This window comes from Cygnus olor, chromosome Z (assembly GCF_009769625.2).
Source record: "Cygnus olor isolate bCygOlo1 chromosome Z, bCygOlo1.pri.v2, whole genome shotgun sequence".
Lineage (NCBI taxonomy): Eukaryota > Metazoa > Chordata > Aves > Anseriformes > Anatidae > Cygnus > Cygnus olor.
In genome coordinates this window covers 14,525,666-14,667,518 of record NC_049198.1, presented here as the reverse complement: position 1 = coordinate 14,667,518, position 141,853 = coordinate 14,525,666, and the positions used below count along the sequence as shown (strand labels likewise).

The window sequence follows — 141,853 nt, the reverse complement described above, 5'->3', positions numbered from 1 at the left end:
TAGGATAGAGTTAATTTTCCTCCTAGTAGCTGGCAGGGTGCTATGTTTCGGATTAGGATGAGAAGAGCATTGATAACATGCTGATGTTTTAATTGTTGCAGAGCAGTGCTTACACTAAGCCAAGGACTTTTCAGCTTCTCGCTCTGTCCTGCCAGCGGGCAGGCTGGGGGTGTAGCAGGAGCTGGGAGGGGACCTAGGACAGCAGACCCCAACTGGCCAAAGGGGTATTCCATACCATCTGACGTCATGCTAAACAATATATAGGGGTGGCTAGCCGGGGTGGGGGGGCCGGCTGCTCGGGGATAGGCTGGGCATCGATCAGCGGGTGGTGAGCAATTGCATTGTGCATCACTTGTTTCGTACACATTAGTAGTAGTAGTACTATTATCATTATTATTATTATTATTATTTTCCTGTCCTAATAAACTGTCTCTATCTTAACCCACAGGCTTCATTTTCCTGTTTCTCTCCCCCATCCCAGCAAGGGAGGGGGAAGGGTGAGTGAACGACTGTGTGGTGTTTAGCTGCTGGCCGGGTTAAACCACAACAGTCCTTTTTGGCGCTCAACGTGGGGCACGAAGGGTTGAGATAATGACAGATCTGACCAGAGTGTGTTAAACTAAAATTGGTATAAGTATTAGACCTGCTTAATAGCTGCTAGTCACAATGTTGATTGCTTTAATCTCAGGTCTGCTGTGCCTGTTTTTGAAATTGAGTTATATAGCACGTTACTGTCATGCTGTTTATCCTTTCTGGGCCCTGGTTTAAGAACATTATGGTACTGTGCGGTGTAACACTGGCTTATGATATGATGAAATTGCTGGTCATGAGACTAACCTGGTATCTGTACTCAGCACTGTCGTTGACTCTATACTTTGGAAACTGTATCTCAGAAACTATTGACAATTACGCCTATTGCCATTTTTCTTCAGGGAGCCAATCTGTGGAGGGGACGGGGGAAATATTTTTTCCCACTTGTTCACTCTCCCTTTCTCCTTCACTCCCCTCTTATCCTCTGAGCTAGTTACGATAGTTCTTCAAGATTTTGAATATCCTTGGGATACTAAGACCAGCATGTTGTTATAGTTACGTCTCCTGAATGAGCTTCAGATTTTGTTTAAGGTTAAACAACTACTTAGGAATGCCATCCAGAGGTCTGTCCTGATGCAGGATGCCTATGAGTGGCAGGGAGTGTGGGAGGATATGGGCAGGTTTCTAGAGCAGTAGGCACCTCCACTGTACTTTTCACATTTAGTAACTATGAACCTCTTTCATAATGTGATTCATATGCTTTCATCACTTCTAGAAATTTCAGTTTCTGTAAATGCATCATTAGCTATAACAACCTTCAAGATAAAGATATGCTGTAATTAGCTCACAGACAACACATGCAAATAAACAAATAGAGGCCAAATACAACTAGCAAAGAATGTGTGTGTGGTGGGGGTCTGATCTTAATTAATGGGTAGTAAAGCTATTGATAATGAATATCTTTTTCAAATGAGTTAATACTGATGGAATGTCTTCTTGCAAGAATCATTTAGGCCCGACAAAAATGTTGCTTTGCAGATGCTGTATTCTACTATACAATGTAGTCCTGTTATCATACATTTTAAGGTACGTCAACCCAAAGATGTTACCTTCCTACATTTGGAAACAGGATCCTACTTTTTTACTGACTGTGGCTTCAGCAGTCATAAAATCAAAGAGACTGAGCTGGTAAGGTGCAAAGCAGTAGGAGGCAGAGACAAACTTGTGTCCCTCCTAGGACTGCAAGCCCACGACTCCTGTGGCTGGTTTGCAGTGGATTGCTATTCAGTCTCCTCTACTGTGGGACTATGAATGGCTGATTCTTCTTCCATTTCATAGGGTACTTACAGCAACCTTTTTCTACTCAGCACTTAGGCTCTGAACCTTTTAGATAGCTTTCTACTTTTGCATCGTATTGCAGTATACTGCAATAACAGTATATATATATATATATATATATATATAACGATGCAGTAACTCTGTGCAGTTGTGGGATAATCTTGCACTATCACTTTGTGATGAGGGACTATTCAGCACCTAGCACCGTCCCAGGCTATGACTGGTAGGTACTTCTACAATAAGAGAAAATATTACTCACAGGTCTGACTGGGGGATGTCACCAATTACTCCCCCAGCATGCACACTAGTGAGGGACAGTGTAACTTTCAGAGTAGATAAGGCTGATTTTTCTGTACTGTTAGTGAAAACAGCAATGTTTTACTCCTTTATTAACATTTTTTTTCAGTAAAAGTATGTTTATCATAGCAACTTTCAGTTCTTGCTAAACATTTCTACTGTCTATTCAGAAATGAACTGGCTTCAGGCTTAAAAAGGAAGTTTGGGAGGATTAAAGGAGGAGTAGTTTGAGAGGCACAAAGGGTTAGCCATAAGGCAAAGCATTTCTTGTCTTGCACCACATTCTAGCACAAGAATGATTAATGCAATGCTTCACTTGCTGGGCTAATGATATCCTGCCTGGTCTGGAGACAGCATGAAATGCTATTGTCTGTATTTTACTTCACACTAAGGTCAGCCAGGATATAATTATATTAGCAATATTTCCCTGTAGGTTTCCAGCCTTTTATAGGATTGATGCTAAGGTTACTCAATAGTTTACCAAGCTTTAAATAGTCTTGCGTCTTCATTGTCCAAGTTCATTATGCATTACGGCCCTAAAGACAGTCTGTGCTCTGTGATTGCTGAAAATGCCAAGGATCCAGTGACAACCAAGTGGAGAAAGAACATCTAGTCATTATGGTTTTAAATGGTGAAATTGACTCGAAGAGTTTTTGGATTTGTTTCTGTTTGCTAATGCCATGTAACTTTTTTTTTTTTTTTTTTAAAGTGTTTTAATTGCCTAGTTTGCTTTTAAAGTATTTGTCATATTTCAAGGATTAACGACAATGCCTTGGGATGTGTCTCTATAAAATATGTCAAATAGCACTAATGCTGTGCTAACTGTAATACAAATGATCCTCTCTCAAGGGACCTTGCAGAAGGATATTGCCTTAGATACCGGAATGCATATGCTGCAGAGACTATGCCACACAAACAAGGGCTGTGAGACTCTGGTTTGAACAAACTGGTTCAGAATAGAAGAGCTCATGTCATTATAATTCAAAATTCAGAGGGCTTTAGCAGCAGTTAAGTAATAAATCAAACTTATCTAGAGCACAGACATTTCAGCCTGCGGGTACACAGAGGTCTTTACTGGGCAAACGAATCATTACTATTCTCTAGAGTTATGTTCTGATGTTAAAATACAAGACATGGTGAACAAATTTAACAGCTTGAAACTGCCCCAAATGGTGAGTTACTATTTCACATTTCCACCTCTTTTGCTGCTGTCATTTTCAGTCATCACCATGTGTTTCTTCTACACATCTGGTGCTAGGTTTGGCACACTTTGGTCCTGTCTGTGGAGGACCAAAGTTTAATTTATTACAAATAAATCCAGCAAATAATGTGGATGGTTTTCTGCTATTTTAATGGGTTAGATCATCTGCCACGAAGGTCTTGTGGGCAACAGAGCCAGAAAGAGGATGGCAATGTACAGCCAGGGAGGAGAGAGAGAGGAGAAAAGAAGTGGAAAGTGTGAGAGAGAAGGGAGGACAGAAGGAGAACCTTCTGCTTGCAGATCCAGCCAGACACTGCATCTGCTCAAGTGCTTGCAAACCACAACCTCACACAAATTATTCTGGTTGCTGCTAATCCTAGGCTAGTGTTTATAGACCACCCTGCAGCTCATTGCTTCATGGTACTCTGCTGGACATGAGGGTGGAATCCACCTTATCAAGCGACCAGATGCATAGATAAGCCTGATTTAGTTGTTGACTGAGGCTGAATATGTATTTCTCTCTCCTACAGTTACGGATACTTGCCTCCCTAAGACATCCCTCTTTCATGCTGAAAAAATGCTAAGGTTTCAGGCACCAGTCTTTGGAGATAACTGCGACTGAAGTGTTGGTAGTAAATATGAGTGAAATTTTCAATGACTTCCATCACTGAAGGTTGGAAGCAGCATTATCACAGAATGGTTTGGGTTGGAAGGCACCTTAAATATCACCCAGATCCACCCCCCTGCCATCGGCAGGGACACCTCCCACTAGACCAGGGACTAGACTAGACCCAAAGCCCCATCCAGCCTGGCCTTGAACACCTCCAGGGATGGGGCATCCACAGCTTCTTTGGGGAGCCTGTGTCAGGGCCTCACCACCCTCAGAGTGAAGAATTTCCTCCTAATACTTATTCTACATCTACCCTCTTTTAGTTTAAATCCACTCCTCCTTGTCCTATCACTACAATTCTGACAGTCCCTCCCCAGCTTTCCTGCAGGCCCCCTTTAGGTACCGGAAGGCTCCTATAAGGTCTCCTCAGAGCCTTCTCCAGGCTGAACAACCCCAACTCCCTCAGCCTGTCTTCATAGGAGAGGTGCTCCAGCCCTCTGATTATCCTTGTGGCTCTCATCTAGACTTGTTCTAATACTTCTCTTTCCTTCTTGTACTGGGGGCCCCAGAGCTGGGTGCAGGACTCCAGGTGGGGTCTCATGAGAGCAGAGAAGAGCAGAGGTACAGAATCACCTTCCTCACCCTGCTGGCCATGTTGCTTTTGATGCAGCCCAGGACACAGCTGGCTTTCTGGGCTGCAAGCGCACAAAACCAGGTCATGTTGAGCTTCTCATCAATCAGCATCACCAATTCCTTCTCAGAGCTGCTCTCAATCCACTCCCCACCTAGCCTGTATTTGTGCTTAGGATTGCCCCAGCCCAGGTGCAGGATCTTGCACTTGGCCTTGCTGAACTCCATGAGGTTCGCCCAGGCCCACCTCTCAAGCCTGCCCAGGTCCCTCTGGATGGCATCCCTTCCCTCCAGCATATCGACTGCACCACCCAGCTTAGTGTTGTCAGGAAACTTGCAGAGGGTGCACTTGATCGTACTGCCATTGTTACAACAAAGACTTTAAACAGCACTGGTCCCAATACTGACTCATGAGGAACACCACTCATCACTGGTCTCCACCGGGACATTGAGCCATTGACTGCAACTCTTTAAATGCAACCATCCGGCCAATTCCTTACCCAACAAGTGGTCCATCTATCAAACCTGTGTGTCTCCAATTTAGACAATTGAGGCCCACCATGAGTCCCTCTCAACCTGAAAACCATGCCCACTGAGCTCACAGGGATCATGGCTTCTGCACAAACTCTTCTGAGAACTCACCTGTCAACTGTGTTCAGAACCAGAAGTACTATGACTGCAACAGATCCATATGCTCTCGCAAACCTGCCCTGAAACGGAGGCTCACACATATATAAAATAGGTGTATTTCATGAATCACAGAGGTCTCGTGATTTTAGCACTTTAAATAAGCTAATACAGAAAAAGTTACATGAAACAGGCTAAAGTGGAAGTACGATTGCATTTGTGATAGTAGTGACAAAGAAGAGCAAAAAAAGGTGTGTCTCAGAGATTAAATCACCCAGAGGACTGCAGAGTCAGTTCCAAGCAATTTATCCTCAATAGCAGACAAATTCAATTTTTCACAAATATCCACTGATTTAAGCTTTTTTCTTGTATTCTTCTACGTTAAGTGTGAATTTAATTCATAGTTTAATAAATTTGTAATTTTTCCATCATTTTATATGACTGCCTGAGACAGCAGTATTTAGCACTGATGATCCAGAAAGTCTCTTTTGGTCTGATGTCTTAATTTTCAAAATACTGTCTGATTGTTCTTTGTAGGGCAAGTAGAATGTCAAACATCAGCTATTAGCAACCTTACCCAGGCTTTTATATTTCTGTTTCTTTCTAATTCAGTGGCACATGTGTATTAAATAGTTTAGAATTATTACTGTAACTAGTTGGAAAGGTAAAATGCTTCAAGCAGCAAACTTGGAACAGAAATCTTTCATCAAAATCCATCAGTCTCCCTCTGAAAATTTCTGAGCATCTTGAAATTAAAACCTAAAGAAATATTTTTCAGTAAGCAGAACAAAGATTCCTCTCCTATAAAAGAGAGTTAGGAAAGAAAATTAAGGCAGGACTTCAAAGAAACAGATCTTATTAGGATGTCTTTTTGAACTACAGTGTTTTTTGGGTCATCTGAAATTCATAATAATTTTGTCAGCTTACTCCACAAATCAGTAGCTAACCCTAATTGCTACTGTGAAACTTCCTAGAATGAGCTTTTATAGACACCTTCTAGCTGGAAGAAAAGTTTGACAGTCAATGCAAGCTTTTGCAAACTTTCAGTGAGGCAACGGGGATGTAGAGCATTATGCTATCAGCACCAAACTGACATGTGGTTGACTTCTGCCTTCCCTGATTCTGGGGTGGGAGCATATACAACAACCATCAGACTGCAATAAATGAAAACACATAGCAGTGATAACAAAGTACTAATATAGTTGCAGAGATTCACCTGGGCTCCACTGACATTCAGCTGTGCTCAATAACATTTGTTATCTCTTCCGCAACCAATGTATAAATCCTTAAAATGAATACAATATCCTTTTGCAAATTATTCTTTCTTCTCTCTGTACTTACAGCTGTGTTCAAAGGAGCAGCACTGAAGCACAGGGTCAATGCGCTGCTGTGATTTTTATTTTTCCTTTTTTTGGTAGGTGGATATGTATTTTCTTCTGTGCTAGTGTTAACGATGTCCTTTGTTTAATCCAGATATAAAATTCTCAGACAATTTCTACTTATCAAGCCATGAAATTATTGTTATGTACCATTTTTGATAGGTATATAATAAGTTGATTTAGACCTGTCTCTGCATCAAATGTAACTTGGAATTTTTTCATCTGGTAGTGAAGACCATATAACTAAATATTTTTGGAAGACTCTGCATTCCTGGAGATAGTATTTGCTCTTAATTAGCCTATAATTAACCTGTAAACCCATTCTTTTTTGGTTATTTGGTTAAAAAGCCATTATGAGCGTGATTAAACTTATGACATTTCTGATGTGAACAGAGACAATTAATAGCTAGGAAAAAGTATTCAGCAAACAGCAATGTCCAGACTTTTTAGAGCTATCAAGTGGCTTGGAGGAAAAAAAAAAAAAAAGAAAAAAAGAGAGAGAGAGATTGATGATTCCAAGGAGAGAATGTAAAATGCAAGGCTTGTGATAACAACAGCATACAAAAACCCCAACGGACAATGAAACCTCATTTTTCTTTCTTTCTTCCTAGGCAGGCTCATAGCAAAAGAGGCACACACCTCTGCCTGCTTATTGGTGACTGTATACCATACCTTCAGAGGTAGTAATGAAGCTTGCTCAGGAATATACTGCCCCAAACAAAGTGCATCAGCCTTTTCAAGAAGGCTGTTCAGGAAAGGGACCTTGGGAAAGGTTTGTGCTTGGCTTTGACTTCAGTCAGTAACTTGTAATTTAGTTGAAATACTCAGCAGAAAAAGTCAAGTACCAACATCGTTGTTTCAAGGGTTACCATGTTTTATTCTGCTGTTAGAATACAGTGAAAAGTATTCAGCAAACAGCAATGTCCAGACTTGTTAGAGCTAGTTTTGTGACACTTTGTGTCACAGTTTTGTGACCTTTTATACAGTGCAAATTCCTTCAGGCATTTCCTCTCTTCTCTAGCAGCCACTTCTTGGGTGACATCTCCACCATATGTTCAAGCAGAACTGAAAAACATTTCTAACTTATAGCAATTAGTTATCAACTACTAACTAACATGATAAACCAGACGTAAAATTGTAAGTACGGGCACATTCTCCACCATCTGCCTAAGTGCTGGCAAAGCTGAGTTTGTTCTGCGTCATTCAAAGTTAAGTCTTTCAAAGGTAGAAAGGTGCTAAGGTACAGTTCCAATCTAAACAGTGGCAACTACTTAGCTGGACACTTAAGAAAATCTGATCTGATCCAGGCACCAGATGACCAGAACAGCATTTCCTTTTCCATCAGCCTGCCAGTGTAAAACGCAGACCTCAGGCCATGACTGCATCCCATCCCCTCCAAAATCTGCTCTGAAGAGACCAGCTGTGCTGCATATGCTAGTCTACTCTAGTTCTTGTGTCCACAGGATTGTAAGTGCCATGTTGTGATCAGGTAGGAAAATGTTCTTTTTATATCTCCTTTGCACACATTAAGAAGGCTAGGCAATGTTTTGCCCTCTGTTTTTATCCAAGTGAAATGGTATACCATTGAAATTGTACATGGATATTAGGGGAATTTCCTGATGGAACCGGTATGTGTCAGTTCCAGTAAACAGAAAGCTGAAAATGCCTGATACAGGAAAAACCTATTCCAGAATAAACAGAAGATAGCATTCGTAACTGCAGGCTTAAGCTGACCTTTGTTAGCAAAACGTTTGACTTAGGGAAGGTTCTAAGCTGGTGAACATAATAAAATGCAACAGCGATTTTGATGAAGAAAGGCTAACTTACTTCACCTGTGGAAATAGGCTTTATCTTCAACAAATTTAAACTTGCAATCGTCCATTTCATTTCACTGAAAAGACTTTTTTCTTACACTGTGTGTCTTGCATCCCGATATTAAAGGCATAACACACAATTCCATGCAGAGCAAAGTGAGCTGTGCAAGTGTACAGGTTTTTCTACTTTTAGGTGAGGTAATGTTTCTCTTTCTAGTCAAGAGACAGAGTGATTAGGGTAAACAGTCATTTGGTAGCTCTAGAGCCAGGTAAATGAAGTTCTTTAAAATTCCTGAGGTGAAATTAGAGATAAATAAATTATATATTTGGCTTGTTTTTACTGATTTTCAGATTAAATATGAATGCCCCACTCTTCTCCAATGTTTTCTCCTCTGACTTCCACCTGACTGGAAACATGCATTTTTATTTTTTATCACTGAATATTAGATTTAAACCAAAATTTGATCTGTATGAATAAAAATGTTTGTGAGAAGCAAATTTGTATTTCTGAAAAGAAACAGAACATTTTATATTTATTTCATGTGCATTTTAATCACAGCTTACTGGTGCTTTCAACATCATCATGTGTCAAACCTGCATAGGTGTTGTAAGACTGAATTACCTGCCTGCCTTTGGAGAGAGAAGGTGCTGTAAGGTTTTCTTTTCCCCACCAGTTTAATTTATATTTTGTTTCTAAAGAGTCAATATGTCCACATATCGTCCATACTGGGAAATTTGAAACTGTAAAAGAATTGTTATTATAAGTTATATTTAGGTGTTCAATTCTGGGCTTCCAAGTTAGCAAATTTCAGCCATAATGTTTGAGCTTAGATCTACTCTGTATCCAGCTATGAACCAGACAAGCTTTTGATATATATACATATATATATATAAGAAAAAAAAAGAAAACTTTGCTAGTACTGCTAAGTGTGTACCATTCATGTGTATGTGTCTGCATAGAGATATACACGACTGAATGACATTTGCTTTTCTTTTGTTCAATACTGAATTTTTCAATGTAATGTGCTTTAGAATACCCCTGCAAATGGAAGCCAGAGACCTGCATTACCTTGGTAAAGGACAGATGTTTAAAATGCATGACTGTCTGGGCAAGGCAAGTTTGTAAGGCAGAGCCCATAGAGTTCATTTTATACTTATGGTGTTTATTTTTACAATTATATCTATAGCATTTGTTTTATATTTATTTATAGAAGGCATGCATCAAACACAGCATTGCTAGCCAGTAAAGGGAAGGGATTGTCCTACTCTGCTCTGTACTGGTGCGGCCTCACCTCCAGTACTGCGTGAAGTTTTGAATTCCACAGTATAAAAAGGACATAAAACTATAAGAGTGTGTCCAAAGGAGGTCTACAAAGATGGCGAAGGGTTGAGAAGGGAAGATGTATGGCGAAAAGCTGAGGTCCCTGGGTTTGTTCAGCCCAGAGCAGAGCAGGCTGAGGGGAGGCCTCATGGCGGCCTGCAGCTCCCTCACGAGGGGAGCGGAGGGGCAGGCGCTGAGCTCTGCTCTCTGGGGACAGCGACAGGACCCGAGGGAACGGCATGGAGCTGGGACAGGGGAGGGTCAGGCTGGGTGTTAGGGAAAGGTTCTGCACCCAGAGGGTGGTCGGGCACTGGGACAGGCTCCCCAGGGCAGGGGTCATGGCATCGAGCTGCTGGAGGTCAAGAAACGTTTGGACAATGCTCTCAGATATAGGGTTTGGTTTTTGGGTGGAATGGGACTCAATGATCCTTGTGGGTCCCTTCCAGCTCAGGATATTCTGTGGTTCTATGATTCCACTTGGCCAACCAGCATAATGAGAAAAGCAGGTGATATCTGAATTTGTGAAGATCTGACCTTTTTTTCAAATCATACAACATCATACATCACATGCTTTTCTCTGAAAACATGACACCTAGGGAAACTGGAGATATAGTTATGTCTTTACATTTAGAAACCTCTTATAAAGTCACAGCATTATAGAAATATGTCTGGGAGGAACCTCAGAAGATCATCTAGCTTATCTGCATCCCCACTAAAAGATCAGCTAAGCAATTCCAGACAAACATTTTCCCAGTCTCTTCTCAAAAACTTCAGACACATCTGAAGGAAAATTAAGTCCAGTGCTTTGCAGTCTGTAGTGGTTCAAAAGTTTTCTTAATGAGTAAAACACACTCTTCTGCAGTTTAAGGGAGACATTAGAAGCTGGGCCTTTCAGCCTGAAATGTGATGCAAATTACATCTCTCAGTTGCAGTGACTCAGAAGCACTTTATAGCAGATCTCCAGTGCAAGTTTTGTTTGATACATGTGCATGTGTGCATAAATAATACAAGAAGGGTTTAAGACACTATCCAAAAAAAGATTGTTTGTCTTGCTAGGATTACCCTGATAACAATAATATTTAGTTACGTTGTTATAGTACTGAAAAGAGAAAAACAAAACAAAATAAAACAGCTACTAACTTGTAAAGGAGCTTGCAGCTTTCTGGTATGCACCCCTTCTGATGCTCAGACCAAATTGCCACACAACCATCACTACAAGCTTGAGGACAGCCAGTTAAATCCCCTCTGACACTTACTATTTTGATGCAACAAGGCACCACAAGACTGTGATGTGTCTATGTGTAAGCAGAAAGAAAAAATATATGTATATATAAAGAAACTTCAAAATTATGTAAGATGCTATTGCATCATATACCAAGCATGTCGCAGGCTCATAGTTACCTACACTGTACAGAGGAATGCTGACCATGCTCCCCTATAAAGATGGAACAAAGAAAGATTTTTGTGGGATTTCTGGTGGGGAGATAACCAGGATCCTCCTAGCTGCCCCAACATAAAGGTTGTCCTTTACTCTGGATCTCTAGCAGGTGAAGAAATGCAGCTGATCAGGTGAGTGAGAACTTACACACTTCATATAAGCTTTGTTACACAAAGGCTTTTGATACTTTTTTATCACTTCCACTACATTTTAACAAGTAATTTCATAAGTTAGTGACAGCTGTTTAATTGTCTTATTCTCATTTTAGAGAAACATAGCCTTTTCTATTAATCATTAGTTTCTTAACAGGTTACAAGAAGGCAAGAAAGGCTAAGGCCCATTTGGAATTAAATCTGGCAAGGGATGTCAAGGACAACAAGAAGGGCTTCTTCAATACATCAGTAACAAGAGGAAGACTAAGGAAAATGTGTGCTTGCTGCTGAAGGGGTAGGTGCCCTTGTGAACAAGGATACAGGGAAAGCAGAGTTACCGAATGCCTTCTTTGCTTCAGTCTTTACTGCTAAGGCCAGCATGACCCCAGAGGCAAGAGAAGAAGTCTGGAGAAAGGAAAACTTTCAGCAAGGCTTCTGACACTCTCTCCAACAATGTCCTCATAGCTAAGATCAGGAAGTGTGGGATAGATGAGTGGACAGTGAGGTGGACTGAGAACTGGCTGGATTGCAGAGCTCAGAGGGTTGTGATCAGCAGTGTTGAGTCTAGTTGGAGGCCTGTAGCTAGCGGTGTCCCTGAGGGGTCCGTACTGGGTCCAGTCCTGTTCCACTTATTCATCAATGACCTGGATGAAGGACGTGCACCTCAGCAAGTTTGTTGACGATACAAAGCTCAGAGGAGTGGCTGATACCCCAGAGGACTGTGCTGCCATTCAGAGGGACCTGGACAGTCCAGAGAGTTGGGCAAAAAGGAAACCTCATGAAATACAACAAAAGCAAGTGCAGGTTCCTTCCCCCAGGAAGCGATAACCTCATGCGCCAGTGCAGTTTGAGGGCTGCCCTGCTGGAAAACAGCTCTGTGGAGGACCTGGGAGTCCTGGTGGACAAGTTAACCGTGAGCCAGCAATGCCCCCTTGTGGCCAAGAAGGTGCAGTGGTTTTACTCGGGTGGGCAGCCAAGCTCCACCACAGCTGCTCTCTCACTCCCCATCCTCAAAGGGGATGAGGGAGAAAGTACAACACAAAGGGTTCAAGGTTTGAGATAAGGATGTTTTAATTAAAGGGAAAAGGAAGAGTGAAAAAAAAAAAAAAAAGAAAAAAAAAAGAAAAAAAGCAAAGACTGTGCATAAACACAGAGAGAGGAAAGCAGTTACTCTCTACTTCCCATCAGTGAGTGATGTTCAGCCACGTTCTGGGAAGCAGGACCTCAATACGCATAGCGGTTGTTTGGGAGGACAGACGTTTCCACAACAAGAGCCCCTTCCCCTTCCCCAGCGTTTATTGCTGAGTGTGCCATCACACACTTTGGTCGGTTTAGGTCAACTGCCCTGGTGATGTCCCCTCCCCACCTCTTGCCCTCTGACTCTATGGGGGTTGGAGGGAGTCCTGATGCGGTGCCAGTATTGCGCAGTAATAGACACAACACTGGTGTGATACCAGTGCTGTTCTAGCTACACGTGCAGAGCACAGCACTGTATGGGCTGCTGCAGGGAAAGTTAACTCTAACCCAGCCAGACCCAGCACAGAAAGCCAATGGTATCCTGGGCTGCATTCAGAAGTGTTGCCAGCAGGTCAAGGGAGGTGATCCTGCCCCTCTACTCAGCCCTGGTGAGGCCTTACCTGGAGTATTGTGTCCAGTTCTGGGCTCCCCAGCACAAGAGAGACATAGAACTACTGGAGCAAGTCCAGAGGAGGGCTACGAAGATGATGAGAGGACTGGAGCACCTGTCGTATGAGGACAGGCTGAGAGAGCTGGGCCTGTTTAGCCTGGAGAAGAGGAGACTGAGGGGAGACCTCACTAATGTGTATAAATATCTGAGGGGAGGGTGTTGAGAGGATGGAGCCGGTCTCTTTTCAGTTGTGCCCAATGACAGGATGAGAGGCAACAGGCACAAAATGAAGCACAGGATGTTCCGGCTGAATACGAGAGGGCACTTCTTTACTGTGAGGGTGACAGAGCACTGGAACAGGTTGCCCAGAGAGCTTGTGGAGTCTCCTTCTCTGGAGATACTCAAAACTCACCTGGATGCCATCCTGCGCAGTGTGCTCCAGGTGATCCTTCTTGGCAGGGGGGTTGGACGAGATGATCTTCAGAGGTCACTTCCCACCCTGCCCATTCTGTGATTTTGTGGTTCTGTGATGATTCTATGATGACACCACCACTTCAGGTAACCAAGAGATGCTGTTTGTTTCTACCATCCTCCTTGGACAGCCAATAGCTGATAACGTTCCTGATATTCTTTAAACAACTGTTGATTTCTCATGCATGTTCCCACGTTCTTGGGCCAATTTCTTCATGCCCAGGCTCTTTTTCACCTTCCCATGTGATAAGCTGCTCCTCAGTTTCTTGTTGTGTCCTCTTTGACGGTCGCTTCAGGGCATCCCCTGTGCTCAGGTGTCCAGCTGCACATCAAGGACATCCCTGGCTCCCAGGCACAGTTCCCAGGCTGAAGGCCGAGCTCCCGGCCTGGACCCCAGCCTGGCAGACATTGCTCCTGTCAGCGTGGAGCAGCCATTTCACGTCAGCACTTTCTCACAACAGTCACGGTAATTCCCTAAGTGCTGCCACCAGGGGCACCCCAAGAGCCTTGTGATGTCACCACAGAGTCACTGTCACCCTATGGCCTCACAAAAGGCAGCTGGCCATAAGTGCCCTGAGCGTCTAGCCTGTGTCCAGTCCAGCTGGTGGCACTCGAGAGGTCGAGATCCTACTGCTGGAGCGTGAGAGTTGGAGGTGTTGCTAGTGGAAGGCACGACGTCGCGGTCATTCTGGTGGCACGCGAGACGTCAAGGTCCTTCCTGTGACATGAGAGACGCGAGGTCCTTCTGGGTGGCAGGTGAGGCACCCCGGTCCTTCTGGTGGAATGTGAGACGTCAACGTCCTTCTGGTGGCCCGTAAGATGTTGAGATCCCTCTGGTTGCAGGCAGGGCATCAAGGTCTTCCTGGTGGAGTGTAAGGCATCAAGGTACTGCTGGAGGGCTGCAGCTCTCTGAGATTCTGCCAGCGACACGCGAGGGAGGTGCTGAGGACCGGAGGTGCTTGATACCTGCTTGTCATCAGAGCAGCGTCCCGCAGAGGACAAGCATCTCCCCACCAGGACAGAGGCAGGCACCATGAGCCAGCCATGCCAGGAGCTGCGAGTGGAGGCACCCAGAGAAGAGTGTGCATCATCTGCCTGGGCCCGCTGGCTGACGCAGCTCGGCTGGACTCCTGCGGGCACTCCTTCTGCACGGAGTGCATCCAGCTGTGGGCTGCCCACAGAGCCACCTGCCCGCTCTGCCGGTGGCCCATCCTAGCCATCATGAGGCTGGTGCCACAGTCCATGAGGGGCGCCTCGGCTCGCCGGCCCCGGGGAAGGGCCCAACGCAATGTGGGGCTGGGGCGGCGGCAGCAGCAGCGGCGGCGGAGCCCCTCCAGCTACCGGTCCCACAGCGTCTCGCCCAGGCGCAGGGAGCACAGCCCCTCCACGTCACGACAGCTTGCCCGAAGCTTCTTGTGGCACTGGGAGCAGGATGGGCGCAGACTGCCCCGGTCCCCGCTAAACACCAATGCTGGGGACACATCATGCATGGCTGCGCAGGGCCCAGCAGGAGGAGCCGGGGGCCAGCGACCACAGAGGCCACCAGGCCAGGCCCCGCATTTAAGGAAAAAATAAAAAAATCCTAAAAAGCAACCCAGATGGAAGTCATTTGGGGGATGGGAAAGTATCATGGGATTAGGTAGCTGGGTGAGGCAGCAGCCCTAAAGGTGACCATGCCCTACTGGAAAAAGGCTGACAGAAAAAGTCTCCTGAGCCTGGGGCAGAAAAAAATGCCTGCCGGCCTGAGAACTGCCAGCCTGGAAGCTGTACCTCAGGGTGCAGTCCTTCAGGAACGGACTGCTCCAGCGTGGGCTGCTCTCCACAGAGCAGCACAGGAAGCTTCTCAGACAAAAGGAGCTCCATCTGGGGTAAAAATCAGGCCCATTTTATACCATTTATACCTCTTACCCATAAGAAGGCATAGGACAAGGGGGAGTGGTCTTAAACCAGAAGAGGATAGACTAGGCACTACGAGGAAATTCTTCACCATAGAAGGGTGGTGAGGCACTGGAACAGGTTACCCTGAGAAGCTGTGGATGCCCCATTGCTGGAGGTGTTCAAGGCCAGGCTGGATGGGGCTTTGGGCAACCTGATCTAGTAGGTGGCATCCCTGCCTATGGCAGGGGGGTTGGAGTTAGATGGTCTTTAAGGTCTCTTCCAACCCAAGCCATTCTTGGAGGCCTGGAGCTAGCTGGCGATGTCCCCCAGGGGTCAGTACTGGGTCCAGGATTGTTCAACTTATTCCTCAACCATCTGGATGATGGAGTGGAGTGCACCCTCAGCAAGTCTGCTGACAACACAAAGCTCGGAGGAGTGGCTGATACCCCAGAGGGCTGTGCTGCCATTCAGAGGGACCCCAACAGGCTGGAGAGTAGGACCGAGAGGAACCTCATGAAGTTCAACAAGGGCAAGTTCAGGATCCTGCACCTCAGGAGGAATAACCCCAAGCACCAGTACAGCTGGGGGCTGACCTGCTGGAGAGCAGCTCTGCAGAGAGAGACTTGGGAGTCCTGGTGGACAGCAGGCTGACCATGAGCCAGCAGTGTGCCCTTGTGGCCAAGAAGGCCAATGGTATCCAGGGCTGTGTTCAGAACAGTGTTGCCAGAAGGTCAAGGGAGGTGATCTTGCCCCTCTACTCAGCCCTGGTGAGGCCACACCTGGAGTATTGTGTCCAGTTTTGGGCTCTCCAGTACAAGAGCGACATGGAACTACTGGAGAGAGTCCAGCAGAGGGCTACAAAGATGATTAAGGGACAGGAGCATCTCTTATGAGGAAAGGCTGAAAGAGTTGGGCCCGTTTAGCCTGGAGAAGAGGAGGCTGAGAGGGGATCTTATCAATGTATATAAAGATCTTGAGGGTGTCAAGACAATGGGCCCAGGCTCTTTTCAGTGGTGCCCAGTGATAGGACTAAAAGCAACAGGCAGAAAGTGAAACACTGGAAGTTCCATCTGAATATGAGGAAAATGTTCTTTGCTGTGAGGGTGACAAAGCACTGGCACAGGTTGCATAAAGCGGTTATGGCATCTCGTTCTCTGGAGATATTCAAAACCCCTCTGGATTCAATTCTTTGCAATGTGCTCCAGGTGTCCCTCCTTGAGCAGGGAGGCTTGGACTAGATGATCTCCAGAGGTCTCTTACAACCTCAACAGTTCTGTGATTCTCTGAACAGCCTTTCTCATAAACATTGCTGTTTGCTCATATTTTCTGTTATTATCATAGAGATCTAAGAACAGTATAAATGACATTGCTTTCAATTTATTAACCTAACTTCCTGTTCAGAGAGTTTCGACTGAGTCGTTCAGAAGTTTTAGTTGAACTATGCTGTCACCTTGTGGTGACCAGTGTTTATCATTCAAATTAAAACATTAAAGTTTTATTTTCAAACTGAAGAATCTGAACACCGTACAAACAAAGGTATATTTCCAAACTAGATACTCTTCTTTTGACTACTTTTTAACAGATATCCAGGGCAGCTTTTTCACCATTATTTCCAATGAGGTGTCTACCTTTGAAGATCAAGATGACATACAGAAACAAAGGCATCGAAACTGTCATGAAAATCTTGTCCTTCAATTATTCAATTTTCCTGCAGCCCAACAGAAACACTGTTACCTAGGTCAAAGTGTCCAGTTCCCAACAGGATCAAACATTTGTTTGATCTCAGAGATCACATTTAGAAATAAATACTTCAGCTGGCCTGCTTTTCTGAAGACAATTGGTATCAAGCACCTACTAGCTTCTAGCATATGTTAAGCTTGAATCTTCACTGTTCCTATCCCTTGTAGTCATCCCCATTTGTGTAAACAACACGCCACATGTGCACAATTAAGAGATGACACATGATGACATCTGACAGAAGTTGTTTGGGTATCAGTCTTGCATTTGCCACACAGAATTCCTTTCAGCAGTGTTCAGGTTTTGAAGAACCAGAACAACTACTCTGCTTTGGAGCAAATCCCACCATAGTCACTTCAGGGACTGTATAGCTGTACTGTACCCTGGTGATGTTGCTAACTAGCAGTATAACACCAAACCCATGAGAAGCAAATGCCACTGAGGCTATCAGGTTCTTATATCTACCTCACTCTTTACTGCCTAGGCAGCCCTGTTTTGGCCTCCCCTGTCCCCCAGTTGGACTTACATGTAAGGCTACACTGTGTTAATGCAGCCAGGAACTGGAAGTAGGCGATTCTCCTCCTCTTCCCCAGTAAAGTACCAGGGCAGAGCAAGGAGGTCAGGCAGGTCTATGGATGGGATCAGGTTGAGGCAGAGAGGCTTGTACACCTGAGGGATGGAAGGAAAAATGGGTGGGTATGTCCAGTGTTACTTTTGGCTTCAGTTTTTCATTCCCAACTATATCAGACAGGCTGCAAAATACTGTGTTAGGGGATACAGAGAAAGGCACCCGCCTCCACAGTATTCAATAAACCTTTATCTAGATGCGTAGTAGGATCACATTATCTGCTGGCATTGCAACAACAGTTTCCCCCATCACTGGCTGGACGCCAGGTGCTGTGTGGGAGCTGCAGTATGTTGTAGTGACAGACTGGTGTTTCCTGCATCAGAAAGACAGTCCTGAAATCCAGACCTTCTGTATCATTTGGGTTACTTCCTATTGCATTGAAAAAGAGTGAATTGGTCACTGAATTTAGGCTGGTGCCATTCAGCAGCTGTTAGTATGCGAGCCTGTGGTTTTAAGCAGGCTGGAGTTCACAACTGGCAGTGAACGCCATCTTCATGCATGACCTGTGTGGGGGCTAAGAGCTGCTGGGATGATACGGGGTCAGCCACGGCTCTGCCCATTCCCTACTCTATAAGTTTTCAGTTGTCCTGAATACTGAAGAAGACTGCATGATGATACCAAGAGTCCTTCTTTCCTAACAGGTTTGAAAATATTTAAATGAACAAGATTATTTTTACCCCACAAAGGACAAGAATAATTCCTTTGGCAATGTATCCTTGCAGGCAGCCGAACCAACACACTTCTGTTGGAGGCTGTTGCTATGGTATCTGTCCAACGTCTTCACAGCATCTTACAGATTTCTGAGACCTAATGTGAAAAAAAGAGAAGAAAGGAGGCACCAGATGAAAGATGCACACCCAGGTTTCTGGGAAAATATGACCCAGTCCAGCCTGTAGGATGAATTCATACTTAAACAGTTGTTTGGTTTGTTGTTTTTTTTTTTTTTTCAGTGAGAGTTGAGAGAGACTTGTCTCTCACCTTTCACTACAGATGGACCATGGATGGACTAGATGCGATATATTTCCATCTGGGGATGGAAATCGCCGAAGTGAAAGAAGTGAGGTGCCTGGGACACACCTTTATGTGTCTGGAAACAACGCAGATAATGTCAAAATGGCTTTTTTGCCCTATCTCTCAACCCTAGCAGAAGTCAAAAGCCTTCCAGCACATAAACCAGCGCTGAAGGAATTCAGTGGGAGGCCACGCTCAGGAAACAAATGACAAATTAACATCAGGACAACTGCACAAGGCTGATTTGTACCAAAGTGAATATACAACAGATGAGGCCTAATTGCTTTTGAGATTGTGCCATGGGCTGATCTCTTTTTCTGTTCAAAATGCTCTACATTACAGGGTTTCAGTTGTCTACGTTCTTCACAGGAGGGCTCCTCACAGTTTGCAGGCTTGTAATTCTACAATCAATGTTAAGTAAAGTGGCTTTATCATCATTTCCTGATTTTCATTTAGGATTGTACGCATTGAACTGGTGATAAAATAAACACAAATTTATGCAGTTTTCTCTGTATGCGTAATTTTGTCCAGTATTAACTCTGATGTAATTTCCTATAATCTCTAGGTCTATTGGAGATGTATGGTAGGAGAATGTATGTGGTGCATCTGAATAAAAAGTGATTTCTCACTGATGATGTCTGTTTTAATGCTTTAGACGGTATCACAGGAGCTGTGTGCCACGGACAAGCGGACTCTCCACTGTTTACAACAGCTCACTTCGTATTTATCACAGCCAAAAACGCCCCGCTCTTGGATGTTAATTGTGCGAGCAGCCCTCCCCAGGCACCGCAGCCCAGCAGTGAGGTTTGGGGGGGGGCTGCAGCGGGGACAGCACAGGGGAAGGCAGCACGTAGGCCCTGAGGGGCCGGGCCGGGGCGGGCCGGGCTTGCCTGTGCGGCCGCTCCCCCGGAAGCCGTTTCGGGACTATAGCGGAAGGGAGGCGGGGCTCGGCCTCTTTGGTGCTGGCGGCGGGGGAAGATGGTGAGCGCCGGGGCGCGGGCGCGGGGCATCGGCCGCCATCCGCCGCCACGCCGCGCCCGGCGGCACCGCGGGCCTCGACGAGGGCTCGGGGAAGCCCCAGCGCCATGCTGCGAGCCCGACCGGCGGCGGGGCGGCCGATGGAGGGCCGCGGCCTCGGGGCCTGGCCTCGGGGCCTGGCGTGGCGGCGGGGGGGCTGGGGTGGTGCTGCCGGCGGGGCTCCTCATGGGGCCCCTCGGCTGGGCTGTGCGGGGAGCCTAAAGAGACGGGGTTTGGTTGACCTGGCCGCCCGCGGGGAGCGTGTGGCAGGCATGCGGGAGAAAAGCGCCTTTTCATAGGAAAAGCAAGTTTAATATTCGTTGGTGAGGAGGTTGGGGGAGACGAGAAGGGCCTTGGGGATAAACGCTGGGTGGTTTCATGTGGGTCAGTGCACAGCAGGGAGTGGGGCCGGAGTGGCAGAGGGAAGTATAAGGAACCCATTTCTGAAAGTGGAGGAGGCCTACAGGTAAAACTGGGGTGGTGGTTTAGAGTTCAGCGTGGCTCTGATAAACTCCCTGTGCCAGAGTTCCACCCAGCAACTAATTCCCCAGAGGAGTTAGGGAACTTCTGCCAGTATTTTAGACAAAGTTATTCTTTGAGGTATGTATCTATCTTTCAAGTGGTAGTGATATTTACAGTGTGCAATGTCTTGAAATCCTTTTCAGACGAAGGGTACGTCATCATTTGGTAAGCGAAGAAATAAGACACACACCTTGTGTCGTCGATGTGGGTCCAAGGCATACCACCTGCAGAAGTCTACCTGTGGGAAATGTGGATATCCCGCAAAGCGTAAGAGAAAGTGTAAGTATGGAGCTTTTAACTGACTTGAGCTTAAATACTTGCATTAATCTTTTTCAATAGTTAGACTTTTTTTTTTTTTCAAACCAGGGAAGAATAGTCTGTCATCCTGGAGCATTTGAAGCTTTTCTGAAATTGGAAATTAATACTGATTTAACTAATTTAGCTGATACTTAAGCTACCTTGCAGTATTACTACATAAAAATTGACTTGGTTTAAAAGTTTTTTTTCTTTTGTTGGTGAATATTTGTGCCATTCAAATGTACTGTGCAGCAAATTATTTTGTGGACATCGGGAGTAACAGTAACTTGCATGTTCTAGATAACTGGAGCGCAAAGGCTAAGAGACGCAACACCACTGGTACTGGTCGCATGAGGCACCTGAAAAAGGTCTATCGTCGATTCAGGTATGATGTTTCATTGCAAACTAGTGTAACTTGAAATCTTAACGTGGATTTGACTTTATTCTGAAATCCATCTTGATTCGGAGTTAACATGTTTGGTTAGCACATTTAATGTGGTAGGGTCTTTTTAAAATATATCATGAAATAAACAATGTCTTATATAATAGGTAGCATATTCCTTTGAGGTTATAAAGCTTACCATTACCAATGGTAATGGTAACCAATGGTAACCAATACATGGGCTGTGTAAGAAGCTCTGATGTTTCTTTTAAATGCAGGTAGTGCAGAACAGAGAGGGTATTGTAATAAAATGGCCAAATTTGAAAAGATACTGCTTGTATTTGTGAGTCAGTTAAGTGCTGGTTGCACTCAAGTGTGGGTTTTTATAAGAGAATTCTTGAAATGTGTTCTAATCCCTTCACTTAAATCCACAAAAAAAGTTGAGAATTGAAATAGTTCTGTAGTCCCTCTGTTACCTGGGATTCAGTTAGCAGTAAGTAGTTATAATACCAGATTATGTTGGAGGTTTCAAGAACTTACTATAAAGCTGGGAGTTGTACTTACGAAGTAATGTAGGGGAAGGTACTGTGCTGTTATATTAAGAATTCTTCTTATATTAAATCCATGTTCTAAAACAGAACTGTGTAACTTCTGGTCTAGTAAGTCCTGGAACTAGGTGTAGTAGAGGGATCGTTTTCATAGGTGTTTTTTTTAATTAGCACAGTCTATCCCAGCAGTAGCTAGAAAATAGCTCTTTTATAACTGCAACCTCTGTTCCACCAAGTGTGGCTGAAATAGAAGTGTCACGTCCAACAGCAAGCTTGGGGCTGACTTTTGTCATGCCTGTGCTAATTTTTGGTTGGAAGCACGGAGAACTTCCGTAAGAAATGGACTTGCTTTTTAAGTTCTAACAAACTGAAATGTATTGTTGAGTTGCTTAGTAGAACATAAAATATGGGATGCCTTCAGCTGATGTGCTGCATCTGATTCAGTCTCACTGTTTACACTCGGTTACTGAAATCTTCCTATTTGAAGAAGTCAAATTCACTTTAACAGAAGAAAGAAAACCATGCCACTAATTCCAAACAGCTTGTCAATGATGCTTCTTACTAAAAATGTCTGAACATATGAACTTCATAGTGATTTCAGTGCATTACTGAGATAAGCTGACAAAAAGATGGTAAACTTGATCTGTAATATTGCTAGAATAAATGACCTGGAGTGAAAATACACCTTTCAAAAAGTGATAACTATTTCTAATTTCAGGAATGGATTCCGTGAGGGAACCACACCGAAGCCCAAGAGAGCAGCTGTTGCAGCCTCCAGTTCATCATAAAGATTCATCTATTTGCTAAAATAAATGGTCTTATCCAGAAAATCTGTTACCTTTTATGCATGCTTTACTTTATTGAAACATGGGATTCCTGAAAATACATATGCTTACGCACAAAATTTTTTAAGAGGTTTTATGTGTTACTTGAGAAATCACTTGCAAGAGAAATGGAATGCTGGCACTGTGGACTTGCCTTTGGGTTTCACTGTGTCCATAAAGAACCCTGAACACCTGAGCATCTCTGATGAGTCTCTTAGCATGGAGAATTTATTTCAAAAACAGTAACTTGTATAACAGCTCTTCAGTGCTGTTCTAAGATGCAATAGGTTAAGAGGGATGCTCAATCATAGACATTGTTCACTGTTCTGTGGCTCTGAAAGGCCGCAAAGAATACTGCTTATTCAGTGGGTTGTTGCTCCAGGGAGGGGGAGAAACTCCCAGATCTGGAGGGACTTACTGCCAGATGAGAAGGGATGGGAGATAGGGAGTTAAAGCAGAAGTTACCCAAATGGTCTGAGAAGGTCAGTGTGGAAAGTTGAGGCACAGACAAATTATGCTGGGTATAAACAAGCAATAGTAAGGTACGTAAGTGAGTGGGTTATGTTTCAATTACGGACTGATACCTGATAAATTTGCACCCTGTGTGGTGTTGCTGGGTCACTCAGCTAGCTTCAAGCTCACAGCCTTTAAAAAGTTCCTCATAATACAGAGGACGGTAGTCACTGGAAGGGTTTAGAGGATTTTCAGATGTCTTGAAGACAAAATACGGAGTGGGGGGGGTGGGGGGAACCTGATGTTTCCTTGAAGCATTGGCCTGTTTTTAATTTCTTTGGTTTCACCATAGATTTTACAGAATCACAGAATGGTTTGGGTTGGAAGGGACCTTAAAGGTTACCCAGTTCCAACCCCCTGCCATGGGCAGGGACACCTCCCACCAGACCAGGTTGTCCAGAGCCCCATCCAGCCTGGTCTTGAGCACTTCCAGGGGTGGGGCATCCACAGCTTCTGTGGGCAGCCTGTTCCAGAAATTTCCAGAGATTGCACACAGCTTTGTCAATATTTAAGGATTAGCGGTTAACAAACGTGTCAACTAGTGCAAATCTTTAAAGAAATTTTCAGCTAGGTTTGAGATCGGGATGTATATACCTGGAGTGTCTTTAAAAGACGTACAGTTTGTGCACTTAAATAATTTAATGTATCTACTTAGGCTGTTTCTAAGCAAGAGAAAATTCGCTCTGTTTTTGCCTTAGCCTGTAACAAGCACACTGCACTCTGTTTTCAACTGGTCATCTGAGAGATTCACAGTGTAAGTGTTGAGGTCTTAAAATAGATACATTTTGCACATATACATCTATGTATTCACAAGTTTCAGGAATACCTCTGAAATGCGCTTGTTGATGAGGTACTGGAGAATGCTTAAATAGACAAAGTAATCATACATGCTTTTTTATTAGAGCATCTCCTCAAAGCATCTTAAAACGGGAGGTCAGCAAGGCAACAGGCTAGTTGAACAATACTACAGCAGGCATTCTGAGTGGAAATTAAAGCCTTTGTGTTGCAAAGTGTTAAGTGTTCATTCTGTAACATGAGATTTGTTTCAGGAACCTGTTACACTGACACAACACCATACAACACTGCAAAGGCAAGTGTTCAGCAATTTGATGCTGCTACCTGTTAGTTGCTTAGCATTAATTATATTACACTGTATTGTGCTCCTGAAAAAAAAAAAAAAAAACCAAGCATTTGTAATAATATACAATGTAAGGTAACAGTGACTGAAACTTGAAATGACTTGCGGTAACTTTTAAACCTACAAACTTTTTCCAGAGAGACTTTTACCTGCAATATGAACAAATTCGATGTTGAAGCAGGTTGACAGCATTTTCAACTGTTCTTAAAATGCTTTTGGGTTTTATTAAACCAAAGAGCTTGGGTAATCACTAATACATAAGTCATAGCTGGACTACAAGCCAGCTTTGCTGGATGTAGATTCTGAAGCACTTTGTTTGCAGTGTTTTCTTAAATGCTGAAAACTTAAACTTTGTTTTCATTTTTTAGCATATAATCTTTTGTTGAGATCTCGTTAAAATAATCTTAACTCGAGGGTTATCCATTAGAATTGAACCCCTGTGTAGTACTCGCTGTAGTTTACATCAGCCCCTTTCTGTACAGAACTATTACCATACAGTCCATAATTACTGATTTTTGCACCCTTCAGACTGATACACAAGACACAGTTAATCTAAGAGACCATTACACCATATTACCTAAATTGTATCTGAAATTACTAAATGTCATATTCGGTGTTGCAAGTCTCACTTTTCAGACAACACTGTATCAGATGATTTAAATTAAGGTTTCTCAAAGACACAGAGGTGTTTGAGCAACTGTGGTGGCAGAAGATTAATCAGTTTTTGGCATGTCTAGCTCCAGAAGTGTAATAGCATGCTAGAGTTTAAAAAGCAAAAGGGATCCTTGTCAGCCTGACTTGAGGGTCAGAATGTTTTTTCAGTCTCCAACTTGTAAACAGGAATTCTTAGTGCTGCCATGGAGCAGTATTTCACCTGTGTTGTTTCATACTGTAAGTTGAAGGGATGGTGAGATCTGACACAGCTGCTGAATGTATAGTGAACAACTATATAGACAACTAACCAGGGACCCTCTTCGAACCCAGAGTTCTAGTTTTATAGTAGGGTGATTTTGTTTTTCTTACATATGGTCTTTTGAGGGTAAGAAGGAACAAATGCATAGACCAGTACTAATGTTTATTAGTTGTAGTTGATAAAATTAATGCGATCCCTTAAAGGCAATTTAGACATTTACTACTGTTGTAATTCCTGCAAGTACACACAAACAGTAGTACCAATTTCAGATTGCACATGTGCACTGGCAAACCCAATCTCACCTGTATCAACATGAGGTTGTTGCCTCCACAACAGGAACAGCTGAAGATGTTTCTATGATCCGGTGTACTGACATACAGTCAGTTTGCTTTAGGTAGGAGTTGTGACTAACTCCTCTGCTGCTGTATTGATAGGTAGTATGGACACCAGTCCAGCTACTTTTTTTTCACAATGACACAAAACAAAATTCACTAGATTTTAGAAGCATCCTGGGAAAGGGAGGGATAAAAGTAGAGGAAACTTGTGGAGAAGTGTTAATCACTTTTTCCTTATGAGTTTACATGAAACCGGTTTGCACTTTGGTTTATGACCATGATGTAAAGATCTCTTCTAAATTACTTTTCCACACACTGCCTAAATACTACACTAGATTCTTAAGCTTCTCTCACCCTAACTGAGAACCTTTGAGGTCTTGACCTTACAATACAAATGTGAGAGGGTTTGTAGCTCAAAACACCAAATAACTTAATTGATGTTATTTCTCTTACTCAGAATATGTATAAACTCCACTGCCATATCATGGGGCAGTTGGCATAGTCTGTGTCCATAAAAACATAAAGGTAAGCTCCAATTTCTGGGTTTTTGTTGTTGTTGTTTCATGAACTAAATAGGTTAATGAACGGTTAATGAATAAGTTAACTAACATGTTGCAGCAGTCCTCAATTCAGGTCGTGCACAAGTTGGCCAAACTCTGCAATTTCTTCCTGGAAACAGTCATATTTCTTGACTGATAGGGAGATCAATGTTCTATTGCTTTCCATGGAGCATTACTTTCCCAGTGTTTTTATCCCTAGGGAGCCAGCAAACTGTGGACTATGCCTCCTAACAAGGTATTTTATATGTAGGACAGAGATCCTACATTTATGTACAGAGAAAGATGCTGGAAGACAGACTGAATTTTCTAATTGCAACAAATCTGGGACTAATAACACATTTCATCCTGCTTTTTTCTCATGGTAAGCTTACCTAGTGATTCTCTGCTGTCGTATATGCAAAATAACTTTCCATTAGAATTCAAGATATAATTAGTCACTGGAATTCTGTCATCCAATAAGGAACAATTACAGGAATTATTTTCAACTATTTTGTCAAATACATGCACTCTTACTATGTACTCCCCATATGCCCTGGAAATACTGGTAGACACTTTCAGGCTTTTTGCTTCAGTAGTTGCAGGTGGTCCCAGCTATCCCTTGGTTCAAGCATGTCCTACTGAGCAGCATTAAACTCTTGCAGCCATTTTTTCCTTGTTTTTGTATTTCTGTGGCTTCCATCAACAGTTCTTGCTTCTCTTGTGTGGTTTCTTCAAGGACAACGCTGCAGGTTTCTCAAATGTGAATCTATTAATCAGCTTTCTGTGGAAAACATTTTCAACAAATATTGTCTAACCCTGATGCTTATTATTCTGCTGTGGGATATGGGAGGTGTTGTGGTTTAGCCCGGCTGGCAGTCAAACACCACACAGCCGTTCGCTCACCCTCCCCCCTCCCTCTCCGGGATGGGGGAGAGAAACGGGAAAGTGAAGCCTGTGAGTTGAGATAAAGACAGTTTATTAAGACAGGGAAAAGAATAACAACAACAATAATAATAATAATAGTATTAATAGTAATAATGTGTACGAAATAAGTGATGCACAATGCAATTGCTCACCACCCGTTGACCGATGCCCAGCCTATCCCCGAGCAGCCGGCCACCCCCCCACCCCGGCTAGCCACCCCTATATATTGTTCAGCATGATGTCAGATGGTATGGAATACCCCTTTGGCCAGTTTGGGTCAGCTGTCCTGGGTCTGTCCCCTCCCAGCTCCTGCTGCATCCCTAGCCTGCTCGCTAGCAGGACAGAGCGAGAAGCTGAAAAGTCCTTGGCTTGGTGTAAGCACTGCTCTACAACAATTAAAACATCAGCATGTTATCAGCGCTCTTCTCATTCTAATCCAAAACATAGCACCCTGCCAGCTACTAGGAGGAAAATTAACTCTGTCCTAACTGAAACCAGGACAGAGGTTGTAGTGGGTTTACGTGGCAAGGTTTTGGTAGCAGGAGGCCATAAGGATGGCTTCTGTGAGAAGAATCTAGAAGCTGCCCCATGTTAGGTAAGTTCCCCGCTGCTGACCAGAGCCGAGCCAATAAGCGATGTTGTTTGCTCCTCTGTGACAACATATTTAAGGAAAGGGCAAAACAAAACAAAACAAAACAAAACAAACAAACAAACAAAAACAAAGAAAAACAAACAAACAAACAAACAAACAAAAACACAATGCTGCTACACAGCAGCTGGGAGAGAGAGAGGAGTGAGAAACTGCCTTGTAGGCGCCTAAGTCAGTGAAGAAGGAGGGAGAGAGGTGCTCCATTTGCCGGAGCAGAAGTCCCTGCGGCCTGTGGTGAGGACCATGGTAAAGAAGGCTGTCTCCCTGCAGCCCATGGAGTACCATGGTGGTGCAGGGTTCCACGCTGCAGCCCGTGGAGGAGACCACAGTGGAACAGGTGGACCTGCACTGATGGAGGCTGCGGCCTGTAGAGGACCCCTGCTGGAGCAGATTCTGGGGCAGACCTGCAGCCCGTGGAGAGGAGCCCACACAAGAGCAGGGGGACTGGGGAGAGCTGCTGCCCGTGGGGGATCCAGGTTGGAGCAGTTTGCTCCTGATGGATGGACCCTGTGGTACGGACCCATATCTGGAGCAGTTCTTGAAGAGCTGCTGCCTGTGGGCAGCCCACGCAGGATCAGTTCAGAAGGACGGCATCCCGTGGGAGGGACCCCACAGCACAGGGGACGAGAGTGACCGAGAAGGAGCGGCAGAGACGAAGTGCCATAGACTGACCACAACCCCCATTCCCCTGTTCCCCTGCACCACTCAGGAGGAGGAGGTAGAAGAAGGTGGTTGGGGGGGGGAAGGTGTTTTTGGTTTCTTTCCTTTATTTCTCACTTCTCTAGCATGTTAGTAATAGGCAATAAATCTTACAATCTCCATACTCTGAGTCTGTTTTGCCTGTCACGATAATTGTTGAGCGATCTCCCTGTCCTTATCTCAAACCTTGAGTCCTTTGCATCATATTTTCTCCCCCTTTCCTTTTGAGGGGGGGGAGTGAGAGAGCGTCCTTGGTGGAACTTGGCTGCCCACCCGAGTAAAACCACCACAGAGGTAATGGTGGTGGATAAAATATGTCACAGAGTAGAAAGTTAAGTTTACGTAAATCAACATAAAATACTTTTTAATGTTAGCACTTTTAAAGCTAAGGCCTCATTTTATTACAGAATTGAAATTCAAGTAAATTAAAAGCTTTAATTACTGCTTGCTAATAGCTCTGAATTTGTTCTGCTCTTCCTTAAGAACAGAGGATGCCCAGATGGGAACAAAGCCTAATGCTCGCTCATTTCCCTCCAGGGCTGTACATATGCTGAGGATCTGTTAGGGATGGATGGGAACTGCTGCAGAAGACAGGAAGTTCTGCTACAGAGATCAAAACTGCACAAAGAGAAATTGCCAAATTTCTGTACTCTATTCTTTCCCAGTTACATGAACTAAAAAAAATGTACAACCATATGGTTCTCAGTCCTCCTAGTGCTGAACACGAGCTGTGATACAAATTAGAATTTCTGTGGAAATACTTCTCTTTAGATGATGTCCAGAAAGGGCAAAACTAACATTCCTGAGTCAGAAGTCAGAAAGTGAACAATCTGGCATCTTTACACATTAACACAGGCTTACAAAAGAACATTAATATCTGCTTTTCCTGCATTACATACTATCTTTTTATATTAATTTATTATGTTTAAATAAAAGCTTTTTACTGGTCAATTAGTGCTGGCTGAAAGCATCTCACTTTCTGCTCAGATGATCTTCATGAAAATGCTTGAAATTAAAATTCTAAAACACTCAAATCACAATCATTACTTTTATTTTCCTTGTTTTTACTATTTTACCATGTAAAATGTTGTTTTATTTCGTGTCACGGAAAATCTAATAGGACAAATATTAAGAGTAGTACCTACTTTGCTTACCAACTTATATTTTGGCACTGGCTGAACAAATTACTATTTTTTTTTCAAATAATAATAATAATAAAGTTTTTAAAACTAATTTGTATGAAATTTTTTTTTTCCTTTCACAGTAATAAACAGATGGGTTTTAATTTTTTACCCCCTTACGGCAGAGGGATGATTTTAAATATATATTTAAATACAGTTAACAATATAAAAATATTAGTAACATAGATATATGATATATATAATTAATAAATATCAGTCATGTAAATAATATAAATAATATAAAAATATCTTCCAAGGACCAGAGTTTGTTTTCCACCCTTCTGTTAAATTCATGACTGCTGCAACGTAAGTAATACTGAATACTCTCTGAACCAAGTTTAAGGTCATTAGCAGATTTTTTAACTTCCTGTTGTCTGCACTCTGAAAAATGTTTATGTGGTCCGTATTATAATACATTAATCTACTTGCAGACACATTTATGGGCTGTGCATAGGGTAGGCAAGGGAAAGCATTTCATTTGGCATCATTCACTCAGTTTGGAGAGCAGGGGAATGGAGAAAGGATGGGAGTTGGCAGCAACCTTCCTTTCGAGTCGATGATCTCCCCAGACAAAAGTATCTACCGAATTGTCACTGTTTTCCCCCCAGTTTCAACCGTTTCTTTGAAGGCAGGGTGGGACAGTGCTTTGGGACAACCCGGCTGCAGGCGGCAACAAGGAAGCGCGGTCTGTGGCGCGTCTCCCTGAGGAGAGGGGACAGGTTTAAACCAAGGCTTTGTTAAAACAAAACAAAACAAAACAAAACAAGAAAAACGACTCGGCGGGCCTGTTTCTGTGAGGGGCTGTGTTTTCTGTGTTTCTGTGAGGGGCTGTGTTTCCGCCTAATCAAGATGTCGCCTCACTGTGGCGCCGGGAGGGACGACCCCCTCTCAGCCCCGAACAAACCGTCCCCCGCCCCCGCAGGGCCGCTGGGCTGGCCCGCCCCCCCCCGCCGAGCCGCAATGGTTCGTTCCGCGCAGGGCGGCGAGGCGGTAAATGCGGCGTTCATTTCCGGGGTTCGGTGCGGGCGGGCGCAGTGTGGTTGCTCCTCCCCCGCCGGCCCTCTGTCCCGGCGCGGGCGGGCGGCACTATGCGCAGACTCGGCCCTTGGCTCAAGATGGCGGCGGCGGATAAACAGAAGCACGAGCACGGGCGGGTGAAGATCGGGCACTACATCCTGGGCGATACGCTCGGCGTCGGCACCTTCGGCAAAGTCAAGGGTGAGCCGCTGCCCTGGCTGCTCCGGCCGGGGAAGGGCGAGGTGGCGGTGGGCGAGGTGCGGGGCCGCGCTGTCAGGCGGGGGGAGGGGGAAGAGCGGTGGCTGTCGCGACAGAGTCGCGACTGCGGGGTTGCCGACCGGGGGTGTGTCGGGAGTGTCGTGCTCCGTGTGTGTGTAAGCAGCGCCGGGAGCCGGGCGGTGTCCGGCCGGGGGAGGCGTTAAAAACGTTGGGCTGGGGACGGGAATGAGGGTGTCGCGGCCGCCCCAAGTCTTTGTGACGGATTTGGTTGGTTCTTACCCAACTTCTGCTCTTTTCCGACTTAAGAAAAAGTTTTCTGGGTAGGGGTGCAAGTACCCCGCAGCGGACTTGAAATGGAATAGAGATTAAGGTTTCCCTTTATTCCTCTTCCTCATCTGGCGACTCTGATAAAGGTTTCGTCACTTGACAATTTCAGAAAAAGCACTAAAAAAAGTCAGATTGCTCAGTTTTTATTCAGGTAGGGTTTCCATCGCGCTTCTGTGATGTCTGGGTCAGACATCTGGCTTCTTGGAAGTGGGGTTTTAGTTTTAACAGTAGTGGCAGCCCCAAAAATGGGCTGGAAAACCAGCGCTTTACACAGCGACCATTAAAGGTCTCCTGCTGCCAAGGTATCTGTCAGACGAATTCACCCTTTCTCTTGCCTTTTCACCATCACAGATAACTGATTGGTGTGATGTTTTGCCAATTTAACTCTTCTTCTAGCTCTTGGAGCCCAAATTAACCACTGACCTCATTCACTTGACTGTGCCTCAGATTGGCATCCGTGGAGAAGACAGCTGGTTCTAGCCAATACACAGGCAAAGCGAAATACACAGAAGGGAAAGACTGGGTAAAAGAGAATGCTGAAAATAAATGAGTTTTGTGAAGCATGTTCTCATTTAAATTTTACAAGGATTCAGCATAAAATATTACCCCTGTTTTAGCATTCTCTATTTTTAAAATACCATTGATGTTTCCTGCTGAAACCAAAAGCAAAGTTAATTCCCAGGTGTTTCAAATGATTAGCTTTCATAAAGGAATGAGTAGTCAGACTTCTAGTAATTTGTGCTGAGATGAGGTTACTATTTGTGGTTGTAAATATACAATACTGGTCCTAGTCTTTAGAACTAGGTTAAGAATGCTGATCTGGATAGTCTGCAACACTGATGTAAATAGGCCTTGATGAAGGCAGTGATAAGACACCTGGCAGGGGACTGTGAAGATCAGTTTTCTATCTAACGTAGTTGTTCAGGAATATGCCTTTGCACAGTATTAACTTGTGTCCATTTAATTTAGTAAAAACATTAATTTAGCTCTTTTTTTTTTAAGAGTACATTCTACTGAGCTCTGGGTTGGGTTGTTTTTGGTCTCTGTCAAAATATTTGTGTACCTAGCATGCTTGTTCAGCTTTTTTCTGCAGCCTTCATAACTGGTACCTGTATTTCGTAAGAATGTCATATTTACTCTGAATGGCCTCACCATTGTTTTTCTTTTCCAGCTGAAGCCCTGCTGAACTGACTTTAGTTTGTTGCTCCTGCATTTAAACAGTTAAAACAAATCATTGCAGCTTTGAGACTTTGTCTCTGAGTGTGTTTGAAAACTTGCTGCTTGTGCATAGTGAAATTTGAAGGCAATTGGTGTTAGTGATAGGGTGTGAGGAAATTGGTTCTAGTTGCACCGGGGGAGGCTTAGATTGGATATCAGAATCTCTTTGCAGAGAGGATGGTCAAGCTTTGGAATGGATTGTGGAGTCCCCATCACTGGAGGTGCTTAACGGACGTGCACTAAGGGACATGGTTTAGTGATGGGACTTCAGTAAGTCAGGTTGATGATTTGGAGTTGTTAGCCTGGAAGAGACTTATCAAGACCAGGTGGTTCCATAATTCTCTTACCAAATAATAAAGAAATACAGAGAAGTACTAGGTATGTAAAGGGAGCTTCTTTTTGGAGTGCTTTTCTTTTTGAATGACTGATAGCTGGTACACAGCTGGAATGATTAACAAATATAATTTGATTATTTCTAATTTGTGAGCCAGCCCCTTTATAGGTAAAACTTATGTTAAGAGGTAATACAGAGTAGCTTTCAGAAAAATAACACTGGCTTCTTGGTTTTCTCTGGGCTTTGCATAACGTTATCATCTGAAGTCATGTGTTCAGTTCTGTCTTCGTGCTGAATGCAAAAATAGTCAGTGGTCTGTTACCAGTTAGTGTCTGCTGTTTTGCTGGTAATGCATCAGAGTTTGAAAAAGTTTCAGTCATTGTGGCAATTAGTCAACTTATCATTCAAAACACAAAAAAATTGTTGCCTTTGTCCTCGCTGTATGCAATGTGTCAGTGTACACTGGACACCCAATTATCACTTTTGTCACATTGTAATGGGACTTTACCCTGTCCTTTGGAGCATAGGGTGTGGACCTATCAGAAAGGAGAAGACTGACAAACAACAGTTGATGTGAATGAAGGTGTTGTTCTAGGACAATGAGGTTTCATTTGTGAGAATAACACTCCTAAAGCTCAAGATAACCTATTTAGATATAGAATAAAATATCTGTCACTTCAAAATATATCCCGTCAAGATTTCCAAAATGCTAGTCCTGTATATCAGGAAAGGATGTGTATGTATGTGAACATTTGTGTGAATCCGTGCTAATAGATGATGTTGTTCATAGTGTTACATGCACATAAATTAGAGCGATTGATAACTTTTCCATAAATATCAGTTCTGATCTTAATCTTTCTGCACCCATAATTATTTGCAAAGATTTTTCTTTTGGTTATATGCTGTGTCGCCAACTGCAACCAACACCTGTTGCAATGAATTTGACCCTAGTCAAGTGGCTTCTTCATCACCCTGACCTAGCAAGCCTCCTACAGCGGGCCCAGAGAACAGGGCAAAAATCTCTTATCAGAGTCCATCATGAAAGTGAAGAAATACATCAGGTATTGTAGAGAGTCAAGAAGGATAGGGAGCATCAGTGGTGCAAGTTCTTCTTGGATGGTCTCCTGCAGCAGCAGCAGGAATACTGAACCTGACTCTGCACCCTATTGTGATTTTACTAACTCTTGATGTTTTATGTTTACTGTTAGCCATTGCCTTACATATCAGGGTCTGGACAATGGCTAAACAAGTAGCACTGCTGGAAGAACCCCCTCATGTATACAGATTTGTTTAAATTTTCAGTTTATACAATAGGGCGTGTGGAAAACAAAGGAATAAGTGTTGTGCTGTAGCTCATACTAATGATTCTTAAAGTTGCCCACATACAGGCATTAAACATTTGCCAATACATTTATCCCACGGAGGCAAGAGTCACGCTGCCACTCTGAGGGTAAAGTGAATTGACTGTACTGATGGGGTGGAGCGTGGGAGGTACACTCTACTCCTTCACCTGAGCTAAGACTTGCTCAGAATTAGGAGCCACAGTAGGCCTTGATGTGATTGTTCCTTGAACTGCTGCACAGTTCTAGGGATGGAGCGCCAGCAGATAGATGCCTGATGCCTTGAAATCTGTCTCTGGAAAATGATGAATCACATTGGAGTCCAGGAACAACATGAAATGATTGACTTGTAGTTAAATTCCCTATCTAATAAATATGGTGCTGCATCATCTCTTCTTATCTGTGATTCAAAGAAAAGCTGCTGGGCATCATTCCTCTGTTATCTACAGAGTGTGGTGAAGCCTAATACTGGCTCACTCTGCTGTCACATATGTGATACAGGCATGGGATGATCAGGCCTCCCCCCGACCATATCTGGGGCCCCTGTGGGGTAACTAATTGGTAAAGGCACAATTAAATGCTGAGGGTAAAGGGACTGCACAACATGAGCCATAAACAAAATGAAAAAATACCAGAATCCTGGAAAATTCTAAAACTAAAAGTCACTTATTTCACAATCCTGTAAATACTGATACCAAGGAAGAACTCTTTGAGTTCTTGAGGGACGGCAGTGGGCTGCACCCTTGTTTCCCCCTGAGCTGGGATGCTTTTTCATGGCACCCCTGAGAGGACTGCGTCTCGGGGCTGACACCTTGAGGGTCAGGCTTGTCTGTGGACAACTGCAGGTGAGAGAGAAGGGTGAGAAATTCACCTCAAAGGGGGATTTTGGAAGCATGTGTCTGAGTTTAGAACCGCCCCCCCAGTACCATGAAATAAGTCTTGCGTGAGCCTTGCCATTCTTGAAGCTTTAACTAAGTTGCTGTTTCTATTGTAGCAAATTATTTTATATAATAAATCCTTAACTACTGCTTAATTAAAGTTGTGTACAATCAATTCTGTGGCAGCACCATATACCTTGAACTGCTTCAGCTTCAAGCAAGTTCTTAGGGCACGTGGATAAAGGTTTATACTACATGACAACTATGGTTTTAAGGTGTTTTCTTGGTGGAATTACCAGCTTGCTTCTAATGTGAGGTACACAGTCAATAAAGCTGCAAAGCCACTCTACAGTGAAGAAATAAGTCAATTATTTTATTTTTTAAAAAGCATGTGGAAAACCTTGTATTTGCTATTATATTGTAAAGCAAAGTGAAGATTACTTGTGCCTGGGAAGAATGAAAGATTGATGAAAAGAATGTAGTTTGAGATTTAAAGTATGTGATTTGTGGTAGCTGAACAGGACTAGTGGATACCCTATATATTTGCAACAAGACAGTTTTCATGAAATAGATGGTGGTTGGAAACTCCAGTCTTAGAGCTAGATTTAATATAATCTTGAGTAAAAAAGGGGAGTAAAAACTTAGTAAAATATTACTGAAGAAAACAATCATTAAATTTGTTAACTTGCTAAAGACTTTTCAGACTTCTGGGGATCTTTCTGTATGTGCACAAAACCACAATATTTTTTATTTCAATATTTTTGTTCGAAGTTGTTGAACAGCTGAAGAAGCAGAGAAGCATTTCTTTCAGTCCTTGAATAAAATCAAGGCTTGAGGCACACAGTTGTGATGACTAAGGCTCAGACAACTGCAAATGTTGCTGCCTAATAAGTACTTCAAATAAAAAAGTTTCAATAAAATGCTTCTTATGTACCTTGCATATTGAATATAGCTTGTTTGTACCTAATAAATAACCTTCTATTGCTTTTTTCTGGGTTCTAATTAAATTCCAGTTGTCATCTAAGGTAGCCTGACAAATCAGAAAAACAAATTGGCTGATTAATTAGACAACACAATGCATGTTGGAACTGAATATCTGAGCATTTATATGGTAAGCTGTAAAATTGCTCAAATGCATGTGCTACTTAAGAAGGTATTTAATTTAGTACTTGGTAAACCAAAGGGTGCTGCAAATTCTTGTGTAGTGGATTCTCATTTAGTTTCTAAGACATTTCTTATTAACTAAAATTATTGTTAAATTTAACTTACTACTAAAAGGATTTTTTAAATACTTCTGACTTACCTCTGTTCATATTATAGGTAGGTAAAGACACACTAATTCAAATGGAATAATTGTTTTTTGATTGTTTCATGTTAATGATTTTGTTACTCCTTAGGTTGTGAACATAAGTGGTATAATTTCTTGGTTTCCTTTGAAACCTCAATCACACTTGAATTGGAGAAAGCAAGAGAGATAATTGCTCTAATTGTATGCTTGGTTGAAAGCAAATACTTCTTGTGCGCAACATGACTTTACAGTACCAGGCACTCACCTCTAATAATTTGTGGTCTGTCTAGAACTTGTGATTAATTGTCAGCCTTGTCCTGCATTCCTCGGCAGTGTGAAAGTGCTTGCCCAGCGTTTGGTTATTGTGCCCTATTTAGGTAATGGCTCCTGGGCACTGGGGTTTGTGTTTTTCCATGTGTTTTCCATCCTGTAGTTGGAGCTTTTCTGTGATATCAGATAAAAAAGGGTGTCTCATCACCACATCATGGTGGTTCAGTTTTGTGTGGTCCACTACTCAGTTACTTCCCAACTTAGACATGCTGCTTTGTTTTACATGATAAACATCTTTTTGTCATAAAAATAATCATTCAGAGAGGCTTATCGTTATCTGTATCTCACTGCTAAGAATTGCTTCTCACTTGCATTGTTTTTTATCTTAGTGTAGAGGTAAATGGCAGCAGGAGGGTTTTGTACTAGAAATGAGATCAGCAGATTGATAATCTTTTGCTAATTCTGTCAAAATTATCTTGAGTGCAGGAAGATTTTTTTGTGGATAACTGCAGCAAAATAATTATTCATCCACTAGGGAAGGAACTGTGTCTTATACTTTTAGAAGAATTAGTCTGTCATGTAGTACTGGCCTTAAGTTTTAACATCTGAGGTGTTGGCTTACTCCCTGGTTCTGTGCAGTCTTTGCAATTCTCACTAATGTGGAGTGACATATTTTCTACTTTGTGAACAAGCAACTGTTTCTTGCAAGCAAGATAAGTACTTCCAGATCCATTAGCTATACTGTAAAATAATAAAATGCAAAATTGTTGAGGGGGCTTTGTGGATAAACGTGTTAATTGTGCTGTGTCAGGTAAACTATATAGGTACAACTTCCAGAGTAAAGTTATTAATTATATCAGAATTGTTTATCACAGCTTCCTATGGATGTACTTAAATAAGTCTTGAAGCCTGGGACTTGGTCAGATTTTCAAGTGAGGAGATGCACCCAGATGGGAGAGTACTATGCTCAGCAGAGGTTTGTTGCCAACGTCCAAGTGGACATTTAGCTGTCTTGGAATCTGGCTTGCCTTCAGAACATTGCAGAGGATGGCAGCTGTATGTCTGAAAATGGATATAGTCGTGATATTAGCAGTGTTAAACTACTGCATGCAGAAACTACTGCATGCAGAAACTGATGCAGATAGCAAAGTCTTCTAGTGCAAGAGATGCTTACATCCTGTAGTATATCTGTGATCCAGCACTGGATTCTAAAAAAACACGGGCACTGGATTTAAAAAAATATATTCATAGCAACTTTGAAGCCATTTTAAAAAGCACCTGTAAAATTAAGGAATTCAAGAAGGGTAACTGTCTCATAAGTGTTTTACACTTTAAAATTCCTCAAAGAAAAAAAGACAACTTCTTGAAGTAGGAAGGAAACTGAGGAATGTAAGAGGTTGCCTGTTTGTATTGCTTCGCATAGTTGTTAGATTCTATTGTGTGCGTTTCATATGTTTTTTGCTATTTATATAATAAAGCTCTGGTATGATAGTCTTTTTTACTGCACAGAATGTGTAGCTTATATAGGTTCAGACTGCTACATGGACAGATAAGTAATTAATTTTCAAGTAAACTGGTTACTCTTAGCAGTAATTCTGAATAACTGCTGAAACATGCTACTTGAGGGGAAAGGAAACATTTTTGTAAAGTAAATGCAATGCTTGTAGATTGAGTAGGAAAGCAGCAGGAGAACATGTCTGAGTGGGTTACCATGTGAGTCTAAAGCTTGGAGCAACTTATACAGGGAAATAAAATGGTCTCCTACTTAGCAAGGATGGCAGTGTTTTGGATAGAAAAATGTTTGGTTTGTAATAGTGCAAAATGTAGTCATGCTGCAAGACTTGAGGATGAGATTTAAGGTTCATTCTTACATTTCCCGTGAATCTTCTAACAATAAAATTGAGAGAGGAATTAGGGTGAAGTGAAGGATATGATGTGTCATCTGGTTTTCTATCTCCCTAAAGATAATAGGGATATGTGGAATGATTAATATCTTAACTGTGGTATTTCTTGGTTGTAGTTGAAATGATCCCGTAAATGTTCTTATGGGGTAATTGAAAACCCTGACTAACTAAATGTTTTTTTGTTCCTTGCAGTTGGCAAACATGAGTTAACTGGGCATAAAGTTGCAGTGAAGATCCTGAACCGACAGAAGATTCGCAGCCTTGATGTTGTAGGAAAAATCCGCAGAGAGATTCAGAACCTCAAACTCTTCAGACATCCACATATAATTAAGCTGTAAGTTTTGTTTGCTATAATCAGATCTATTTAAACAATCTGTTGTGCTCTCTTTGACCTAAAACGTTCAAAGGGCAAAAGTACTATCAGTAACTTGTTAGAGAACTAACCAGCTTCCATGTATTCCATTTTCAGTATCCTCTGATACATTTTCACAGAATTGATATTTTCTGTAGGGCACAGATCTTTCTTTAGGCAGGTTAAAAGGTAGTGGCATAATAGATCCTTCTTGTACCATCAGTTTTATTGTTTTTAGCTGCTGTTTCAATATTCTTTTTCTGGTTGTATCTGATCCTTTTTTTCTGCTTAGAAATTGGTTAAGAACAAGACTGTAGAGTGCTTTCCTGTGCAAGCTTACTGTGTTTTTTTCCTCAAAATATCTTTTATCAACATGATGGTCAGTGATTTACGGTTTTCTGATGTAGACAGTGGATTGCAAAACTTTTCTGAATTAAAGATGTGCAGTATGTTAAGTGTGATCTATATAAAAGAATTCTGAAATATCTGCTACCACTTGTCTGAATTAGTACAGTATTTATATTGTGCCTGTTCAGTTTCTTAGTTATTAGTCAATCAATAACTTACCAGCAGAGTTCAGAATACAATTAAATATGTGCTAGACTTGTGATGTGTTTTCTCAGACCAGATATAAATGCCACTTATTTTTGACTTTTTTGTTTCATATAGCATACCTACGCATCTAGCAGGACACATCTATTGTGTATGTAACTTCTACTCTTAATCGTGGTGTTAGAGTTCCAAATTTTTTTATTGGCAAAGTCTTGTGTTAAGACCATGCTACTACTGATAGATGCCATGCCAGTACATTCCTTTAGTTTGGCAACAGTATGTAAGTCAGTGCTAAATCAGATTGAAGCAGGTAATGAGATGATCTGAAGTGGATTGGTTTCAGAAGGCTGTTGAGCGTCTTTGTCTGTCTGCAGCATTGCTAGTGCTTCCAGTGAAGAGTTCATGAACTAGTCCAAAGCACATACCTGTAGCCAATACAAATGGAAGTGTCAATGTATCAGCTGACATATGGGGTAAAGCAGGAATATGTACTTTTGGTTAAGCTGATTTAACAGCTTAGCAGAATAGGTTTCAGGTAAATATTTCTAGTGAATTATGGGGAAAAATTCTTTTTCTTCTGCGTGTGGAGGAAAGGGTCAAGATGTAGGAGATAATGGAAAAGGTGTTGGATACCCAAATTTTCAGTTGTTCAGCCTGTACTCCCAAAGCAGAAGGGTTATTAGCATGCATGTAAATATTTGAGCTATAGTTGATACAGCTGTGCAGGTAGACGTGCTGGGAACTTAGGATCATGCTGCTTGCTGTACTAGGAACTAGATTGAGGAATTGCTGGGATAAAAGTAAACGGATTTCTTCAGCTGAACATTACAAATTAGACAATGTATAATTTGGAACACTGTGCTTTACTAAAAATTGTATAAAACGTTTCAAGTCTGTCTCAATATTTTTTTCTATACCATAGTTTAATTTAAAAATCTTTAGACCATCGTTTTTTCTGGTTTTTAACCTCTAGCAATAGGATGCGTTTTGCTTCTCTAAAAATTCCTCTTGCTGCGTTCAGTCAACTATGATGTGGGGTTTGATTACTGTACTTATGTTATAGGTACGTAACTCTTCTTTTCCACAGTGACATTCTCCATAACTAGAAAAAGCAAACTTACTATAGAGAGGCATCGCTGAATCTTCCAAGAGATGCAGACTTATTGTCTGAGATGATGAGGTTATCTCCCAACATTTTGTTACCTCGCTGTCCAGAAGGTGGACATATCTGAAGATCTCAGCTATAAACTGTTGCTCATGGTTCCTGAAGTTTATAGTTTACCAATTTCATAACTGTGTGAAAAGTCACACATGTTGTTAGAAATGAGGTTGCATTGTAACTTTTGATGAAAAAGGATTAAAATACTATTTCTCTATTAGTGGGTCTTGGCCATAGCTTCAAATAAATGGTGATGTGTAAGTATGTGAGGCACTTTCAACCAAGGAATTAAAAAGAAAAATCAGTGAAGATAATTGCTTGTAATTCAAGATACTTTAGGCTAAAACTAACTTTGGAGATCTTATTCTGATATTTGCCTCAGTGGTATCCAGGTTATTACACTACTTTAATATTAAGCTGTTAAAACATGTACACTTACACCTGAATAGTCTGATTTCACTGTCTATGCAGTTGAAGAATAATTTGTCTCAGCAAGCTGAGAAATGTTTGTTTTCCTCCCTTGTCTTAGAATCAGTCTTTTGACGAGTGTTGGAGTTCTGTAGTATGTGTGAATTAACTTTTTTTAGTTGGAATATATTTGTATGCTTAAGCGCGGTACCTAAAAGCATTCATTTTGATCCAATTGCTACATTCTGTCTTCTCAATAGTTTACCTGAATTTTGACTAAGGAGTCATCAGTGTGCTTTCCTTTTCTGTGTAAAGAACAGTCATTTCTCACTGCTCTAAGAGGAAAAGTACTAAACACCTTTTCAGTTAAGGATACACAGAAAATATTTCAAAATCTTGTAAGTAGGGCATTTGGCCATAACGTGCTTATTTCAGAACTCCATTTTCCCCCCAACTTAATTGAAGTATAATGATAAAAACATATAGACCTCATAATCAAAGAGAATTAATTTGCATCATCATGAACATTTTTTTTTCCAGTCTTGAAGTACACTTTATTTATGAGAAGGCAGTTTTATTGTCTGTTAGGGTTGAAAAGTGTGGATTTTTGAGGCACTAGCAAAATCCTTTTGTACTTTTGTATTCCTTCCTCACTATGCTAAGCTGTCTGTGAGGTAGGTAGCACTTCAAATACTTTCATAGAAATATCTGATCTAAGAATGTTCCTCTGAAAGTATGGAGATTGATCTTCCTGGTGGGAAATACAAGTTTTCTTCTAGTCTTTACAATGATGTTATTACATAGTAAAAGGAGAAGTAGGTTCTGAAAAATAGTGTTATTGCAGTAACTGTAAATTGACTGATGAAACTAGTGTTGTGCAAAGAGTTGCGTAGAAGTAGACTTTACTCTAAAATGTTTATCTGAATGTAACTAGCTTCTTATACTGAGTACACAGGCTAACAGATACCTTCCTCTATCAGGTACCAGGTCATCAGTACACCAACTGACATTTTCATGGTGATGGAATATGTTTCAGGAGGAGAACTGTTTGACTATATCTGTAAAAACGGAAGGGTAAGAAGTAGTCCAACTCTACAAGTCAATGACTTGCATTCTGTTTTTGCTTGTACAACATTTCTATTAAAGGAAGGTTTGTTTTTATGTATTCAGCATTAATTTTGCTGTTAGCAATTAAAATAAAGATACTTTATGGCTACATTTTGTAAACGTTTCTCATTTCAGAGCATGTTAACATAGTTCAGATCTTAATTGTATGACTGTCATAGCATTTTTTCAACTCAACTAAAGAATTATTCCAATTACGGGGAAGCTGCTATTCTGCCCTTACTATTCTCTTTGACTAGTAGAATGGTTTCTGTGAATGCTCTAAACTCCCTTATGTTAAACTATCTAGATAGGCAGGATCCTTTTACTTAGTTAGACTGAGCTGACTTCGACATGTTATAGGGCATGTTGATAGGAAGTGCCTAGCTAAGCCTGCTGTCTGGGGAAAGCTGCAAACAGAATGTAAATTGCATCAAAATTTACTGCCTTTGTTCCGATTATCAGCAGCTTTTGTGTTAAGTCTTATACTGTGCTTAAGTATCAAAGTTCATTGATACTCACTCTGTTTAGACAAAGTTAGAATTTCAGTGATGATAATTTCAAAAGCATGACTGAGAAACTTCAGTAATTCTGAGTGAGTGGATACAGTTTTGTCTTAGTCATTTTAGAGTTGTGGTAGAAGCAAAATGATGTAAGTTATGAAGCTTTCTACTGCAAAGATGCAGTCATTTGCTGTATAAAATATTAAAACTAAAAATGTTAACTTTAGGTCATTGGAAACATTTCTGCAATTCATATAAATGAAAAATAATTCATTTCCACTGTTTCAAAATTGTTTAAAACCTTTGTTTGTCGTAGCTTGATGAGAAGGAAAGTAGACGTCTGTTCCAGCAAATCCTTTCTGGCGTGGATTACTGTCACAGGCATATGGTAGTACATAGAGATCTGAAGCCTGAGAATGTGCTGCTCGATGCACACATGAATGCCAAGATAGCTGACTTTGGTAAGCATTAATATCTTGTATGATCACACTTTTGGTGTTACTTAGGTTCTGTTATTTGCTATAGAAAATACATTAATAAAATGTAGTTACTTGGTTATCCTGAAGATGGAACAGAATCCAAGAAGAGTATGAATGCAAAGCAAAACTGTTCTTCAGTCTCCCCTCCTGCCTGTGGTGAAAGGGCATAATTCCTTCTCTTTGGACTGAGTTCTCAGGCCTGTAGTAATCTTTATAATACAGCCTCCACTGAGGAAATTGGAAAATATTTTCCACAGCTATTCTGGAAGTGGTCGTTCAGAATGTGCTCAGAGCTGGTGATCAAAGATGGCCTGGTCCTAAAGTATGCTTTAATCACTAACAGTATCTAAACCAAAACTGTACTAAGCTGCAGTGATTCAGGAACTAGTTGAGTGTACAGGTGGTTGTGGTGACTGTTGCCTGCTACAAAGCAAAGTTGTGTGCAGTTCTCAATTCCTTTGATACATATATATATATATGTATATCTAAAACCTCTTAGAGAATTGTGGGCAATTCTTTGGTAACATCTTCCACTTTACTATTTAGAAACGAATATGTTTAAGATGCCTTCTTGTTAATGATCAAAATCCTATCTTGTTCTAAGGGAGACGGAGCAGCATAACTCTTTTCTGTCATGTCTGTGTAATCAAAATCATTTGTCTTAGAATGAATGTATATTTTCAAACATGCCTTGGCTGTGTACAATCATGGATTATGTCAGAGACAAATTTCTGCTAAACCTAGGATCACGTAGTGTTCTCATGTATGAAACTTTTGGTAATTCCAAACAACTATGCTTCCTAACTGAGCTAAATGTTAACTTTCATATTTAAATTACTGGTGACTTGTTCTAGGTGGTATATGCAGTGTGAAATCACTTTGCTCTCTGAATTTTTAGTAGCTACTCTTATACACTTTCAGGTCTATCAAATATGATGTCAGATGGAGAATTTTTAAGAACAAGCTGTGGTTCCCCTAACTATGCTGCACCAGAAGTAATTTCAGGAAGGTAGTTTCTTTTATTTTGGATACATGTGTGCATGTATTTCAGTTATTTTGCTGCTTGATTCTAAAGGTTACAAAACTGTTGACATTCTCAGCTTGATGCTGAGAAACTGGTCTGAGTTGTTAATTGCTGTGATGATTTTTTCATAAGCATTTGAGGCTCCCATGAACTAGCTTTGAATAGCTCCTGTAAGTTGGAGGTGATGTCTAATGACACAAAATCCACCGTGTACAGTGTGTCTGAATTGGTTTAAAAATATCACAGCTCACATCTTGGAAACAGGTATGGATAGAATTAGGGGTGACATCTGCTGTGAAGCTGAATAGCAGTGAAATACCCATTGCAGAATTATATTCAGCCTGAACATAACTTCTACTTTTTACTGGACTCTTATTGTTAAGTCTGCTGTTTACAGCAACTCTAATACAATCTATTGCTGATGGCAGGCTGAATGTCTATTTTATCTGGGCGGTAGCATATATGATGTGTGAAAAGTCCTGTTATATGGACTTCTTTCAGTTTACCATCGTATTAAATTGCATTTGTGGAGTATTTATATACAATAGAGGAGAAAACTACATACTCGTTCCCTAGCTTTTATTATATTATTTGAAAGGAAAGGATGCTAGAGTTCAAGGGAGGCATAGCATAGAACTGAAATATTATAATAATTGCAGATTAGTTGACCCCGAGTTCACACAATTACAGTAATATAAGTTAAAGTATGTGTGCATGTGTATGTTTGAAATCTATTTAAAAGTATTAAACACAAACCACTAATAGCTAACTTTTTCCCAGGTTATATGCAGGTCCAGAAGTAGATATTTGGAGCAGTGGAGTTATTCTCTATGCTTTGTTATGTGGAACACTTCCATTTGATGATGATCACGTGCCAACACTTTTTAAGAAGATATGTGATGGTATCTTCTATACCCCTCAGTACCTGAATCCATCTGTCATAAGTCTTCTGAAACACATGCTGCAAGTGGATCCAATGAAGAGAGCAACGATCAGAGACATTAGGTAAAACACTGACGTCTGCTTGCATGATTGTCTTGGTTTGTGTATGCAGTATGAAGAAACCAGTTGTACCACTTGTCCTTGTTTTATAGTCTGAGACAAATCAACTTCTGGTCGTTTGGCTTTAGCTGTAATGGTTAGAATCATAGAATCATGGAATTTTTCAGGTTGGAAGGGACATTAAAGATCATCTATTTCCAGACCCCCTGCCATGGACAGGGACACCTCCCACTAGATCTATATGGCTAAAGAAGTATTAGTTGGAGGTCACAGTAAAATGTATACATTACAGGAATCTTCAGAAACTCTTGGTTTAAGTAAAGCTGTTTACCTGCAGAATGGTTTGCAAAAACTACACACTACTACTCTTTCTGGGGAAAAAAATCTTTGCTTGAAGAACTATTAAAGCACTAATCTGTGCTTTAAATATCTGATGGGAAATTACAACTCTTAACATAGCTACTGCTTAATCCAAGTTTATACAGACCTTGGAAAAATCATGTTAAGACAGTGAATATTCTGTTGGTAGCACTCTTTGGTCTGGCTTCAAACCCTAGCATAAACTAGGTATATAAGTGACAATTACTATATAGAATATTGAGGAGCTAAAGCAACAGATAGCTATCATGGGCTCCAGATTCCAAGATGGGATTCTGGAGGGGATGACTGCTTTGACAAGTGTGAAGTAAGTAAAACAACAACAAAAGAACTTAAGCTGTAATTCATCCAGTAGCATAATTACATTTTCCTGTCTCCTTTGTGAGAAACTCTAAGAAGAAAGCACTACCTTAGTGAAAATGCTTCTTCCTTTAGGCTTGGAAGTTAGGAAGCTAGGAATGTCTGTTTTTTCAATAAAAGAAAAAAATGTGGTACATATCGTTTGGTACTTTATTACAACAGGGAGTATTTTCTTGCAGCTCCTATCAGAAAACATGGAAACACTGAAAACTAAGAACTGTAAAACTTGAGTGGAAAGGAACTCTAGCTTATCCAAGTTATCTTAGGCATGTCCAGATGACAAGTGATATGAAAACGTTGAAAAATGTTGGTGGCAGAACATGGGTGGAGTTTGAATTCTAACCAGTTCTATACTCAGCTGTAAAACAACAGTTTAAAGGGCAGCATTATTTTAATTACTGAATACCTTAACTGTTCTAGGGGGAAGTGTGCACGTGTGCAAGAGGAGAGGCTCATTGCAGTGAATAGTAATAAAATATTTTTCTGAGCTCAGTTGCCCAGTTAGGGCTGTGGTTTATATTAGTATAGGAAAAGCTTTTTCTGCTTCCGAACTGTTTGTTACTGATTAAAGTGCCTTTTGCACAATGTATTGGTGATGAGGCATATTTTCAGATTAATGCTGACTAGATAGAGCTTGATCAGCGTAACTGCTCTTTAATCTGTAGTAAGCCTAGTTTTAATAGTTTTCATTTGTGCAACATAGTGTCATGCTATATTCTTTGGCTGGTTAAGCAATTTACTGTAGGCACACAAGTTGCTCAGTCATAGAGGGAAAAAATAAGGTTAATTATCTGGTTAATTCTGGATCTTTCCTTTTCCCCTCTTATGAATACTAGCTCATGGATACAGTAGTAAAGAGGTACAGATTGACTTTTACGTAGCCTTCCCTCAATTTTGTATGTGTTGGAGACAAGCTGGCTTTCTTCTGAATGGAAGAAAAAATAACTTGTTGGGGGTGTGGAGCATGTGAGTTTGTTCAAAAATCCTCGTCAGAACATCTGCCAAAGAAACTATTCAGCACTGAGTTTTCATTATGTTGTTGTTATGTATGTGCTTGTGGAGGAGGGAGCGCTTTTCAGATGAAATGGTCTCAAAACTAAGGTACTGGCAGTTAAAACTAAATATATGTATCACTTATGTAAAAAGCAGATTGAGTTACAAAAAGGTATTTTTTGAGCTAAGGTAGTTGCAACGCTTCTAGGAAAATTTTTTTTTCAGTCTCCTGCCAAATGTCAAGCAAAATGTTGTGAAAGAGGTAATTTTTACTTTCCTCTATGTAGAAGTGTCCAGTTCCCTTATCATACTTAACTTGCTTCATCAGAAGCACAGGAGGAGTGCTTGGGCTGACAATTGTTTTTTTGTACAGACTGAAAATAACTTTTAAAGAATTTAATGATAGAAAGGCTTGCTTTACATACATAGCCTTAAACTTGTTGTTTTTAAATCTAGGGAACATGAATGGTTTAAGCAGGACCTTCCCAAATACTTGTTTCCTGAAGACCCTTCATACAGCTCTACCATGATTGATGACGAAGCCTTAAAAGAAGTGTGTGAGAAGTTTGAATGCACCGAAGAGGAAGTTCTAAGCTGTCTGTATAGCCGAAATCATCAGGACCCCTTAGCTGTCGCTTATCACCTCATTATAGATAATAGAAGAATAATGAATGAGGCCAAAGACTTCTACCTGGCTACAAGCCCACCAGATTCTTTTCTTGATGATCACCATCTGTCTCGCCCTCATCCTGAAAGAGTGCCATTCTTGGTAGCTGAAGCGCCTCGTCCCCGCCATACTCTTGATGAGCTGAATCCACAAAAATCAAAACACCAAGGTGTAAGAAGAGCTAAGTGGCATTTGGGAATACGGAGTCAGAGTCGACCAAATGATATCATGGCTGAAGTGTGTCGAGCAATTAAGCAGCTGGATTATGAATGGAAGGTAAAAGAATAAAAGGTCTTAATAATAGATAATAGCTATATTAATAGATAACAGTGTTAATAATAGATAACAGTAAATTTTTGCTTGAGCTGTGTGATTACATAGACCAGAAGTCTAAAAAAAAAATGCATCTTCCTGTGCAGGAAAAAAATCTTGTGCACCTGTACTGACAGCTTTTGCTTGCTGTACGGGAAGGGTTTTGGGGGAGGCAGTTTACGCTGACAGGATAAATCTTTGTAACATGTCAAACCTTTCTGCTGGGGCTGTAGGAATGATTTTTTCTGTTGGGGGGGAAGGCTGTAATAGGTAAGCCTTAAATCACTTAATACCAGTGAGTCGAAATGAGAGGAACAATATGCAGTGTATCTCAAGCAGTTCTGGTAACTTGCTCAAATCTTATTTGTCCTAGGTTGTAAATCCATACTATTTGCGCGTTCGAAGGAAGAATCCAGTGACAAGTGCATACTCTAAAATGAGTCTACAGCTGTATCAGGTGGACAGCAGGACATACTTGCTGGACTTCCGTAGCATTGATGGTATGTGGAGACTTACATAAGTTAGCTGAGTTGTAAGGGAAATCATTCTAATTGCCAGGTCTTGATTTACTTAGGTAGAAGTAAAGTGAAATTCTTGCCCTTTGTCAGCTGAAACCAAGTGTTTATTTCTTCAATCCTAGTGTTCCTGTGATCAAATGGTTAGCTGGTTCATCCCTCAAATCACTTTTTAGCTGTATTAACTCCTGAATCGCTCCTTTCATGTCTGCACTAGCACTAATGCCACTGGTACAAAAGGGGACAGAGCTATGAGAGGCAATATAGGAATCAACCTAAACTGCCTGTGGGGCTTAGATTTAAACATTAATTTAAATCTGGGCTAAGACTGAATCTCTTCCTAGTGAAGATAAAGCTTGACATGTAGGTGTGCCAGTTTGGCTTGGATTGTACACTGTTTTACTGGGTCTGGCTGAGATGGAATTAATTTCTTTATAGCAGGCAGTATGGTGCTGTGTTTTGGATTTGTGACTAGAAGTGTTAGTAGTACCATTGTTTGGGCTGTTGCTGAGCAGTACTTGTGCAGTATCAAGGCCTTTTCTTTTTCCCAACTTTGCCACACATGTTGAGCAGACCAGGAATGAGCAAGAAGCTGGGAGGGGACACATACTGTACAGGTGATCCAGACATACCCAAGAGAGATTTGGTGACAAATAATACCATGCTTAGCAAAACATGCTACACAAAGCAAACAAACTGAGGGGAGGGAGAATTTGGGGAGGTAGCCTTTGCTCAGAGGCTGGCTAGACATCAGTCTGCTTGTGGGAGGTAGTGAATGATCTCCTTTGCATCACTTTTTTTCTTGGTTCTATTATCCATGTTTATCTTGACTCATGAGTTTCTTGATTTTGGCCTTCTGATTCTCTTCCTCCATTGGGCTGAGAAATAGAGGAGTGAACTACATAGTTCACTATATTCAGTATATATAGTATAGGAAGTAGCTAGACATTTAGCTGCCAGTCAAGGTCCACTGATCAATGGTGGTAGTAGATTTGAAATAAGAATTGTAGTAACTGAAGTCTTCAAAGGTGATGGTTTAACCTGCAGCAAGGTCATACTTCATAGGATGACTGTAATATTGCATAAAACTAAGGTGGCTATTTCCTTGAAAATGAATGGAAGAAGGTGTAACCTAACAAGGGTGTAGTAGAATAAAAGCAGAATTACATACAGCTAATGCGGTACATAACTTGCCTAGGAAAACGTGGCACAGAGAAAGGATTTACTGGAGTCTGACTGGATTACCGTATAGGATGGCTAAGGCTGGTTTTTAGGTCAGTTTAATGTAACTTGTTATTCCTGTTCTTGCCTCATCCCTTCTGACAATACAGGTGTTTGCCTAGATCCAGTGGTACTTGATAGAGGGGACCAACCACTTTCCTAACAACTGCATATAGGAAAAATGCTAATTTAGTTGGAGGGGAGATGACTGCCTAGAGCCATGCAGCTGTGGGAGGTTAGACTGCTGCAGTCCTGCCTTCAACTCCTGAGAAAATACAACCCTAGGGCATGGATTTGGCAGCTCTTCCAGTCATGACGCTGATTTGATACTCTGTTCTGACACAGTTAACAGTTCTCTACTGCTCTTACCTAAGTAGTTTAAAGTAGCTTTGACTGATGTGAAAAGGCAGACCCTTTTGTGTTCACTAATTTCTCCTGGAAATAACTTCTTAGTGACAAGTGAGTCAAGCTAATGTTCTGTTTAAGTAAGAATAGAGATACTTCAGCAGAACATTACTTCTAAGGTAGAAGTATTTCTTCATACGGGAGGTAAGCTTAAGTTGCTGCAGTATAGGTGTAAAAGATACTAAAGGAAAATCTTCCAAAAGAGAAGGATAAATTAATGTAAATTAATAGCAATTGATGCATCAATTATAATAAAAATAATATAACCAAATATAATTACATCGAAGCCAAATAAAGTACTAGCAAAAAGCGTCTACAAAATGTGTACAAAGTGTTATTTGACTTACATGGGGTAGTATCATAAGGTTATATTTAAAAGATAAATTAAGCAGATTAAATCAATTGTACTGTTAGTCACTGAAATTAGACCAGCACCTGCCATGTTTTTCATTAACTAACTAAAGTAGATGAGATAGGCCTGAAGCACAGTTCATAGCACAATACTAATTTGCATAAGGACATCTGCACAAGATTAAGTCTCAGGAAGGGAAGGCATTTGCTGTTCCCCTGGTCAATATGATATTGATAACTAATTTTTCTACTCTCTCCTTCGCCATTCAGATGAAATTACTGAAGCAAAGTCTGGGACTGCAACTCCACAGAGATCAGGTTCTGTGAGCAACTATAGATCCTGTCAGAAAGATTCAGATGGTGATGCACAAGGAAAATCTGCAGATACATCCCTTACCTCATCAGTGACCTCTTCACTTGACTCTTCAACGGCTGACCTAACTCCAAGATCAGGGAGTCATACAATAGAATTTTTTGAGATGTGTGCAAATCTTATTAAAATACTTGCACAGTAACTTTGAAGATGGGCTTATTTCTTTTACAGCAATAAGCATGCCTAAATCATAGTCAGATGCTTCCAGTTGTAATCAAGTTAAATTAACTAAGGCGCTGAAAAAACTAGCTGCAAAATGCAATTTACCCAGGGACTGAAATGATTTTGGGCAGTTAGATATATTGCTTTGAAGCTGGAGCAAATTCTGTTTGTCTGCTGTCCAATAGCTTAATACAGGTACAGGAAGTCACATGTCCTTTGGACAGTGTTCATAACACTTTACATCAAGTGCACATTAGGCTTCATATAACACTTCAGTTACACGGACCTTCTTGTTTTTTTGCTAGTGATTCAGACATCTGATGCACTGTAAGAAAATGTACAATTACTAGTTCAATGACCTAAGTATGACTTGCTGGTCACCACCTACAATTGTGCCTCAGTTGATTGGAACTATCAGTATCTCTTAACAGTAATATGTTAGAACTACTGTTTTTTTCCCCCTTATTTGGCAGCAAATGAAATCAAAGATAGCTTAATATGCTATAATGTACTACTTTTAATAACTGATAAATCTGTTTAAATCCAATCAATTGGAATTTTCAAAGCACATAGGTGCTCTGTAGCACACTTAAAGGTGAAGTTCTGTGGAGTGTAAGTAGAACAACTGAAGGTACAGTAGTACCAAGAGATTTGATGCTGATATTTGGCACCCAATGGGCTGAAACAAAATATTGATCTGAAGAACTGTCAGCAAGCTCCTGATTTATACAGAGTTGCTAGCTCATAACTTAGTGTGGTAGCAGCACAGCAGCTCCCTGATGCTACTGCAGGCTGAGAATCCTTAGAAACACATGCATTTATTTAAGAGCACAGCTTAGGGGTTGTTGCATATTATTCCACAAACTAAAATTGACAGTTCTAAAAAAAAAATTTTTTTTGATATGGCTGCTTATATTACTAACTTAGCATATGTGATATAGAATTCATGGCAGTTGAAACTACATACGTAGGTTAGGCTTTTCCAAGCCACTTGTATTAGTAAATTTTGCCATTTTAATTGTGGGAGTAAGTAGTCCAATTTATCAGTTGAACATTTTAAACTGAACATGGCAACTCAAGTGTCAACATTCAAAATGTTTTCAAGTGTAGATTGCAATTAAATGCAAAAAACAAATGCAGAAGAATTTGTCAATGTTTCAGAAAGAAAACAATGTTAAATGTTAAAATCACAGCAAATATTTGCACAAAGACATAATCTTCTGTACATACAACTTGTACACTTACAGTTCTAGCTTCACCTCACACTAGTGGATGTAAATGTGAATAGACTCCTATTATAAAACATTGTAAATTCTCATTCAAGGATTCTTCCCTTCAAAATAAACTTCATGACTTAATTTCAAAGATTGCTCTCCCATTTAGAAACTGGAAATTAATGCATTAATGCAAACACTCTAACCTGGACTCCGTTAGAACAGATGGGGATTCTTGCCAATGACCAGTGAGTTAGATTTTATTCATGGCAAACTGCTAACTACAGATAGAACAATCTAATGCAGTCCATCTGGTTGCAGTCCAAAAATTCATCTATTAGGAATTTGAAGAAATTTACACCTGCTTAAGTCCCGGAACTGCTGTAACTGTTCTGAACTGGGCAATTGTGGTCGGTCTAGTATATAGGTACAGCTTTCAGTTCTTGTCCTCAAGTAGTGTCTCATGTGGTCCCTGTAATAGAAGGTTATATTCTCAAAGTAGAAGGTTTTTCTTAGACAGAGCTTTGGGTTTTAACCGAGATTGAGATGTCAACATGAGGGACCAGCTGCAAATCCTACTTTAAGTCCTTTTTTAGTCTTGTAAGAATTGGTTCTGATGTACTGAATAAATGTGTGCTCATTTTTGTTATCCTTTTGTTTTGAAACTGTTAAGTATTGCACTTGTACAAATATAAAAAAACGCACAGATTTTTTATTGAAGTAATTCCTCACTGGAATTGGTTTGGGATCACTGAAACTGTCTCTTGCATATGTTAAAATAAGTATTTGCAAATGGTATCTGCTCCCAGTTTGTAAATTTGTAATGCTGATCACAAATGCAAGATGTCAAGGTGCAAATAGCTTATAACTTTATATACTTTTTTGGCCCTCTTGTGCTTTAAAGCAATCTTGTGCTTTAAAGCAACCATGGTTTTTACTTTGTCTTGGTATCTGGGGATTAAAATAAGTTTCTGGCAGAAATGTGCTGTATGCAAGTTTTAAATAAAGTAAATTTTGTTGGTGTGATAAATCAGTTTTGATGGCCAAAAGTTTTCTGATTGAACTGAGTTTTTTATACAGTATACAGGGAGGGAGAAAAGGACTGACAAGCTATTTGAATCCAGTAAAGTTATCTCTAGTGTGACTTTCTTATGCTTTGTAGATCTTGGTGTTGAAACTGCTTTCTTCACATGTTCCTACTGATCTTGCAGATCTTTTTTTAGCATCACATCAGGCTGTGAAACCAAATTTCACTGAGAAATATGCCAGGGTTGTAAGGATGCAGTTTAAGCAAGTATACAAGTCGGACAAGTGTGTTACTCTGTAATCTCACGTTTACTCAGTTGGAGTATGCTGAATTGTTTTGCCTTCGCATTGTAGCTTTACAAAAGCATAGATAAACCTTGTTGTCCAGGAGCAATATGACTCACTAGGAAATAGGTAAAAATTCATTTGGGGATATAATACTTTGAAAAAACGAACCTTTCATGTTTGTCTTGCTCTAAGCATTTAATACGAACTTTGAAATAAATTTTATTTTATCAGTTGATTATCAGTGTAAGATGTGCAGTCTTGTTCTTTTAATACAGATGTGCCTACTGTCTGTGATTTTTTTGACAAAGCTGATGAATGCAAAAGTGCTTTATAACTGTGTGACTTTTTAAACTTTCAAAACATAAGAGTAAATACAAACTGTATTAACCACGTTGTTCTGAAGGTGTGTGCATGCTGTCTTGTAGTGTTATAAGCCCTGCCTTCTGCCCTTATAACTACGGAGCGACTTTAACCCTCGTACCCTGCCTGTTGTCTTTTGTTTTTGTTTCTTTTGTTTAGTTTTATTTGTTTTATTTGCCCTCCTGGCGGCCAGCAGCAGCATCAGCCCTTTCCCCACGCAGTTCGGGCCCGCCCCGTCACCACGACGCCCCCCCGTCGCGTCATGGCCGCCGCCACAGCCCAGCGTCCCCAGTGGCTGCTGTTACCCGCGGGGACTACATCTCCCATCACCCCCCGCGGCGCCACAGCCGCACCCGCCCTTCTCGTCTAGCCTCCGCGCATGGACTACATTTCCCGTCACGCCCCGCGGCGTTCACAGCCGCACCTGTCCTTCGGCTCCGCGCCCTTCCTCTTCCTGCCGGCCGGTGGGGGCGTGCAGGGGGTCTCGGCGCTCCCCATGGCCTCCTTCGGGTGGAAGAGGAGGATCGGCGAGAAGGTTTCCAGGGCCACCTCCCGGCAGTTCGAGGCAGACGCTGCGGATGACAGGGGTCTGGCGGGGGAGGAGGACGACGAGGGCTGGGTGCTCGCAGCGAAGAAGAGGAAGGAAGGCCTCGTGGGGGGCTGCGTGGAGAAAAGCAGGCGGCTGAAGGATGAAGGCGCAAGTCTGGCCGAAAATAGGAGGTACCAATGCAACCTTACTCCGCTTAGCCAAGTGCTCGATGGTATTTTGATCCCTTTCCTGAACACTAGGCAACTTGCTAACTTCTGCGCTCGTTTTCGTATTTAAGAAACACAGCAATCATTCTTTTTTTTGTTTCGCTCTGCCGTCTGCACTGAATAAGTGGTGTTCTTTGCTGGTGGGGTTAGCTGCTGTGACGTGAAGTTTGTATTCAAGTCTCGTTTCTGTGTGGCTGCGTAACAAAAAAAATGATACAGGGAGAGACAAAAAAAATGGGTCTGAAACTTGAGAAGGTAAATAAGGTATTGTGGGGAAAGCCATAGTGTAAGTAATGCTTCAGCTACTCTTCGAGCTTTCTCTTACCTTGCAGGTGTGTGGTAATCCTGTGCAGCGGTTTTTACAAGTAAGCATATTTTCACTTATGCAGTGACCAGGCAAATAGTGCAGAGCAGTTAATGCACAGTAATTCTGTCTAATTCTTTGGAGAAGTCACGTTCAGGTTCAGGTGGCCACTCTGAACATCTTCTAATAGGTGTACTGAGCTTTTGGATTTCAGCAAGATTTTTGAAGGGATATTGCATAAATGGTTCCGTTCTCCTGTTATGCTTCAAGCAGAAAGTCACTTTGGAGTGGGGGATGGATAAAGGAGGTATGAGAGGCTATAAGTAGTATGTTAACTACGTGATTTGACTAGGTCTTCTCTAGAACAACAACAACAAAAAAACAAACTACAATTCTAGGAATAGTCCTCTTAAAATCTTCAGAATGCTGGATATTTAACTCTGTTCTGACTTTAGTCATGTAAAGCATCTCTGCTTTATTCATTGTTCCAAATCAGCAATGACATTATTTTCCTGTTACAAATATTTCCATAATAGGTCAGCATGTACTTATCTTTTGTTAAACTGGTGAGGGCCTGTTTACAGACTGCCAAACCAGGGTGAAGAGACGGATGAGGCATTCTATAAGAAGCTGGCGGAAGTCGCTCAATCGTCAGCACTTGTTCTCATGGGGGACTTTAACTTCCCGGACGTAATGCTGGAAATAGAGTACAGCCCCGAGGAAGCAGTCTTGGAGGTTCCTGGAGTGTGTGGAAAGGAGCTTCCTGGCTCAGCTGGTTAGTGAGCCTGCCAGAGCGGGTGCCGTGCTAGGCCTGCTGTTCACAAACAGAGAAGGCCTGGTGGGAGATGTGGTAGTAGGGAGCTGTCTTGGGCAGAGTGACCACAAAATGGTAGAGTTGTCTATTCTTGGTGAAGTCACAAAGTTACTGACCCCCCTGGGTCAGTAAAACTGCTACCTTGGACTTGCAGAGGGCAGACTTTGAACTGTTCAGGACACTGGCAGGGAGGGTCCCTTGGGAGTCAGCCCTGGAAGGCAGAGGGGCCCAGGAAGGCTGGAAGGCTCCTCAAGAAGGAAGTCTTAAAGGTGCAGGAGCAGGCTGTCCCCGTGTGCCATAAGTCTAGCTGGTGGGGAAGAAGACTGGTGTGGCTGAACAGGGAACTTTTGCTGAGTCTCTGGGAGAAAAAGAGAGCTTATGACTGGTGGGAGAAGGGACTGGCAACTTGGGGAGAGTACAAGGAAGTTGCCAGCATATGAAGAGAAAAAATTAGGAAGGCCAAAGCCCAGCATGAGCTCAACCTGGCCACTATGGTTAAGGATAACAAAAAATGTTTTTATAAATATGTTAACGGCAAGAGGGGGGCGAAGGAGAATCTCCATTCTTTACTGGATGCAGTGGGGAACATGGCTACTGAGGATAAGGAAAAGGCTGAGATTCCCAATGCCTTCTTTGCATCTGTCTTTAATAGTCAGACCACTTATCCTTGGAGTACTCATCCTCCCGACCTGGTAGTCTGGGATGAGGAGCAGAATAAACCCCTCACAGTTCAGGTGGAAACAGTTAGAGAACTGCTGCTCCACCAGGACTGTCACAAGTCTATGGTGCCAAGTGCTGAGGGAGCTGGTGGATGTGATTGCGGAGCCACTTTACATCATCTGTCAGCGGTCATGGTCATCCAGACAGGTCTGGAGCATTAGCAAGACTGGAGACTTGCTAATGTGACGCCCACCTATAAGAAGGGTTGTAAGGAGGATTCAGGGAACTCCAGGCCTGTCAGCCTGACCTCGGTGCCAGGGAAGGTGATGGAACAGGTCATCCTGAGTACAGTGACACAGCATGTGTGGGACAATCAGGGGATCAGGCCCAGTCAGCATGGGTTCATGAAAGGCAAGTCCTGCCTCACCAACCTCATCTTCTATGACTGGGTGACCCGCCTGGTGGATGAGGGAGAGGCTGTTGGTGTAGTCTACCTAGGCTTCAGCAAAGCCTTTGACATGGTCTCCCCCAGTATTCTCCTGGAGAAGCTGTCAGCCGATGTTTTGGACCGATACACTCTTGGCTGAGTTAAAAACTGGCTGGGTGGCTGGGCCCAGAGAGTGGTGGTGAACGGAGTGAAATCCAGCTGGCAACCGGTCACCAGTGGTGTTCTCCAGGAGTTGGTGTTGGGGCCCATCCTCTTTAATATCTTCACTGATGACTTGGATGGGGGAATTGAGTGCACCCTCAGTAAGTTTGCAGAGAACACCAAGCTGGGGGGAGTGTTGATCTGCCAGAGGGTAGGGAGGCCCTGCAGAGGGACCTGGACAGGTTGGGTTGATGTGCAGAGGCCAGTGGGATGAGGTTCGGCATGGCTAAGTGCCGGGTCCTGCACTTTGGCCACAACAACCCCATGCAGCGCTACAGGCCTGGGGCAGAGTGGCTGGAAAGCTGTGCAGAGGAAAAGGCTCTGGGGGTGTTGGTCGATGCCCACCTGAACATGAGCTGGCAGTGTGCCCACATGGCCGAGAAGGCCAACGGCATCCTGGCTTGTATCAGGAATAGTGCAGCCAGCAGGACCAGGGAGGTGATCGTCCCCCTGAACTCTGCTCTGGTGAGGCCACACCTCGAGTACTGTGTTCACCTTTAGGCCCCTCACCACAGGAAGGACATCAAGGCCCTGGACCATGTCCAGAGAAGGAGCACAAGTCCTGTGAGGAGCAGCTGAGGGAACTGGGGTTGCTTAGTCTGGAGAAGAGGAGGCTCAGGGGAGACCTTATTGCTCTCTACAACTGCCTGAAAGGAAGCTGTGGGGAGCTGGGGGTCAGCCTCTTCTCACAGGTAACTAGTGATAGGACCAGAGGGAATGGCCCCAAGCTGCACCAGGGGAGACTCAGGTTGGAAATGAGGAGACATTTCTTCTCAGAAAGAGCAGTCAGGCATTGGAACGGGTTGCCCAGGGAGGTGGTGGCATCACCATCCCTGGGGGTGTTTAGGGAAAGGCTGGACGTGGTGCTTAGGGACATGGTTTAGTGGGTGACATTGGTAGTAGGGTGGTGGTTGGACCAGGTGATCTTGGAGGTCTTTTCCAACCCTTGTGATTTTATAAACTCTACCTGTCAGTGACAAGAAGGGATGACTGAGGCGATCTGTAAGATAGAAAAACTTAGAAGTCTAAACCAGGCAAATTTATATATGTTATTTTAAAAACACTTTGAGTGTGTTCTGATTAAAATATTTTCTTTGAGGAAAGGCTTTCTGCTCAAATAATTAAAGAGGTTCATCTTCTTACTGTTCGTTCTGATGTTGACACTATTCAAGGGGGTAGTGGTTCATTCCTATACATACACGTCTGTTCGTGAGTTCTGTAGATTCTAAGTTCAGAAATTTGTCAGTACAATCTTGAAACCTTTAGAAGATGACTTTAAATTAAACTGAAATTAAGCTAAATCGTTTTAAACGTGCTGCCACTATATTAATCAACACCTTTAATTCAGTAGCCACATAAATTGGCTACAGTAATATAAAAGTCTTTGAACACAAAATAACTCAAGTAATTGTGTATTGTTAACATATTTGTATAAACCATTTCCAATGTTAAAAACAATGATCTAAGAATGGTAGATCTATTCTGTCCTTTTTGAGATACAGAGTTTGCCTTTTTCAGCTTGAGAAAATGAATTATTTCTAAATGCTTTCATTCTACATCTGGTAATCACTAATATTTACTATATATGAAACAGAAATTCATCTTTATTTCTGTCATCCTCCTTCCCACCTTTACCCTCCTCATATTTTGCTTTAGGATGATGTATTCTGTGAAACACACCTCAGTTCCCTGTAGATGTTTTTGTCTCTTAGTTTGCTTTTAAAATAAATTTTAAGTTTTGTTTGTAAAATGCAATAAATCTCTTGAACAGCAGCAAATAATCCATGTGGTCTGCAGCTGGGAGATCAGACTGCTTTATTACCTGCTGCTCAGAATAAATATTCTTTGTGCCTTTAATATCATAAGTTAGTGTGAGGGACTGAGTTTTGTCCTAATACTTTCCTTTTAATGTTGGTTAGAGAACCTTACAAAAAACTCAACCTATTAATGAGTAGCAACTTGTGGTTTTGTTTCTGATTTTAATGAGAACTGTATCTCATTGTGGTGCTTACGTGAGCTACTGAGAAACACTAAATGGTTTATAAGAGATGTGGAAAAAAAGTAGCAAGAAATTAAGATGTAGTTTTCAGGAGACTTTTCATTCTCTGGTGTTAACACTGGTATCTTAGGCTTAACTTAAGTTCTGAGTTAAAACTGTAGTCCTTATACTCGAGGGGAAATTATCACATGCTGCAGAGTTTAGGCAATTGTGGTAGTATGGCATTGTCACCATATGTAACTTTCAGCTGGACCTCCTGTAGAAAAGATTTAGCACAGATTTTTAATCTATGGAGGCTTTTATTACTTGGACAGGTGGAATAGTTGGCATACCATCACAATGAACTTGAAGAAGCAGTATGAAAGGAATGTTCATTCTCTCTGGTGAAAAGTGGTGGTTGTAATCGTGTGTTAGACTTCTGTGGTCTGTTTTCTGAATAAACCTCTGTACAACTTGTGTAGAAATGAAATACTTAACGCAGATTGTTTCAAAAAGTAGCAAAGTTTAGTAACAGTTAGAGATTTTGAGTTGGATTGTGCTGCATTCAGTTAAAAGGATGATATTTTGATGATATTTTTTGATAAAAGGATGATTTTTTGGCAACAAAGATGATACGGGGCCTGGAACATCTTCCCTATGAGGAAAGGCTGAGAGACCTGGGTCTGTTCAGCCTGGAGAAGAGAACACTGAGAGGGGATCTTATCAATGTTTACAACTACCTGAGGTGTGGGAGACGGAGGGATTTGGCCAACCTCTTTCAGTGGTTTGTGGGGACAGGACAAGGGGCAATGGCCACAAGATGGAGCACAGGAAGTTCCGCACCAACATGCGGAAGAACTTCTTCACAGTGAGGGTGACGGAGCACTGGAACAGGCTGCCCAGGGAGGTTGTGGAGTCTCCTTCTCTGGAGATATTCAAGGCCCATCTGGATGCCTACCTGGGCAGCCTGCTTTAGGGAACCTGCTTTGGCAGGGGGGTTGGACCCGGTGATCTCTTGAGGTCCCTTCCAACCCCTGCAATTCTGTGATTCTGTGATATTCATTGCAGAACTTAAGAATAAAAGCAAAGCCTGAAAACTAGTGGGAATTGAAGGTGGTATCTTAGTTGGTGTTACTTGTGGGATGGAGAAAAGAAAGGGGTTCTGGAAGGAAACAGATGGGAAGAAGCAAGACTCTAAATAAAGAGTGGAAAGTAATAAATTCAACTTCATTTCTTTTTGAAAAGAGACAACAAGGTAACATGCATGGCAAAATTAATATGATGAAGGGTGAATTTTGTAAGTGGATCCACTATCACATATACAGAACAGTGTTTACCACTTCTGTGTTTGGTTAGGTCAGGTAGCTTGTTCTTCTGGTAAGGGAGCATCACAGCAGTGATGGTGTTACTTCCCCACAAATATTCCTGTTTTCATTTTTGGTAAGTACGTGTCTGCATATAAGTGAGATGAAACTGACTGATTTGTGCTTGTAAAGTGAGTCTCTGTTTTTGGGGGGAGCAAGGAATAATGGGGCCGCTAGAAAAACTCATACGGCATGCTTTTTGCCCATTGTTAAGCTCAGGAGTGGCACAGGTGAATCGTATGGGGCTGCAGGCACCAGCAAAATGGGTTTTCAGCTTTTATGCCAGTTGCTTGCGCAGTGTTTGTATGTACCTGGTGTAATGCATGTGCAGTAAGCCCGTTAAAGTCTGGAGACAGAGCAAAAGTGGTGCTGAAGAGAACAGTTTCTGATCCACACTTCAGTCTTCTGAGGAGTGGAAAGGAAGGTGGGGAGATGCTGGGAATGGGTGTAGAACAAGGTTGATTACCCCAGTGGTCTAATATATTGTGGAGGACATGGGTTAGGAAGTTCTGAGCTAGAGTTTTGATTGGTAGGTTGTTATGATCAGTAATCAGCAATCCTTTTTTTTTTTTTTTTTCTTTCTGATAGTGTGAAAAATCAGATATATGGAAGAAGTGTCACATTTGTCTGCTCTTTATATATGTGGAAAGGAGTGATATAACAAAAAAAAACCAAACACAACACGTACATGCTTTTGAGAAGCAGTCTGTTGGTTGAAAGAATGCAGTATATTTTAGAAGAGAGATTACTTTTGCTTATATGAAACTTACAATGCTGGCACGTTGTCCAAACTGAGATACTAGCATGGATGTATCCCCATGCACTGGGAGTAAAAAAAAAAAAAAAAAAAGTTTTTAAAATTAAAAAAAATGTTTTTTTTGATTGTCCTATACATTTTTTCTTTAAATCCAGCACTACACAAAAGAATAAAAAATTCTGCTCAGCTTCAGGATGTTGAAAACAGCAGATTGTTGCAGTGTATTTAGAATGGTAGATAACAATTCCTGTGGACACAAGCCTAAGAATGGGTTCAGATGAGATTAGATAATGGAATGGTCTCAAACATAGATGTGTTGAAAGCTAACAGCAAGGAGAGGAAATCTTTTGTCTGACTAGCATCTCTGATATAAGTGAATTGCATATTGATGTAGATAAATTTGCAATCTCTTTTTTTTTTTTAAAAAAGAAAGGTTTTCATAGCTGTCCACTAGGTGGAGGTAGGGTTCTTCTCATTAAAACCTAAGTGCAAAAAATGTTTTTCTTTTTTTTTTTTTTTTTTTTTACAAATAGACACCATTGGGTTTAAGTTCTTATTGATTTGCATTTACTGTTTCAATTAATTCTGAAAAATAAAAGTTACACTAGTCTCTTATTTCTGATGGTACATTTTCTTTATTACGTTAAAAAAATACCTCCATCTCTCAAACTGGCACTGGTTTTGGAAGGTCATGGTTTCATCTGTAAAACTCTCTTTTGGCTGAGCTTACAGAGATTTACCAATGTTGAAATAAATAATTGATGTTGCTTTGTCACTTGCTGATATAAATTAGACTGACTAATAATGTTTTACACTTAGCTTTTGCAGTGGCATATTAAAGAAGAATATATTAAAGTGCTACAGACAGGGCAGGCAATAGATCGATCTTCATTACATGATTTGTTCTTCTAGGGGAATTAGTCTTTAAGAATTATTCAAATTCGTTCTCTAACCCATTATTATATACAAAAGAAAGTCCAACTTTTCTGATCTGCTGCTTAATCCACATTTTAACAGTTGAGAGTTAACCTTTTTTTTTGCTGGCACTAATATGCCAGCATCACTTCAACATGCACTGTAGTCTCTTACGTCACTCCTTAGGTATATATGCTGTAACTGAGCTTTTTTCTCACTAGATACCTTTTTTCTCAGTAGATACCTTTAAGGTGTCAGCATAAAATGATGAGAGGCACAGAGCTTTCAAAGGCATGTTTAATGTAGTGGTCTGTTGGATTAAGCATTATAAAAAGTTCCGTTTAGCAAATGGAGCAAAAGAATAACATCTAGTTCCAAAACAAATGAGCAACAAATGAAGAGTTGAAAAAACTTTGCCATGATTTTATGTTTGTATGTGTTCAACTTACCAGTGTCTTTCAGGTTTAGATCATAGAATAACAGAATGGTTTGGGTTGGAAGGGACCTTACAGATCACCCAGTTCCAATGCCCCACACCTCCCACCAGCCCAGGTTGCCCAAAGCCCCATCCAGCCTGACCTTGAGCACTGCCAGGGGTGGGGCATCCACAGCTTCTCTGGGCAGCCTGTGCCAGTGCCTTGCCATCCTCTGAGTAAAAAACTTCTTCTTAATGCCTTATCTAAATTTACCCTCTTTTAGATTAAAGCCTGTATTTCTGCTTGGGGTTGCCCCATCCCAGGTGCAGGACCTTGTAGTTGGCCTTGTTAAACTTCAAGAGGTTTGCACAGGCCTACCTCTCAAGCCTGTCTAGATCCCTCTTGCTTATTGTAAGTACTTGATTACTGATGAATTACGAAAGCACTAAAGTAATAGACTTCCTTTCAGGTTATCTGGCATATTTATGTATATGCAACTAACATGGCAAAGGTCACTGGAAAATTTGCCTTTCAATTTTCTGATAATAGAACACTTAATTATTTACATAATAAAGTGTTAATATATATTTCTCAGAAAATCCAAGAGCTCTCTTTGGCAGAAACTTTTCAGGAGGCTCAATTACATTATGTAGTAGCCTAGAAGAAGTAGGGTGTGTTAGAATATACTGGGTATTTTAGGAGGAGTGGGTTATGTTAGGAAGATGGGGGCTGGGTCTAGGAGACCTGGTTGCATTTTGTTCAACAGCGCTCTCCTCCAAGCTCAAGAATGGCTCATCCCAATGAGGAGAAAACTGGGAAAAGGCGATTTACTCTTCCGTAAGTATGATCTGAAAGCCTTACACTGTTGGATTTTGTAACTGCATATAGGCAAAATCAGTGTAAAATAGTTATGATGAAACAGGGTGAGCACAGGAGGCACTTCTACTCTTTGTAGGTTCAGAGTAACTGCTTGGTATCAGTCTCCAAGCATTATTAGCTCTTCCAGATAGTACTTGCCTCTTTCAGAGTGAGTATTCTATAAGGAAAATGAAAATTTTTAATTTCAGTAATTATTTGCTTTGATTAGGTGTAATGTCAGTCATAAAAAAATGCAGAGAAAGTAGGTAGGCTTATTCCTCTAAAACTGTGTAGTGCAAACAGGGGCTTGATAAAATTGTCTCAACTTCTAGTCCGAATATCCAATCACTACTTTTCAGGGCTTAGCATGATTACCTATTGTGCAATTGTGTATATTGTGTATATAAACTACTTTGCTGTTAGCTTCCTTGAGAACGCTTTACACGTGACATACTTACTAAAATGGGGCTAAGGGTGTGTGATCTGCAGCTCTTCAGTGCAGAATACACGAGCTGAAACAGAAAAGTCTGAACAAGTATGGACTTTTTACCTCCAGTTTTTTGAAAAAGCACATGTTGCAGCTTCTCTCCCATTAGTCAGAACATAGGATTTGTTCTGCAGGCCTCAACCTTTCCAGAGTTAAGAGCACTTTCTGCACTTTTTTTGTCATGTTCAACAACCTCCTATAAATCGTTTGCTTGAAATAGCACTTTAATTTTTGTCTTTAAGTTAATTTTTATTGCTAGCATTACTGTTTTCCCTCACTTGCTGATAAGAGTTGTTGCTTCCTGGTGATGCAGCGAGTTGGCTTCTGTCGTCAACGAGGAAATTATTTGCAGAATGTTGAAGTAGTTCCGTTTGTTTAAATTGTTGTTTATCTTTAGTTTAGCTATTTTCCTCTTACTCCGACAACTGGTTATTGTTTGGCAAAGGAGGAGTTCAGTTTTGAAGTTTTGTTATTAATTTATTGCAGATTTTTCTAGAGAGTATGTGCACAAGAATCAAAGATTATTTAAGAACTGTACAAAAACTCTGATCAAATTTGGGAATGTCTTTTTGTTACAGTTACTTGAGGATACTATATTGTGTTGTAGTATCCATGTATATTTGAATGTATGCATGTTTATGTAGGTATCTATTTGTAAACTGTAAATCGAATATTCATAGAACAAATGTAGCCTTTGTGAAAAACATATATAAGGAAATATTTTAATATACATATATGTGGAAAACAAAGTTTATCTGCCTTCACTCTGTATAATTTCTAGGTACTGAAGGGAGGCAGTGAAGAAATGAATCTGTATTTATTCAAGGTCTCCTCACAATATAGGAGAAAAAGGTATCTCCAAAGCACAATTCAGCTCACGTAGGTGCTTAAATTGCACTTTATTGGGTCCTCCTGATGTTAACCATATACAACTACACTATAAAGGTACCAGGACTGCTTTTGGATGCACCAGCACAGAGTGATCTGTGGTCCGTATACAAAATGGTTTTGTGACCTTGGAGAGGGAGACCATTGACAAACTATCTTCTGGGGACTGTTGGTGGCCAGCTCTAACCCTACCTCGTCCTGGGAAATAGCTGGGGAGAGGTGTCTGGCTACAGCCGTGCCAAGGACCCATCTGAAAAATACCACTGAGTAACACTGCTGGAGTGCCAGTGGCCAGCAACGTTCCCTGTCGGTGCTGGTTTTGTAGCACAGAAGCAACCTGTCAGACTACAGGATGGATGAAGTCTTAATCTAAATGCTCAGCATTAGGTACCTAAGGTTACGTGGGGTGAATCAGGTGTAACTGCTCATACCTGTCGGGAGATGAAGGGTAGCCCTTGTGTTACCTGTCCTTGGACTGAAGTTTAGAGGGTCAATGTGTTTCTATCACGTTTCTTGCGTAGAAGAATTTGATCAGAGAAAAGCTCCTATGTTCACCAGAGATGTGTTAAAAATACTATTATTTTTTTAAATAAAAGCAGAGAGGATGTCTGTTTACTTAAAAAGAAACAAAAATAACAAAGAAAGACTTCTGTTGATATGTGTTTTGAACCCTGGATACAATATCCATGTGCCTCAGCCTTCCTTCACTTTTTTAAAGCAAGAAAAACTCTGTAATAGTAATTAAAGTTCTGTAACATAACAGTATATTAATATAAAGACAAAAATATTGTGTTATTTTTATTTATTGTTACCAATTATGACTATTTTACATTTAATTTTTATAAATCGTCATTGGTGTGCTTTAAAAGAATTTAAAAAATCTTTGAAAGCACATGCTGGCATTTTTTTGACTTGTAAATTATATGTAAGTATAGTTAATTACATTTTTTTTTCTAGTTGATTCTTTTGACAGTCTGTTATTTTGCATGCTGCATGTATGCCATGCGGGATTTGATAAGATGTATTTTCTCAGCAGCACTTAGAGCCTTCTGCTGCGTATGAGGGATAATAAGAATATACAGCAGAGTACACCTGGCACGTTTTTGTTTCCTCTAACTGTTGTGTTGGAGCAGTTCATATCAGAGTTGTCTTTTTTTGGCTCCAAAGTTGATTGCTGAAATTTCCTTCATTTTTTTCCGCTCATTGTTTATTTCTATTATAAACAGGCTGGAATACGGACCATCTCTTAAAAGCCTAGACATGGTAACAGCAAAGTCAGCACACTTGCCATCCTGCAGAAGCCCGTTTCTGCAGTAGGTCTGTACTGATGGATAGGTGTAGGTTGGAGATTCATGTAAGTACTTCAATGCAAAAGTCTATTGAGCAAGTTAAAGAAAACGTTGCTAATTTGAGCTAAGGGGTTTTGCCCATAGTTTCAATCAGACATTGTAAAAACACAGCTTTTAAATGAAGAGAATTCTATTATTTATATACATAGTATAATACAACTTAGTAAAATCTAGTAATTCACATAATCTAAGAAATATTTTACAGAGAAGTACGAGCTGCAGCCTTTTCCAGACCCTTTAGATAACAGACACTGGCAAGAGTTGCTCAACTGAAGTACTAATTTCGGTGTCCAATATTCTCTATATTAATGATGTTGTGTTCCGACTTGTGTACTGTCACATGGCTGCATTTATTTTTTTTCTCTCAACATTACTGTTGTTGATGCTTCTATATATTGTCCAGATCTACTGTTATATATACCTGGTTGCTTTTACAAGAAACTAACCTGTTTCCTAATTTAATTCTTTTGTCCAGTTGCTCTGAAAAGCTAGCTATTGTTCCTGAGATAGACAACATTTTTCTACTACTACATACATTTGGCTTTAAAGCTCATGATCATAGAAACATAGAATGATCTAGGTTGGAAGGGATCCTGTGGGCAGGGACACCTCCCACCAGACCAGGTTGTCCAGCCTGGCCTTGAGCACTTCCAGGGATGGGGCATCCACAGCTTCTCTGGGCAGCCTGTGCCAGGGCCTCATCATCGTATGAGCAAAGAATTTCCTCCTAATGCCTAATCTAAATTTACCCTTTTTTTTAGTTTAAAGCCATTCCTCCCTGTCCTATCACTCCACCCCCTGACAAAGAGTCTCTCCTCAGCTTTCCTGTAGGCCCCCTTTAGGTACTTGAAGGCCGCTATAAGGTCTTCTCTTCTCCAGGCTGAACACCCTCAGCTCTCTTGGTCCCTCTCTATAGGAGAGGTGCTCCAGCTCTCTGATCATCCCTGTGGCCCTTCTCTGGACTCGCTCCAACAGCTCCATGTCCTTCTTGTGCTGGGGGCACCAGAGCTGGATGCAGGACTCCAGGTGGGGTCTCACAAGGGCAGAGCAGAGGGGGACAATCCCCTCCCTCGCCCTGTTGCCCATGCTGCTTCTTACACAGCCCAGGATATGGTTGGCTTTCTGACTGCAAGGGCACATTGCCAGCTCATGGTGAGTTTCTTGTCAACCAACACCCCCAGGTCCTTCTTCTCAGGGCTGCTCTCAATCCATTCTCTGCCCAGCCTGTATTGGTGCTTGGGATTGCCCTGGCCCAGGTGCAGGACTTTGCACTTGGCCGTGTTGAACTTCAAGACGTTTGCACAGGCCCACCTCTCAAGCCTGTCATCCATCTGAATAGCATCCCCCTCTTCCACTGTGTCAACTGCACCATTTATCCTGATGTCATCTACAGACTCGGTGAGCGTGCATGATCAGTGCATCCATTCCAATCTCAAAAGAACAATCACAACATTGTAGTATCATACTCTATTTTCTGTTATGACATTGAATCTGACAGCTCAAAAGTTCTTAGACAATGAGTTGTACCTCTCTCTACCTCTGGGTGGTGTCCAGAACCCTAATAATAGAGAGAACGTATCCCTCACCTTCTTTTTACCTCCTGAAAAACAATTGTAGAAATCTTTCCTTGAGAAACTGAGGCTTGCACTTTTGAAGCTGTTTCAAACTGATAACTTTTTGAGGCCTGCCATTCTTAGTGTACATTGAACATGTTTTGATGCCAGTCTCTGGAGCTTCAATGTCTAGACAAGTCTTAAAAAACATTGTTTTGTCTTTGACCTGTCAGCCGGTAATAAAAATCTAATGTAGTAGACCATGACTTAAGCTTTTTCCTCTTCTGAAAAAAAATAAGAAATGACAGTTAAGACATAATACGGATCACGGCTGTAGATTTTTTTTATTTTAAAACTAGATTCCTTGGGTAAGGAATTTTGGCGATGAATAATGACTTGCTGTCAACTGGCTCCACAGTCCTATTTTACTGTTAAAAATAGAAGACATCTATTAAGTATGTTAAATAACATAAACTTACTGAAAGGCTTTCTTCTGCCTGTGTTTCTCTGTAGGAAGTTGTATTTGTCTGGAGGCTTTAGTACAACCATTCCTTTTCCTGGCAATTAACTCCTGTGATGATCATGATAAACTCACCTCCATGAATCTGGATGTTGACAGAAGTGTTTTTAATTGTCTTCAGCCTAATCTGTCAATGAAACTGTTCTGTTTGTCAGAAGATTAACTTTCCTTGGTATTACTCACACATAATTTAATTTTCTGGACATTTTATTTCATGTGTTGCATATTCTAAACTAAAATCGTAGTTCAGTAAGCATTTCAACTTTTGGTTTTCAAAGAATATTACTGATCTGAATTTGATAAATATTTTTTGAGATTTTAAAGAAAACTTAAGGTCTTAAAAGAATTGTATAAACCAAGTGTTTGGGGATGGTAGAATCACACGCTGATATTGAAATAAGTTTTCTAATGTTTTATTTTCCACTGAAAATGAATTTTGTTTTAGTTGACCATTGCTAAACCATCTTTCATTGCCAGATTGAAAATTCTATTTGCAGAGCTCTTAATGTGAAGGTGGTAGGAAGCTATTTGCTATGGATGCTGTTTTTATAATGCGTTGTGTGTTTTATGAATATCACAATATTTGCCTTGTTTAGTCAAGTAGGGAGTGTGAACTGCTTCTCCAGCATCCAAAAATATACTTGAGATGCTGGTGTACAATATAGTGGTGCCACTATTGCTTAACAAAGCCCTGTTCATTGTGTTTGTGTAGCCAAATGGAGAATCAGACTGGGGAGCTGCTTGGTGTTTTAAAATAAACAAATTTTTGGGTAGGTCATAACTTGTTTCAGATCGTTGCCATGGTATAAGAAGCACAAGTGTTTATGCTGGTGCAAAGTAGGGGGCAAGAAAGAGGAGACTGAAGAGAGTGTACTACTGAGAACTGACTAAAAGTGTTTTTACAACTTTATATTAATACATTTTGTATTTGCCTTTCAAAAATTAATTCTCATACTTCTGTATTGTGGGTGGAACTGAATTAACTGGGTTTTGTGAATTTTGTATATTAGTGGCTGATTTTATTTAAGAGATTTGAAGAGAGAAATTCCAAGTGATACTAGGGCTAAACTGTTAGAATCACTGCTGATACACAGAATGAAATAAGCAAATACTAAAATTAGAATAATAAATATTAAAATGGAATTAGTTTACACAGTCTAATATCTGTCATACAACGTAAGAAAGTTTTAGGTAGAGAAAGTTTTAGGTAAATTAGTGTAAGCTATTGTATGCAGTATTGTATCAGTATGGGAGAAATCTTTAACCTGGACTTTTGTAGGTAACTTATAATTGTTGAATGTATCTTAACTGATTGTAACAATGCCCAAGTTATTCAGTTTCAGTAATTATATCCTGAAAATAAATTGAAATTGAGAGGTTGAAATTTTAAATAGTGAGCAAAACATGAAAAAAAAAACACAAAAGGAAACAGGGTGAGTGTATTTCTATGTCTAAAGTGAATTCATTGACATTTTGAGTTTGTGGATGAATTAAATACAGGATTCATTTAATACAAGAAATAGATTTATAGAAAAGATAAGGCATTAGCGAGTCAGACTTAATTATGTTTATCTAATCAGTGGAATCAATCTAATGTTTAAAGACATAAGGTAGTAAGGATTATATGTGAAAGGGCATATTTTTGTAATCGAGACATCCTTTCTCCAGATACAAAGCTAAAGTTACCAAGCTTTGATTACTTCACTTTTTTTTCTGTAGAAGAAAGGTGTCTTTTTTCTTTTTTTTTTTTTTAATTTCAGTTGTGTGGATTATCTGAGCAAATTCATCTCTGCTGTCCTGTCCTTTGCTCAAAGTGTGTTGTAAATTCATGAGTAATTTAATGGACAGGGTGTCCCTTCCAGAACTTGAAATGTTCTTTGTGTGTGTTCCCCTCTAGAGCATGGGATTTGAGTCATAAAATAAGAGAAAGAGGAAGACTTTATTTCAGAAGTTAGGCTACAGAAATGTAAGATAGTGTGAAATAAATGCCTTAATTATTGGTACCAGTAACCAGTGTTGATAAAAACATATGAAATATTAATCTTTTGTTTATCTTTAATAATTTTTTTCATCTCATATTGTGGTATGAGAAAAATGGAAGGAGCTAGTTCAAACAGTTCTTGCTGTTATTCTCACTTAATAGGCAGTATTTATGTGTGTGCAAAATCATGCTGCCAAAAACCGTCATTGGTCTGAATCTATAGCTTCCTGTAAGGCTGCTCATCAGTAGATGAGCATTTTATTTAGTACATCATTTTAAGCATTACAGCACGGCACAACATTTTAGGTTATTTTAACTGTTGTGGGAATGCGAGCACAAACTTGTGCTTGCCTCTTCTCCCACCTTACCAAACATTTTTGGTTAACGACACTTAGGCTCAGTGCTCCTTGTACCTGCAGTGCTGGTAGTCAGAGTTCCCGCTCTACTCGCCACTTTAATTTTAAATTTGTATGTTTGTATATATTTGCAGGTCCTCCTGGGATTTAGAATTATTTGATGTATATTCATTTGGTTTTGGTGATGATGGTCCCTCCCTGTAAACATCTGTGTATGTTATGTCCTTTTATGTAGATTGTACTGTTTATTGCACAATTATATTTCGCTTCAGGATAAGTGACATTTTTTGCTTACCAGTACTTGGATTGATACTTTAGTCATTTTATGTCAATACTTTTTAATCATTTCAGTTATACTGGGAGAGCTGCTTAACTTGTAGGTCTTTTCATTAATCATAAATCATAATTGCCCTCTATAAGTCTCACAATGCCATGGAGAATTGCACATTTCCCCTGTCTTTATCCATTTGTGTCTTTTTAATGTAACTTCTTTAATTATTACTCTGTGATATTGGTCTCAGCAAACATTGTAAAGAGGTCAGAAGTAATAGAAGGAGAATTACAGTATTTAGTACAGGTAACAAGAGCATATCATCGAGACGAAATGCAACTACGCAGAACAGAATGTGAACAAGCTAAAGACTACTGCTTTTTGTGTATCATCTCTCCCCAGGTGTTTTGCACTTCCTCTCAAGCATTTTTGTCCTTACTCTCAAGCATTTTTTTTTTTTTGGCACTAAGTCATTCTGAGAGGGAGGTAAAGAAATAGTGTTACTGAAATCCCACAAGGGGGTGTTTGTGTGTGTGTGTATTTGCTTTTTGTGTGGTGAACAGCTTTTGACTTTGTCCTAGTTTTTATGATTAATTTGTGAGAACTAGTAGGACCATAGTATGAGGTCCTATAGATGGAGCTATCTGCCATTGTGGACAAAAATATTTGAAAGATTGAGTTGAAATGCCTGTTCAACTAAGAAAACAACCTAGTTGTAATGAGTGTTCAACTAAGAAAACAAATAGCATCCATCATTCTAGCTGTACTTCAATGTTTCTAAAAGATACCTGAACAGATATCTCAAATAAGACCAGAATACAACCTCAAAATTGCTTTAAATACATCACAACAGTTTTTCTTCTACATTTTTCTTCCTGTTGCTTTGAGAGGAAGTACTGTTGAAGCTGTTTTGAGGAACTGAAGCTTTGTATTTAGGATTTCATTTTAGCAATAAAAATACATTGCTTCATTACCTACTATATTAAAATATTTATAAAATATTACAACTATTGCAAGACCTGAAACTTGATTTATATTAATTTGGATCTTTTTGTTTAAGGATAGTAAAGTAGTGAGTTGATTTTACCTTAACTATGCAATTCCGTTTCTCATGAAGCTTGTAAGTTTACTGTGGCCTGTTCTTACTGCTTACATAATAGTGAAATGGCAGGTTCAGGAATAATAAAACTTGTATTCTTGTTCTTGATTTGAATTTATTTGCGTAAACCTAATTTCTGCTCTTATTTGTTATTGTTTGTTTCGGCTTCCTATAGATTTGTCACCCATAGAATCACAATCATCTAGGTTGAAAAAGACCATCAAGATCATCAAGTCCAACAGTTGGCCTGACCTGCTGAGTCGCATCACTAAACCATGTCCCTTAGTGCTATGCCCACATCCCTCTTAAATACTTCTGGAGGTGGGAACTCCACCAAAATGACAATACCATTGTCATTTTGATTTTAGTCAGGTAACGTTAAATTACAGGGCTGGGATTTAATGAAATGTTCCATGTTTATGGATAGTTGCAAAGCAGATTTTAGAAACAGCAAGAGGTGTTTAAGCTAGAAATATCTCATTTCTTTTTGAATCCTTAAAGTCAAACATTTATCCTTACTGTAGCTGAGTTTTCTGTGGTAATAATGAAAATACTAATCCTTACAGTCCTTCTGTCTGGTAATGTTTCTGTAGTTAATCAGATATGCAGTCACAGACAGTAGGGTCTTGTGGTTTTTATGACAAAACTAGAACAGCAAAACCACCACTTACATGGAGGAAGCATAGTAAATTCTTCCAATTCTGTTCTTCCACTCTGAATAACATCCTAGTGTCGAAGTTAGCAGCTTGTAGAGAACTTCTGCTATTAACCATTCTCACTTTCAAAATTACACTACAGAGTTCTGAATACCACCACAAATAATTAAAATTAGCCTGAACTTGTCAAATAATATTAGTTATTTGGACTCACTGGAGTATTTTTGTAGGATCATTTACAAAGATAAAGAAGTCTTCTTGATTACAAGGGAGCCAGTGCCTAGGATGCCCTGGGATGCTCAGTGTAGGGGGGGTCAGGAGGGGAGGAGGTGAGGGTATGGTACTTGGCTGCACTAGTGATGAGTCAGTAATGTAATCCTATTACAGGTAAGTAATTTCCTCTGTGTTACATGATATAAATAATTTTATATCTAATTCATATTTGGGGGTGGGGTGTAGGGGGCTGGAATTATGAAGTAGCAGTGTCAGGCCTGAGGATATTCTTCAGCAGGGCCAGAAACAAAACTCCGTAATTCCCAGTTTTTAGAATGTTGAGTGTAACTGACATGTTTAACTAAGATTTTATTTAGCAGCATGCAACTTGTTCAGGTTTATGATGATTGTAAGGATTATTTTAAGAAGAAAAATATGTGCCTCAGTCTTTCTTGAAGCAGTGCTTGTCAATCAGCTGTGCAATTCTGTCTTCATCAGAGGTGAAATAAGTATTTCATGGTTCTGGAATAAACACAAGCATATGCATACACATACACACTTTCCAAAGCTCCCCTTGAGGACAAAGCCATGTAACTGTGCATACTGATAGTAGTAATTGTTCAGTTAGCAGTGAGAGAATTGACTAGCTGCCAGATAAGTTGCATTTGTGTTGCAAATTAGCTTGTCTTCTTACAGGTAAGTGCAGTATCTGAGTGGGTTTGACCATGAGTCAGTGATTTGCCAGATTGTAAAGAAGGATATAAAACATGGCAAAGGCAGCAGGGCCCTCTGGACACAGTTAAATATAAAATGTTTTTGTGAAAGACATCTTACGACAGACTGTCAAGTCTAGACACTGATTACTCCCATCATTATCTACTATTTTCAATTTGTTGCGTTAACTCCTGTCGTTTGTCATTAAAGTAATGTACTGCAGTATGCTCCATACCTGGCCCTCAAAACAATAAAATAACCATGAAGTAGTAATAAGTGATTTCTGATAAGGTTTCTTCATATGTTTTATGTGAGAAAATTAAAATGTTACTCTGCATGAGGAAGGATGATCAGAGAGAGTACCAGAATCCTGATGACATGTTTTTCACTCCTGGACGTTAGCTACAGAAATATCTTTCTCTATTTATTGGATTTGGTAGGTTTTCTTTGACAAAGGCGGTTTCAAAAGAAACTGCATTTGCCTAATAGATGAAATGATAAAAACGTGCATAGGTACATGTGCCAATGAAATACAGCTTAAGAAACTGAGACTGAACTTATGTTGAAAACCTCATTTTATAATTTTGGCATGATGATGGATGGTAATTGTTTTGGCATGTGATGAAATGGTATTTCTCATCTGCTCTTCTGTGGAAGTTCCTAAGAGAGATAAGTCTCTTTGAAGTAATTGTGGAGCTGTTTAATTGTGGGGTTTATTCAGCTGATTGATTTAGTTGTAGCAGAATTTTGCTGCATAAAAAATTCTGCTGTATAAATTCGACTTCTTTTCACTGTTTACACTATGTGTGCCCAGATATCAATGACCTGATATCATAGGGTCTAGTATGTGCAGGAACATGAACTCCTACGAATAGTTAAGCTTTGAAATGATGGGCATCAGCTGTGTGCATGCTGTTTTGACCAATGGTAAGTTCTGTATAGTTCACCAACTTGAAGGGCAGCTACAACAAGCTTGTTTGCTTTTATCTGGCATTTACTGTGGGGTAAGAACATGTATGTGGTCAGTTGCTGTTGAAGAACTATAATGTACTTTTTTACCTGTGGTAATTAGTGTGGCCATACTTGAATCAGCCTGTTTAAAAAAAAATGTTTCATTGGAAGCTGTAGCAGGTAGCAAAGCAGACAGTTTTAACTTTATCCCTTTAAAATCACAGGTAATGTAGAGTACATTATTTACTATAAAATAACTATTCTGTTGAGCTGCAGCCTGTTGGCGATTCATCAATAGCATCACAATCATCTGCAATTAAAAAAAAAAAAGTTTGAAGACATGATAATCTTGTGAAGACTACCTGTGAGGTTAAATGTGCTGTAGGTCACTAACGATGGATTAACAAAATTAGATTAACAAAAAAAATTGTTTTCACCTGCAACTGCACATTGTTCTTGCTAGATGCTTGTATGAAGTACCAGTTCCCTCCCCACACCCAGCAGAGGAAGCATTTTACTATTAAAAAATCTGTTTGTCATAGAGGACTCTCAAGTTGTTTAACCCAAGAAAGCTGTGCTACGTTCGTTCTCTTTTATTGCTTTTAGTTTTCTCCTTCACCTATTTCGTGAATCTTCTCCCGCACTGCAACCCTGCATCATCACCCAGCTTGTGAAGAAAGTTGGTTCCTATGATCAGATTCTTGTTTGCTTTTCATTTCTCTCTCCTTTCCATTTTATGTATCCTGTATAGTTACTGGCTGGCGTTCTTTTCCTCTAGCTCCCACCAAAGTTTGTTGAGTTTGCCCCAACACTCGATTAAGATTGCTCTTGCTGGTGTTTCTGGTGGTCACAGACCATTTACCTTCATCCTCTGTGATACGGTTCAAGTATTCGACATGCTCTTTTTGAAATCTTGTTTTCCTCTGGCCTCTAACTGTGTTGTTCGTTGTCCTCCTGAAATATCTGAGCCTCTCCAAGTCCCTGAGAATTCTGGGGGGTTATCTCTCCTCTTTTCTGCTGACACGGCACTTCTGTGATTTGCCTCTCTCCTGCAGGCATGTCTCCTGAATTTGCTACCATCTCATCTCTTCAGTATATCTTAAGATGTTTTCAATGTCATTCTGCATGTGCCCTGTTTCAGTCTCTGGCTGCAGCATCAACTGTGGCAAGCCTGTCAGTAAAGCTACAGGACTCTGGTCTGTTATATGTAACTTGAATCAAGTTGTTTTGTTTTCTGGATTTTTTTTTTTTTAACCCAGAAGCATCTAATTAAATACAATTAATGAATATACAAATTTGGCATAACAATTTTGTTTAAGAGCACAAGAGATCCCGTTTTCCCAGAAGTGTTATTGAAAAAATGAAGTGCAAGCATAAGATGTTTGTTTCATAAGTTCACAAAGCTGTACGAAAATCTGCCAAGTCTCTATAGCTCCCAGATGGTCAGTAGCATGTCTTAAGAGAGCAATTTTAGTATTTCAGGGGAGCCATGGGATTTCATGTTGTTAAATAAAAATTGGCAAGATCCATCACATCTTGTACTCTGAAACCATCCCAGATGTGTCCAGTTTTCAGTAATTTCTTCTTTTTTTTGGAGTTTCAGTGAAGAAAATAATAACTATGTTCTGGTTATAATTGCATAATCTTTTCCTTTGTAGTAAGGTGTACCATTTTATTGAAATCACTGTGGGTAGATAAAAGTCAGTATACTGTATCTTTGTACTTGCATAAATAGCAACTCAATACTTCAAAATACAACAATCTTTTCTTAAAAGTGTTTTGTATTACTGGAGTTTAGAGGCGTAGTTACAGTGCATATTAGGGTTTTACATTTGCAGCAATATTAATTTGATTTTCTATAAATTAATATATGTCCATTATTAATGTTCTGTGATTTCTTTATGGTTATATTAGGTAAGCCGTATAGTAATCTCATATGTGTGAAAATTAATGACTTTGTAAGATTCTGTTTTGTTTTCATTTTGTCAGGAGATGATCAAATGTCTTTTTAAACTACATGCCACTGAGGTTGCCAATGTCATAGAATCATACAGTCTTAATGAACCTCAGGACATTTTTCTACTCCATTTTCCACCTCAAAGCAGGATCAACTAGAGCAGGTTGCTCAGGATGTTGCCCAGTTGGCGTTTGGATATCTTAAAATGATGGACACTCCACCACCTGTGTGGGCAACCTGTTCCAATATTCAGTCACACTTTACAGTATTTTTTTTCTTTCTTTCTTACATTTAAACAGAATTTCCTCTGCTTCACTTTGTGCCCATTGTCTCTTTTCCTGTCACTGGGCACCAATGAGAAGAGTTTGGCTCCATCTTCTTTACTCCTGCCCCCACTTCTGAATCAGGTATCTCTACGCTTTGCGCTTTGATAAGATCTCCCGTGAGCCTTTTCCTCTCCAGGCTGCACAGTTTCATCTTTCTTAGCCTCTCCTTACATGATAAGGGCCCTCCATGCCTTTAATCATCTTTGTGGCCCCTGTCTGGACATGCTTTCGTATGTCCATGTCTCTCTTGTGCTGGGCAGCCTGGAACTGGACCCTGCGCTCCAGATATCATCTCACCAGAGCTGAGAAAGATCCCCTCTCTCAACCTGCTGGCGATGCTTAAAGCCCTTCACGGTGCTGTTGGGCTTCTTTTCTATGGGGGCACATTGCTGGCCTTATACTTGGTTTGTTGGCCACCAGGACTCATGGGTCTTTTTTCTGCAAAGCTGCTTTCCAGCCAGTAGGCCCCCAGCCTACTGGTGCTGGGACTATTTCCCACTGTGATAAATATCAGAGTTTTCTGAGGAAAGTTTATAAATCACCAGTGGATGGATCTGGGGTTTTTGAGTCTCATTCTTGTTTTTGATGCAAGTTATTTTAATTTTTTTAAGTACTAGGTTTCCTATCCCTTTTTTCTGAAGGGACATAGGATTCAAATGCACGTTGCTGCACATCATCTGTGCTATTTATAGCATGTGTTCTGGATATATGTGCTCTCATTCTCTATCAGGCACATTGGAAGAGTTAAGTTAGGCGTGTGATCTGCATTAAGATAAATGGAATAGCATTAAGCAAAAATTATTTACCAGACATGACACAGTAGTTTTTGCAGCTTGGCTGATGGATACTGGCTTGTTACATGCTAGTAACTCAATTGTATGAGTTTATTTGCTTTCTAAGAAAAAAAATGGGAATAGCAAGTGGAATATTCATTAAATTTGTTTTAATTAAACCCAGAGCATGTATATTTATATTGAAGGTCTCTTTTTCAAAATTATTTTTTCTTCCTTACAATGGCAAAGGTCCTGTACAGTTCAGTTCAACAAAGGTCCTGTTCAGTTCAACAGGATCCTGAGGGACAGTAAAATGATCAGGATTTTAATTTTTTTATTTTAGCAACTTTAACTATGTATTAGCTCATTTCTTATGTCTGCCAAGGCTTACGTTTTTTCCATGAACAATGGAAACATTTTTTTTTCCCTGAGTATTTGTAAAAGAATAAAACAGGTGTGTTTTATCACCCTTTCTTTTAGGGTAATACATGTGCCGAAAAGATCAATGTTTCACTGCTGTGTGGGTATGTCCATGTTGTAAACTGGTTGTCATCAGTCTGTCTTGAGCAGGTGGTTCAGCATATGTACCTGCAGACAAATCTTCCCTTATCAGCCCTCTTCTGGTGTGCTCTCTCTGGCATTCCGTCTTCATTTCTCTCAGATAAGTCTTTCTGAGGCTCAAAGGTTGGATTGAGTTTTTTCCTGACAAATGAATGTTCACTATTCTGCACCTTTTGGATCACTGAACTGCTCTGTTCGTACATATATCATACACATTGTACAATGCTTTTGTGAATAAATGGCCTCCTTTCCCTTGCCTATCTTTATTCTGTTGACAGACTGTTGACAAATTGGCAGCAAAACCCAACAGAATTTTGAGCTGTATTTGCCTGTATTTGACACTACCTTCAGAGGTAGCCTGCTCTTGCTGTGAGTTTTATCTCATTCAGATTGACACTTTCATGAACAATGATGTCCTCTTCATAGAAGTAAAATGCTTGTTCTTGAAAAGAAACTTTGATCTTGTGTCTTTCTATTTCCAGAATGCAAGTGTTGTGCCTTCTTTTCTATCTATTAAATACTGTCACTGTGTTTGCTTAGGTTTCTAAAGCCTTCTGTTTCTAACCTTTTTTCCCCTACAGTCACAGTCTTGTGGCTTCCTGCATGGCCAGGACACCGCCTAACTGAGCTCAAAATGCCCTTTACTGGTGTATTTCTCATAGCCAGTTAAGGTTTTGTTGTGCTATGTCTGTGCTGGGTTTTAGACAAAGCTATAGTTTTCTACTGAAAAAGTGTTTTTTGCTAACTAAATGACGGCTTATATTTCTACTAACATATGTAAAAAATGTGGTGATGCTTCCTGTAGTGTGAACACCTGCCCATGGAGAATGAACTGAGATTGCAAATGCACAGCTGGAAGCTAAACTTTGAGGAAATGGGAAAATGTATTGAAACATCTTTTTACTTGTGTTTAATTTGAGTACTAAGCATACTTAGCAGTGTCACCTACAAACATTTACAAATAATACCCGAATCATTACTGAGTGCTCAGCTTCAATTGTGTTGCTTTTCCAATCTATTATTTACTTCCAGTCAGTTCAGAAATCTCTCATGTGACTGATTTGGTGTGATGCGTGCCAGAGGACTGAACAATGGGGGAAGGGAAAGAGAAGGGAGAATGGGAGTGAGTGAAGGTAACTATTTTAACTATATATCAGGTGTGTGAAAACTAGTTTTATTTATACTATATCAAAAGTGCAGTGTGTATATTAAGAGTAACTGCTTCATACCTTCACAGTGAAGTTAGTGAAGTTAATAGAAATGTAGTGGTTCCTACACAGTTCTGTGACAAAGGTGAATTTTGAAATGGAGGATTCAGAGAACTTGCTGCACTCAGAATACTCATTGATGTTAATATATGGCTTTCTTTTAGTCTGGAAGATTGCACCCCTCTAACTGTTTATTATGCTGTTACAGTTTTTCGGTGTGGTTTAAAACCATAGTATGCGTTTGTCAAAGTTCCACCTCTTTGTTTAGACAAAGACCTACTTTTTGTTGGGCTTGGTGAACTCATTTCTTCTTTTTTTTTTTTTTAGGGGAGGGCAACATATTACAAAGCTACTGTGTATCTTCCCAAAGTTGAATAATTTCAGTATACCTGTTTACTTTCTGTTTCCTTTTTATCCTTATATACCAAGGTTACTTGAACTTATGTATTTCAGTCTTTGTAACAATACAGAAATGCTGGTTTGTAACTCCAACAAGCTTTTGAAATTGAAAACAAATTTTAAATGATGACTGTGGTAAGGCATGTTGCATTCAGATTACATTTTTTTAATACGTGACTGAACATGATTTTTGACAACGAGGGGAACTGGATTCAGTTCAAGAATTCTAACTTTAATTCATTGGTTTGACATAGGTTTCCTATGTTGACTTGTAAATTCAGTTAAGGCAAGTTGCATGCTAGTACTTAGCACTCATTGGTCACAAAAACAAATACCCAGTTCCTCAAAGCAATTCAGCATGTTTTACGGGGAAGTGATTAGAAAAATTATTAATATTAATGAGATGCTTTGGCACTTTAATTAGGAAAATGTCGGGTTTAAAAATAGAAATTCTTAATTTAAGTCTCCTTTAAATATAGTGAGAGTGTAATATTGTTTTAACTGCAGGTACCGGGAGGCTATTCAGAAGTGGGATGAAGCACTTCAGTTAACTCCAGAGGATGCTACGCTTTATGAGATGAAATCACAGGTAAATCATGACAATTCTTTGTGAGTTTAGAAATTAAAACTCTGTGGTCATTGACCACTGGCCAATGTTGCTGTATGCGTAAACTACATCAAAATTAATTTAGAATTTCCATTTATTCTCAACACAGCAGGGTATCTTTTAGCAGGAGTTAAAAATATGCTGTATTCCAGCCCATCATAATAAATAACATCTTTGCTAGGATCTGAATTAGGATGTTACAATGTAGAAGAAGCAACCGAAATATCTGAAAATCATATTTTCAAGGGAGCAGAGAGAGCCTTACTCTTGACAGATGAACAAGATGAACAGTGTGCCTTGGAGGCCAGGAGGGCCAACCACACTCTGGGGTGCATCAGGCATGGCACTGCTAGCTGTCTGAGGGAAGGGGTTGTCCTGCTCTGCTCTGCGCTCGTGCGGCCTCACCTCCAGTACTGTGTGAAGATTTCGTCCTCATTATAAAAAGGACATAAAACTATCAGAGAGTGTCCAAAGGAGGACTACAAAGTTGGTGAAGGGTGTAGAGGGCAAGATGTCTGAGGAGCAGCTGAGGTCCCTGGGTTTGTTCAGCCCAGAGCAGAGCAGGCTGAGGGGAGGCCTCATGGCGGCCTGCAGCTCCCTCACGAGGGGAGCGGAGGGGCAGGCGCTGAGCTCTGCTCTCTGGGGACAGCGACAGGACCCGAGGGAACGGCATGGAGCTGGGACAGGGGAGGGTCAGGCTGGGTGTTAGGGAAAGGTTCTGCACCCAGAGGGTGGTCGGGCACTGGGACAGGCTCCCCAGGGCAGGGGTCATGGCACCGGGCTGTCGGAGTTCAAGAAGTGTTTGGACAACGCTCTCAGACATATGGTTTGGTTTTTCAGATGGTCCTTTGGGGACCCAGGAGTTGGACTTGATGATCCTTGTGGGTCCTTTCCAACTCCGATATTCTGTCATTCTATAAAGTTTGACTCTGCCATTAGAAATCTGCCTGCTCTTTTCAGTCGTAAGAGTTGGCTTAATATTCTCAACATTAAACATGGGTACTGTACACAAGACATGCTACACTCTGTTTTCACATTAAGTATTTCAAAGATAAATTAGTCTTGGAAAACAGCGTTAGTTGGAGTATATTTATGACATTAATTCATCAAAGCCTTTATTTTACAAATGTTTTGATCAAAAAGGCTTGCAGCGATCAACACTTCTTGTCAAAGTTATGACATCAGCTTGTAATTTAAGTGTGTCTCTTTGTGTAGCTTAGATGGCAAAAGTGCCAAGATTTGTCGTTTTGTTTGGAACAGGAAGCTTTTGTCTCCATCTGTTTGCCAAGGTACAAAAGTACTTTTTTTCTCCCCCATATTAAATAAAGATGCTGTTCTACAAATACGTTTTTAATTTGAATTGAGAATGAGAACAAGAAAATACACGGCTTCTGCTTTTTTATCACATTATTTTTCTGTGTTTAATACCTGTTAAAGCTGCTCGTTTTGGTTGCTAAAGGCTTTTGTCCATCTTCCTCATCACATTTTTTCTATTTTTTAATTAATTTTATTCTTTTTCTTTTAAGAATATAATGGTTGTGCTACGTCATAGTTGAGATGAATGGAAACAGAAAACACTTGCCAAGCTGCTGAACATGTTACCTGTGTTTTAATGTTTTTGTTTGTAGGGTGTAGTAGCTTAGCAGGCTAGAGGGAAGATGAAAAGTAGCGATGTTGTATATTTTTGCACGTTTACAGAGACTGCTTCAACAGGAATGGACAGGAACTATCTCCTCACATTGACAGTTTAGGTTTTTTTTTTTTGAAACTTGAAATAAAAAGCTTTTCTTCTTGCTAATGTGCCACAATATAAGCACATTTGTATCCTCTGTGAGAGAGCCTTTTGTTGCTTCAGAGGAAACAGTGAGAGCTATTTCTTCTTCATTCTTGTTTTCTGAAATCCTTAACTAATAGTTTAAGCCATAAATTAATTGTGTATGACATTTTGTCACTTAATGTATGTGACTACAAAAGTCAGAGGACGGGTAAATAAATTGAGATGAAGGGAGAACACTGGAACTTACATGTGGAAGAAAGGCTCTTTAAAAAACAATCTTCCATTTGTTTTACAGATTAGAAAGGGAAAAAAAGTACTCTTAGGGAAATAGCTACCCAAAATATGGGGGAAAAATACTTTGTTTAAAGCTGGGAGAAGAAAAAGAGAAAGGAAAAACAGCACATCAATGAATGTACTATGCTACTGTTGGGAAGCATGGTATATTTTTTAGTTTTAAAATTGTTATTGCTGCTGCAATTTGATTCTGGTATAAAGATAACAAAACCGAAAATACAAGATGTGGTAACTGCTACTTTTTTTTTTTTCTGGATGTTATCACAACTTCTCTCATGTTGTCTGTGAACTGAAAAAAGTTAGATTCTCTAAAATAATAAATTGAGTATTGTTGGATTACTTTGTCAACATATATGTATATACGGGGTGAATATAGCTTGTATTAGAAAAACTTGGGTGGTGTGGGTGGGAAGATTTGAAAATGATATCAGTCCTATAGATTTTTTGGCTATAAATAAAAATTTAACTCTTGTTTGAGTAAAACAGACCACCTAGTAGGATATCTTGATATCCTTGATATCTTGATAAGATATCTTGAGAAGAAATGATTCGAGTGCTTTATTGCTGGCTCCTTTATGCAGAATGTTTTTGCTGTAGCATTTATTTTGCAATTTGTTTCTTCTGTGTTTTACTCAAGAGTATTCTGTTGAAAAAGACAGTGGAAATAACAGGAGTACAGGGAATTGTTAGCTTACCAAGGTCTGGACTAGGGTGTGGAGTGACCTGTGCATACAGGTGCTTATAACATCATCATTCAATTGGTACTCCAGATGCAATAGGTAATACTGATGTGTGGTTGCATGCTTGGCACCCCCAATCCTTTTATATTTCATCTAAGTGACCAAGGTATATAGAATCATAGAATCGTACAATATCCCGAGTTGGAAGGGACTGCCAAGGATCATCGTGTCCAACTCCTGGCTCCATACAGGTCTACCCAAAAATTCAGACCACGTGTCTGAAAGCATAGTCCAAACTCTTCTTAAACTCCGACAGGCTTGATGCTGTGACTATGTCCCTGTGGGGAGCCTGTTGCAGTGCGTGACCACCCTCTCGGTGAAGAACCTCTTCCTGATAACCAGCCTGAACCTCCCCTGTCGCAGCTTGACCCCATTCCCTCGGGTCCTATCACTGGTGACTAAAGAGAATAGATCGGCACAGGCCCCTCCACTCCCCCTCATGAGGAAGCTGTAGGCTGTGATGAGGTCTCCCCTCAGCCTTCTCTTTTCCAGGCTGAAGACTATATAAGTGACTTGGAGGAATATATAAGTGACTTGGAGGAAGAGGATATGTTGCTTTCCTGCTTACCAGGAAGGGCTCAGAAACCAGCTGTGTGACTGTAATTTGGCTTGTAAAATTTGGCTTGTAAAACTTCTTTGCCTGTCTTAATGATACTGTTGGAGAGGAACAAAACCTGAAAGAATGGTGGAATTTAGGCTTTCACTTCCAGTGCATCTTTGCTCCCTTTCCTGTAGAAGGGAGCGCAGCTGGACAGTTGCACTCTTTCTCTTTGGTTTCACTTTTTGTTATTACATAATATATTCTCATTCACAGTGTAACAGAAGATAAGTTTATGTACAAAATAGTGTGCATTTATAAAATTATTTCTTAAATCTTTTCAACAAAACCTCTATTTTAATCTTGTAAATTGGCAGTATTTCTTTAGTACATGCAAATAACTATTACAGATGTTGTTTGCAGTATGACTTATGCTTACTGGAAGCTGATTAGTAGAATGTGTAATCTGATACCTTTCTACTTTTAAAGGCACTAACATGAGCTGTAAAAGTCCGTTTTTCGCCAAAATAGGAATATGTTAAGTCATTCCAAAAATATTGTGGTTAATATTTAAATGATGCCGTCTTATGGCTGAGTATGTAACTCCAATCCATCACACCAGCACAAATACTGAAGCTATTACTGTGTAGCTAAATGAGAAAGTTTAGGTAGCTCCAGATTTGGAAGAAAGCTGTACACCAATTTCAGCAAAGGCTTGACCAGTAATGGGACCATGAAAATCCGCCTGTCTTGATGCGAGTCACATACTAGAGGAGGTGATTCATACTAAGAATGACTTTGCACTATATGCAAAGATTCTTATGGTCTATACTGATTTTCTGTCAGTGAAGAAAAGCCTCCATGTGAGTCACGCTTTTTGAGAATTAACATAGGATGGGATGTTTTTAATGGGTCTGAATATCTGTGTATCCTGTTAGGTTTATAAAGATTATCTTAGGTTGGGCTATATAGTAGCTCCCCAGTTCATCAGCATTTGCTTTCTCGGCAGCAAAGTAACATCTTAAATATCCTGTTGTTTAATATGCAGCTCAGAAAAATACACTAATGACACAATAGGAATCTGTAAATATTTATGGAAAGACTTAAAGATCCCTATTTTAACTGATGTGGGACAAATGTTTTTCCTAATTTCTGAAGAACGGAAATAGCATTTAAAGTTTTCAATTGTCAATGACAGTTGCATTAAGAGTGTTTCCAGAAAATCATATGGGAGCTATGGAATTGCTCAACTGTATTTTGGTTCAAAACCCATAAAAGTAGATGAGTTTCTTTCCATCGCTCTCAGCTACCCTTTGATCCCTTTAAAAACAGATGATTATGGTGTGTTGAGACGTTAGGGTTGCACATATTGTTCTCCTTTTCATGCAAGATGTTTCAATTTATATAGCTTATATTCCCTTACCAGCTTAAATTGTTTCCCTGTTGCAAGAACACTGAGTATCCAGTAAATGTTTATGCAAGCAGTTCATTTCTGTATTATTATAATTATTTATTGTTTTGGCAAAACTAACACCCCTAATATTAATTCTGGTATTAGACACTTAGTATCATATTCGAAGGAGTGTATAAAGCCCACCTACATTAATGTAGTCTCTTAGACGGCTTGAAATCCATTGAGGCCTAAGTTTTTAAACATTCATTGCATTATTTCACTGCTGCTTTGAATTACAAAGATGAAGGAGCATGCATGAAGGAGATGTGTGAATTTGGGTCTGAACTTTTGTACAGCGGACCAGCCAGGATTCTCTTCTTGGGGCAAGAGAGGTATCAAAGGGCCATGGTACATATAATGAACTTGCTTGGGATTCAGGCATGATTCCTGAGAATTCACCTGGCTAGTGTTACTGATGCAGTGATACTTGTACCACAGAGATCTCAGGTAACAAATTCTCAAACACCCTGTGCAACTATGACAGCATTCCTGCAGTTCTTCTGGGATCCTGAATCTGCATAATGGTTTAACATTGATGGAATTTACATGAATTACCCTATATTTGTGGGACAGGATCAATCTATTTGTTTTGCCTTAACATATTCTTAGCATGTCAGGGCAGGGAAACCTGCCATGGGCAGGGAAACCTCTCACTAGATCAGGTTGCTCAAAGCCCCCATCCTGGCCTTGTACGCTTGGGATGGGGAATCCACAACTTTTCTGGGCAACCTGTTCCAGTGCCTCACCATCCTCTGAGTACTCCTATTTTTTACTAATGTCTAATCTAAATCTCCCCTCTTTTAGTTTAAAACCATTCCCCCTTGTCCTGTGACTGTACCCCATGACAATGAGTCCCTCCCCAGCTTTCCTGTAGGCCCCCTTTAGGTACTGGAGGGCTATAAGGTCTCCCCGGAGCCTTCTCTTCTCCAGGCTGAACAACCCCAACTTCCACAGCCTGTCTTTGTAGTAGAGGTGCTCCAGCCCTCTGATCATCTGGACTCTGGATTCACTCCAACAGGTCCAGGTCCTTCTTGTTCTGGGTGCCCCAGAGCTTTGTGCAGGACTCCAAGTAGGGTCCAATGAGTGCAGAGCGGAGGTGGAAAATCACCTCCCTTGCCCTGCTGGCCACGTTGCTTTTCATGCAGCCCAGGTTACGTTTGGCTTTCAGGGATGCAAGCATGCATTGCCAGCTCAAGTTATGTAAATTTAATAGCTTTTTGGCTGTTTATCAGCTGTCTGAGGATCTAGTTTCCGTACAGCCCTGCATCCTCAATTTGCATTCATTGAACAGGATCAGGATTTCAGCTGCATATCTCTCTTTGTATGCCAAGCCCATTATATGGTTATTTAAATTGTTCCACCCTTGTTCTTAAGGCTTACGAAATTCATAGCTCAATGAAGAAATAATTTCAACTTCCCTCTTTCCCTCTTTGTGCCTAAGAAACGATAAAGTTTCTAAGAAATGGCCAGATTTCATAATCAGTAGTTTAAGTTACAACAAATCAGCTAATAATTGCTGATTTATATATAGTTGGTCATATATAAATGGTCATTGGTAATGATATGTTTGTTACGGAATTATAAATTTAGCTTAATACAAGCTCTGCATTACTGGCAATCGGTTGGAACCAGACATGATGGTAAAAGATCAATTTATGGTGATGACTGCTGCCAATCTGTTCATGAAGGATACTATGACAAAATAAAGAAACAAAATAAGAGAGGAATGTGGGTATTTTTTTTTAACCCAGGCCCACCAGAATCCCTCTGCTGGAACAGACCTTTGGCTAATGTGGCTATTACAGTCACTAAACTGTGTAGGTATGAACCAGTCTGAACTGAATTTAATGTACTCTTCCAAGAGGCAGTCTTATACTCCTATTTTCTTATAACAGACAGAAACTCTGCTACCAACTGCTGAGGCCAGTTGATTTAAAAATAGCATTGTACATTTCTATGAATAGAAAAAAAGAAAGTCTAGAAATTTACTAATTAAAACAGATATTACTTCTAAGCAAAATAGCAGGTCATGCTTACAGTGCAAATGATGTACCTGTGTAAGTTTAAGAGGAGATTTGCTGCGAGAGTTGGGGCAGAGCATCTGCCTACTCTGAAGTTCTTGTGTTGTCCTTGAACTGTATTTGGCCTCTGTGGAACTGGATGAACTTCAGAATATGAACTGCTGAATTCTTCATGTATTCTTTGTCAATATTACAGCTGTATGCATTATATTGACTCTATAGTTGTGTTCAAAATATTTTTAGTTGTTCTTGATTTGTGTTGGTTGAGATTAACCAGTTTGTAATGTACTGTAATTATGTAATGTTCTAATGTTACTTCCACTGTGCAAGCTAGTAAGCTAATAAATATTTTAGTGTTTTAGATAGGTTGGTTTATTTCATCTGCGAAGATATAAACTTCACAGATACCTATCTATGAAGGATATAAAACCATCAGTGTCCAAAGGAGGGCTACAAAACTGGTGAAGGGTGTAGAGGGCAAGATGTCTGAGGAGCAGCTGAGGTCCCTGGGTTTGTTCAGCCCAGAGCAGAGCAGGCTGAGGGGAGGCCTCATGGCGGCCTGCAGCTCCCTCACGAGGGGAGCGGAGGGGCAGGCGCTGAGCTCTGCTCTCTGGGGACAGTGACAGGACCCGAGGGAATGGCATGGAGCTGGGACAGGGGAGGGTCAGGCTGGGTGTTAGGGAAAGGTTCTGCACCCAGAGGGTGGTCGGGCACTGGGACAGGCTCCCCAGGGCAGTGGTCACAGCATTGAGCCTGTCGGCGTTCAAGAAGTGTTTGGACAACGCTCTCAGACACATGGTCTGATTTTTGTGTGGTCCTTTGGGGACCCAGGAGTTGGACTTGATGATCCTTGTGGATCCCTTCCAACTCAGGATATTCTGTGGTTCTATGATTTGTAAGATCCCTATTACCTAGTGGGAGGGTGGGGGTGTGTGTAACAGAGGAGAGAGATTCTTCCCAGAAGTGTCCACCAAAATAGTAAAAGGCAATGCTTACCAATGACAGCAAGAGAAATTCCAGTGTTACGTGAGCAAGAAAAAAACACTTTTCAGTGAAAATGATTATTCTTTAAACAGATTTCTGAAGAAACTGGAGATATTTAGTTTATTTGAACAAGATGTTGAACAACCAGATTCAAGTTAACAGTCTTTGTTTGAGGAGGTTGGACTACATGACCTCCAGAGGTTCCTACTAACCTAATTGAGTTTGTAATTCTCTTCTCTGATCACAATGTAAGCAAGTATAAACAGTAGGGAGTTTCATTTTATTTATTTTTTAAACTTGGATGTAGTAAAAGGAGTTTACCAAGAAAACTTTGAAAATTCCAGAAAGGTGCGTAACAAAAGGTTTTGTTGTATGGTACAACAGTAATTGCTTTGTGGCATGCGTAAATGTGAACTGGTTACAGGTAGGAAGAATTTTATTCATGACTGTTTCAAAATGGGTTTCTGGGTGGAAAAAGGAATTGGGTCATTTTCACTGGACTTGGAATGTGTCTATATATAGTGATTCAGCTTCAAGCCGTTGATCTCATCTAAAGTGAGGACTCATTCAAACTCATAACACTTCCAAAATATTGTGTGTAGCACAGGACAGGTCATGCTACTGCCTGGATTTTTTCGCTTGGTCAGTCTCCTGATGACTGTTGCAATATTTGATTTTTTTTTTTCTCCACAGAGTTCTCCACTTACACTTTTTTTAAAAAAGCTAGACCTATTAAACAAAGTCACCATAGTGACATAGATGTTCTTTGTTTCAATGCATGCGATACTTGTAAGTCTGTGTTGGAATAAAATAACCTCAGAGAAGCCACCTGCTGAACAGCTTTATAAGAAATATATTAAAAATGACTAGACGGAAGCATGTGCATAGGAAGAGAGAGCCTTTTCTGTTTTGTAAGATTTTTTCTTCTCTAATTGATTAGTTTTAACAATGTTTTCTAATGAATTGCATTCACTGTAACTGGAAAATAAAATTTGCAATGAGATCACTTAACTGTGAAGCTTGAGTGCCATCTTGTTAATGAAATTTGCAAAAGAAGTTTCATGCAAGAAATTAGTAACAGAAAACGAATAGAATCTTAGTTTCAGTTCCTAAAAGGGACATTCATAAATAGACACGTATCTTGATCCTTACTTTACAGGCAGGTGATTCTGGCAAAACAGCCCTTTTCCCTCATAGCTTGCTTCAAAATAAATATCTGTTTTGCTGATAAGATTGTCTCTTTGTGGAGGTTTTTCCCAGAATAATTATGACAAGTAAAAGCTTGATATCTTTGTCCTTTTGAATTACAAGGTTATATTGGCACATTTTTCTGAGTGATATGTAGTTTCTCTGAAGCATCATGATATTTGTCTGGTTATTGAAAAATACCATAGTGCAACTGAATTAGTTTTTTTTTTTTTTTAAGGTAAAATCCATTTTAAAGAAATGCTGCGTGACTAGTCTAATTTATTCTAGTAGTTTGTGACCATTAAAATAACGCTTGCTTGTTCCTGTTTACTTTCATAATCTGAGTATTTGCTAGAAGTGACTAGCAGAGAATAGCAGAGAGTAACAACTATTAATCTCTGTCCAAAAAAAAAAAAAATCCTACCAAAAATATGGACATAGTTGTCAATATAAATTGAACCAAAAGACATCACACAAAGCAGCTGATGAAGTAACGTAATTGTATGTGTGTCTGGATTCATGCTGATTATAGCTTGTGGTTTAGAGTCAATTGTACTGTAGTCCAAAAAAGATTAAGAAAAGGTCAAGAGCTTTGTTGTACTAAGTACAATAGAGCTCCCGACAAGATATATTCTCCACATGGAGGAGTTCCTTCTGAAAGGAATTCAGCCAAATCAAAGAGCATGGTTATTTCAGAGAGAACATTTGGGGTTAAGTTACTTCACCCACCCAGTTTTCTTCAGAATAATTGTGGCAATACAGTTAAATATCCAAGTCTAAACAAACTTAAAATATAGCAAATGACTGTAACAATGAGAAGATAAAATACAGCAAAGTGGCTGCAAGTTTTCTAATAAATCCGGGTGTAGGGACTGCTACTGGTTGACAGATTCCTGTTTTGGTCACATATCTGAAGGAAAAAATAATAGATCAGCTCAAGTATTTCAAGCATCTGTGTTGAGATGAAAGAAGACCTGGAGACATCTTTGTGAGAAACAGAAGACTAGACCATTATGTTCATGCCATGTTTGACCAAGTAAAAATAATGTATTCAAAATCAAATAAATGAACCAAAACCCATAAATTCTTAAAATGAGGATAAAATCAATTTGTGTACAGTAGGAACTGAGCCCAAGACTTTGAACAAGACATTGTCATTCATTGTGTCTTAAATTTTTTTTTAAATCAAATGAACAGTGGTTCATTATAGTGCGATATGTAGGGATCAAGGAAACCAACAATGAAGAGAATATAATCAAAACAATGTGAAAGAACTTTAGAGAGAGCAAAAGAACCTTCATGGAATCATAGAATGGCTCGGGTTGGAAGGAACCTTAAAGATCACCCAGTTCCACTGCCCCTGCCATAGGCAGGGATGCCACCCACTAGATCAGGTTGCTCAGGGCCTCATCCAACCTGGCCTTGAACACCTCCAGGGATGGGGCATCCACAGCTTCTCTGGGCAACCTGTTCCAGTGCCTCACTACCCTTTGAAGAATTTCCTCCTAACCTCTAATCTAAATCTCCCACCTTTTGGTTTAAAACCGTTTCCCCTTGTCCTGTCATTATCTGATTGATCAAAGAGTCCATCTTTTATAAGCCTCATTTAAGTACTGAAAGGCTGCGATGAGGTCTCCCCAGAGCCTTCTCTTCCATAGGCTGAACACCCTCATATCTCTCAGCCTTTCTTCACAGGAGAGGTGCTCCAGGCCCTTGATCATCTTCGTGGCTCTCCTCGGGACCCGCTCTAACAGCCCCACATCCTTCTTGTGCTGGGGGCTCCAGACCAGGACGCAGCACTCCAGGTGGGGCCTCACAAGGTCAGAGCAGAGGGGCACAATCCCCTCCCTCCACCTGCTGCCCACCCCTCTGTTGGTGCAGCCCAGGACGCAGTTGGCCTTCTGGGCTGCAGGCACACACTGCTGGCTCATGTCGAGCTTTTTGTCCACCAGAACCTCCAAGTCCTTCTCTGCAGGGCTGCTCTCAATGGGTTCTTCTCCCAGTCTATGCTCATGTCTGGGATTGCCCAGACCCAGGGGCAGCACCTTGCACTTGGACTTGTTGAACCTCATTAGGTTCATGTAGGCCCACTTCTCCAGCCTGTCCAGGTCCCTTTGGGTGGCATCCCTTCCTTCTGTTGTATCAACTGCACCACTCAGCTTGGTGTCATCTACAAACTTGCCAAGGGTGCACTCAATCCCACTGTCTGTGTCATTGATAAAGATATTGAAAAGCACCAGGCCCAAAACAGACCCTGAGGGACACCGCTCATCACCAGCCTCCACCTGGACATAGAGCCATTGACCACTACTCTCTGGGTGCAGCCATCAAGCCAATTCCGTATCCACTGGATGGTCCACCCTTCAAATCCATATCTCTCCAATGTAGAGATTAAGATGTCGTGTGGGACTGTGTCAAAGGCCTTACAGAAGTCCAGGTAGATGACATTAGTTGTTCTTCCCTTGTCGACTGATGCAGTCACTCCATCATAGAAGGCCACCAGATTGATCAGGTGTGATTTACCCTTGGTGAAGCCATGCTGGCTGTCCCAGATCACCTCCTTGTCCTGCATGTGCCTTGACACTGTGTCCAGGAGGATTCATTCAATGATCTTGCCAGGCACAGAGATGAGAATGTTTATATTTATATTTATAATGATGTTTTGGAGTTGCAGTAGGAAATACTTGTAAAAAGTACTGAATAGTCTGAGATGGCATAAAATTGTTCAAGTAATGATATACTTGGATTTGTTTTCTATTATGAGAATAAATACATTTAGAGATGAATGTAAAAGCTAATTGAGGGGTGCAAAATTGTTTAATCTTAGTAGGATAAACACCTCTCCTCAGGTAACAGTTTGACTCAATTCATGGATCTGTTGCAGATTGGAGAAGCTGCACACAAAAAGCAGTTGAACTGAAAGTTTTAGAAAAATAAATAATATTCAGTACCAACTTTGCTGAGAAAGTACAGTCATTGGGAACTATTAAGAGAAAAGAGGGAGAAATGCCAGTGACATGACATACAGCTATGGAGTGTGTTTAAAGATTTTTAGGTACTTTAAATTCCAGTGTTCAGTCTGTTAAATCAAATTAAAGCAAAAACATGCAATTACTCTCCAGAAAAAAATAATCTTACTAAAACATCAGAGGTATGAATCCAAAGGCTTTGTTGGAAGTTTTGCTTGCTGTGTTTCTTGTGTGCAGGGTTACTTTCTGAGGTAAAGCTCTCTTACTCTTCTACTCCAGTTACCCTTGTACTGTGCAAGTACTTTGTGAATTAAAGTTAATTAATTAATTAATTCAAGATAATTGCATTTGAATCTTCCTTTATGCTACACTTATATTTGTCTATTTAATATATCATGGGGCTGTAAGGTTAAATAAATGCATTTTACTCTTCAACAGCAGTGAGAATGTATTCTGATATTGTCATGCTTCTGGGTTGACCAGTTGGGAAGAAAGTGGTTGCCCACACATGAGTCTTACTTGTGTGGTTGACTTTTTCATCATACTGTTGGAATGCAGTTGTCATTTGTTTCTTACACTGTTATCTATCACCATAGCATGCGGGTGTCTGAAATAATGATCTCAGAGTGATGCAGGTCTTCAGGTAACATGCCAGTCTCATGGAGGTCTTGGAAAAATAAAGCAAGCTTTGAGACATGATATGTGCTGTTAGCTATGATTTATAGGCTTAGTTATGGAGATTCAATGCAAGGGATAGAATGCTTTGGTAACAGGCTAACACTAACCTGTAGTGTTTGTTGAGTAAACGAGATTTCCAGATTCAGAAACCACCGTTTTACATTTTTTATGTAGATTACTTCCTATCCAAGTAAAGCATTCTGCAATAGCAAAGCCTTCTCTCCAAATCATCATTTTTACAGTTGTTTCCATGCTGAATTACAAGGGTTATTGCTATAGTTGTATCATATGCACTGTAACTATGTAGGGTAGATTTTGGTTTTCCGTTAAAAAAAAAAACAACACATGGGCATTTTGCAACAGCACTTGCTTATGTATTGTGATTAATTCTCAGTGTTTCTCTTTCTGTGTAATATCACAGTTTGGTTAGTCTTTTACAGAATGTAGGATATGTAGGGCAGAGGGAGAGACACGGATGCCTTCAGAAGCAATTCATCTCCTTCTAGGAGAGTTGCGTAAATTGTTCAGATAAATCATCCTGTAGCACGCCTATTTCTCCGTGAGCTACGGAGCGGCACTGGGTGACTCTTAGATTAGGCAACTGACTTGTAAACTATAAAAACGTAGGTGAGACAAACCTGTCTTTATTACTGAAACAAGGGTGGTTGCTTGTGTAATCCCGGAAAATTTAATTACATTTTCAGTTTGTTTATTCTTATTCCTCTTATTTTTCTGCCATAGGTCCTGATGTCATTACATGAAATGTTTCCAGCCGTGCATGCAGCAGAAATGGCTGTTCAGAGAAACCCACGTTCCTGGGATGCCTGGCAGACTTTGGGACGTGCCCAGCTTGGATTAGGAGAGATAGCACTGGTAGGAAAATCGACAACAATGATATGCTAAAATTATAAACTGCATCTTCTGACTTCTGCATGAGAGAATGAAAGTACAGAAATATCCAAGGTAGCTCAATATCTATAAATAACCTGAAAATAGGCAAGGAAAAAGGTTCTTGCTATTAATTGCCAGTACATCCTCTACTTGGTTGTTTTTCACAAGTGCTTTCTTTGTGGTTTTGTCACTGCTTGTGCAAGACTTGCTAGCTCAAAGCCTTTTGTGTAACGTGCTGTGTTTGAGTGATGGCTTTATGTAACAAAATAATATGTTGACATAACTGCACATACTACATTCTGGGTGCTGTACCACTACAGTGCTTAAAGGTGAAGGTCCTGTGAAGTCCCAGGTGATAACCCAGCCTCACTTTTGTACATGGCTGTTAACAGACGTCTGGCATCTTTTTTGTTTTTCCTGTCTCCTACTTTCCAGCTTCAGGTGCAGCAAATCATATATGCACCTACATGCTTCCCTGTGGCTTCTTGACTCCAAATGGTGGGTGAAGTTGATTCTCTTGCTAAAAAGAGAGTAAAAAGACTGGGGTGCTCTGCAGTAGCTCAAGTGCAACTTTTTTCTAGCTGCGGCTGTACTGTCCCGTCGTACTGTCTTGGCCACATCGTGACCAGATGACTCATCCCCCACATCAAATCACCCACTGTTTACAGGTTATAATGGAATAATTTTCTGAGTGTTAAAGTGTGGAAACATAGCGAGTGAACTTTTAAATTCAGATACATTCAGAAAAGTCCATTTGAAAAGTAACTTGTCACGAGCTCTTAGATTAAAAAAAAGAAAAAAAAGATACTGGCTTGATTTTAGTTCTAATGCAAAGTAGCTTTATGTTGGTTTGGTAGAAATAAATAATTTGTTGTTAGTTAGAGTATTTCTGGAAAGTTGCAATGTTTGGGCTGAAAAATTTTCAAGAATAAAAAAAAATTTTTTTTTTTGAGTGAGGCTAACGAATCATGCACAAACTTTTTTTTTTTTTTTAATATAGTAAGGAGCAATATTAAAAAAAAAAAAGAAGCAGTCCCAAAATGTGAGAATAACATAAGGCGAAATCTGAGCATTGCAGCTGTGTTTGTAGTGTGCTCCTTTATATTGTCACACTATGATAATATGAAATATTTAGTATAAATCCATACATATCTGCATCACATCAAATAACTGGTGACATTTTGTTGTTTTTGTGTTCTAGAAGGTAAGGGCAGATGGTCTGTCATGTCTGGATCAACGATCTATAAATCCTTCTTTTTTCCTTAAGTGCTTCAAATTGTCTCTGTAAATTATGTCTGAGATTTTAAATACATTTAAATACATTATAAATCCTTTTTTTTTTTTCCTTAAGTGACTGAAATTGTCACTGTAAATTATGTCTGAGATTTTAAATACATTAGTCTCAGGAAATTCCAGGTTATTTCCTGCAAGGTAACTGATGCTTCTTATTCTATAAAAAATGCTACAATCACAGTAATGAAAATTATAGGTACTGATTTACCCTTATTAGTTATACCACCAGGTCTGCTCACCAGGTCCTGTAAGCTTCATCTGCATTAACTAGGCACATCATGCCAACAGGAGTGGGTATCTCAAGTTAATTGTGCTGGGGACTTACCCGCACAGTGTTCATTTTGCTGTAGTTCAGACTAGCTCTATTTGGAGCTTCAGGTGCTCTCTTGGAATACATCATCGAGTTTAATCACAAAGGAATCCAGTTTATGTTGTCTGAGACTACTCTACAGTGCAAGCCAAATCGTTTTAAGTGGGAACAATCAGAGATTTGCATCAAAGCACATTATGGATCTGAAACAAAACACTTCTGTAGATACACCTGTAGTTATGTTATGTTGACCTTACTGTCTGAGAAGAGAGAGACAGGTTATGGGGGTTAATCACCGGGTAGGTTTTGCCCTCTGAATGCTTTTGTCTCTCTGTTTTCCAAGCAGGGATCCCAGAGGAGGGTAAGCTCCCTCCCATTGTCTTCTCCAGTGCTCTGACATGGGATGTTTCTACTTCTTTGCTTTTCTGTGTGCTTAAGGCATATTGAGTTGTCTTCTGATGAAAGTGTTCTCATACAGAAAGGTGCTTTGGGAGGTATAATGCTCACTATTTTCAAGTGAATGAATTTTTAAGGAATCTTAAAAAATTCCTTAAGGAGTTTTAAAAGACTGGAGAAGCCTTAACAGGTTAAATGATTTTTCGTAGTTGAGCCTGTGGAGGCTTCTTGAACTAGTGATCTATTGTAATTATACTCTTCCCATTAGCTTTTCATGATTTTCTCATCTTTCAGTGAATTATATTTTTTACAAAGAAAACCTAATAAAACATAAACGTCATCACTTTTAGTAATATCTGAGATGTGGGAATTATTGCCCTTCTACGGAGCAGCTTTACTGTTTCATTGTTTGAATTCTTTTCCCCCACCTCCCAACCCTCAATGTGTTTCTTTGCTACCCACATCCTGCCAAATGTTCTGTCGTAAACATTTTCATTACTTCACAACAAATGATGCACTTTTCTTAGGAAAAACAATTTATTGTATTTTGATCTTGTTTCCCGTCTAAAATACGGCTTCCAAACAAATCTAATCTATAATATGTGCTGCACAATATATTCATTTCTTTCAAGTGAAAAGAAGGATTTTTTTGTCAAACTTGTGAAAAGAAACAGAATGAGATAAATTAGCCCCATTTTCATCAACTTTTACAAAAAGTATTTTGTTCTTTTTTCTGAATTTAGTAAGTAGGGTAAGTCAATAGTAACAAATGCAAACAAGCAGAACTTAATTTCTGCAACTCAAGTAAGATGTAGTAATTCCATAAATTCTAGAAACCAATTTGTAAAAGCACACTTAAGAGTAAACTGCAACATGAATATAGAAACTTCAGAAACGTAGTTTCAAGCTTGCAGTATTTCTTTAATTGTAAATGTTTGCTTTTATACGTGAGTTTTACTGTATTGGTGATGACAGTTTAAACAGTAGCAATTTCTTCATATCTTTATTAGAACAACCCTTCCCGTTAGAGAAAGTGAGACCCATGCTTTCATTAAAAAAAAAAAAAAAGAAGAAGAACAAAACCCACCAAATGACAACAACAAAGGCAGCGTTAAGAAATGACCAACTGAAAGCAACTGAGTCTCCCACCTTGGAGATATTCAGAAACTATCTGGACATGGTCTGCAGCAACCATTTGTGGGTGTCCCTGCTTGAGCAGGGTGTTGGACCAGGTGAATCCCGAGGTCATTGCCAGCCGCAACCATTCTGTGGCATAAGTTTACCCCATTGTGAGCTGGGCACTTGTTTTCAAAGCTATGATATTCATGATTGCGAAGATGTGTAAATACGAACCAGCTGTGGGCACTTGCTGCTTGATGTGTAGGAGAATGCACTTTGCTGTGTTATTACTAAGTAGGTGGTGTAAGAGTGAGACTGCATTCTGTAAAAGAAATCCAGGCTTGACAATATGAATCTTCAAATCAGGCTTTTCCTTTAATTTCTCCTGAAAGAAATAGTGTTGAGGTCTTTATGTAGTGATAATAGTTATGCAAAGAGGAATTATTATATTTTATTGGAATCTATTTGGGAATCAAAAGGAACATTAACAGACTGTCATGCCATTTATGTGTAGCCTTCGTAAACTGATGGTTGGTCTTCCACTGAAATGCAAAAATGCCTGTACTTCAGATTGTGTTCCTGCCACATTGAGGGGATAAACAACTCAGATTTTATTTTTATAGACTTATATGGGATTAAAATATTTAATTACACTGCTCTGTTGATCTTCCTTCTAAGCCCAACACAATGTGTGGATGATTTTTGTAGTCAACTATTTATGCACATTGATGGCATATTTAACTTTATTATACTAATATAGTCAGCACTTGCTATTCTTATGTGCATAAATGAAAATGAAAAGATCCAATTCAATTTTAAAAATAGTTACATGGTTTATAATTTTGGCTTAGAATTTCTTGTTACTCCATTTGAAGTGTGAAACAAAAGCTCTGTCATTTATATATAAATATATATATTTATATTTATATATATAAAGCGCCTATCACCGTATTGATAAACACTCTTTGGAACCATTCTGATGGCAGGGGTAAGAACAGGAGTTGGCCTGGTACTGCCTTCCTTATCAGGATTTGATAAAGGACAGGACATTTATTTAAAATAAAAAATCACAGGGCATGTTTTTGTCCTGCTGACTCCATCCTGAACTACATGCCAGGCACATACACATTCTAGCACATAGTATCTGGGAGGTATTAAACTAAAATTTGAGAGAAAATAAAACGCTTGGTCAAATAAAGGAGATTAGGTTCTCTTCAATAGCTTTGAACAGTCCTAGTCAGGAATAGGTACCGCTTGGTGATGGAAGGTTCCCAACAGGTCCTGTGTCTGTCCTGTAGTCCCCAGCTCCTATAGTGTATTCTTTTTTTTTTAAACACTGTTGGAAGTCATAAATATATTTTAGTATACCATCAAATATATGTATAATTTTAATGCATGAAAATGTCACCTACTCAGAGATTATTTTTATTTTCAGGAAGTAAAGCAGAAGAGCAAGCAAATTTCCATAAGTTTGAGTGTTCTTTCAGCTACATTTCTAGCAGATTTATAGGCATTCTTTAGAACATGTTCATGTAACAATTTTATCCATATCATTTGGCAATAGAGAAGTCGAATATTTCAAGTTTTAGCATGGGATAGTTTTTTTGTTCCCTTGATCAACCTGGATTATGCTTATGTATGCAGTAGAACATACTGTACAGATCTCTAAGGTAGAGTCAGCCTAAAACAATTACTTGTACAGAGCTTGCTCCAGTGTCTTCCGAGGATACTCACTGAAGGATAATGTTAGAGAGGTGATAAGGATTGTGAAGAAAGAAGGCCAGGAAGAAAGGAGTTCCCCCAGGATATGGAGAACGCTGAGGTACTCAATGATTTTTTTGCCTCAGCCTTCATAAGCAAGAGCTCCAGCCTTTTAGCCCAAGCTCCAGAAAGCAAAGGCAGGGACTGTGAGAATGAAGAGCTGCCCACTGTAGGAGATCATGTCTGAGACCAGTGAAGGAACCTAAAGGTGCACAAGTCCATGGGACCTGATGAGGTGCATTCATGGTCCTGAATGAACTGGCAAATGTAGATGCTAAACCACTATCCATCATACTGGAGAAGTCTTGGCAGTCCAGTAAAGTTCCCACTGACTGGAAGATCGGAAACATTAACCCCCACTTTTAAAGGAAAAAGGGAAGATCCAGGGAACTACAGGCCAGTCAGTCTCACCTCTGTGCCTGGCAAGATCATGGAGCAGATCCTACTGGAAACTATGCAAAGGCACACAGAAAATGAGGTGACTGGTGACAGCCAACATAGTTTTTTAAGGACAGATTGTGCCTGACAAATCTGGTGGCCTTATATGATGCATAAGGAAATGGACCTACTAGAGCAAGTCCAGAGGATGTCCTCAGAGATGATCAGAGGGCTGGAGCACCTCTCTTAATGAAGACAGGCTGAGGGAGTTGGGGTTGTTCAGCCTGATGAAGGGAAGGCTCCGGGGAGACCTTATAGTGGCCTTCCAGTACCTAAAGGGAGCCTACAGGAAAACTGGGGAGGGACTCTTTGTCAGGGAGTGCAGTGATAGGACACGGAGTAAACTGAAAGACTGTAGACTTAGATTAGGCATTAGTAGGAAATTCTTTACTCAGAGGGTTGTGAGGCACTGCAACATGTTTCCCAGAGAAGCTGTGGATGTCCCATCCCTGGAAGTGCTCAAGGCCAGGTTGGATGGGGCATTGGGCAACATCGTCTAGAGGTAGGTGTCTCTGCCCATTGCAGGGGGTCTTTAAGGTCCCTTCCAATCCAAACCATTCTGTGATTCTATGAGTTGGTGCAAAGGAAGATCAGGGAAGTGGGAGCACCTCACTGGAGCAAAAGAAAGTAAGACAGAAATGCCTGCGTCATTGTCAGATGAAGAATGAACATGCACACTGAAGAGAAACCTGAAGTGGACACTGTGACTGACAAACTTTCTATAACGCAAGTCTGTATGGAGACATGGGCTCAGGGCCGAAGAAACTGAAGAAGATTTTTCTACTAGTTGCCAGAGGCTGCTGTGTACTTGCTGTATTCTTGTGACTCTGGGGTCATGCATGTCAGGCTCACGTCCTGTGGCCTTTTGTGTCAGCCCTCAGATGCTGTGCCCCAGGGCTGATGTATGCTGAGTCACCCCTGGGGATGATGCATCCTAATCCACTCCGCATGAATACTCTGCAACGGAGAAGTTCAGCGTGGGAGAACTAAGCTACTGTTGCCTCAGATGTCTGGCAAATGGGAACGACTTTTACAGGTGTATAGTGTGGCTGAATTTCAGTATGTTTAATGCAAAAATCTTTCACATCTGGAAAATTTCCTATTATATCTCAAGTCATATTTCCACATGAAAACACTATACCTTCTGAATAAAATGGATTTATAAACTTAAGAAAAGCAAAACATAAGGTGTTCATCTCGTTCTTGAATGCAGAAGAATTATTTTTGTTGGAAAGAAATTTTCAGTGAAAAAATGTCTATTGGAAAGAAGAAATAATCTGAACAGAAATCTCGTATAGGAAATGTTAGCCTATTTTAAATTAAAAGCATTTGCTATTCAGATTAAGTCATAAAAATAATTAAACTAGAGTGAAAATATCTGGAAGAATTGGATTTCTTTGGGTTTAAAGAAGAGAAATATAAAGAGGAATTTGCTCAGTGTCTTTAAATATACTAAAGGTTTCTGCAAAAATGAGTTATGTTAACTGTGAATAGTACAAGAAATAACAGGCTTAAATTGCAATAAAATATGTTGGAAAAAAAACCTTCTGTAAGGATCATCAAAAATGGAAAAAGATTACTTATAGATGTATATACATCTCCACTGTTGGACAACTTTTAAAATAGGTCAGCTAGACTCCTGTCAGATGTAACATAAAAACCTAGTGTAAGCCCCGGGGACAGGTGTGAACTGCATAATCTTTTGAGATGCTTCCTTACCTTTTTTAAAGGGGAAAGGTCACTGTATAGCAGCAATTACTAGGTCCATGTGATATAAAAGCATGTTACTAATGACTGTAGTCGGATCAAAACTGCATTTTACATTTAAAGACTCTGCATACCAGCAAGAGAGGTTCTGCTCATGAGATGAGTAACAGGATGATTGTTTGCTGTAGAAAACCCAATAGTTTGACAAAATGGCAAATATTTAAAAAATACAAATTCTTCAGATTCTTAACTCAGCAAGCTAGAATGTCATGCAGTAGATTTTATAGTACTCTTATTCGAAGAACCAAAACAAATGTGTGAACCTGTACTGAGTTAAAATCACAACATCCTTAGATGTAAGATCCCTGAGACCACAGCTGCCCATTAAAATGAAGCCAAAAACATCAAGTTTGTCTAGCACCATCACATTTTCCCATAAGGCCATAATTGGAGTAAGAGATTTACATCTCCATCAGCAGGAGATTTAAAAGTAGCACTTCCTGAATTGACCCAAGTGAATGAGTGGATGACTTCAGTACAAGATTAAAGTAAGATGCATCCCAATTTGCTTTCAGCAGCTGTTTGTCATGATTAAAGTTATAAACAAGATGAGAAATAGGAATATAAATCACTTTTGTACATTTTATCTGGCATATTCTAGATGGATGGATAGATTAACTGCCACCTGTGACAGTTTGGAGTATACTTATGGATTTCTGTCTTCCTGTTATTTTCAGTTCTTTTGTCTTAATAGAAATTGATGACTGTAGAAGCAAGTACAATGGCAACATGAGATTTTATGTGAATAATAATTTGGCATTTTTCAGTATTGTGTTGTAGCTTTAAAAGTAATCCCTCTGATCTTTTGCGCTACTTCAAATCTATATTATTTATAGCAATGTCATATCCAAATTTTTTTTCTAATTTACAAAGAGGATTGTTTCGTGTTGTATCATACAATTATCAAGGCAGCTTCTCAGCCTATTAAATGTAGCTGTACATTGATCTGTATTTGATTACTGTGTTTAATGTTGCTTAATGTGCATGAACATAACTATATAGAAAGGTTTTAATTAAAGGGCTTCTTTCATGGAAGGTTTAAAGGCAGATGGTGTTTGTTTATATTTTGTGTTTAACAGAAATTAAAAAAAAAAAGAAAAGAGCATTTAGTGTTTACTTGTAGCTCATCTATCCCTGGAAATTAAAGGAAGCAAAGTTGAACAAAGTGACACTGTTCTGCAAGAATAAACTGTACTCCTCCTGTTTAAAGTCCAGCGTGCTCCTACACTTCAGATCTGGCTGTGGACCAATTGTAAAGTATTTCTTTTTCCTGGAACTGAGAGGCTGCCTGTTACAACAGCAATAATGCTGATAGCATAATCAACATTACTTAAAATCTGCTTTGTATCTCTCCTCTGTTGCTTCTGAGTTTACGTCATACAGAGTTGTATATTACTGTGTGCCAGAAGAAGGATGAATTGGCAGTTTCTGTTAATGCAGATGAAAAGCAGTGATTTTTCAGATTTATTTGCATCCTGTGAGTATTTATAAATTATGAAAGAATACATCATTTGATGATTGTTCATGTCTTTAAAGTCTTTATATGCAAGTTGCTGGAACTTTTCCCAAATACTATTCAGCAGTATTATCACCGATTTTCTACCCCATGGGAAGGCTTCTGTGCATCGTCATGCAAGAATTTCATCATTCAGGTGGCCACTATCATAACTGACCATAAAATTGTAAATGTGAAATAGTTATGTGCCTGTGTGTACATACCTGTAAATCAGAGTAGATAAAGTTAGTCTTGACCTTTCCACTATTAATATAACTATAAATCCAATACAGTTTTAATTTTTGTTCTGGCATTTTTCCAATGTTGTAGCAATTTCTTCTTATTGCTGATTATCACATTTACTGGATTAGACAGATTTTTTATATTTAGCAGTGTCTGTGTTGGGTATTTGCGTTTGCCAAACTTCTCACAATTGAGCTTAAAGAAAAGACAAAAAATGTCAACTATGCTTAATTAATTTTATTAATATTACATGGTTTATAAGATTAGAGGATTTCTTTCTTAGAGCAGCTCTCCAAATTGGAAGTTCATTTGTGTACTTTTGCCTGATTCAGCTAGTGTGTTTGCAACGAATTTGCTTAGTTGACCTGATACAGAGACTTCTTATCATGAGGGTAGGATTACTGTAGTATTAGGTCTGCATATGAAATGACTACATGCTGATTTAAAAGGAGCGATGTTAGTGATGCTTCAAATCCCAGTCATTCCTTTTCTGTATTTGTTTAAACTCTTTACACTTGCCTTCCCGTACATCTGATGTCAGGAGAAAAGTTGGATAGAAAGCCATCAAAACAGAAATGATTTGGCTTTTACCCTTTAAAATACAGTATTATTTTTGACATGTGAACTCTTATTTGTTGTGCCTTTGTTGCCAGGTACCTGATCTGTTCATGCATTCTTGGTGCTTTCAGATACTTGCATGCAGAGTTATCTGGGGGTAATGCTATTACTGAACTTTGAGCTGAGGAAGGATGTTCCATTAAAGACAGATTGGAGTGAAATTATTTTTGTCTTTGCTTGAACAATATGCTTTTTTTTTTTTTTTGTCAATTTCTATGATGAAATGTGTAGGCATTAAAGTTGCCAATCTGTGTTTTTCTCCCTGTTCTGTTTGTAGGCAATTCGGAGTTTTCAGGTATCCTTACACATCTTTCCAATGAACCCTGAAGTATGGAAGGAGGACCTTTCGTGGGCAAGAAAACTATATGAACAGCAGAAGGCAACAAAGACTGAGACAGTGCAAGCACTGGCCAAAGGAAAAGAGATGGCACAAGCATCAATCCCAGACTATGACTTTGAAAGCGATGAAATTGTGGCGGTATGTGCTGCCATTGCAGAGAAGGAGAAAGCTCTTTCAGCAGCTAAAACTGTAGTGATTGTGTCTGCTTCAGGCACAGTAGAAACTGTTACTGAGAAGGAGAATTGCACTGCAACTCCTGATGAAACCCTTTTTATCAGAGCCCGATAGGGGCACCCTATGTCTTGTCAGTACTGTTTCAAGAACTAGTGTTATTTATTGCATTGGGTTTCTTTTGTTTTTTAAGCAGTGGGAGAGCCTGCAAAATAAAAGGATTGAAATTATTTTTCTTTTGTAAAGTGAAAAAACAATAACCTGAGTTGTACTTCAATCCATATTTTTGGAGAAGAAAGCCAAGACTTGATTTTGAAAATCTCATGAACAAATGTAATGTTAAAATGCTTAACTACATTCTAGCAACTGCGTTCTTCTTACTCTATTTCATAGTTTTACAGGTTAATGTCTATGTTTTCTGAGTAATTAATGAGCTCTTATTTAACATGCAAAAGGAAAAGAGATTTTAAACAAAACATATTTCAATCCTTAATCATTAGCATTGTTTGTCCTAGAGGTAGTGTGAGCTGTTCTGTGTTATCAGGAGTCTTTATTTTCATCAAGATTAATTTTTCTATGGTGAAGTTTTCTGTGAAGCAGAGACAGATTTTCATTTTGTGTGTTGGTGTGTGATAGCCCTGGGATCTGATCTGTGGTCAGCGTAATCAGTAGAAACGTTCATGTTGCCTTCATAGGTGAATGTTTAAACACTTTATATATATAAATACGTTCTGATTAGATGAAAGGCCATGCTATACCAAACAGGCACCTGAATACTTAGTTGTTATTAAATGTTTCACCAGAAGAAAGAACATTCAGCAGAGACTGAAGCTGGCCTTCCCTTATCTTAAGTGCTATACTACAAAACACCACTGAAAGTAAAATGGTGGGAGTTGGACATTGTTACGTCTGAAGGCTAGTGTATTACATTTAGGCTTTTTTTTTTCCTAGTAAGGCTAATCTGATAAGGGAATCAATTTGCTTTTCATAATTCTTGTGAATTTAAAGTGTGCTCTCAGTGAACCAGTTGCTCAGGACAGCATTGCCCAAGTCTCCCTTTTTGTATTCTTTTTGGATTTTAGATGTTGTGGTGGTTATGGGTATTCATACTGTGAGAGACCTAAGAGACTTTGCCTGGTCTTCATGTTTCTTTAGGGGAAGATGGCTGTTGGTTCCTCACATGGACAGTTAAAAGGAACAAAATCAACCTGTTTCTTTTATGTGCTCCGTGTTAAGACTACTCTCTTTTCATTCTCAGGGGAGACATGACAGAGACGATGGGTTCTTAACTGGACTGGAAAAAACAGTCTAGTGTGGAACTCTCAGAGAATTCAGGATTGGGAACATACCATTTCCACTTAATTTTTATAATATTTTGCACAAAAAAAACCCATTTCAAATAAGAGGTTTGTAGCCAGGTGAAACGTTTTGAAATCTTTGCATTTGTAATACTTGATTTCTATTTTCAAAATAACACATTTTTAAAGGCAATAACATCCTTTTTGCTCGAGAAGCATAGTGTTTTTTTGAAATAGAAAGTGTATTGTAGAAAAATCACTTCTCTCAGAGCATAGTACAGTTGAATATTGTTAATTCTTAAGAGGGCATTTACAGTTGTTGCAGAAATTAGTTGTCCTTTTCAAAGACTTAATTGCCATGTTGGTCTTACATGACTAAGCGTTCATTAATTTTTGCAAACGTGAATTTTTAGATCAGTGTGCATGCACGCACACATTTAATCGTCACTTTTCAACATCTAATTATCCAAAACAATTACTATTAATTTTATAAAAAATGTAAAACATCACCAAGATATATTTTTATTTGTTCATTCAGTTCTGAAATAGATTCATAAGTGATTATTGAATAGGCATTTGATTAGATATGGTTTCATTCAAGTTTAAAGTCATGTTTTTTGAAGAACTTCTTCATCTTGTTTTTTCATAACAAATAATATAACCTGTTCAGACATAGGAATAGTTAGCGTGAGAAGGATTTTGACAGATTTCTTCAAAGAAGAGACATTCTCTGTCTAGAAAAGGAAATGTGCAAGAAGCTGCAAGGTGTTTTCTGTTTCCTGTTTTGAAGGAGCTCAGCTATAATCAAACACATCTTTCCTTTCTTTGCCTTTTGTGCTTGTGTCAGTGTTGTGTATTTACTCATATGGGAAGGACTGCCTCCCTCCTTTCAGAGGTCAGTGTTATCAGTGTATCTGTTTCCACTGCAATGCTTTGCAAAATTGCTATTAACTTCAGCACTGTTGAGCAAAGTTAAATAGAGGGGTGTTCATCTATACCATCAGGCTCAACAGTTGTGCTGGGCTTGAAGGGTTGTCATTGCCATCTCCAGCAGTAAATGTGATTTTCCTTCTGATGGTATTAAGTTATGAATTCTAGTTATTTTCATGACAGTGACATCTTGAAACAGGGAGCAGAAAAGTTCTTGTGACCATCTTATTCTCAAACTGGAATGAAGCTTGACAATTGGTGATTGCAACATCTGTGTTTTTTGCTTTGTTTTTATTTGTTTTTTTTTTGTACAGAATGCCATGTTTTGCATGTATAGGACTTCCTGGATCTGTTTGAATAAAATACTGACTTCTCTGCTGTTTAATGATGCCTGTTTATTCTTTTGGTTTTAAAAAGAAAAAGGGTTAACATTGACCACTTTAGGATGTTACTCAATTAATTAGTTGGCTTCTTCTGTCTATGCAGAACATGTTAATTAGTTGTGGTGGAAAATAAAACACAACTGTCTCAAGAAAAATTGTTAATAAAGGGTAGTTGTCAGCTGTTTTGAATATCTCAGGAGTATCCAAATGAGAGGGATCCAAAGGAGAAAGCCTTTGTTATTAAAAATGAAGTACTTGTGAAGTACACTGCCACTTTGCCACCAGGGATTTATTTATTTATTTATTATTCATCATCATCGCTAGCAGCCAGTGGCTGCACTAGCTTTTCTGTCTTTGTCTTTCATATGAATTGAATATGAAAATGCTGAAGTGTTACAATGTAGTTAAAGAGGAAATCTCAGTGGCAACAGTAGTTTAGCTGGGATTCATTTTTGCTTAATTTATTATATACAGCTAAATATTTAAATCTGATCTTTTTTTTTTTTTTTTTCTGTTTGAATCTTTTTATATCCAGTGGAAAGAAATGCACAGCCTTAGAGGGCCATTCATATGCCTCGTGCTAGATAAGTATCTTTGAATTAGATAAATCAGCCTCCCAAGGTGCTTAATTATTTCCATTGACTACAAGGGAAGCCTAAGTTGACTGGCAGTTAACTTCAAATGCTGAAATAGAGTAGATGAATTCCACCTGTACAGACTGAGATAAACATCTTTGAAAAATTAAAACATAGATTATAGTGAGAGAGAACAAATGCTTTCTGACAATACTGGAAGATAAAGTATGGATCAGATAACTGTGACTCGGATTTAATAATATGAGATTGGATTTTAAAAATAGTTATGGAAGGCAAAACAATTTTTTTTCCTCTAGTCTTCTAATTTCTAAGATTTCTTTGAGTAACTGTTGATGTTTGGAATCACGATGAGAAAGGTAGCATTGAAAACTTGCCTGGCTACATGAGGTAAGTGCTCCCCAGATCCTAAAACCAATGGGAAGAAAGTAAAAGCTTGTGTTGAAGGTTGGTGCTCTCTTAGTTTTTTTCTAGGTCATACAACAGCTATGAAATTATAGTAAGGTAAGAGGACTGGGGTTCAGGAAAGCAGAAGCATGTGGTCTTGGCTTATTGTCAGATTGCAGATAAAGCATTTTATTGTAGGTTGGTGTCATGTTAATAATTATGTTCTCAAGTGGATTGGAGTCCTTGCCCTGTGGTATTTCCACAGAGAACAAGTTTAGAAGCAAAATAAGCTTATGAGCATGGATTACTGCTGGATCCTGACAGATGTGCTGTCCTGGTTTTGAGGGCTGGCTTTCTAAGAGCAGCGACTCTAGGAACTCTAAGAATTGTAGAGGGTAAATGATCAAGGGGAAAGATTGGAGGTAGGGAATGAATCAAGTATTTGAGTTCAGAAAGGAGGGGATTTAGACTTGGATTCCAGATCTCATCAAGCTGACAGGTCTAGAACGGGACCTAGCAGTGGAACAGACTGTTGGTGTTTAGTAGCTTGAAAAGTAAGTAAATCTGCTGTAAGTAATACAGATTTGCCATTGTTTTGCAGCAGAATACAGAGTAAAAAGCTTTGTAGGAGACTTCTTGTTTAGGATGATGGTTGGTACCATTTGAAGGTAGTGGATTACGTTGCATTGCTATTAGTGCTTTGGCATTGCACCTGTAGCACTGATTTGGGTTAGGTAACACTTGTGTTGTAGACAGCAGAGATGTATAAGCAGCGCTACAGGCTTGGGGGAGAGTGGCTCAAAAACTGTGCAGAAGAAAAGACCAAATGTAATGCTAACATATTATTACCAGAAATTGAAATTAATTTTCATAGAAACCTGTCTCCTATAAATACTGACTTTCCTCTACCTGTGGTGGGTAGGTTCTCCACACCTTGCCATAGGACAGGGGCTTAACTTGAGTTTGGGACCAGGGTTTGGGGAGTGGTACAGGTGTGGGAGGTCTAGCAGAACTTGTGGATGGAAAGGGTTCTGTGAAGTTGTGGTTGGGGGTGTGTGGGCAGAGGCAGGCTGTTGGAAGTGAGGGTGCAGGACCACTGGTGATGGGACCAACAGGATGGAGTCAGGGAGATACAAATTGTGTATGTTTTGAACTGGGAATTAATGCATTTTCTGTGAACACATAGAGGACAGGAAAGTGGCTACATACGTGAAGACAGACTGTATCGCAGGGTATGTGGGTTGCCAGGGGTGAGGAGTGGAAGGGAACTACCATGTATGAGAAAGGAAGCCCTTTTAAACATCTGAAAACTACTCCTAATACCTAGCAGGAAAATAACATTTTTTTTTATTTAACTTGCATGGTGCAAATTAATCTCTACAAACTTAGAGCTTTATTTATGTTTTGCTAGACTTAACCTAAGGGAAGCCAAGGAAGAGAATTCAGCAACGTGTTCGTTGTTCAGCCTGGAGGCAGAATGGAGCAGGGTTCCAAAGCTGATCAGCACTCTCAGGCATGAGGAGAGAGATGTTGGTGGTCTGTCACCCTAAACACAGGCACGCTTGCCTGGTTCTTTTAGCCAGGCTGCTTCTGAACATCCTCGTTTGCAGCTAAGTGGTGGATGGACTCCTACTTTGTTTTCATGCACTGCCATTGAGTTCTCATAGACAGTTCCAGTATTGCTCATGAGACTTTTTAATCTGTAGGTTGATTGTGAATTCTCGAGTTCATTACTGAGGAAATTAGTGCTGATGTTGTTGTGTGCCTGTGAGTCCAGTCCACTACTGATACACCAGCAGTACTGTGGAAGGAGGAAGACTTCAGGCTTATTCGTGTTTGCTAAGGGAAGGTTAGCTGCTTACAATGGTCTATTCGTGCTTAAAAGTCTTCCAGAACACACGTGTTTTCCATCAATAATGCATAGGCCTTATAAAAATACTGGACTCTTACACACCGGTGACATTTCCTTCTGTCATTGCATCCAGTACCAATAATTCATTCTGCTGTTTTGTTCCAGCTGTGAAGGTGTGGTTCAGTATTTTTATAGGTTGCACAGTTGCAGGTGGTGGTCCCACCTTCCTGCTCTGTCAGGTACTGCTTCCTATCTTAGGCAGTACTAGTGTGTTCTGTTTGTTGGTCACTAGTAAGCAACAGACCATGGTTAAGTGATTTAATTGCAAAGAACTCAGGCAGATCTTTATCTGTAGCTCCAGCAGGAGCTTGAGTAATACTGTTCTCCAGCTTAATCAGTGCAATATTGGCTTCTGCTGCAAATATTTGTGCACAGATTTAACTTCACTGCCTACATGGGTAGAGGTAAATAAGCTCAAGTGCTCCCATGTTAAAGGAACACAATGAAGCAGGCCTGAGGTTTAACTGCGTGGGGGTTTTGATTTTTTTGTTGTGTGAAAAATTTTCATGGCTCTGTGTCAATGCTCTGAGGGACATTTTCAAAGAAGGCTTCCTCTTGCTAATGGTGATCGTTCTGTGGTGTTTTGGAAACTTCCAGACCCAAGTATGTTTTGAGAGTAGCTAAGCACAAAGTGTTCCAAATGGGTGGCTTTTTAAAGTGAGGAGTTGGCACTGAATGGCAGACTCTCATAAACTTTTGAGCTCAAGCAGAACATTTTCATTTAATTGTTATCCCCAAAGTGATTTTGGTCAGTACAACTGCTTAAACATACCATCAACATAAGGCTCAAGATTTTCATTACAATAAAGCATTTCACATGAGAACACTTTAAGCAGCATAACATGCTTAGTATTTAACAAAACATTCTCCAAATATCTGTACAGAATTATTTTAGTAAATGGTCTTTCTGGAACAAGACCTACCCCTTACAAAACAAAACACCAGAAGTCCTTTTGTCACTGGTTAACAGCTGTTTTGGGTGATGTCTTTGCCATTAAAACTCTAGGAACAAATAATCTGCAAGAGGTACAAGACCAGAAGATGGTTCTATATAACCTACACTTTTAAATGAAGATTCTGCTTCCATGGTTTTGTATGTTTATTTTGGTGGAATATCAGATTACAGCATCATAAAATTCTATTTACTATTTAAAGTAAAATGATAAATGTTATGAAAAAATACCTTTATTACATCAGTGATGCTTTAACTAAAGTGAATATTAAGACTATTAACCAGGGGTGGAAAGTTTTAGGCCCTGATATTAAAAGCACTTCTATATGTCCTTAACTTTACGTATAAGGAGTCTCCCTGGCAGCAGAAGGGCTACTCTGATGGGCAGTGTTAAGTGTGTGCCTAAGTGCGTGCAGAATGTGGGCCGAAGTACTCAGAGAGGAGCAATGTGTTTATACATGGAAACATTCTCAGCACATAAATAAAATCTGGCTTTTTAGTATGTACATACACTGAAAGAATATTCTTAACTGAAAGGATGTGTTTTCTTTTTCTCAATGGTACATATGTTTCCGTTTCACTCAAGGTGTTTACGTATTCTCAGCTAAAGAATTATATTGGCCGTGAATGAAGCACGGATAACAAATCTAAAACAAGAATGTCTTATCAGCAGGCAATACTGGGGGAAGAGAAGGCTGGCGATCATTTCTATATACCTGGTATTAGTAAGAAACCTTCTCATAGAGAAGAATAGACTTTTAAATATTTTCAGTCCTGATACATATACAACAGTAAAAATTCACATTTTCATGCTTTAGTGAGACGCTTTAAAATCCTACTGCAGGCAGCTGTCAGAGTAGCTCTGTCCAGTTCCTAGTAGCTGCCTCACATTCTGCTCTAGTACCAGAGGCTTAAACTCTTGATAGTTGAGCAGCCACAGGAAAACACAGTTCTACCAGATTTATAAAGGGAAAGAGAAAGAAAGAAAGTGATGGGTCTTTCTATTTCAAGAGGCCCAGTAGCTCTCCTGCGTCCCAGAACAAGACCTGTTCATGTTTTCAGTCCCATTAGACCTGTCTTGTACAATTTCTGATGGCAGCGCCAATGTCTGTTCCACACAGTCCTCAGTAGTCTAAGAGAAATGTACCCATCACATGGCAAGAGAAAAATAGCCCTTTGGAGCATAGCTGAACCCCTCTCCCTTTGAATAGGCAGAATACCTATCTATTGCACCAGTTTTTCCAGCGTACCGGGAAGGATCACCAGGGTCGATGCCTTTCGTTGCTATATACACTTCTCTGATAAATTCAATGTCTCTGTGGGGAAGGTGACCTGGAGGGGGCTGCCCTTGGATGTAGAGCTGGCCCCACCACCAGACCTGATCTCATTCACCAGGAAGACACTCTCTGAGTCCTGCCCGTGTGAAGAGTCTGAGGTCTCTGAGCTGCGCAGTGTCCTTACGGATGTAGTGTCAGACTGAGCCAGGCTTGCACTGGGGCCGGGAAGCAGCACACGCCCCCCGACGCTGCTTTCACTTAACTCCGGGGGATAGAGCAGTGTTTGTGAGGTGCTGCTGATCTCCCGCAGCTCACGGGAGATGAAGGAGGGCGACTGACTTGACACGGCGGAAGAGGTCCTGCGGCCATCCACGCAGTTGAAATTGCTCCCCGAGTGCTGCCTCCGGGCCCCTCCAATGCGGCAAAAGAGACACTTGATCTTCTCAATGGCTTTGCTGAGCACAGTCTTGCGGAGGAGGATGTAGACCCACGGGTCCAAAATGGGGTTCACCGAGGCAATGCGAATGGCTTGCAGGTCGGGGTTTTGCCTCACATCCTCCACTAATTCGGGCTGATAGAGCTGGTTCACGAAGACACGGACCTACCCAGAGAGATGGGGGAGGAGAAAGGTGCAATTTTACAATTACATCAGGAAATCAAAGTTTACGTATCGAAGCAGAGATCTCGATTTACATCTGCAAGCTAGAACATGAGAAGAACCTGGCAAAGCAAAGCACCTTGGATTAGCAGCCGCAAATTTATTTTTGGAAATGGCAAGAAAATCAGAGATTAATCTGTTGTAAATTGATCTTCCGTGCTACAGGTAGGAAAAGAATGGCTCTTTCTCCCTGCTCCCCTCATAATTAATCCTTCAACCTTCAATTTGGGCTGCTGCTTTTGAAACTTCTTTGTTGATGGATATAACCCAGGAACAAAGATTTAGACCTGTATCCTGCTTCCTTAGTATATCTCAAGTCTTACGCTATCTGCAAAGGGATATCTGAGTTCACTGAAGAGACCTGGCCAACCACTTCCTCCAGTAGGGGTCTAATAATTGTATGTTTAGAAATAAACTGAAACCCATATTATATTCCAGGTATATTAACTTCCAGAAATAAGCCCAGAGCTGTTGATTCCCTAGTTTAGAAATACCTTTTGCTGGCACCTGTCCTTACTGGAATTGTTTGTATACCCTCAGCTGTTTGCTTATTGCAGCATGTTTTGGACAAAAGAAATAAAAGAACAAAAAGAAAGGTCCCTCACAGTTTGGAGATTTTTAATAGGTGAAGATGATGAGATCATTCCAGCGCTGGACTGGAATGCTTTGCTCACCTACATGAGCCATCATCGGGTTCTACTTAGAAAAACGTGAAAATGCTTATCGAGTAGTTAGGAATTGGAGATTCTGAAGCTGCCTTTTGAATTAGCACTTTCAGTTTATCATGTACAAAATTTAAGACAGGATCCTGTCATCTACACAGAAATGCCTCCTTCAAGTTCTTCCTTTGAATCTAAGAAAAAAAACAAACAGTCCCTACCCTGGATTTGGGGCTACTTCTGTAATGCTGTTCTAAAGCACAGGCCAGTTCTTTGACATGAGTTGTTGTTATCTTTCCAGTGTCCCTAAAGAGCATGATGTCATATGAGTTTGTTTATCAGTCCCAAATAGCTGCTCTGTTTTAGCAAGACCTACGCAGTGTCCTGCATTTTAGGAAGGCCTAGGAAAGCCACTGAAAAGAACGGATAATGGAACATGCAGTTTACTTAGGACTTCTTAAGGTAAGGCTAAATAAATCTATTACTTCTCTTTTTATGTGATACAGTAGAAATCTAGTAGCAAAAGTACGGATGTTTTAAAGTCTCAGACTTAGCTCCTGAAATGAATCAAGCCTGGCCTAGCTAGGAGAAGGTTACAGGCAAGGAGGAAGACAAGCATTTAAACAACAGCCAAACTAGAACAGCCTCCTCGAGTCATTTTTACTAGAAGTTATGCTTGTGAAGCCTCGTGAAAAAAATCACAAATCTTTTAGAGAAATTTTCCCGCAGCAGGGCAATGTGGTGGTATTCTGCCTGTCAGGATTCAGAGCTTGAATGTGTTCCAAAGCTATAAACAAAGTATGTTTAAAATAATGCAGAGTGCTTCTTTGGAAGTCCTATGCATACAATCTCTCTCAAATCAGTGAGTGTGAAACTGATGATCATCTGTATTTTCTTTCTCAGTACTTTCATATGGGTTTATGGGTAACAAAACCTTCACACAGAATTCCAAACATGGGAAAATCTTGAATTGATACAGAACTATAATGATCTGAGTTTTACTCTCTGTTACTTTCCTAATTATTTCTAACATTGCGTATGTTTTTTGACAACTAATTTACAGAGCTGATTTTTCTGTTAAGCCACACACACAATTGAAGTACTTTAAAGCATATTCCTACGCATGTAGATCTTGTCTGTTTTTTTTATTTATTTATTTTTCTTTGATTTTTTTCATTATTTGTTTTGTTTGTCTCCAAACTGCTGCCACTCTTATCTGATATCCATCATTAAAGAACTCTGTGTACTGCTGGCTGAGAGAAGACCAGTCCCTCCAGAGTCCAAAATTCGTAAATACTGTTTTGCAGGCATTCACTGAGGATTATTTCTTTAAAAAAGGCACATTGCTGAAATCTCCTGCTGTGGGCTTTTGGAAGTGGTGTCCAGGAAAGCCGTCCTCTCCCCTGCGCTGAGTGCAGCCTGCAGGAGCGCACCGCTAGGTGGCACAGATGTCCCGCAGTCGCAGCATCCCCGCCTCCCAGACGGGGTACCCGCAGCTCTTGCTAGCTGCCCCCATTCCCATGGGCAGCAGTTGCAGCCCCAAGGGCGGGACAGCAAATGTAAAGGCACTGCCAGTGATATCAGCTCTGCAGGTGGGGATTAGTCCTGGGACTTGCACAAGCTTATGCAAGTAGAGCTGCACTTGGTGACACAGGCTCTGAACCTGAAAAGCAGATGTCAGGTTTCCATAATGTGAAACACTGAAAAATGAGTTGATGAGACGATGGCATCAGCTAAACGCTGTCCTTGAAATCTACTTGGCCATGTGTGTAAGATTCCCTCCTCCCCCCTTCCCCTCAAAAAAAAAAAAAATAGTAAGAGGTCATAAATACATGAAGAACCAATTTCCCTTAAGGATTTGACCTGCGCCGTAACAATATTTCTTTACAGATGCTCCTCCTTTTTCTGTGCTGAGATTTTCCTTTATGCAAGGGAATACACCCTGAAGGTGTGTAAATGCTGGTCGACATATCTAACCATTGATCATAGGAAGGGTACCTGCTCTGAGAGGCAGGAATCCAAAGGACAGTGTTGTGGGAGTGGAGGACTGCTAGCAGCTCATGCTAACTACATACAGTCATTACCAGGAATATCAGAGGTGTGACATGGAGAGGTATTTAGTGATAAATTCATCCACATCACAGAACCAGAAGGCACACTTTGAAGATAACTGAAGTACACAGACCAACTTTGGAGACCTGATTTTTGTTTTCCTTTTTTTTTTTTTTTTTTTAAAGTTAGACCTATAGTTACACATCAGTGACTTAATAGTGGGATTGTTCCTTTTGATAAGCACCACCTGAAGTTGAAGTACCTGATTCACCTTTCTCTGACTACCTGGTAGAGTTTACGGAAAGACAAAAATGTCTTTAAGTGCTGACGCTGTGGTTGAAAAGTACAATCGCAAATTGCACAGCTTGCTTTATGTTATCTCTGTATGCTTTATTTCCTTGTGACAGATATGTGACGTGTAGGGAAGAGATTCCTAAAATGGACCTACTTATTGAAAACTTTGTACCGTACGAAACTGTTTCAATTTCACAGAAAGGTCCCATGTCTTTTCTTAGCAGCCCCCCAAAATGTCAAATGCATTTATCAATTCAGACCTGTTGCATGGATTACATATTAATCGCAATATGGTAAAAATTAATCTGTGTTGGAATGTCACTTTATGATTTCTTTACAACCTGGTAAAGAAAGAGCATTTATTAATGTATCATCTACACTAACAGTAAGAGATGTATCCTATTTTGGCTACAAGTCTTCTGTTACAGGATGAAGCATGATGAAGGATATTGCCTTGCATCTTCTTAGTAAATCCAGAGTAAGTGGAATTCATTACTGTGTTAGCTAAGCTGATGTTTGAATTTCTGCAGTTTAAAATCCTGATTAAAGAAAGAAGCGAACGGGAACAACTCAAGTCTCAATAGAACGAGGTTTAAATGTTACATCTGCAGCCACAGAATACACGCAACATATTTTGAAAGTATTTGTGGTTTGTTTGCAGTTGTGTTAAGAAGCACGTTGCTTCATGGTGCATTGAGTTTATGGTGAAGTGATAGGTAGTTGTAGATCACAGTCCTGCGTGTTTTGCTGCTTTTCCTTTTTACTAAATATGAATGTGAATCATGACTTCTATTCCTATGCAGTATGATAAAGTGACTAACATACTTATTGTTCCAGAATAATTAAAGGAGTAGTTATCTTCATAGCTTCTACCTGCCCTCATAAAATCTCCCCACATACTGATAGGATAATTTTAAAATCTGTACAGTAGAAAGCAGGAAACAAGTTTTTCAGCTCTACAAGCCAATACCCTTTGCCCTTCAAGGGTTTGGTGTCTGCTGTAGCAGATCACTCCATTGCTCGAAAATCATGCCTGCCACCTTGCTGTTTTTGGCTGCAGACAGCCCCTGTACTTCAGAGACAAGCCAAAACAAACCAAAAGAAAATCCAAACTTTTAGATCAATTAAACATTAAGTTAGAAACCTTTGATTATTTCATATGATCAAACACATGGACACCTTGAAACATAGCATTTTATTTTCAATTTCACTGCAATTCAGCCATGTTCAGTGGTCAGGATCATAAAAAGTCACATACTTAAAAATCTAAAAGTGTCTGACAGGCTGCTGGAGTGAACTGGAGTTTGAATACTATGTGCTTATGTACACACAAAAGGGTTGGTTTTGTTTTTTTTTAAAGGCTGGATAGCAATTTCTAATATGTTCTTGACACCCCTCCCCTCCCATGAAACTCATCCCCTACTTTTAAATATATTCAATTCTGTTTTCTAAAAACTCAGATTTTTAAAAGATGAAATAACCAATGTGGAATGCAGGAAAGAGGCAGCATGCAATTTGTGTATTTTTTTTCTTATTTCATTTTTAAACTGTTGTAAGAGTCTTCTTCATGCCTTCCACACCACTTTGTGTACACTGAGAACACATCAGGTTACATCAGAAGATTATTTTCGCTAATGATTTTTGTTCAACTTTTTTCCCTTAATAAATTTGATCAGCCTTCAGCTCTGCAAAGTTAATTCAGTCTTTTGTACAATGCTCAATAATTTTGCCATAGTAGTTGTCATTGTAAAATTTTGCTGATTTTATGAATAAATCACTAAAATGCTAAACAACTTTACTTGCCATCCAAGTCCTGGAGCATCTCATTATTAAGAACGTCTGTTCTCTGTGACTCAGCTTGCTGTTCTTTAACCACTTTTTAAATCAAGCCAAGCCTTTTCTTACTATTTCAGGGCTATTTAATATTTTAAGACGTGAAAATTTTTGTTAAATCCTAGTAAATACAGTTTGCTGGACTGCCTCTGTGTACTAGTTTATTGTCTTGTGAAAATGTTAATTCTAAAAAGTTAGAAGCTTACGTCTCTCTTTCTGAAGTTGCTTTGACTTCAGTGATAGTTTATTCAGCTGAAATCATCAGTAGGAAATCAGCTCATCAGAAAATGTCAGTCACAAATCACCCTCTGAGCTTGCTTTGTGTATCTGAATCATGCCACCACCACCTTACTACTTGTATGTTCTTGGTGCCCGCCAGGATCTCCTGTTATAAATGCACCTCTCAGTCTCCTCTGTGGTGACAGCTCCATAGTTTAATTCAGAGGAGCTCGTTTGAGTCATGAAAATGTATGTGCATATGAGTGATTTTCCTGTCTCTGCTGGTGGCTCTTTCTAAGGATTTATAGCATAAAGGTGTCACTTCTCTGAGTTTATCCTGGAATGCTTAACCTCAGTGCATAAGTAACACAGAGGGCTTAATACACATATGCAACAGTGCATCACCGTATGAAGAAACATAAATGGGTACAGGTTATTCCCACAGGGAAATGACTGATAAAAGCTACCTTTACAATGAAGTAGTTTAACCATGCTGGACACCGTAATGATGTGTCTATATGTGTTTTAAAAAAAAAGGTTTTTTTTCCTAGTCACGCACCTAAGTGAAATACGGAAATAGTGAAATGACAGTCTTTTACTTTGTTTTACATACAGAAGAAATCTGCGGCTTTAGCTGAGAAAAGCTACCATCTGTGAGCACTCTCGAGGCAACACCATGCCTTTGTAAGAAGCGAAATCAAGGTCTGAGAGAGCTTCAGAACTTCGTCACCCGCACCTTCACACGTGTTAAGGTTTCCACCAGCTACTGTTTAAATAATAAATCTCTCACCCCACCCAAGTTCATTAATTTTAAGTGTCAACAATCTAGTTTCCTTTCTGGCAATCTCTCCCTCTTGATTTTTCCCCCTTTTTTTTTTTTTTTTTTTTTTTTTTAGACTTTATAAAAGCTTCCCTAGCTCCTAATGTATATGAACAATTTCATTTTACACTCAGCTGTTCTGTAGCTAGTCCTCAGTGGGATAAGGTTTTGGCTTTTTCCTGACACCACAGAAGTCCATCAGCTGGTACCCTGCACTGTGTTGTGACATTGCATTTAATTCCCAGAACCTGTTCTCTGCATTTACCAGCATCTCTTTTGAAGACAGCATATTGTTATTTTGTGAAGTAGCTGCTACAATATTAGATGAATCGCATTAAGTACTGTGGACCCACGGGTACTCTAAGGTTTTGGCCACTCTACAACCTGATTCCTTCCAGTGTGGCAAGTCGACTTGCCCGTGAGGTTTCTGGTGCTGGACTGCAGAACAGGTTGTGTGAGGTTCCTCGATCTAACACGCGTGCCGCTCAGAGGCAGCCTGTGCACAACTCAAACGGCATGTTTTGATTTCCTTTAGGCGACATGCGATAAATGGACAGGAAAGTGTCCAGTTATGCCGTGGCACAACGCGAAGTGACACGGCGCTGTGTGACAGGAGACAGCCTTTAGCGACAGCCCGAGCACTGGTGCTCCAGCAAAGCCACACTCCACTGGCTTCTGTTTATGTTAGTAATGTGGCAAAACTGGCCTGACCCTTGCAGTTACACCCTCCTTTGAAGCAGGGGGATGGACTCACTGACCTCTCCGAGCTTTCAGACGTATTTTTCTGAACTTCCTTACTGAGCTGTAGCCTGTTTGTTTCGCATCCCCAGCTGGCCACTTGCATCTCACGCACATCACAACCCCTCTGTGACACTGGGATTGCAGAATAGTTCCTACCTGCAATAAAATTCCTGAAAACAATCCATCTTCCAAAAACACTTTCTGTCTAAGAAGTAGTGCTTGGCTCCCTAAACTGTGTTTTGGAAGGTGGCGAACAAGGCAAGCCAGCTGCTTGTTTAATGTTTCTGAGCCAGAAGGGGAGAGAAGTTCGCCAAGTTTTATTATGGTGGGTGGCAAGCAAGAACTGAGCCTCGAGCTGGTGTGGTTTTTTTTTGTCTTCCTTTGAGATAAGGTGGAGGAATAGAAGAAAGTAGATCCTGCATGTTCAAGTCAATGACAGTAATTGTACCAGCTGTTTCAGAAAATTAGCAAATGGTTAGTGGTAATGTTGTCTGGCATTTTGGTATGATCTCTAGCTCCATGTGGGCCAGAATCCTCCAACTCCCATTTAACAGAAAATTGCACCAAGTGGCTCCACTGAATTTAGCCCTCCAACACTGGGGAGCTGTTTGAGGGCTATACATGCATGGGATCTACCCCCAGCGTATCCTTCAGGACGGGACCTCAGTTCTGGTTTTGGGCGCGAAGCGCTCTGCACCTTGCTGGTGCCACGTGAAGAGAACTCTCTCCTCCTGCCAGATCCTACGGACTGCTGTACACTTCATTAGCAGAGTGCCTATTTTAAAAACACAATAAGCACCCAGCAGTGTGGGCCAGCCCCAAACCTCACTCATCACAAATTAATTTTGGAAATGAACTTTAAAGTGCCTTTAGCTCTCAATAAGATTTTTTCTGTGTGGATTCCAGTTAAAGGGTGGAAAATTTGTTAAGAATTTTTGGCACTGTATGTCAGCCAATCAAAGGAGCCTGGGACTTGGGATGAGTGTGTTTCTTTTCTTGTAAATATAAACCATAACAACTCTCTTCTATCACCATGTATGCATGCTAACTGCACTGAAATTACTCCTAGAGTTTGCAGCACCAGCTAAATGGGATTCTGTCCTACAGGCACAGGCTAGGAGGAGAAAAGACTCAGCAATGTGGGTGATGGAAGAAGAAGGGTTGCACAATGTTACTCACCACAAGAGGAATGGAGCAGATGAGCACCACCAGGGAAGTGGCAATGAGCAGAATAACCATCTGGATCTCTGCACCGGCCATCCGACGGAAGCTCCGGCGTCTGCGAAAGTCAGATAAGCGGCTGGAGGTGGTGTCTGTCCCCAGGGATGTGCGTCGCATGAACTGGCGGTGCATGCGAATTAGGGCCACGCAGACCAGGATGTTGCAGATCACTGTAACCATGATCAGGAAGGAGCTGAAGCCAGCGTACATGTAGGAATATGCTGCATGAGTGGCCTTCTTTGCTCGCCAGTCTATGAAACACCAAGTGTCAGGGTACTGCCGGGTTGATTTGCCAAGCCCCATGCTGGGGAGGGCGCAGAACAAGACGTTGGAAGCGTAGATGGCGAAGAGCGTGAGCCCTGCCAGCTTCTTATCTACGTAATGGTTGTAGAAATAGGCATGGTTGATAGCCAGGTACCTTTCTATTGACATGGCACAGATAATGCTGAGGCCAGACAGTCCAAAGAAGAGGAGGATGAAGGAGCTGTACTCGCACAGCGCGTCTCCTCCTGGCCAGCGATTCTGCAGGTAAGTGGCAATAGTGACCGGACTCACCAGGCAAGTCCCCAGGAGGTCGGTGACCGCCAGCCCGCAGACCAGCGTGTAGAAGGTGGTCTCCTTCTGCTCCTTCCGGGACTTGCAGAGCACCACGATGGCGATGAGGTTGCCCACCACGCCGAAGATGAACATGACGGTGGGGATGGTGGGGGGCTTCCCACCCTCGGCCCCGCCGGCGGTCCCGTTGGCGGAGCCGTTGGCAGGTGTCATGATGGTGGGGCTGAAGGACATGGCGCTGCCGCTGGGGAGCCGAGGCAAGGAGAGGGTCCGGGAAGGAAAAGCAAAGGAGGAATCGGGGAGGAAAAAATGGAAATTACAAAACAGGAGAGAGGAAAATTGCCGGTGTGGTTTAGGCAAGAAAAAAAAAAAAAAAAAGAGGAAGGAAAAAAAAAATCGTGAGAAGAGACGAAGCGGGGGCAGCCCCGGCTGGCAGCGGGGAGAGCCGAGCGCAGCCCAGCACCGGATCCCAGCGGATCCCCGCGGATCCCGGCGTCCTTCGCCGCCCCTCTCTCTCTCAGCGGCACCGGCGGGGGCTCCAGGTGCCGGCGGGGGCGTCGCGGGAAGGTGCCGGAGCGCGGTGCCCGCCACTCATCCCCTCCTTCTTCCCTCCCTCCCTTCCCTTCCTTCCCTTCCTTCCCTTCCCTCCGCGTCGCGGGACTGGGGCTCCTCTCCCCTCAGCGCCGCGCTCCCGCCGAGTTTCGCCGCGGAGGGCGGAGGCGGCCCGGGGCAGCCGCCGCCGCCGCTCCCCGCCCTCTCGCTCCATTGGCCGGGCGGCGGCGGGCAGGGCCGGCCCGCGGCACCTCCGCCCGCGGCGGGGGCGGCTGGGCGGGAGGGGGCGCCCAACGGCCATGGGGGGCCGCGAGGGGACCGCGAGGGGACCGTGAGGGGACCGCGAGGGGCACCTGCCGCCGCCCCGGCGCGCTGAGGGAGGGTCGGTCCCGCCGTGGGGGTGGGTGGCCGGGAGATAAGGCGGGTGGTGCCGCGGGACCGCGGTGGGAGCTCTTGCATCAGGCTCCCGCTGCCAGCCGTCGGCTTTCCTCACAGCCCGTCATCTATGTATTGCTTCTCCCTGGCTCCCGTGCGTTGCTGATGGCGTTGCTAAACACAGGAAGGGTGTGTGTGCGTGTGAGGGACGTGTTTGTGTGTTTGTGTCGAGGGCTCGCTTTAGCTTGACCATGAGGAGATCACGTACGGGCTTGGGAATAGGATTGTACTTGCCGGCGGAGCCCGGTTGTTGTGGCTGGGCTGACGGAGGGACGAGAGCTGTGTTTATCTGATGCCTGGCGCGGTGGCACTCAACGAGCAGCGGTGATTGACGAGTCCCTGGAGCAGAAACACCGGCACGGAGCTCACACCACGACAGGTAGACACACGCAAAGGTGTTCCTCTGAGAGGAGATGCACCAGTGGTGCCTGTGCCTGGTCAGGAGCGAGGTCCTCAGACCGCCACGCCGCGTCCAACACCTGGCTCAGGCTGGCCGCACGGCCTCTCTCCTACATGAGATGACATCAGTTGCTACAGTGGATACGAAACCCATGCCCTGAAGCACGAAATTTATATCCTTAAGCAGAACCTCTTCTCTGAAGTAAAGGCAAAACGTGTTACCAAAGTCTAATCTTTTTTCACTCTTACTATCCTCCACCCCCCCCTTTCTCTAAACCTCTGGCAGCGGTGATGTCATGGTGTGCTGACAGCAAAAATTCTGCCAGGGCAAAGTGCATGAGGCCGTGTATCGAAGGAAAGAGGGTGAATAATACCAGTTTTCAACGTTGTGTGAGCAGATGTGGAAAAGAAGGCGACTTTTATGATTTGATCATTCAGCATTTTAGTGTTGTTATCTTGCTTCTTGGAAATTAAAGTTTATTCTTAGGAAATATAGTTGGCTTAAAAATAACATGTATATAAATAAGCTGTACTAGTTTTGGTGGTCTGTTCAGATAGAGTAAATAGGACTTTATACGTTTGGCTGGTATGACAGCTCTTCAAGCCTCTACAAAATCAGAAGAATATTCTGTCATAAACATAGAGCTACATGTGGGAGTAGAGATTGCTCAATTAAGTTTGCCTAATTGTCAGAAACAAATTAGAAGCAGCCCAAAACACTTGCAAAGGAAATGCACAATGTAATGCACTGCACAATGATTTTTTTTTCTTATCTTTTAAGTAGTTTTCCGGGTGTTGCAGCATAAGAACACCTGGTCTGGGTGTTCCAGGAAAGCTGCCCCTGGTACACAGCAGGCTCTGAATTCAAGCTGTGTAACTGTACGTGTTTTCTCTGTTGTCCTTCTTTCATAAACTAGGACTTTGGTGCTCTGGCATTAGAGGCCATTATGTGGGATTAAGTTAACACAGGTGCAGCAGTATAGAAGAATTGCCTGACTTCCCTGAAGCAGAGAAAAGGTTTCTAATAACAAAGAGCAGGGGAAATGATTTGTGCTTCTGTGTTGCTGCTTTTTCTTTGACTTTTTCCTTACTTACAGATCCAGTCTCATGAAGTATTTTGACCATCTCGTAACAGGTTGTGTGTCTTCAGAAGTCTTAGTCTACAGAAGTAGAGGGTGCTCAAGTCTTTTGGGGGTATGTATACCTGTGTGTCTGTGTGGAAGAATGAATGCTATTTTTCATTCTACAAGGTTTGTCTTGCAGTGAGTATATCTAAATAACTGATTAAAAATGCAGAGGAGCCAAGGAGACCAGTGAAATAACAATGGAAGTGTAGCTTTGAGTGCAAGGATAGTGAGATCAGTTTTTTGAAATAATGTTAGTTCTTAGAGAATATGATAGTTACAGAAGTGTGGTACAGATTACATGTGATTTTACTGTATGTCTCCTTTGTGTAAAAATTCTCAAATAACTAGAAAAACTTAGTAAGTTTTAGGAATTTCCCTTAGAATTAATAGTTCCGATATCTAGAACTCATAGTCAAGATGAGAATGATAATCATACAAAAGATTTAGTCTTCAGAGGAAGGAAGACACTTAAAGTGGAACTGAAAAACTGAAGAAATTCCGCTTGCAAGGTGAGTAGTCATGCTGTCACAGCAATAGTGTCACGCATTGTAGCACTGAGTAACCACCAAAGAACTTGTATGTGAAAACCGCATAGGGGACAAGTCAAAATAGCATGAACAAAAACCAAAAGCTTCTGAACGATAATCAAGTATGGAATAAAAGTTCTCGTTTTAAAAATACTAAATGAGATAACATGATCACTGGTTTATAAAATGGATGCAAACCATTGTAGTGTATGTGATTTAAATGTGCATTGCTCTTTACTTATATACACATATTACATGACCACCACACAATAAACAAGACTTTTTAAACATGAGGCTTATTGACCGGTGGAACAGTTCATTTGGAAATGTTTTCGATTTCTATATTGTTGGTGGTCTTTTAATCAGGCCAAGTAAACATTGTGCTATCCTATGGTTCAAGCAGAAGCACCAGACTTGCTAACAATGATTAGGATAAACTTTACTTGTCTCAAAGTAAATTTTTTTTTTTCTGATTTTAGTACTGTTACAATTGTTAGAAGATTAATACTCAAATACATCAGTGAACTACTATGGCTTGATTAGTTGAGCTATATAGAGCTGTATAACTATTTGTGGTTATATTTCTAGCATGGTGAAAGAGATTTAAATTTGCATACTTGGCCTTCCCTCTCCCCTTCCTTTCCCTGTCCCCCCCTCACCGTGATGTGATAAGAGGCTCATAATTATTCAGCATTTCTCAGCTGCCACATGAAAGCCTTTTTCAAGCTCCTTTAGCCCGCTGATGGTTCCAAAGCCCTACCTGTGTTGCTCAGAGGGAGCTAGACTGTAGACAACTAACCTACTGAAAGGTCTCTAGCGAGTGGAGCTCTTTGTAATGTTGACACCAAAATGCTAATGTGGACTTGTAAGTTGATGTCTTCTTTACTGGAAGTGCTCCTATGAGCTCCATTTCCAGAGAAACTGCATTTTCAGTGGCTTTGTAAGTTGGGCACTAGAAGTGGATATGCAACCAATTTTGGAAGCTTTGGCCTGAGGTCTTAACATATTGCAGGCCTGAAACAATGGTGTGCATGGTAAACTCCCATTAAATAATTCAGGATCAATAATATTCTTGAATTACTCAACAGTTTGTCAACTTTTCTCCTTTGGAGGGAAATTTAGCTACATGAAAACTTCCTTGTTGCATTTTGCTTAATTTTTGTTCAGCTATTCATGCTTTTGACATATTTTTTTCAGGGAAAAAAAACAACAAACAAACACAACATAACACAACATTGAGATGTTGAGATGGCTATTACTAAACTATGCCTGTATGCCAAAATAAAATCATTATTAATAGACAGTGGAAATAGACCGAACCAAATGTTACATAATGGTCTTTAATTAATCAATAGGAAAGAAAAAATACATGAGGAGTAAGCTGAAGAAACATTTAAAAGGAAGTGGGAGATTCTGTAATGTAATTGGAATGGAAATAGCATTGTAAGTAGATACAAGTTTTTATATTTTAAAGCACATAATGTTTTTCTGCCCGCAGATTTTCTTGTAACATCATCGCAGATAATAAAGTATTAGATTTACAAATGCAGGTAAACCAGTATTAGATTTAGATGTATTAGATGTACAAGCAAACCGGTATTAGATTTCTTTTAAGAGTTCCAGTTATTACTAGCCCAACTAGTAATATTACTAGTACTTCTGGTACATTTCCTTTGTACCTGATGAAACAGCTTGCTGTGTGGGGGCTTTCCCTGGGAGGGGGAATTCTCTGGGGAGGAAGGGGTATCTCCGGGCCACTCCGTGAGAGCAGTCCCCATCGCCCTTTTCTCCCTGCATGACCATCCAGGAAAGAGCTGCAAACTGCCACTGGAAGAGGAGCTGATGAGAAGCAGGCACGCAAGACACCTCTGCACTCCTGCAGGATACTAATACTCCCAGAAAATACAATGTGTTCCATACTAGTCAATCATGATACTGAAGTTATTTTTTTTCCCAGTTTAAATGAAGCTATTAATCTTTACAGTACACAATGATTTTTTCCTCTGTAATAACATTTGTCACTGCAGTGTTATATAGTTCTATTTTAGCAGTTATAAAATCTGCATTGAGTTACTTACTCTTTTCTCCCAATTCATTTCTTCAAAGCAATACAGTTAAATTAGCTTCTTCCTCAATAGTTGCTTACAATTTTTTTCTGATTTTCCTAAGATGGATGGTGCTTACTTGTCTTTCAGAGGCCAAGGGCATGGAAGGGGTGTTCATAGAAGAGCACGAATGGTTAATTTCTAACATCTATTCTTATTTTTCATACATCTAAATAATTATGGCTACTTCAGGTCTTACCTGATGAATTACAAGTAGACAGCAATGTCCAACAAAATGCTACAAATTGAATTCCTTTCATGCACAAACTGTTGCACCTTCATTGAGTAAACAACTGTATTTTTAGAACATATGCTGGATTGGTTTTGCAGGGAATTTTAGAAGGTGTGTTGTAAGTATTAGTAATTGGATTTTTTTCATTTGTTTGTTTTGTTTTGTTTTCAGCAGCTGGGTGCATGGGGTGTAGGTTTTGTTGTGTGTGGTAGACAGTAGTGGTGGAAGCAGACAGAACCTAGCACTGCACAGGAAGTAGTTCTCTGGTAGGTCCTGTTGCTGTCTAGTTCTGCAGATTTTCCACGAGAGAGTTGAAGACATAAGATTCTTTCTGAGGATCCTGATGGTAATTCTTTGATGATATCTGTGTGCCAGAAATTTCAACAGACTTTCTTCTATTTCTTGTTCTTTTTTTTTTCTTTCTTTTTTTTTTTTCTCCAGAGGTATGATAACGGTAAACAGGAGTGTGCTAAACAATCATATCCTGTAACTTTGAAGAAGGAACTGAAGTTATTCACTTCTGTTTAAAACTCATATCAAGTGTTAAAAGATGTGCACCATATACCCCTGTGATGAAATCAGTCGACCTGGGATTTTTGCAGCCAGATCAACAGTTGTGGAAGTTGCATAATTCATGTGATTTTGTAGCATTCCTTTCCTTGTTGTCATACTTGTCTTTGGTGTTTTTTGACATCTCTTTGTAAAATAAACCCATCTTTCTCTGGAAAAATCTACTTCCTCTATACAAATTGTGTTCTCTGATTTTGTTCTGATTAAGCATTCCAAGAAGACTGTCAATAATTTTGAGGTGAAGTGTTTTCTTCAGTGAAGGTACTTGGACCATCTTTCAAAAGAAACCAGAATCCTTTGTAGTAAGAGCTGAGCTGGTATGCCACCTATGCAGCATGAAGGCTGGCTTGGCATCTGATTTCAGCCTAGACGGGAGTTACGATCAGTTCAAAAAGCTGAATAGAAATTTCTTCTTGTACCATCCTGTTCACGGTGGGGCTGGGCTTGAAAGTGTTTTTAACTGTCAAGACAGATTAACAATTAATAGTGCAATGCAATGGCTTTTTCATTGGCTGGTGGAAGAAGTCTCTTGATAAACGCTGAGGCTGGCACTTTGGGAAAGACTTTTCCTTTAAATAAATGATAATTACAATTATTTCGGATGTTTTTGTATACTATGTAACCACTGTATATAGTCAAATCTTTCATGGTGTGAACTACATCACATTGTGCTTTGAGTTCTGAAAGATTCCAGGACCAAGAAAATACAAACCGAGGAGCTATTGATTACTGTGTGTAAATCAGCAGCTTGGTTCTTAGAAAAACCTATTATTCTCACTTCAGAAAGGCTAATTCTGTGGGAATGATTCATTTATTAAGAGAGTCAGTTATCTTTCACAAAGAGGACACTCACTGCAAAATTATTGGAGTAAAACCCAGCGTTAGTAAGCCTACAGCAACAGACAAATGGTATTTGCAATTGAATGCTTTTAAGAATGCCTGTAGAAAGTTGTTAAGGAAATTTTTTCTTGCCTGTAAATTCTCTGTTATTCCAGCAGAGGGTAGTTTATCCTCTAGGAAGCTAGGTGTGTTGAAGGAATGATCAGGAAAGGTAACTCGATGATTCCAATTTCCTTTTATTTGAGATAGAGCAATAAATAGAGCAATAAAAATTATCTCCAACTGACTGACGTTATCAGATTAACAAATGCAGAAACATATTGTTAGGCTACAGAATGTTCTTAGGCTGGAACTGGAAGAGGCAGCCAAATTCAACAGCAGTCCCATTTCTGTTCTGCTACCAAGCACTTCATTTGCCCTTTAAGAATTACTGCAGTTTGCGTGTGCTGAGAACAGTTTCATTATCAGCCTGATGCTTAAGAGCTACTTGACTTTCATTTGGCAGCTGGTAAAGTAGATACAACACCAAACTTTTGCAGTGGATGCACAGACTAGCTCTATTTGAAGGTTATTTGGCATGTTCATAGTTGCTTAAAAATTCTTTGAGATCTGGACTGATGCAATTGTATCTGCTCTCACCTCTTTATGGCGAGGGTATTTTAGCAGTGGTGTTGAGGCACATACCACTTAAAGCTTGCCACAGAGGTGGTAGTGGCTCTACTAATGGTGTTATCCACCACCCTTACTTCTGCCACTGTTCCCACTGCTACAGCACCTGTCCATGTTTGTGGACTCTTGCAGTGGTACCTGCCTGCACCTGCTCTCTGCTATACTGACAGCATGCAGTGACTGTAGAGATACTCTGTGAGTCCTCATCTTCTCTGGCTAATTTTTTTAAGCAATCGTCAGAGAGGAATCCTGCCTGCAAGCTTCAGTGGCTGTCAGTCCAGAAGTGCAGCAGAAACTTTTGTGGTATGAGAGCATGAAGGAGTGCAGTGACCACCACGTTCTGGGAAGGGTAACAGAAGGAATCTGTGGACCCACAGCTATTCTGTTGCTACTGGAAGATGGAACCCTGCTACTCAGAATGTGTTTCCATTGAAGGCATCATTTCAGCCCTATACAGCTCCTGCTGGATAGTACAACCAGTACTATGCTGAATATTTTGATTTTGATCTTCCATATTTTTTTTCTCTTAAAAAAAAAAAAAGTACTCCCTTAAGAAACCCAAATATGGTTAGTGTCAATCATGTCCACGGAAATACTTCTGAGGCTATTTTGTGCTCAGTGTAAATATTCCCCGGGTTTTTCTGTGGTGTACAGGACTTTGTTTTTTTCTCTTTTTTTGAGTATATGTCTGTGTCAGGCAGTCTAGAAAGTAAAATCTAGCTGTATCCTTCTGTGTTCTAGCCTTTTTTTCCCATCTTCTAGTTTTGAATCTGCATTCAGAAATGACACTTCACAGTTTTCTATTTGTTGGAAAAATAAACAGACTGTAACAGGGATGAATGATGTATCTAAATTCTTTATTTTGGAGCAATACAGGTATAATTAATTACCTTGACTCCATTTTTAAACCTACATGATCAAAGAAGAGCAGAAAAGCTTTTATATGGACCAGTAGGAGAAGGTTTATGTCATGTTCTCCACCGATTATACAAGAAGCTTATGCAATTAATCTCTTAGGCCATGCACTTTGGTTAGGTATCTTATTTACGTGGGATGTTTCCAGGCCTCCAACGTCACTGTTGTCTAAACATGAAACAGAGAAAGGAAGGTGGAGGAAACAGAGACAGCTTTTCCAGAGACACAAAAAAGGGTTAGTGCCCGAATTGTTACTTGCCAGTTGCTTACAATCTCAGTTGACTGTGTTGCCTTCTAAAGTGGAAATAGCTTTGTCTGGAGGAGACAGACTCATTTACTGTTGATTTAATGTATTTAGTTTGAACTTTATATTGTTTCACAGGTAAGCAGTTTGCAAAGGGCTAATATCTGGTTAATTAAGACCAGCTTAAGCTTGTCACAGATGGAGAATGTATGTGTTAGCAATTAATATACTTTAAATAGACACAAGTGATCTTTGAGCCACAGCCTTCTGTAATAAACAGTTCACCATTTATTAAAGGTATGTATTAACTTAGTAATAGTTTTGAGCATTTTATAAGTGAATCTTCATGCGTATTGCTGGTATTTATACGTCCCATCCATCATGATAACATCTGGCTGCAGTAGAATAGCAGACTGGAATAAAAATGGACTCCATTTAGAAATGTAGATAGATAATGGTTAGAAATAATGTACAAATTGAATTCCTCCTGCTGCTTTCTTCACCAGCTGGAAAGCCTCTCACTGTTGGAAAGGCATTCAGTGTGTTTGACATTAAGGGTGGGGGAATGTTTGTGTAATTATAAATGTTAGACTTGCAAACATGCCTTTTGATTGCAACAGCCTGAACTTCCACATGTCAATAGGAATCTAACTTTTCACAAGATACACCTTGGTTTATATACCTTGGCATTATCGCTGTTCTTTTCTGTATAATTTCTGTGCCTTTATCTCTAAACTGGAACTGGATTTTACATGCGTGCACGTTTCAGATGAGACATGGAGATAATCTAAGTATTCTTGACTAAACATTCAGTTGCTACAGCTACTGTATGTAGCCGTAACAGTTTTGGTATTGTGATGAAAGCTTAAATCACACTTAGTATGAGTAACTACCTGTGATCACACAGGCTTGTGATATCTTGTGCAGTGCCACTGAGCCTAGTATTCATTCTAGAAATGTTTGCTGAGGTCTGAACATTTTCAAGGAACTCTATGTGATTCTTTCCTAGTTATGTAGCAAGAAAAAGCTGAGTGCTCTACACTGTCCTTACAGTGCTGCACAGGTGTTTTTGTTTGTTTGTTTTGATTTGGTTTCAGTGGAAGAATTATTTAAAAAATGGAGGATGGATTTAGGAATTGGAGTGGTTGAAGACCTTATCTGATCTGAGGAAGAGGAAAGGGATCAGATTGAAGTGGCCACTGTGTCATGTGAAGGATTACACAGTAGGACTATTTGTTATAACAAAGTAAATGAAGTTTCCTTGTGCTTCCTATCCTTTCTAAGATAAACTTAGACTTTCAGATGCATGATATGCATTGTCTAATTCTGAACATGATTAAGTAGTTCTCAGAAACATACTATCTCAGGATGCATTAAATTTTGTACCAAGTATTTCTATGCTGTGGGAGACCCCTTGAAACATACTGACAAAAAAAAAAAAAAAAAAAAAAAAGGAAAACAATGTAAAGGAGCAGAGTTTCTTGCTGTACAATAATGACATATGGAAATCTCAGAGGTTTATGCCGTCTCATTTGTAATTTCTTCCTGCATGTATACCTATAATATTCTTATTGCAGCAATGCTTCATCCACACCTACCTGAACAGGTGCAAGTATAGCAGTGTTGTGGGACACCCTCTCTGACACCTCAGATCTGAAAGGAATGTATGTGATATATCAGTCTGTTCATGGATGTCTATGTCATGTGGACAGCATTCCTGCATAATGTTCTGATGCATATTAATTACACAAGCAAGATCCTCCTATGATATAGATCAGATTTTCTTGGAAATGTACCAGTTTGTATCATAACTGAAAATCTAATCCAGTATCCCTAATTAGGGGAACTTACAATCTGAGTTACAAATAATCTAAAATAATTTTTATGCATGTTCAAAGAGAGATTCATATAGAGTATTTTATTTTAATGATTAATGGTTAATTGTTAATTTTATTAACATGATGAGAGAAGGGGTATTATCTGTAGAGCTGTAGAAAGATGGTAGCTTTCAAGACAGTTTGGCATACAAATTGTGGGAGGTTTGTTGATAAGACTGGAAGTGATGGAAGAGAGAAACACAATGGAGGCATGTGGACTAGTAGAATTAGAGAAGACTTGTTTTGTAGGTGCACCTCCTTTCCTCTGAACTTCGTATATTGAAAAGGTTTTCTTCACACTGTTTCCTTGTGACTTTCTGTTGGATTACAGTGAGTACTTTCAGTTTGGGCTGCTCGCTTCTAAACTCTATTGCCTAGTGTCTACCCAGGATTGTGCTGCCACCTAAATCATGGATGTATTTCCTCATTCTGGCAGTGACAGTACACTCACAAAAGAAAAGCACACGTGCTTCAACTTTGAGCTTTGCAGTGTGTCGGTGCTAGGTGTTAGTGAATCAATATCATGCAGATTAGTTGCTTAGGCAGCCCCTATGGAAAGAAGTGTTAATGGCAAATCTCAGCAAGCTGAATGGAGAGCTGCTTGGGATATACCTTGAAAAGGATTTAGGGTGAGGAGTGCCTTAAGCTGTGTTGTTGTCTGGAACTGGGATACCATAGTCTCCTTCAGCTCAGGATGCCTTTCCTGAAATTAGTCATACAGCCTTTTTTGTTCAAAACCTCTTACTGTTCTGTTCCTTGCTTGCCACTCCCAAGAAACACTATGCACTAGCTCAGCAGTTAAAAGGTAGCAGACTTGTGTTCAGTTCCTTCCTCTGCCTGAGGGAGCTCTAATCAGCATCTCCCATCTTCCAGGAAGGTATTCTGGCTATAAAATGCTCTGAGATGGGATGGTTGCAGTGTCTCCTTTTGAAGGTGTTTTGCTTTGCATGGAATAATTAAATATTAATTGGGAGTGCAAGAGAAAATCAGTTTATGGATTACACATCTGGGAATAGAGACAAGGGTTTTAAGCTCTAGCTCTAGGGAACACTTGTCATTAGTCCTGCTGTTTGTCTTCAGCCTGTTCTTCTGAGGGTGTCCTTGATTAGGGTATCACAACAGAGGGAAGCAGAGGAATGTGGAACTATCCATAGATATGAACAGAAGTGAAACCAATTAAAATTAAGATGGTATTGGAGATGTCAGCTATCTTGAGCAATAGCAGCTGAGTATGTTGATAGATATTCAGGGTTAAGTAGCACTGATGATCTTGAGTATCTAATTTTGGAACTTAAGCACCAAATCAAGAATCTAAATCTTACTTATGTATTTATGTAGCTCTAACCATGCATGACAATGCTGAAAATGTAAGGTATTTTTAAAATCCCATGTAATTTCTTGTTCTGCTATTATTACTTTGATCCGTTTTGTATTATGAACCTCTTGCTAGATTCCATGTCTAAAAATTGCTCCTTCAAATATACTATTTAATGTATATCAAAGCTGATTGGTTTAGCAATAGTTTCAGTAGGTTGTTTTTTTGCTTTCATTGCTTCCTTATTGCAGTACTTTCTGATACCATATTAACTGACTTAATATACAACAATGATTATATCAGTGATCGTTCTGCTTACTGTTTGTTTGCTATGGGAACTGATCAATATATTTTATCTGATTTTTTTATCCTAGTTTTTGTTCATTATTTCACTGGATAGTCATTGGTAGTCACCTTTTGGGAGATGAATGGCTTATTTAGTATTTTATGCAAATGCAAAAAGATTTAAACAGTAGAAATGATCTATGCCAGTTACAATTTTATCACTGATATAAACTATTCCAAAGTTTGGGAACAATGCAGATCATAGGATTTTGTTCTATTTCTTTAGTAACAATAAAGACCGTGAAGATAATAATATATATACATATACATATATATATATATATATTTTCAGTTTTACTACTGGTTCAGAAGAAAGTGTGATAACTGACTTGTACTTTCAAACTGTAATCTGATGTGGTTTTAGTTGTGATGTACTAAGCATATAGATGTGGCCTCAGTCTTAAAAACTGTGGTGGGTGTTAATTTTAACACCTTCTGCAAACCAAATTTTAGTAGTCAAGAACACTAGACAGGTTATGATGGTTTGTTTTCACTGTCACCAAGCGTTGCTAAGTCAATAGTGTGTTTGGTAAGACTCTCCCAATACCTAAGAATACCCCATTCAAACTCAGAAATATCTGCAAGAAAATATGAGTCGTCTTTATATGCCTAGCATCTAGAAATCATTAATGTGAAAGCTGATGTTGTAGGCATCAATTTTTGGAGTAGTTCCTATTCAGGAAACTTAAATGCCAGAGGCATCTGTATTGAATGGTATGTTGAAAAAGTGCATCTGTTGTTATTCTAGTACCTTACTGGCAGTTCTAAGCATTGTGTTTTGTCTGGGAATAAGAAGGGAATGTGTTAGAGCACTATCTAATCTTTTATAAACTAAAAAACCCAATCTAAATTCAGTTATAATAGAAACAGAAACCTCTTTAAATGTCTGAAATATCAGAGTATGACAGATTAATGGATATTTTAGTTATATGGAAAACTGCGGTATCTATTTTAGTAGAACAATATGAACTCAAAATACTGGCTGCTTTATCTGAAGTATACAAAGATATTCACATCAGTCAATTTTAAAGAAAATGGATCATCATGACGTTTCAAGACTGCTGGTAGAGGTAGTTTTGTCTATATGCTTTCCTACTGATTTAAGAGTGTAATATATTTTCATTCAGCACTAACACACAATATCTATCCCTTTGATCTGCACAGAGACAGTGGAAGAAGCAGTTACCCTTTTAATACTTTTGTTAAGTGATTGCCATATTCTTTCTTTCTTTCTTTCTTTCTTTCTTTCTTTCTTTCTTTCTTTCTTTCTTTCTTTCTTTCTTTCTTTCTTTCTTTCTTTCTTTCTTTCTCTTTCTTTCTCTTTCTTTCTTTCTTTCTTTCTTTCTTTCTTTCTTTCTTTCTTTCTTTCTTTCTTTCTTTCTTTCTTTCTTTCTCTTTCTTTCTCTTTCCTTCCTTCCTTCCTTCCTTCCTTCCTTCCTTCCTTCCTTCCTTCCTTCCTTCCTTCCTTCCTTCCTTCCTTCCTTCCTCCCTCCCTCCCTCCCTCCCTCCCTTCCCCTTCCCCTTCCCCTTCCCCTTCCCCTTTCCCCTTCCCCTTCCCCTTCCCCTTTCCCCTTCCCCTTCCCCTTCCCCTTCCCCTTCCCCTTCCCCTTCCCCTTTCCCCCCCCCCTTCCCCTTCCCCTCCCCTTCTCCCTCTCCCTCCCCCTCTCCCTTTCTCTTTTTCCCTTTGTACTGCATTAAGCCAACAGTAGTAAGTACAATGTATGGTTTCCCTTTTACGTACTGATGTATTCAGCTGCTGTACTCCAGGTGTTTAACATTGAAATGATTTTTGATATCAGAATTCAAAATTGAATTAACTGCTTCTAAATTTTGTTACTCTCTAGCTCCCAAATCATTTATTAATTATGACAAAATCTGATTCCTTTTGTGAACTTACTGATACAACATAAAGTGGCTGCAATGCTGGTCTTAGCAGGAAAAAGTATCCAGATATGTCTGGATAACTTCTTGCTGATTTCCCCCTAGCAGGGAAGAGGTCAGAGAGTGTTTTATAGCCAGCCAAGGAAATTGCATCATAAATATTTTAAAATGACAAATAAAATTCCAATAATTGCAACGGACTCTTTGTATGAATTTGTAGTGATGCACCTAAGTCAAAACAGGTTGAAATCATGCTGTGCTGTTCCAGGCCAGTGTTTTCAGTATATTTATGCTATCAGAATATTTGCTCGGTGTGACTGGTTTAATTGAAGGTACTGTGAAAAAGTCATTAACCATTGTCATGATGATGCACACAGATGGGCTAAAAGTTCAATTATTTCTTTGTCAGTTATTCCTTCACTGATAAGCTGTATGTTAGGGATTTGATGTTCTTTTTCAAGCATAAAACTTTTTCCATGTTCTTCATTTTCATTCTTCACTTCACTTCAGTTTGTTCTTTTTCAATCAATCTCAAATTTGATTTGGATTGATTGTTCAGTTGTATCTCCGAAAGACAGGAACAGTGAGCAAACCTAATACAAAGTAATATTGGATAAGAGCTACAAACCCTGGTTCAGAATTTCTTGTTTCATTTTAAAGACTTTTTTTTTCACCCATTCTCTTATATTGGATATGTTTATAACCTCTGGAACTGCCAGTTTGGGTTATTCTTGGAAATAATGTTGAAGTAATTTGTATAGGGAACTGGAAAGCTAAAATTACTCCTGATCACATCTCTTTTCTTCAGGTCACCATCTTCAGTTTCCTTACTGAACTCCAGTGAAGCATTGGCTTTGAGGAAGATTGCAGAGGGGTGTAAAAGAACTGCATCCTAAATTTACGCTTCATTTCCTCTATGCAGTTGAATTCAGCTTCCAGAAGTTTGTTTAGCACTATGCTTAATAGAGGCAATAGAACTCTTGAGTATTAATGAGGTACAGAAAGATAAATACACTTCATAATAAATTCATGTTACTATCCACTCAGAACAAATTCTAAGGAGGCTAATGAAAATTAAATATTTATAAATAAAATGAACTGAATTGCAAAACAAAATTCAGTCTTTAAGAGGAAAGGGAAGCTTTCTGAAAGCTAAAATTGCTGTTGCAGTAACTGGAAACTCGGAAAATATTGCACAAGAGATTTACACTGACAGCAGATGAACAGTTTAGGGATATGAACAACTGTGCAGGTCTATTTCCAGTAGATGTGATAGATCCAGCACATTACTTAAGGAGATTACATCCTCAGGTTTGGAGGGCTAATAAGGTGTGTAATTTTTTGCCTGCTTACTAGAATATGTTTTCTCAGTTGGAGTTTATTCTCTTACCCTTGCTCTTTGCTTGTCAGGTTGGTCTTACTATGAGCTCTTGCTATTTGATTTTCAACGTGTTCCTGAGCCATTGCTATGATGGCTGGCTATTTTATTTTTTGCTAAAGTAACTTGCATTTTAAGAAAAGTTTAGCAAATAATTTAATTGATGTCCTGCTGAAATCTGCATTTCAAAAACTTTTATGTAGTTTATTCACACTAGTAATTTAAGCCTTTTGGCTTTAGATTGCTAAAAGGCAGACCTTTGTCTTCACAGAGGTTAGATTACAAAATAATATCCGATATGGAGATTTTCACCCAAATAATGATTCCATGCAGATCTTCAGAAATCTGTACTTAACTATACAGTAGCGATCCATACCACTTATATTATACTTTGTATGATCTTCCTTGGAGGACAACCGACTAAAGAAATACTTGAGAGGAAGGTCATTGCTTCTTTTCAGTATGACCTTCCAGTGATGCAATGAAAGAAAGAGATATATTTAAAATATCTCCTGTTAGGTTGCCTTTGTTTTGCTTTTCAAGAATGTTTCCCTTTTAAGTCCAACATTACCCTATTTGTCTCTTGAGTCAGAGGAATAACCATGTCACCATTTGCCTGATAATTGCAAGGTCCTCCTCCCAGATAGTTTCTCTGTCCTTTTGCTTCTGAGAAATACTTCATTTCAGTCCCTCTCCACCCATCCTCTTCTCTCTCTTTTGGTGTGTGTCAACGTATCTTAATTTCTCAGAGGCTCCTGTGAACGCTGGCTCCTCTTGAGTTTGCCTAATATCCCTGGTATCCCTGATGGTCTGGATTTCCATTCTGCTGGACATTGTAAAAGAGAAAAAATAACAAAATAATAAAAATTTTAAATTTCCAGGCTTGCAAATATGGATTTGCTCATATTGCCACACTATGTGGTAATCCAAATATTTTCTAAGTAGATGTTGCTTACAGTAGCCTTGATTTGAAAAACTGCCCTGCTCTGTTTCCTTTTTTGTTTTTTGTTTTTCATTTTTTTATGTTTTATTTATTTATTATTTTTTTACAAAGTTAAACCTTCCTGAATGATACTTGAACAGATAAAAACGATGAATACCTGAATACCTAAGTTTTTTTTTTTTTTATGCCATGAGTTAGTTTCTGGCACTGACATTGTGTATGAGATGGGTACTCCAACAGAACAGAACAGAAGATACAGTTTTAAACACTCAGAAATCATATTTCTTGGGTAAAGTATTTCTTTTAAAATTCAGTGTAGTTAGCAAGATTAAACATGCTAGTTGTTTCTAGTCAGGACAACGGACACTATCTTGGAACAGAAGTCAAAGCAAACAAATTGACTAAAATGAGATTGTCATTTTATTTGCACAATGTTGAATGTATGTCAGCAAGAGAGACAAGAAGAAGGGGGAGATCTGAGGCTCATGGACGGGTGTTACCATGTAGGCATGCCAGCTGTTTCACGGGCTGCATTGTTTTGAGCATGTGAGTTGGAACTAATTCAACAGGGAAAGAGCACAAGTATATAAAACAGCAATTCTGAGACTCAGGTATAGGCTTCAGATGTGTATTGTAAGAGATAATACTAACACTTTACATGACTGGTGGCAGCTAGAAACCTGTGCTGGAGAATGGACAGGGAGAATGAGAGGCAGGGTGACTTCAACTTGCCAGATGTTAACTGGGAATACCACACAGCTGATACAAACAAGTCCAAAAGATCCCTAAAGTACCTTGTTGATAATTTCTTCATACAGGTACTAAGGTAGCCAACTCAGAGAAGTGCTACACTATATGGATATTAGAGACATTTAAGTGGGTTTCATTTGCTTTCAGCTACATTTATAATGTTGTATAAGTTTCTTCTGTAATGAAGGGATACTCTAGAACTGTCTGCTGTTTTAAGCTACAGTTTTATTACCATTTTAAACTAAACTGTGTGCAGGTTGCTTTTCTCTATCTACAGATCATTTATCTATTTATTTTCTGTAGGTGTTTGTTGACTCATATTGGGCTTTATGTTTCTGAAAGAGAGTTGTCTGGAATTCTTTCAGTTTATTTTCACCTGAATGTGTTCCCTGATCACATTGAATGTAAACATACGAGGACTTGTAGGAATGTGTAGCTAACAGAGACAAGATTGTTCTTTCAGCAGCAATCTGAACTTAAACGTACTCCAGGTGCCATAGAGACCTCACATGATTGTACATAGAATTGCCGTCTGGGAGCGCCAGTCTGTCTTCACTGACCAGAAGGGGAATCTTGATAACTTACTGACACAACACACTTTAAATCAAATGTGATTCTGACACTTTTTCTAAACTAGCTGTTCTTATATGAAACACAGGAAGATAAAAAATTGTATTAAAAAAAAAAGTTTTTATTCTCTCTCTTAATGTTTAGGAGTGAAGGGTATGTTGAAGGGTATGTTGCAGTGTTTCTGTTATATGATTATATTTTTACTTGATATGGTATTCTGCCAGTCTCTCTTTGCTGAAAAATAGTGTTCATGATTCAAAGCACTAGGACTTTGTGACTGCAGTCATAAGTAATATAGATGGACTTGAGTGAAATAAGAATCTGCTTTTACTATCTTATCTGCTTATGAATATCACTAGTTGTCTGCAATTTTATTCTAAAAACTAAACCTACTGATTTTTCTTAGTTGCAAGAATAAACTGGAATTCAGTGGAATCAATAGAAAACACTGTGTTTGTGGATATGTTTAATTCATTGAAATGTTTACCTTTTGTAATTTATCTTTTAAAAGCTCATGTTGTGCAAACTAAATGAAAATTTTATTGTATTTTACATTTCTTTTCAAAGAAACTGGAGAATGGGTGTGAGTCTGCAAACTGCTACCCATGTGAACACCACCATGAAATGAACTGGCAAACTTCACGGTGGGTCCATAGTATGTGTCTTTAATGTCGAATCCAGTGCCTTCAGTATTACTATCTTTGTGTTCAATGAGGAAAACATTACACTAAGTTAGTTCAGTGTTTTACATGTGTCTGAACTAGTTAGCTGTCTGATGTCTATAGCTCCTCTTTTTCTTTCAGTCTGTGCTTCTTACTGCTGTTTTCTTGATGAACTTGGTTTAGTTTTCCAGCTGTGTATTTTTTCATGTAACTTTTCCCTAGCAGTTTTCACAAATAGGCAAGAAATATAAAGAAAATAGAAGGAAAGTGGTGTGTTTATTTTGTGAGATGTGTTTTTCTGAGAAGAGTTTGCAAACATTAATCTTCTTTTCAACAGAAAAAAAAATCCTTTCTTGATCGTTGTTGGAAGATGACAGCACTTCATCCCTGTAACAAAAACAGCATTAAACAATATTGCCTTACAAGAGAACTTGGCTTTTTTATACTTTAAGAACCATAAAAATATTATTCATGAATCAATGACAGGGATTGAATTTCAGCTTTAAATTGAAAGCCTATTCTGAGGAACAAAAAGGGAACAGAATTGGAGAACTTTTCATATGGACATGTCTTTTGGCCAGATTTTTTTTTTTTTAATTGTTATTTTCTCTTACCATTGAGGTTAACTCTCCGTGTGTGCTTTGGCACTTGTTTTTAACTGCTCATTCTGGAGAAACAAAATAAAGAAGAAAAAAAAGAGGCTTAAAGAAGCATGCTTTTGACCTGAAGACAACTACTATAGAGCTTCCAGTTTTCACCATACTGAAGAACAAAGAGACTTCATTGAAGTACTGGGTAATAAAATGAAATAATGGAAAACGAATCTGTGAGGTTAAAATAATTATGGTGATATGGTATGGTGAGGACTATGCCAAGGAACAAAGGGATGATTTGTTCTTAGGTTTTGTTTCCAGTGTCCTCTGTTATTAAATACATCTCACCGACACATAATCTCAGTATCAAAAGACAACGTTCTTAATGTCTGTCCTGTGTGTGGTGATGCTGATTCAAATCTTTCATATTCAAACCGTTCAAGAAGCTATACTGGCCCAGCAAAAAGCAGCTTATGTAAAAGACATGAATTCTTGTTCATCTTGTTCAATATCAACTGGTGTAAATTCTTTGGGACAGTTTCCCACTGCCATTTAGACTGAATTGCTTCATCCATGTGAAGTGCATGGATTCAGCTGGAACTAAAATTAGACTATTAAACGAGTCTACTGTGTTAGACTATTCAAGTGGAAGAAAGAACAACAAAATAATCTTTCAGAATTCTCTTAAGTATTTCTTTGATAACAGAAAATCTGTCTGCTTTATTTTATGCTTTTTAAGAAGGTGAAATCATTAAATCCTAGAGCACATTACCCTCTTGACATCTGTATGTGCGAACAGTGAAATGTAAGATTGTTGTTCCAGCAATTAATATTTTCCTCTCAAGACTCAAAACCAGCTATAGTTAAGGGGATCTTTTTCTGGCTTCAGTGCATCCATGAGGCTACAACTACATTTTAAATTCTAGGTTTCTGAAATCATCTTGTTTGTCTGTGGTGTTTTAACAACCATTATTCATATTATCTTTCTATATTTGATGACATGTAAAATACCATCACAAAAAAAAAAAGTATTTGAAAGCCTAGTTTTACTGAAGTTGACAGCAGATACAACAGTTAATTTTAGTGGGACCGAGATTTCAACATCAGCATCCTGTTGGAACAGAATTCTCTCATAGGAAACAAACAAACAAAAAAACCAAAAAGCAACAGCTTAAAATTCTTTGTTTGCATGATTTTTATGAGGGATCAGCACAAAGGCTTAATTGGAACATAAAGATGGTGGTTTAGTCTGGTTCTGGACCTTACTCCAGAGATGTATTTAATATTCTTAAAGCTCTATGCCAAAATTCTTGATACATTCTTCTCTTGTTTATAAACCATTCTAGCACACGATAAATATGAAAGATACTGCAGATGCTGCATAGAAGATAGTTATGTTTGTTTGTTTCTTTTTTAAGAAAGAAACTGTTGACATTTACCTCTAGCTTAAATTGTGTGATTTATTTCCTTAATTTCCTTTGTGTTCAGTTATGATTAAGGTACTGGTCAGAGATCTCCTATACTGGGTAAATACCTTTTGTGGGTGGTGACATTATTAGCAATCAATGAACATATTTATAACTAGACGGGATGATTTTTTTTTCTTTTCATTTTTATTATTATTATTATTATTATTATTATTATTTTGGTCTGACTGGTATCACTAGATGGTTATTGTTTTGCTTGACTGCTGTGTTGCTTTATTTTTATTTTTATTTTTATTATTTTTATTTTTATTTTTATTTTTATTTTTATTTTTATTTTTATTTTTATTTTTATTTTTCTCTTTTAATGGCTTGGATTGAGAATTAGTGTCCCTGTACTAAATGAGTTACATGAATTCAACAAAGAGTTAGGTAATTTAAATAATATCAGCCTGTTTTGATGGTCCCACTTATTTGGACAAATGTTTTATATTAGCATGGATTTGTTAGCATTTCATTTTGGAGAACTCCTATGGAAAAAAGATTACCAAATAAAGGCTGCACAAGCATCAGGTATACAAACTTTGCACTTGACTAAGACAAGTTTGCTGTTTGTTCCACTTTCCTTTTATAGCAAATGTTTCTTGTGAACAAAACAAATGCCACCCACCATTCGTGGGCTTTGGTTCAACAAATACAGCTGGTGTTTGCATCCTTGAAGGCACTTAAATCACACATTAGCTTAAAATTAGCACATGTGTGTTCTCCTATGTTGAAGCCAGGGAAATGCTAAAGAAGGACTCTTTAACAGGGAGTGTAGTGATAGGATGAGGGGTAATGGGTTTAAACTAAACATTGGCAGATTTAGATTAGACATTAGGAAGTTCTTTACTGTGAGGGTGGTGAGGCACTGGCACAGGTTGCCCAGAACAGCTGTGGATGCCCCATCCCTGGCAGTGCTCAAGGCCAGGCTGGATGGGGCTTTGGGAAACCTGGTCTGGTGGGAGATGTCCCTGCCCATGGTAGGGGTTTGGAACTGGGTGGGCTTTAAGCTCTCTTTCCACCTAAGGCATTCCCTGATTCTATGAATATGCCTGAATTTCTCACCATTCCTACTTTCTCCTACTTTCTTTTATACCCTGGAACATTCATCACACAATTTATATAATTCTACACTATAGCCTAGGATTTTCTATCTGGTCCCCTTACCCCCATATTCTGTATTATGATGTAAGAAGAAAATTCATTCCTGCTTAGCGAATGTGCCTAACACCTATGTGCCTAACACTTTATCCAGAAGATAGATTGGTTTTGAATATCAGCACTTAATGTTTCCAAAATTGCAGAACTGCACACAGGAAATTAATTTAAAATCTCTCTACAGTATGAAGGTATGTAGAATCATTGAAAGTCATCTTGTAGTGGGTAGATTTCCTGTGGTCTTTTACATACTAACTGCAATAAAATAAGCACTTTTATTTTCTGTTGAAGAAATTAAAGCTCATGCAATTGTATTTCTATGAGTAAGATTTATGGTTAAATGTAATAAAAAAAGTACAGACCAAGCTGAGTCATACCATTCCTTATATAAATAGTACCATAATGTGTGGATGGTGTCATTGTCTTCAATGAGACTATTCAGTCTGAGGAAATGTGGTACAGATGGTCTTTGAAATAGTCAGATGGGGTGGAATTCATTCAAAGAGAGTATTTTAATA

General features: G+C 40.0%; 4 protein-coding genes, 1 long non-coding RNA gene and 1 other non-coding gene across 7 annotated transcripts; 5 read left to right on the top strand and 1 right to left on the bottom strand.

Moving 5' to 3' along the window:
• The first annotated feature begins 19,531 nt into the window (after positions 1-19,531).
• RPL37 (ribosomal protein L37) lies at positions 19,532-22,360 on the top strand. Its single transcript, XM_040540079.1, has 4 exons — positions 19,532-19,671; positions 20,373-20,508; positions 20,827-20,911; positions 22,175-22,360. The coding sequence occupies exons 1-4, from the start codon at positions 19,669-19,671 to the stop codon at positions 22,242-22,244; spliced, it is 294 nt and encodes a 97-aa protein (XP_040396013.1). The 5' UTR covers positions 19,532-19,668; the 3' UTR covers positions 22,245-22,360.
• On the top strand, positions 21,996-22,076 carry LOC121062403. The gene has a single exon (XR_005815539.1). It is a non-coding gene; the product is annotated as a small nucleolar RNA SNORD72 (small nucleolar RNA).
• A 7,817-nt stretch (positions 22,361-30,177) lies between the features above and the next one.
• Positions 30,178-53,204, top strand: PRKAA1 (protein kinase AMP-activated catalytic subunit alpha 1). The gene is made up of 9 exons (XM_040540078.1): positions 30,178-30,389; positions 38,159-38,300; positions 41,418-41,511; positions 42,361-42,505; positions 43,445-43,532; positions 44,328-44,552; positions 46,737-47,223; positions 47,633-47,759; positions 50,022-53,204. The coding sequence occupies exons 1-9, from the start codon at positions 30,260-30,262 to the stop codon at positions 50,264-50,266; spliced, it is 1,683 nt and encodes a 560-aa protein (XP_040396012.1). The 5' UTR covers positions 30,178-30,259; the 3' UTR covers positions 50,267-53,204.
• A 371-nt stretch (positions 53,205-53,575) lies between these two features.
• On the top strand, positions 53,576-105,606 carry TTC33 (tetratricopeptide repeat domain 33). The gene is made up of 4 exons (XM_040540077.1): positions 53,576-53,894; positions 79,415-79,496; positions 92,898-93,029; positions 102,765-105,606. Exons 1-4 carry the CDS (start codon positions 53,671-53,673, stop codon positions 103,113-103,115), a joined length of 789 nt encoding a protein of 262 aa, XP_040396011.1. The 5' UTR covers positions 53,576-53,670; the 3' UTR covers positions 103,116-105,606.
• A 3,600-nt stretch (positions 105,607-109,206) lies between these two features.
• On the bottom strand, positions 109,207-120,518 carry PTGER4 (prostaglandin E receptor 4). The gene is made up of 2 exons (XM_040540076.1): positions 119,186-120,518; positions 109,207-111,331 (listed from the first exon to the last, which is right to left on the bottom strand). Exons 1-2 carry the CDS (start codon positions 120,014-120,016, stop codon positions 110,738-110,740), a joined length of 1,425 nt encoding a protein of 474 aa, XP_040396010.1. The 5' UTR covers positions 120,017-120,518; the 3' UTR covers positions 109,207-110,737.
• A 1,741-nt stretch (positions 120,519-122,259) lies between these two features.
• Positions 122,260-125,881, top strand: LOC121061361. 2 transcript variants are annotated; one of them, XR_005815060.1, is made up of 4 exons: positions 122,260-122,362; positions 124,178-124,265; positions 124,992-125,060; positions 125,601-125,881. It is a non-coding gene; the product is annotated as an uncharacterized LOC121061361 (long non-coding RNA). The 2 variants fall into 2 exon arrangements; XR_005815059.1 differs by lacking the exon at positions 124,992-125,060.
• The last annotated feature ends 15,972 nt before the right edge of the window (positions 125,882-141,853 follow it).

What these genes read in the sequence shown, in the direction of transcription:
- RPL37 (XM_040540079.1), top strand. An exon ending in CGCAAAGCGTAAGAGAAAGT is followed by an intron (nt 20,509 to 20,826) that starts GTAAGTATGGAG and finishes TGCATGTTCTAG; the next exon opens with ATAACTGGAGCGCAAAGGCT. An exon ending in AAGGTCTATCGTCGATTCAG is followed by an intron (nt 20,912 to 22,174) that starts GTATGATGTTTC and finishes TTCTAATTTCAG; the next exon opens with GAATGGATTCCGTGAGGGAA.
- PRKAA1 (XM_040540078.1), top strand. Translation starts at nt 30,260, where the DNA reads ATGCGCAGACTCGGCCCTTGGCTCAAGATGGCGGCGGCGGATAAACAG. An exon ending in CACCTTCGGCAAAGTCAAGG is followed by an intron (nt 30,390 to 38,158) that starts GTGAGCCGCTGC and finishes TGTTCCTTGCAG; the next exon opens with TTGGCAAACATGAGTTAACT. An exon ending in CATCCACATATAATTAAGCT is followed by an intron (nt 38,301 to 41,417) that starts GTAAGTTTTGTT and finishes TTCCTCTATCAG; the next exon opens with GTACCAGGTCATCAGTACAC.
- TTC33 (XM_040540077.1), top strand. Translation starts at nt 53,671, where the DNA reads ATGGCCTCCTTCGGGTGGAAGAGGAGGATCGGCGAGAAGGTTTCCAGG. An exon ending in TTTATGAGATGAAATCACAG is followed by an intron (nt 79,497 to 92,897) that starts GTAAATCATGAC and finishes TTTCTGCCATAG; the next exon opens with GTCCTGATGTCATTACATGA. An exon ending in GATTAGGAGAGATAGCACTG is followed by an intron (nt 93,030 to 102,764) that starts GTAGGAAAATCG and finishes TTCTGTTTGTAG; the next exon opens with GCAATTCGGAGTTTTCAGGT.
- PTGER4 (XM_040540076.1), bottom strand. Translation starts at nt 120,016, where the DNA reads ATGTCCTTCAGCCCCACCATCATGACACCTGCCAACGGCTCCGCCAAC. An exon ending in TCTGCTCCATTCCTCTTGTG is followed by an intron (nt 111,332 to 119,185) that starts GTGAGTAACATT and finishes CTCTCTGGGTAG; the next exon opens with GTCCGTGTCTTCGTGAACCA.